Consider the following 134,067-nt stretch of genomic DNA (forward strand, 5'->3'; position numbering starts at 1 on the left):
ATTTATTTATTTATTTATTTATTTATTTATTTATTTAAAGAGAGAGCAGGAGGAGGGGCAAAGGGAGAGGGAGAGAGAGAATCTCAAGCAAACTCCCTGCTAAGCATGGAGTCTGATGTGGGGCTCAATTTCACAACCCCAAGACCATGACTTGAGCCAAAATCAAGAGTCGGACACTTAACTAACTGAGCCACCCAGGCACCCTGGATAGTTGTATTTTTAACTTTTTGGGGAACCACCATTCTGTTTTTCAGAGTGACTGCACCAGCTTTCATTCTCACAAACAGTGCAGGAAGGTTCCTCTTTCTCCACATCCTCGCCAACATCTATTGTTTCCTGAGTTGTTAGTTTCAGCCGTTCTAACTGGTAGGAGGTGGTATCTTATTGTGGTTTTGATTTGTATTTCCCTGATGCCAAGTGATGTGGAGCATTTTCTTATATGTCTGTTGGCCATCTGTATGTCTTCTTTTTTAAAAAAAAGATTTTATTTATTCATGAGAGACACAGAGAGAGAGACAGAGACATAGGCAGAAGGAGAAGCAGGCTTCCTGCGGGGAGCCCAATGTGGGACTTGATCCCTGGGACCCTGGAATCATGACCTGAGCAGAAGGCAGATGCTCAACCACAGAACCATCGAGGTGCCCCATCTGTATGTCTTCTTTGGAGAAATATCTTTTCATGTCTTCTGCCCATTTCTTAACTGGACTATTTATTTTTTGGATGTTGAGTTTGATAAGTTCTTTATAGATTTTGTATACTAGCCATTTATCTGATGGTCATTTGCAAATGTATTCTCCCATTCTGTTGGTTGCCTTTTAGTCTTGTTGATTATTTCCATAACTGTGCAGAAGCTTTTTATCTTTTTAAATTTTATTTATTTATGCATGAGAGACACACTCACAGAGAGAGAGGCAGAGACAGAGGCAGAGGGAGAAGCAGGTTCCATGCAGGGAGACTGATGCAGAACTTGATCCCAGGACTCCAGAATCACACCCTGGGCTAAAAGCAGGCACTAAAGTGCCAACCCACCCAGGGTTCCCCTTTTTATCTTGATGAAGTTCCAGTAGTTCAATTTTGCCTTTGTTTCCCTTGTCTCTGGAGATGTGTCTAGTAAAAAGTTGCTATGGCCAAGGTCAAAGAGGTTGCTGCCTGTGTTCTCCTCTAGGATTTTGACAGATTCCTGTCTCATATTTAGGTCTTTCATCCATTTTTAATTTATTTTAGTGTATGGTATAAGAAAGTGGTCCAGTTTCATTCTCTTGCATGTTGCTGTCCAATTTTCCCAACACCATTTGTTGAAGAGACTGTCCTTTATCCATTGAACATTCTTTCCTACTTTGTCAAAGATTACTTGACCTTATAGTTCTGGGGCCGTTTCTGAGTTGTCTATTCTGTTCCACTGATCTATGTGTCTGCTTTTGTGCCAGTACCATACTGTCTTGATGACTGAAGCTTTGTAATACAGCTTAAAGTATAGGATTATGATGCCTTCAGCTTTGGTTTTCTTTTTCAACATCACTTTGGCTATTCAGGATCTTTTCTGGTTCTGAAATTTCTCTATGATCTGTATATTTGGTATATTTTTATTTTTAAAAATATTTTATTTATTTATTCATGAGGGACAGAGACAGAGAGAGAAAGAGAGAGAGAGAGAGAGAGAGAGAGGCAGAAACACAGGCAGAGGGAGAAGCAGGCTCCATGCAGGGAGCCCGATGAGGAACTCGATCCCAGGACTCCAGGATCACACCCTGGGCCAAAGGCAGGCGCTAAACTGCTGAGCCACCCCTGATATATTTTTAAAAGAACTTATTTATATATTTATTTAGAGAGTGAAAGTGCAAGTGGGGGGAAGGGGTAGAGGCAGAGGGGGAGAGAAAATCTCAAGTAGACTCCACACTGAGCATGGAGCCCACCGTGAAGTTTGCTCTCATGACCTTGAGATCATGACCTGAGCTGAAATCAAGAATGGAATGCTCAACCAACTGAGCCACCCAGACACCTCTTCTTTGATCTTTATTTTATGGGCAGCCCCAGTGGTGCAGCGGTTTAGTGCTGCCTGCAGCCCAGGGCGTGATCCTGGAGACCCTGGATCGAGTCCTGCGTTGGGCTCTCTGCATGGAGGCTGCTTCTCTCTCTGCCTCTCTCTTTCTGCATCTGTATGAATAAATAAATAAAAATCTTTAAAAAACAAAAATATTGTCTGATCTTTATTTTATAAGATAAATAGGAAGGCTTATATTTTTGTTCTAGTGTTTAGTGTTATATTTATACCTTTTTAAAAAACTTCAGTTTCAAAACTCTGTGTGGCTTATCTGTTTTGAAAATGGTTTTGAAATTGAGGATTTTTAAAGGTATAAATAGAAAAGCAAACACTACAACAAAAATATAAGCCTTCCTATTTATCGGTCAGGGTCCAACCAGGAGAGAAATCACACAGTAATTTGAATAGGAGAAGTTTAATATAAAGAATTATCAACTTTAACAGGGGACTGAAGTACCAAGGCATTGCCCAGTAATAGGAAAAGAGAACTGCAAAGAGCATAGAAGAGTACAGAAATGCCAGATATAAGAAGTAGCTCTCCTCACCCTCCATTTACGTCAAGGCCGTACCTGGAGGAGCACCTCCCTTCCTAACCACAAGTCTGAGATCCAGATCCAGTTGGATAAAGCATGCCTGTGGTTCACAGTGTGAAGAGAAGTTTCTGTGGGCTGTGCTGGTAGAATTTGCTGGAAAACCATTCTGTAGGGGGCCAGGGAAGGCTGTTTATGGGGAGAGGTCTCACTGCAGATACTCTGCTGCAAAACTGTCCAAGGAAAGGTGCTGGGAAGCTGCTGGCTGCTGGCGGCTGCTGACTGTCATGCACTACAGGAGGCTGGTGCTGGCAAAGCCTTGGGTGCTAGAGCTGCTTGATGCCTGGAGCCTTGGGTACTGGAGAAGCTTCAGATTATCTAGTGAGTTCATCAAAGGTGGAAGGAAAACTTCCTTCTGCAATGGCTCCTCTGCGCCCTCTGCTGACAAAGCTTAGTAATGAGCCAGAAGCAAAGCCCAATATTTAAAGGGCCCAGATTTATTTTCACAGAGCAGCCAGTAAGAGTGAATTGAGAGCTGAGAGTCACTCATACATTAGTGAGCTTTACCCTATTTTCCTCCCTTCCTCTCTTCTTCTCCCATGCTTTTAATTACATTAATTATCGCAATATATAATATTTCTACTTATTTACCCTCATGCTACCTTTGTTTTAGCCTTAGGCCTTTTTTTTTTTTTAAGATTTTATTTCTTTATTCATGAGAGACAGAGAGAGAGAGAGGCAGAGACAGAGGCAGAGGGAGAAGCAGGTTCCATGCAGGGAGCCCGATGCAGGACTCGATCCTGGGACTCCAGGATCATGCCCTGAGCCAAAGGCAGACACTCAACTGCTCAGCCACCCTGGCATTGAGCTATTTGTATAGTGCAGAGAAGTCTACCCCAGGATTGCCTAGACATTACCACTCTAGGTGTCTCTGGGCCTTCTCTTCCCATATTATTCTGTAGGGTCATCTCCTGGTGGGCCTTCCCATCCCATTCTGAGGGGAAGGTTTGCCCCTTGGCAAACATGACCTAGAGATACTGAGGTCAGGGCAAAGGCGGGCAGGCCCCCAGGGGCAGGTGGGGTGCCATGGGTGTGGATTAAGGGCCATTGGGTGGTGTTGGCCGTTGGGTGGGAAATCCAACTGTGTCCCATCCTGAGGGTCTGAGAGAGGAGAGAAATGCCTAGGAGAAGGTCCCCAGGAGAAGAGGAGATGGGGAAAGCATCTGGAATTATGAGTCCTCTGTTACTGACCGTGGCCTGAACAGCTCACACAACAGCCCCAGGCTTCCCTATTTTTTTTTTTAAGATTTAATTTATTTATTCATGAGAGACACGGAGAGACAGAGAGAGAGAGAGAGAGAGAGAGAGAGAGGGAGAGGGAGAAGCAGGCTCCATGCAGGGAGCCCGACGTGGGACTTGATCCCAGGTCTCCAGGATGATGCCCTGGGCCAAAGGCAGTGCCAAATCACTGAGCCACCGGGCTGCCCACCTTAGGTCCTTTATATATATATTCTTCAGCTCTTGGTTGGATGAAGTGCATTTTCTATCAGATTGGCTCATCGGTGCAGAATTACAGAATTACTTGCTAAAAAACAGAAAACTGTTTTGTATGACCTTGATACTTGAAGGACAACTTTTTGAATATAAAATCCTTGGTTCACACTTTAGAAAATAGAATGTTAAAAAAAATGCTGTCCCATTGCTGTATTATATGTCAGTTGGCTTTTTAAAATCTGATGCCATTATTTATTTTGCCTTTGTAAGTTATTTGTTCTTTCTTCCTGAAGATCTTGAGTTGTTTGTTTGGGGGGGGGGTGGTGGTGGCACGGGAGCCAGCATGGGAGGGGGCAGAGGGAGAGAAAGAGAATTTTAAGCAGGCGCCATGCCCAGTCCAGAGCCTGACCTCACCGAGATCATGACCTGCGTTGAAATCAAGAGTTGGATGCTTAACCAATTGAGCCACCCAGGCATCCCTTTGAAAATTCTTTTTTTTTTTTTTTTTTTTGAGAATTCTTTTTAAAAAATATTTTGAAATTGGGATGCCTGGGTGGCTCAGCGGTGAAGCATCTGCCTTCAGCTCAGGGTGTGATCCTGGGGTCCTGGGATTGAGTCCCTGCATTGGGCTCCCAGCAGGGAGCCTGCTTCTCCCTCTGCCTGTGTCTCTGCCTGTGTGTGTCTCTCATGAATGAATAAATAAAATCTTTAAAAAATATTTTGAAAAAAATATTTTGAAATCTAATAGTTTTATGAGGATATGTCTCAACATTGGTTGTTATGGGTTAATTTTTCAAGGTTCCCAGCAGTTCCTTTCAATTTGCAAATCTGTTGCTCTTAGAAAGTTTTCTTATATGTTAAATATCAGCTCTGGTTCATTGTTTGGTTTTTCTTCTGGGACTCCAATAATACAAATAGAATTTCTTCTTTGACAATCTTCTGCTACTATTATTTTGTTCTGGCTTCTACTTCTTTATCTCATTTTTATTCTCTTCGTTGTTTTTCTGTCTTTCTTCAGTGCCCCTTATTATACATTTATTTGAGTCCATTTTCCCTTGGGCATCTTATAATGTAATCTGTATTTCTAGATAATAGTCTGTTTCTTCCGTTTCTCTCCTGAGTTCAATCAACCTCCTTCATTCTTTCCTAGGTCTTATCTATTTCTATTTAAAAATTTTCTCATAGTAGATTTTGTATATCTTCAAACACTTGTTTTGAGTATATTTAGTTATGTTTATGAGCCTTGGAAACAACAGCTCCAGAAGGATGATTGGTCCTGGTGATCAGTGAAGAAACTGTTGCTGCCACACAATGGAAGCAGAATCCCAGGACTGCCAGACCCAGTGATAACATTCACTCAACAAACTAAAGACACTCAATACAAGCAGACTTACCAAGGACTCACGTCTCTCAGGGATGAAGGCCACTTTACTAGATAAAGAACCTTGAAGGTTAAAAAAAATAGAGTGGATTGTAGGAGAAACAAGTTATAAATATGTCTAGGACTGAGAGATAAAATACAAGATGCCCAATTACATCTGAATTTCTTAGAAACTCTTTTATTTTGGAAAAAGTTTGTCCTAATGTTTGGGACATATTGATACTAAAAAATTATTTGTTGTTTCTTTGAAGTTAATGGGACATGCTGTACAATATTCTTATTTGCTAAAGCTGGAAGCCCCCATTATGGCCTTGTAGCTCATTCCACCATACTTTCTTCCTTGCAAGTAAAATATAGCTTAACCAATATTCTTTCTCATGCCTTTCCCCAGTGTCATATAAAGTGCGTTATTGATGATTGCCTTCATAATCCAGTGTTTGTTACAGTAGATTGAGATGGGATTGTGACTCAACTATCCAGCACCTCCACATCAATGAACACTTCCACAACTGCCATGCCAGGGTGAGAGAGGGCCAGGAGGCTGAGTGCTAGCAGTGAGTGTTCTGCCCCAGAATCAACACTCTACATTCCATTAGCCAGAGCTGATCTCCTGGCCAGGCCTAACCTCAGGGAGGTGGGGATGGGTATGTATGTACCTGGAAGTGGAGAACCAGTAACTGGTGAGCATTGGTGACATCCAGATGGGTGGCCAGTGGCTGATGGAATTTGGGGTTCTTCCCTCTTGGTGAAGAAGTCTTGGTTGTAAGAGGGGTTGGTGGAGGAGTATGTTGCTGTTCCTATGACCTTCAAGAAGTTTAAATATGAGCAGGGTTACATGGACACTGAGCATGCAAAGGGGTGGACTGTGGTGGATGTCATGGGCTGGCTCACTCATGTCTGTCCCTACCCTCCTAGGCATGCTGAGAGGAGGCGAAACTAAACACTTGAATTACTTGGATATCTCTTAGTCAAATTTAAGTACATGCATGCCTTAGGATTCAATAATTCTGCTCCTAGTGTGTACCCCAGGGGAAGTGTCACACAGACACATGAGGGGGGAAATTTGTTTGCCATTTACTGAATTTTTTTTTGAAGTTAATTTCTAACTTCTTTCACTGATAAATGAAGAAAAGTATTGCACCTTTTGAAATACACCAAATGGATTGAGTACGTAATTAAAAAACATTTTTTCCCTGTCAGTCATTGTCTTATATGCTTAGCATAGATGTCCAGCTTAATAGTGTATGATAACAGTGTTCCTAGAACACAACTGAAGACCTGGTGAATCGAAGAAATGTGAGAGGTTGTGCTAGGAGACAGATGTCTATGGAATGATGCACATCCTCTTTTAAGTTGGGAGGATGGAGACCTGCTTCATGAAGAAGCTGGGGGTGGGGGTGGGGGTGGGGGTGGGGAGAACATTTAACAACATGGGGACCAGTCAGGGGAATCCCCTTATTTCTGTTTTGCATATGAGGAACCCTAGAGTAGCTCGTTAAGGCTCTCTGGTTTAATAAAAAAAATCATGGAGTCTTATGAAGACTCTTCATAAGTGTTAATAGGGATATTATCCACTTATTTTGGTTGCAGTTTCCAATTTTTAAAAATATTTAGGTAATCTTCTCCCCCTTCCCCAAATCCTAATTCTTGTAGATTCATTAGTCTTGAACCAATGCTTTCTCATATCTCAATTCTTTGTATATGCATTCTTTTCAGATGTATTAAACAAACAAAAAACGCTTCAAAAAAAAAAAAAAACAACACCAGAAGTCGCACAGTCTCCTCTTGCTCAATGTCCTTTATTCATCAGTTGGTTGAGACTAAAATGGAACCGACAGGGATCAAGCTTTTCTAATACTTAGAAGTGTTCTTGTGACTCCAGGACAGCCTCCTTTGCCTGCAGACATGTGTGGCATAATTTTTAAATGAATTTAAATTATTTTACTTGGCATTCTGAGAAGGTAATTTTACAGGACCTCCGGAGATATGTGGAGACACCCGGGGGTGTCACAAATGTAAGATTAGAAGTCCTGGCTGTGAACAAAGAAGTCTGTTACTTTAGTCCAGACATCTTAGGGGAACTCAAAAATGTTTATGCTTCAACTCTCAATAAAAGCCCAGGCTTGCCTTTCCAAATCCTGCATCTCAAATAAACTTTCCCTCTTCTGGTTTTTATACAAAAAACAAACAAACAAACAAAAAACTTGTCCATTTAAGCTTCATGCATAATTGGTGATATGCCCCCTGGATGCACTAAAATTTGCTTTCATTTGCTTCTGGACTGGCCGAGAAGGGAGGAGATGGTTATTTAAAAGAGAATTCCCTATTTATTTGACAAAAAAAAAAAAAAAAAGTTAATATATTAATGTGAAATAAACCCTGTTTGCACCTTTATTTGTTTGCTGAAAATGTGAAGTAGTAAAAACGAAGTGACTGGGGAAGAAAAAAAAAGAAAGGTGGCTATGAAGACATACAGTACGATGTTGTTTTTTGTTTTGTTTTGTTTTGTTTTTTTGGAGCAGCTCACTCTTTATTAATGGAAGGCCCTGGGTCACTTGGAGCTGGTGTACTTGGTGACGGCCTTGGTGCCCTCAGATACAGCATGCTTGGGCAGCTCTCCGGGCAGCAGCAGACGCACCGCTGTCTGGACCTCCCGGGATGTCAGTGTGGTCCGGCCGGAGTACTGGGCCAGCCGGGCGGCCTCGCCAGCCAGCCGTTCAAACACATCGTTCACAAATGAGTTCATGATGCTCATGGCCTTGGAAGAGATGCCGATGTCCGGGTGCACCTGCTTTAGCACCTTGTAGATATACATCGAGTAGGTTTCCTTGCGCCGGCTATGCTTTTTGGACTTCTTGTCGCCAGAACCACGGCCCCTGCGGCCCCCGGACTGCGGCTGCTGCCCATGCTCAGCGCCCATCCTCCTGCCCCTCCTAATATGAAGTCCACTGTGGCATATTTGTGGTGGGGGTGGGAGAGTCAGAGGCCATCTGGGGCCCTTACACAGGCCCTTTATCTCAATCTTACACTAAGGATTAACACTACCTCCTACATCTGAGGACATTTTCTAGACTTCCCTGTGCTTGAGGTCTGTGGGAGACATATGGCCCACTCACTGGATGCCCTCTGAATGATGTGGGCAGAGGAAACCAGGCCGGGGCCATTCGGCAGCTTTGGGAGCTCAGCCCTTCTGTAGCAGTGCCAGCACGCTCAGGTTTCGTGGGTGTCAAGGGGCCGTACTGGCAGGCCCACCCACGTTCCGGGGTCCAGGCCCAGCATCTGGGCACTGAGAGGAACTGGACTGCAAGCAGGGTGGTCTGTTCTGGAACTTGGCAGTGCCGAGGCTGGCTCCCGGAGGCACCCCTTCTCTGGCCTTCCCAGACACCTTGGGAGTAGTCAGTTATCTTAAATCCCTGTCTGCTGCAAACAGCTGGACAAGCTTGTTTCCTAGAACCAACCCCTTCCTGATTCACATGTGCCTCAGATCACATGAGTTACTGCCGTACCTCAGCCCTTTGACAGACCTCCTGACCTGACCTGCACCAGCCCTGCTTGTCCCAGGCCCTACTTCTCGTTCCCATCCCGCCACCATCAAGAGGGGAAGGAATGGCCTCCAGGAACCTGTGGGCTGGGAGTCCGAGGCAGGGGCCCCAGAACAGACCCTTCGCCAGTAGAACAATTAGGCCCAGCCCTCGGTCCTTTTCCACCCAGCACTGCCAATGGCTGCTCCTGCAAGCTCCCGAGGGCTGGCTCAGGGCAGGGAGGCCTGGGGACTCGGTGGCCCTCTGGTCCGTACAGGTTGTGCTTTGACGATGTGGCAATAGAAACCTGGTCCGAGATGACAAAATACGATTGCTAACCAGCTGGGTGACCACAGGAAAATCATTCAACCCCTCTGGCCTAAAGATTTCCTCATCTGTGGGGCCCTGCTAGCTGTTGCAAGCACGAAGAAAGGCAGTGAATGTGGAAAATACCAGCTCAGTGCCTGGCAGCAGAGTCGGCCTCAAAATACTTGAGCTCAAACTATCTGACATGTTTGGAAAGAGGATGAGGGGGACTCGTTTCTCACCAGGAAGATTCTTAGGTCTGCAGGTTGTGTTGGGGTGAGGAAATGTCAGCTCAGAGTTAGCCCACATCATGGGGCTACTCTCTCTTAGCTCCCAAACTCTATTGATGGGCCCTCCTAGATCTGGGTCCCGTCAACACAGTGTGGAGAGCCCCCACCAAGGAAAGGGGCCGCTGCCGTCCTAGCCAGCCTGAGCTCCTTGGGGCAGGGACCCTACAAGCCTCTGGAACTGAAAAGCACTGGCCACTTGGTGAAGAGGCCCAAGTCCAGGAGGCTTGAGTTCCTAAGCTACCGCAGGGCTTTGGGCCAAGGCCCGACTCTCTCAGGGAGGCAGAGATAAGGATATTTTTTCTCCTACCTGCTGGGCAGGAAGAAACTCTGGAACCCTGCAGTAGGGGGGTATGGAGGTTCCTAGTCTAGAAGTACTCCTGGAGCCTCTCCTCCCTCACCCCAGTGTGCATGCCCCCAACCAGGGCTCAAAAGAAAACAAACCAGTGAATGTCATCAGTGAACTTAAGTTGTTTGGTTTTTTAGGAAAGAAGCCACAGGACTGTGTCCTGGGCCTCTGTGCCCTCCTTGGGCAAGCCCCTCTGAGGACCTGAACTGGCATCCATGTTCAGACAGTGGCTGACAGCCCACGGAGGTAGTCCCCAGCCAAGGGCAGCACAGCCCAGTCATCTGTCCGCAGAGCCACCGGCACCCCGTCCACCTGGGCCGCCTCCAGTCGCAGCAGCAGTCTTGAGTTGGGGGGCAGGTGGATGGCCACATGGTAGCTGGTGGGGGGCTCGGCCACCACCACAAAGGGCTCCAGGTGGTGGGACACCAAGGCCTCCAGCCCCCGTGGCCCAAGAGGGCACCAGAGACTACTCTCAGCGCCCTTGGGCAGGCAGGAGTCCCAGAGCTCCTCAAAGAAGCCCTGCTTGTCCCCCTCAGGGGACTGAGGGAAAGGCAGAAAAAGGTCAGCAAAGGTCACAAGCAGAGGTGGCAGGTGGGCGTGGCGTGTGAGGCCGCTGGGTGTGGTGTACAGGGCACGCACATCCAGATGCGTGGGAGCCGGGCGCCGGGGCTGCAGAGGCAAGAGCAGGGGACGGCAAGGGCGGCCAGGGTACAGGCAGGGTACATGGATGGCCCCCAGGGGTGCGTAGAGCTGTCCTTCCACACGGAAGCGTAGCTCCAGAGAGTACACTGGCTCTAGCACTTCCACCTGGAGCTGTAGCACGGGGACTGGGCCCTCGGCTCTGCGGGGCCCCACGCTTAGCTGAATTGGGGCTGGGGCCTCCTGCACCATCAGCGCAGCAGCAAAGCCCTGGTTCTCGGCCACCAATGAGGAGGCCGCAGGTGCGGCCAGCGAGGGGCCCAGGGCCACCCCCAGCTTGGGACCCGCAAGGTGGGCCAGGAGGATGTAGTAGAGGCGTGCACGGTCCCGCCCGTCAGGGTCCTCCAACTGCCTGGCCAGTGCCTGCAGCAAATCGGCCAAGCCTTTCCCAACACCCGCCCGCAGCAAGGCCCGGCAGACCTGTAGCAGGGCCTGCTGGAGGTCCCAGTCCGTGCAGCGAGCAGCCGCAGCTCGCAGGAAGCCTAGGGTGGCACTCTGAGCATTCCCATCTGCCACTTTTGCCAGTATCTGCAGGTGCCAACAAAGAGCCTCGTCCTTGCCTGGCCTGGCCACCACCTCCTGCCGTAATACCACTCTCAGGGGCTCCCCCAGCTCAGGGCCCACCCTGTCCAAGAGATCCACAAAATGAGGAGCCAGCGCAGGCCGGGACTGGTACAGCTGGGCCAGTCCACGGGTCAAGGGTGTCAGCACAGCAGGCTGCATGGCTAGGCAGCGAACAACCAGGTATGAGGCCTGGAAGCAGAGAGTGGCCAAGGCCCGAGGGCCCCCATCCAGGGCTGCCCTCTGCCGCAGGCCAGCCAGTAGCTCCTCCAGGTAATGCTGGGGGCTCCAATCTTGGGCTTTCTCCTCCTTTTCTTCATCGTCCACACAGAGCAGGCAAAGCAGATGCAAGCGGGCCAGGAGGGCCATCGGGTCATGCAGGAGGCTGGGCAGGAGGCCACGGCATAGCCGGGGCCCGAGCAGCAGTGGAGCGGCCTCCTCACCTGTGGGGCCTAGAGGCCAGTTCTCCGGGAAGCTCAGCAGGCAGTGCAGGTAGAAGAGATGGGCGGACAGGGGCAGGGCTGGGTGCTGGGCAGCCAAGGTGAGCCGACGGAGCAGCAAGGCCTCGTCCTGGGCCGTGAACAGTGCTTCACCAAAGGCTGCCTTGAGTGCCAGAATGGCATGCAGCAGCGTCAACTGTCCCGTGCCCAGCAGCCGTACCAGCTGTGGCTTGAAGAGCACTGGAGGCTGTCCCCGAAGACCCCGCAGAGCCCAGCCCAGCAGCCACAGGAGCTGGGCCTGAGCCACAGGAGTGAGCAGGTAGGAGGTGTCCAGGAGCTGGGCCACGGCAGCCCGCAGCTCCCGGGCCTCCTCAGGACTGGGCTCCAGTACAGCAAGGCCACACTCCTGCACCTCAGTGGCCGGCCAGCTAGGTGCCTGGGGCTGCAGGTGGGCAGCCCCCTCCTCAGCTAATGCCCAGTTCCAGGGAATGCCCACAGTGGGAGCATCCCCGGCCATGAGCAGGCCCTGTAGGCCAGCCCTGGCTCTGGCCTGTATCACCAAGGCGTTGCGCAGGGCAAGCGCCAGCAGCAGGCTGAGCGGCTGGACCGGGCCTTCCTGCCCGAGAAGGCCCCGTAGCAGCCCCAGGCGGCCACCCAGCAGCCCAGGCTTGCAGCTCTCCAGCTCCCGCAGGCACTCACACGCTGTGGCCTGCAGGGAGCGCTGCTCCGAGGCGGGGCCAAAGCCTCGCCCCAGATCGCTGCCGCAGGCCAAGCCAAGAAGCAGGGGCAGGAGCCGGAGGGAGGCTGCAGAGGTGGGGCCCAGCGCATCTCCTGTCGCCAAGGCTGTGGTGGCCGCCAGCAGCAGGGGCCGCCGCAGGGCCGAGGGCCGTGGGGGCAGAAGGACCAGGGTGTCCAACAGGGAGGTGGCGGCTGCCTCGGCCGCAGCGGTGTCCGGCCAGAGCTGGGCTGGGTACTCCAGGCTCAGGGCCAGCAAGGAAACCTGGGGATGGGAGATTTGGGTGGGAATCACGGAAATAAGGCTCAGGGCGCGGTGGACGGAGCTGACCAGATGGGCCAGGGCAGGGGGTGCACGCAGAGCCTACCTTGGTCTGTTCGCTCAGCTTCTCACTCCTCAGTTCGCTCAGCAGGTCACAACCCAGATCTTCACCCTCGGGACCGGCCATGAAGGCGGACGGGCTGGCCCGGAAGGCGCCCAGGCGCTGGGCCCAGGTTTCCCGGCTCCGGGGTCCCATGGTCCCGCACCCAGGTCCCTGCAAAGAAGCGAGGGAAGGTCAGGCCCGTGGCCGCCAGAGGGCGCCCGAGCACCTGCGCGCACCCCGAAGGGGCCACCGACACCCCAGGGCCGCTTCTCGAATCCCAGCTGCCCCCTGCCACGCGCAGACGCCAGGGGAACCCCGCGCCTGAACCCCAAGACGAAACCGAGAGGTTTCGGGGGCGACTCCAGGGCGGGCAGCCAAGGGTCCCCGCGGGGCAGGGCCGCCGGCGCGGGGTGCGTGCCGAGAGCTCATTAGGCCGCCCGCCCGCTGCCGGCACCGAAACCACAGCACCGCCCCGGCCCCCGGCGCCCGCGGTAACGGGCCCGCCGCTCTCACCGCGTCTGACTCAGCCGCCGCGGGCGCTCGGGCTGGCCGGCTCCTTCCGGGCGGCGGCGCGCGGCGGGGCGGGGCGCGCGGCGCGTGGGCGGCAGGGGCGGGGCCGTAACGGGGCCGCCTCCCCCTCCGCCCCGCCAACAGGTGCCGACTCGCCGGTTTCGCTGGGGCTGAGTAACTGTCCCGCTGCGCGCAGCGCCCCTTCCCCGAAACTGCCGCAGGCCCGGGCAGAGGCGGTGGGGCTGGGTGGGCCCGCGCTCCCGGCTGCCGGGGTCCCGTCCGCGCGCGCCCTGCGATCCCAGGGCCTCCCAGGCTCGGCGCCCGCCGGGCCCGCGAGGATGACAACCAGCGCGCCCCCATCCCCGCGGGCGTCCGGGCGCAGCGCCGCGCACCCTGCGGGGGGAGTAGGGTGCGGGTCTTTTGGGCTCCCGGGGTGCCCGCTGGGGGGTGTGCCAGGTGCGGTCCCAGGGCGCCCGCAGGAAGTGCTGCTCGCAGCCCCGGCAGAACCGGTCGGGCGGGCGCCTCCGGGTTTGGCTTCGCTTCTCTGACGCCAGCCCCCGTCCCCCACCGGCTGGGCTTGGGGGCGCGGAGCCGGCGGTGCCGGGGTCACGGCGGGCGGAAGCTGGTGACCTTTGCCTTAGGCCGCACCAGCAGCCGACGGTCGGCAAGGGTTGCGGCAGCCGCGCCAGGGTACAGCTGGGAGGGCAGCTGGGCAGGGCAAGGCCGTAATCCTGGATGAAGGCGGGAAGCAACGGGATGCAGACGTGCAGAGTGGCAGGGCCCGGGAGGTCACGGGGCTCACGCCTGCGGAGCCCAGACCTGGAAACCGCGACCTTACCACTGAAGACCTAGGGCCAAGCAGGGCATCGACCCAGCATTCTTGAATTCCAGAGGGCTGGATCGGAGCTGTTTGGGGACACTAAGGGGGGCTTGCCTGGGGCTCCCCAAGCAGCGTCTCCTGAGCTCTGGACTGCGCCGCAGATGCCCCATTGACAGGCTTCCAGGACCCAGAACTGCGGGCGTGCAGGCCACACGGGCTACAGTAACACCTTTAGCTATAATTAGGCGGCTTTGAAGATGAAACAGACCTGAGCCCCCATGTTAGCGCTGCCAACCAGTTTCTCTCCTTTCTCCAGGCTTCGCGGGCCCCTCCCTACCCCATCCTGTTGTCCTCCAGATAGAAGGTGGTAGGGAGTAGTGGGGCAGAGGGAGCTGGAAATGAGGCTGTCTGGGTGCCCACAGTGCTGGGGATGCCAGGGGGATGGAGACAGGGATCCACCCCGAGGGACAAGTCCAGCTGGAAAGCCCAGTCCCAATTCCTCCCTGGGCCCTGGCTCCATAGTTGACTCACAGGCGGCAGCCCCAAACCACTTCCCTCTAGGTGCCTCAGTTTCCCCATCTATAAAATGGGAGTGATGACTCCCGCCCAAGGGACTTCGGGGTGGGGCAGCCTGGCTAATTAAACCTAAGATGAAAGAGGCCAGGATGAGAGCAGCCCTGGGAGGGAAGGCAGCTTGAGGGTAACAAGGAGCCTGTCTGGTTTCCCTGTCTGAGGCCCAGAGGGTGCTGATAACTACACACCCCTAGCCCTCACCACTCACAGGGAGGGAGGAATGATTATTAAACCTCTTTTACAGCTGAGGAGACAGGCTTCAAAGGGTCAGGAAATCTACCATTGGCTTTGGCCCTCATTCAGCCTCTGACAAGTCGCCAGCCTTTCTGAGCCTAGGCTCCTTGGGGTGAGGGGTCTGGAGGGAGGGAACCTGTGTTTGGTTCCCAATGTGGTGGTGGGTGCATCCACATGGACTTCCAGGCTCAGAGCAACCTGGTGTACCCCAGGGATGGGTACCATTCACAGATGAGGCAACAAAGGTCCAGAGAAATGCAGTCACTTGCCCAAAGTCACAGAGGTCCTAACTTCAACAAACAGCCCCCCACTGCCCCTGACTGGGCCGTCCTTCTTGCACCAGCTACCCTCAGCCCTCTTGGGCGTCCAGGTACTGGGATAGGCCTTCCCCTTACCTGCCTGCCCCCATGTCCCTGTGCTGTTCTCCTGTGGGAGGGTGGCACTGGTCTGTCTCCAGCACAGGCCAGACAGAGTTAAGCTCAGCCCACCAGCACTGAGGGCATGAAGACTCCCTGAATCTGCAGTCAGTGAGCCTGCCCAGGAAAGTGACCTCCCAGCCCGAGAGGGCCCAAGTATGGGCTGCAGCCAGGTGGCTGAGCAGGGACCTCCCCACTCCATGTTCACACTTCATTCCTTCTCTTTCTGTTGAGTTTCCAGCTTCCCCAGTGTAGCCCAGCTCTGAGGGGGATACCAGACACCAGGCTTGAAAAAAGGGAAAGTCAGTTTCCGGAGGGGTCTTGAGCCTCAGTTTTTTCATTTGTAAAATGGGGACATAACCAACCCATCTTCCCAGCACTGGTTGCTCACTGGAGATATAGGGATGGTTTAAAATTTACACATCAATAGGCAAGTCTAGAGAGAGAAAGCAGAGTCATGGATGTCAGGGGCGAGAGGAAGGGAGGGATGGGGAATGACTGCTGTGTATGGAGTTTCTTTTGGGTGATGAGAATGTTCTGGAAGACGGTGGTGATGGCTTCATGACTCTGTGAAGATATCGAACCCCTTGAATTGTATACCTTAAAAAGGTGAATTTTATAGTATGTGAATTATATCTAAATAAAGCTATTAAAATGGTGTTAAAAAATAAAAATAAAATAAAATGGTGTTAAAAGAAAGAGGTCCCTTGTATACAGGATTTACACTGGGTGGGGGGAGGGGGACAGGGGACAACAGACAACAAACAGGACCAACCAAAATTTCACAGACTAAAAGATGCTGCAAGGACAACAGAATAGGGTAATGGGCTAGAGGTGGCTGGGGACAAGGATTTAGCTGGGGTGCTCAGAGAGGCCTCTCAGAAGAGGGGACACTTGCCTGGAACCTGAATGACAAGAGGTAACCAGTCATCAAGTTGGGGAAAGCATTCTGCGTGGAAGCCACAACGGAGGAGAGGCCTGAGCAGGGCCAGGCTTTGTCAGGCTGGGTGGATGATGGGCAAGCGGCATGGCTACAACGCACAGAACCAGCAGAAAGGGAGAGACGTGCAGCCAGGAACTCAGTGGAGACCAGAGCGCACCAGCCCTCCAAGACCCTATTCCACCTGCCAGGGAGCCACTGTAGGGCTTCAGCTGAGGGGAGACAGCTGACTGGGGGTGTGGGAAGGGGGCTAAGGTTGCTCAGGAGGCTGTCTTGTGGCCAGATGAAATGTGACGGGTTTTGGACCAGGGCAGCAGCTGCAGGGATGGAGGTGTGGGCAGAGGCCGGATGATTTGGGTGCTCCCAGGAGTTGGCAGTGGGTTGATGTGGAGGGTAAGGGAAGAAGGGGACAGATGACTCTGGTCTTTGGCCCTGAGTACTTGGGAGCTGATGGTTCCAGTCTCTGTGAGGATGGAATAAAGTCTGGTGGCCACTGTGGAGAGCCTCACCTGGCTCCTTGGCCTCCTCCAGCAGGAACCTTTGGCTTCTCCCTGCACTGACCCAGAGGCTCCAGATGGCCCTGGAAACTTCCTCCTCTGGCTACTGCCCCCCAGCTGCGCCTAAGGAGCCTTCTGCCCCCTGACAGCGGGAGGGTTGGGAGGCCCACAAGCCGAACTTAGCAAAGGTGGAGGAGTTGGTGTCCTCACAGCACTCATGGTTTCTCAGGGGCTTTGCAGCTCCCGGAGGCTGTTGTTAAACAGGGCTGGAAGGGCCACTGTTTGAGCCACTCAGAGGCCTTGGTGGCCAGGGCACAATCAGCCTGCTTTAAGGCTGAATCCATTTTCAAAGGCTGCTAGACTTCTGGGCAAAAGCAAATCAACATCTCTGGACTGCTCTGAGGAACAGAGCTGGAACTAGGAGCCTGACTTTACAGATGCTTAAACTGAGGCCCTGATAGGTTAGAAGGCTTGGCTTGAGTCCCCAGAGACTAAAAGTATGGGGCAGCCCTTTCCTGCTTGTCCTCCCAGCACATCTCATGCCCAGAAGAACTTCTGCCTTCAGCCTCTCTAGCCTCCCTGCCACCCAGCCCCTGCTCCACCTTCACCCCCTCAGGGCTCCCCTACTAAGCTTTATCTGAGAACAAGAAGGGGTTATTCCAAGCCTTCTCCATCTAACTTCTGCCCCAGCTCTCTCTGGGCTTCTCAGGCCAGAGCGCAGCACCACACTCCACGGGTGGGAGTCGGCCACCACTCTTGGGGAGCGTGGTCCTTGCTCACTTGCTGGAATTCCCTGTCCACTATGCCAACGAGAGGTCCACACAGAACACCTAGAATCAGAGCTCGTGGCTCTGTCTGCAGATGGCCCAGGCTACCATCACCTCCTGCTTGGACAGTTGCAGTAGCCTCCTTGCTGGTCTCTCTACTATTCTGTTCTACCACAGCCGACCCCAAGGCTTCCCACCACACTGAGCCTCACATGACATGGCACACGGCCTCTTCAACCTCAGTTCCCACACCCTCCTATCTCCTCCCAATATCACCACCTCGTCTTTTGGTTCATCTCACATGCACAAGGCTCACTCTCACTCTGGCTCCTACCTTTTGTTCAGATCTCAGCATCCCCACCTGTCACCATCCCATCACCGAAGTCATGGATCACACTAAGAGTTTCCTCTTTTTTTTTTTTTTTTTTTAAGATTTTATTTATCTGACACAGAGAGAGAGAGAGGGCATGTGCATAAGCAGGGGGAGCAGCAGGCAGAGGGAGAGGGAGAAGCAGACTCCCCACTGAGCAGGGAGCTCCATGCAGGGCTCAACCCCAGGACCCTGGTATCATGACCTGAGCTGAAGCCATATGCCTGACCAACTGAGCCACATAGGTGCCCCTAAGAGTTTCCTTCTTTCTCTTTCTGCCTTGTATCACAGAATCATCAGTGCCAGGCAAATGGTAGGCTTTCGATATTTGTTGACAGAATTAAGGACCTAATGGATGATGTCTGACACTGTATGAACAGAGCAGAAGGTGCCTGCCCTCATCCATGAGGCTCACAGGTTAGCTTGGTGTTTATCCAAGTTCATGCACATTGTCTCGTTCCAGAGCTGCTAGTGAACCACAGACTACACACCAGCAGTCTATGGGGCAAATCTGACCCATAATGGTATTTTGACTCACCCACGGCCAAGTCCCAGGAGCTCCCAAATCATCCGGCCTCTGCCCACACCTCCATTCCCGCAGATGCCGCCCTGGTCCAAGGCTTGTCACGTTTCACCTGGTCACAAGACAGCTTCCTTCCATGTTGTTTGTTTTAATTTGAGCCAACTTTTAAAAATTGGTAGATTTCAGGGACGCCTGGGTGGCTCATTGGCTAAAACTTGGTAGATTTCACATACAAATCTGGATTTTTGGCTTCTTTTTGAAAATGGACAGATGTGGCCACATTGGGTATCTGTGCTCAAATGACATGATTGTCACTGCCCCTTTAGATAGACACATTCTCCACCATCACCACTACTCTCTATCTCTTCCTGACAGCCAGTGTCAGTTGCCTTTTATCACCAGCCCTGCCCCCTTGCTTTCCTTATAATAAATTTACTCTGTATCCATGCCTCTACCAAAAAGTCAGAACAGAAAAGGCTGAATGGGTCACATGAGTCAAGAAAAAGAGATATTCATTCATGCAACAAATATTTATCGATAATCCACTAGTGCCAGGTATAGCTGTAGATACTGGAGACAGCCTCTGGACAGCATGGGACTATCCCTCTCTCTGAACATTGTGTAACATTCTTTCCACAATTGGAGACATTTGAGTTGTTTCTCACCCACCTACTCCCCCAACAAGAAAGATTGCTTCTTGTCCAAGGTCATCTGTGAAGACTTAATTTCCACTAAGCACCTACTATGTAACACGCCCCTGTCAGGGTCTGGTATAACTGAAACATTCAATAAATATTTGTTGAATTGATTAACCAAATTTACCTTCTAGACAGACTATTGGTCAATGTTTCTCCAGGATTTATTCAAAATTCAAAAGGTAAGTACATAGTAGGTGCTCACTTCATGCCAGCTGAATAAAAGGGTGCAGGTAAGAATGGAGAACCGAGGGGATCCTGGGTGGCTCGGCGGTTTAGTGCCTGCCTTCAGCCTGGGGCATGATCCTGGAGTCCCCGGGTAGAGTCCCACATCGGGCTTCCTGCATGGAGCCTGCCTCTCTCTCTCTCTCTCTCATGAATAAATAAATAAAATCTTTAAGGAAAAAAAATGGAGAACTGATAAAACACATTTGGGCCGCAGGAAGCTAGAGCCCTGGGAGAGGAAGAGGCAAGCAGCCCCACCGCCACCACTGTCATTGGAGCCCACAGTGACCCCAGGAGGTAGGTGACAGGATTCTTAGGTGCTAGACTAGGAAACAGGTTGGAGAGGAAAGCCCCTTAGCTAAACTCACAGGCCCCAGGAGGGAGTGTAGGAGGAGGCCCAACTGCCCCGGAAGGGCAGACTCTGCCCACCCACCCAGGGGGTGGTCCTGTGAGCCCCCCAGGGGGGATGGCAAGGGCCTGCCCCAAAATCCCTCACCAGCCTTCTGCTCCTCTTTGACTCCTGACTTTGGAATTTTGTGAATAGGACTCATTTGCTCTTAATCGGTTCCAGGAAACATTTAACAGGTGGGAAAGGTATCTGTGTGGTGGAGATCCCAAAATGTTTATTTTATATGTGGGAAGGAGGAGAGCTAAAAAGAGGAAGGGGTCCCATTCCAGACTTCAGTAGGCCAGCTGGTAAGAGAAGCCCAGATGCCAAAGTGTCACAGTAATTTGGAAGGCAACAAGCCCTCCCACTGAGGTTGGGCCTCCCTCCAGCTAAGCCTGGGGGCTAGGCAGAGCATGCTGAAGCTCTGGGGGTAAGGGGGAGGGGGTGTGTGTGTCCCAGGCTGAACCTCAGCCAAAGGTGGGCTGGGGGGGGGGGCGGGTTGCGGGGCGGGGGGGCGGGGGGAGCAGACGGGAGCCCTCTGCCTGCAGTGGCTCCAACCGGCAAACGAGGTTGGGCCTGACTTCAGAGGGCCTCGGCCTCGCCGCACTTGAAATCTGGACATTCGGGGCCAGGATGAGGGTGTTTGCGGGTGTGTAGGACTAAGGCACTGCGGTCTTTCGGATCTCAGTGGACTCAGGTTTAAATGCCCCTTCCTCCACGAAGCCTTCCACACTTCCCTGGACAGAGAGCGGCTCTGGGCAGGGATCAGGGATCAGCTCTCCGCTTTGTACTGTGGCCGCGTTGTCCCCGCGGGCCCGCCCACCGGCCTACGCGCCCCTGGAGCCTCGCGTGCCTCCCCGCACGGAGCCAGAGCCCAGCAAATACTTCTGGGCTGAACCACGAATTGCTCAGCCGGGCCTTCGGGATCCGGGCCGCCCGGGCCCAGGCCCGGTTCAACCAGTGAGGGCGGGCCGCCGGCTCCCGCCCGACGGCTCCGCGCCTCCCCAGGCGCCCGGGACCCGCAGAATCCGGCCGGGTCCCGTCGGGCGAGTTTCGTTTCATCACCTGCAGAGCGTGCGAGCGCGGGTGCACATAACGTTGCCCCTGCCCCTCCTCGGCTCTCTGAAACTCCAAGCTTCGGTTGGCTAACGCTAGCGCTCCGGGTTGGAGGTCGGGGGGGCGGCGGCCCGGCCGGCGGGGCAGCCGGGTGCTGGGTACCCCGCGCCGGCACCCACTCGCCCGTCCCCGCCCTCGCCCGGCCGCCCCGCCCAGGCCGCGAGGCCACCTCACCCGCAGCGGAATGGAAACCGGTTCGACAGGTAACAAATAGGTGGGTTGTCACCGTTATTTCCCAACGCATGCGCCGTCGCTCCCCCGGACGCTCCAAGCTAATTAGCTCAGATCACCCCCCCACCCCGCCCCAGCCACCAACACACACCGCCGCGAGCCAATAAAGCGTGAACCCGTCCGTCCGGCTCGCACTTTAAGACTTCCCGAGCGGCCGCGGGGGACGCCAGTCGAGCCGGGAGACGCTTACCTGCCGCCTCCCCGCCGCCCGGTGCACCTGGCTGCAAGGCCTCGGCTCCGAGGGCGGGCGGCGACGGCCCCGCGGAGTTGCCAACGGGCGCGCGCCGTCCCGGGCACGGTCTCCCCGCAGAACGCGCGGGCACTTCGGCGACTCCTTCCCTGATCCGCACGCTCCCCGCCCCCGCCCCAGTCGGCCCGGGAAAGGTGGGACCGCTCCCGGCTCCAGTTACGGAAGCGGACGGTTCCGGGCCAGGAGGATTCGAAAATGCCCCGCGCGTTTCTGGTGAAGAAGCCGTGCGTCTCCACGTGCAAGAGGAACTGGAGCGAGCTCCCCGACGAGGAGCGCGGCGAGATCTACGTGCCAGGTGAGGCCAAGCCCGCGGCCGCGAGCCCTCCACTGCCCGGTTTGCGGCGCCGGGGGGGCGGGGGCCCGTCCGGGCGGCGGGAGCGCAGAGCGCAGCGGCGCGAGTCAGCCGGCGAGCGCGGCCGGGGCGCCCGATTTAATGTTTAAGCGGCCGCGGCCCCCTTAGCCCGCGGCGCTGGAGGAGGGGAGCGGAGGGCCTGGCGGCGGAAGAGGCGCCGGTGGGGGGCGGGGGCCGCCGGGAGCGGGCGAGAGCGGTTCCCAGGCCCCGCGGCGGGGCTGGGGGCAGGCGGGTCCGTGGCGCACCGGCCCGCGCGGTGCCGCCCTCCCCTGCACCGGCCGGAGCCGCGGCGCAGGGGAGGCAACGGGGTGTGTCACCGCTCAGGCGACCCTCTACTCTCACGTCGTAAATCCAGAAATCTGGGACTTTTATGAGGCGGGAGGAGGGCACTGGAGCGATGCCACTTGGGGGGGGGGCAGGGAGCGAGCTAAAGTTTCGGCCTCAATTGGTGCAAAATGTAAGAGAAGACTCATTTAAGTCACCTTCACTGATCTCTCCATTTTCCCACACTCTGGTGGCCAGAAGGTCGTGTTGGGGGGGAGGGGTGCCCAGCCAGCCGCCCCACAGAGTGAGCTGAGATAGTGGGGAAGGCGCCCGGCTCTACCCCGGCTTGTCCAGAGGACCGAGGTGGGATCAGGTCTCACCACTGTTAGAAACGCGCCTACTTGCAGAGGACGTGGTTGCAGAGGACACAGTTAAGTGGAAAGTGTTTTTAAGGAGCCCGGCCCACAGCCTGGGGACCGGGCCCCCGGGGCGGCTGGTGCACCCAGCTTGTTTTTGGAGGACGCCTTGACAGCGCCCGAGTCACCCCTGAATGAGTAACCCAAGTTGTTTCCCTCTTCAGTGGCATCTTTCCCTGGAAGTCCTGAGAACACTTTTATGCCTTCTGTCCCCCACCAACCAGAAAATCTTGAGTCAGGAGAAAGCCAGCTTCCCTCGGAACTCCCCCTCCCCTCGCCTTGGGGGTGGGGCGGGGGCTGCGCTGCACACCCTGCCCTGCGCCTCCAAGGGGGGGGGGGGTAGGTTGTAATTAACCAACCGACTTTGACCCTTGATCCGCAGGCTCCGTGGCACCGCCCCAGGCCTTGTAGAAAAGTGGTGAAATGAGGGCAGTGAGGGGCCCTGTAAGGGCCCTTGCCTCAGTTTCTCCCCTGAATAAATTGGTGGAGACAGTGGATGTAGTGGTGAGATCTCTGTGGCCTGATCCGCCAGGATCCAATGGCCTGTGGAGCTGATGGGATGTTTCACAGCTTAACTTTATCTCGGGCGCCTTGGCGCTGCCTCTACAGCCTCCTTAAAACAAGGGGAAACTGAGACCAAAAGGCAGGTGAGCTGCCTGCTTACCTGAGGTGGATTAGGGTGTGGGCGGAGGATTCTGTTTGTAGTTTCCTGCCTGACCAAGTTCCCTGGCAGGAGGGTTGGGGCTGATGGGTGTTCTACCTCCAGAAGCACCAGGAGAGGAACGGAGCCCCCCTCGGCTCCAGTCTCCTCCCTCACCTGTGTTTGTCTTGCTGCTTAGCTACTCCTTCGGATCTGATAAACTGAACTTGCACTGTGTGAAAGGTGAGCCGAGCCTTGCGGGAGACTCCGTGTGCTGTTATTTTTAGTTTTATTTCACATCCCAATCAGTAACAGATCATGTGTTGACTCTTACAAAGGACAAAGAAATTCCGTTTGTTCAAATCATTGACTTCCTTGCATCCCAACACAGTTCTGGTGGCAGCAGCTAGTGGGAGTGGTGGGGGAAGCCTACCCCCCAGGGGCTGTCTCATCAGGTGACCCGGAGGAGGGCTTCTGGGTGGTCTGTGCCCCCAGCTGCTGCTGTCCAAGTGACCGGAGCTGTGCCTGCCTCTCACTCCACAGGATGGGCCGGATGTTGGGGTCAGGGTTGAAATGCGGAGGGCGCAGGTGAGAATCTGCACCCCGTCATTCTGCAGAGGGGTAGTCCTATGGAGTGAAGCAAAGGGTAGAAGACAAAGCACTAATTTAACCTCTCAAAGCCATGTGGCCCACTGGAGAGTTTTCCCACAGGTTTTGGAAGTGAGAAAGGGAATGTTCTCGGGCCATGCTTGGGTGCCTCAGATGGCTGGAGAGTGGGGAGTGTGTTTTGTGGTGGCTTGTCCCCTGACTGAGCCATTCCATCACTAGCCGACCATGACCCCAGGAGCTGGCTGGGCACGTTTCCTTCACCCCACCTCACAGACTCAGCACGTTGTGACCGGCTAAGCATTGACCCCGTTCCCACTGGGAGAAGCCCTGGGGGAGCTGGGGAACAGAGAAGCGTTAGCAGTCTGACCTCCCTGGCAGGGCCCTCTGAGACCCTTAAAGCATCTGAGAGGCCCTGGAAGGAGACATTTTTACCGACTGAAGCTCAGGGCTCCAGTCTGACCAGCACTCCAGCCTCTCTCCCTGGGGCACAATTCAAGAAGTTCCCACCCCCAGGGCAGAACCTTTTCCTGGCCTTACTCTCCTTCCAAAGCCAAGGGAAAAGCCCAGAAGTGGGCACATGGGGCTGAAAGGTCATATTGGAAGGGAGATTGCAGGCTATCCTGGGATATCCCATCTGGGCCCAAGAGCCGGACCTGAGCCCTGCACTCCCCGCCCCTCATCTCCCAAGGCATTTCTCCTTTGTTATGTCAATATTAATGTGCAGGGAGTAATGCTGGCTTCTTGGGGAGGGACCTAAGCACCTGGGCCCAGGGGCTAAATTCCATCTTTTGGACTGAAGGGGAGGCTGAAGAAACAGAGATGAAGCCCCACGCTCCCAAGCCCTTGGCTGAGCCACCACCAAAAGCCAGTAAGGTACTTGAGGGTAGAGGAGCCTGGGAGCAGCCTGGAAGCAGAAATGATGCACTTCCAGATGTGGACATCCCAGGCCTCTTCCAGGCCCCCTGGCATTGGGGCCTCTGTAGCCTGTCCTCCCATTTCATGACCACCTGCCCACCCCGGGGAGGCAGCCAGGCCAAGGTATGGGACACTGGAGCTGCTCAGCCCGGCTCTGATTAGGCAGTGCAGGAGCCGGAGCTGCTCTTGGGCCAGGCTGAGGTGGGACAGGTTCCTCAGTCGGCTCTGGGCCGCAGAGCACAGGTGTGCAGGTGGCAGGGAGTGGGTGCTGCGGAGGATGAGGACTCACCTGAGGGTCGCTCTTCTCATTCCTGGGAAGTGCTGGCAGCAAAGGACATGCCTGCCATACTCTCCAGGGAGCAAGGCTGGGAGCACAGAAAGCCAGACCATGGATGGGGACAGAAGAACAACTTGGGCCTGGGCAGTGGCCTGGATGGGGCTCCTGCCTATCACATAGGGCTCTGTCCCAGAAGCTGCCAAGTGGTTCGCTCCAGACCAGGGTGCCCCTGGATGGACTCCCTGCAGACCGTTGGTCCCAGAAAGAAAGCAGGAGAAGGCAAGCCCTCCGGGCACAGGGCAAGGCTAGAGCCAAGCGTGGCCACTGCGGATGTCCACCTTCAGCAGGTCTGGGGTTGCACAGGGGTGTCCAGCCCTGTGCTGGCCGGAAACAGACACAAATGGAAGGGCAGGCTGCGGCTGGTCAGGGCCACCCCCTCTGGCACGAGGCTGAGGGCTGAGGAGCACGGCGTCGACTTCACATGGACCCACTGTGAAAGGCAGTCAGGAAAGGGAGACAAAGATGGCCTGAGAGAAAAACTTGGCATCCACAGCACGGAAGCAACAGGCTGAGAAACAGGCCCGTTGTGTTTCCAGGGCTGCCCGCCTCCACCAGTCGGCTGGCACTAGCTGCCTTTCAGGTGTTGCTGGGTGACCTGCTGGGGCCAGGGAGGCAGGCGCAGGGAACCCCTGCCTTTCCTGATAAGGGGGCAAGGCCATCTAACAGCAGCGTGGGTCTCCACTGTGGCCCCCCATTCAGAGCTGAGTTACACATACCCCCCACCAGGTCAGCACCAGCACCATCCCCATGTGGTCAGAGGTTAGGCGTCCTCCTGTCTGCTTCACCTGCTCCCCCTAGAGAGCCGGCACCAGGCCTTATGCCCAGCCCTGACCTGAGGCCCTGCCTGGGGTAGCGGCCCATGGGGAGAAAGCTGCCCTGGGCCCAGGCCTGCGTGTCCTCCAGTAGAGGTGAGCTGGACTGCCAGAAGGGGAACCCGGGAACCCCTGAGGGAGTAGGGAGAGGGCCAGGCTGGCGTGGCCTGGCCCTGTTCCACAGCCGTGGGCAGGTGATGAGTAGCCACAGCCACCCGCCTGGCCGGAAACATCTAATTAGGGGACAGAGAGCAGCACCAGCAGGACCCAACCAGTTCTGCTTCCTGCCTCCTACCACCCAGTGATACCCAGTGACAGGAGCGGCATGCCGAAGAGCAATCCCTCGTGCGTGCGGTGGCAGCAGGGGCATGCTCACAGGGGTGGCAGGAAGACAGGTTTGGCGGGGTGGATGGGATGAGGCAAATATCCCCACCCTGGCACCCTGTGGCTGCCCATGCAACCTCACCCACCCCTGGCTCAGGGTAGAGGCAGCTCAGAGGCCAGACTGGGCAGGCTCCCTCCCGGTCCCCGGCTCCTTGGCACCATCATGTCCAGGTTCCTGTGGAAGGGGAGAGGCAGGTGCAGGAAATAGGTCTTCTCTCAGACTGGCCTGGATCCTCAGAACCCTCACTGGGAACACAGCCACCCTTCAGTGAAGCATGGGAGCAAAGAGTGACAACTCATTTTGAGCACAAACTGGTTAGCCCTCACCTGCTGCCACTCTTCCCTCTGCTGCTCCCTGTGCTGGTGGTATGGCCAGGCTCCAGCTTTCAGGAGCTTCACTCACGCTACCCGAGCCTGAAAGACAGAAGAGGGTAGAGGTTTTTGTGTGTCCTGACCTGGATTGACAAATGGAAATTGTCACTCAGCTTTGAATTCTTGTCCAAGATCTCCAGTAGCTGGTAAACTGGCATCAGAAGCTGCCAATACTCTGACACACCCCTGCCCTCTCCCAGCCCCCGGCCTGTATGCACAGACAGCCGTCACTGCGGGAAGGCCAGAGGGACCCCGAGAGCTTGGGCCTGACGTCCAGCCTCCCAGGGTTTGGAGAGAGGCACCAAGCCAGCTCCAGCTCCAAGGCCGGGCCAGGGCCAGGCACTGGTGAATCAACTCCCAGAATGAGGTGGCTCATTAAAGTCCCCCGGACAGACGGACGCCAGTGCCAGCAGAACGGGTTCTGGGCGGCAGGCAGGCGCATTCTTCCCTTGTCAGACCTTTGTTGTGTTTTGAGGGGGCGAGAGCCAGGGCCTCTCCCCAAAGGAAACTTTGAAACTTAGGTGCTTTCATATTCATGCTTCTTCCATTAGTAGTTCCTTCTGCCTCCAGCCTCACCTGGGGGGTCCCAGGAGCAGTCCTGGGGCCGCCCTTCCCTGGGTTCCAGACTCTGAGGCACAGGGTCCACAGGGCCTAGTTCACAGGTCTGAGACCTGTCTTCGGCCTCCTGAAGCACATTCATTCTTTCCTATTCCCCTCTTGATTTTTCCTTTCAAAGCTTGAAATATGTTCCTTTCTTATGGGTTTTAAGTATGGCTGACCCCTGAACAACAACACAAGTCCGCACACAGGTCCACTTACACATGGGTTGTTGTTGTTGTTGTTGTTGTTGTTGTTTTTTATAAATAAAGCACAATACTGTAAATGTACTTTCTTTTAGGATTTTCTTAATATATTTTCTAGCTTACTTTATTGTAATAATACACAGAACATGCAAAATATGTGTTATTCGACTGTTTCTGTCCTCGATAAGGCTTCTGGGTAACAGTAGGCTCTGAGTAGTTAAGTCTGGGGGGAGTCAAAAGTTATATTCGGATTTTTTACCTTGGGGGGGTGGTCATCACCCTACCCCCAGCCTTGTTAAAGGGTCAACTGTATAGAGTTTAGCCTTTTGGGAAGAAAAATACCAATAAATTAAAACATTAACTAGTTTGCCCAGCTTTGGTCAGCTGTGAGACCTCTCCCCTCTGTGTCACTCAGGCAGCTCTTCCTCTTCTCTACTCTGCAACTGGGACCAGGCTTTTCTGGCCCCGTTTAGTGTGAGGTGTCTGGTGTCTGTCGTGGGGAGCGGCTGTGTCAAGGGGCTGCCAGGTATCGGTGCTTTGGAGGGCGGAGGTTGGGAGCCCAGCCCTCACTGTGCCACATCGAGCAAGCGGTCCCTGCTGTGGGGGAGAGTTGCATAATAGCTGGGCACAACGCCCAGGAGACTGTTACACCGCATCCACCTGCTGCTCCCTGACCTCCTCCCTGCTCCACCTCACCTGGCCTGTTTGGCTGCCAAGCTTGGCCAGTGGGAGTGGGGAGCCTAGAACCCTGATGAGCTGCAGCCAAAGACGCCAGCCAGTGTGGAGGACGACCCAGTCCCCTTAAGGCCAGCAGCTAAATCGGCCTGAAGAAGCAGCCTAGGCTGGCGTAGGCCACCAGGGACCCTTCAGGAGCAGGGATAAATCCCTGGGCACAGGGCCTCCAATGCTGCCCCTTGTCTGCAGGAGCATGGATGAGGCCTGGAATCCAGAGGGACTGGCCCAGGTGGGGCAGGCAGACGGCTCCGGAGTGATAATTGGCAGGGCAGGTTCAGTCCTCCCAGTTCCGCTAAGACACAAATTACTCAGCGGGCAGGCCTGTGGGCTGTGGTGCTTGGCGGGCGTCACCTGTAATTACCTTAATGGGGCAGGAGGGAGGGGCAGCACATATGGGTGGGGGGCAGTCCTCTCTGCCATGTGACTGCAAAGGGCGTGAAGGCTCCGGGGTCCAGGCAGCCCACTGCCAGGCAACCATCCTGAGAGCCCACTGAGTCCTGTTCTCCCCCCACCTAGCCCCTCACCTGGCTGTTTCTTTTCTCTGTAGTCAGCCTGGGCTTCTGTCCACCTCAGCCCTACCAGGAGCCAGAGCCGTCAGTGGCTGAACCCTCATCTTGCCCCCTGGTTTTGGACATGAGCCTCCGGGACTCCAGCTATGGTGTGGCCCCTGGGCCCTGTGTGGTAGCCCAGCTGCCCTCTGAAGACATCAGTCGTTTGGCAGAGCCCCAGAGCAGAGACCATGGCTTCCTGCGCACCAAGATGAAGGTACTGAGCCTCACATTGTTTCTGGGGACTAGGAGCGTGTCTCTAGACCTGTGTCTAGCCCACAAGACCAGGCACAATGAGACCTAGGCAGAGGGCTAGCCTTGGATCGAGGTCCAGGCTTCTGCAGAGAAGTGACCCCAGCAGGGCACAGATGAGGGTAGAAAATAAGAGAAGTGGCTCTAAAGCAACAATGTCCTGCATTGGGAAGAAGCAGCAGGGTTCCAGAGACATTTCACCTTTTGGAGTCCATTCTAGGTCTTGTTTCCATTTGTTTCTGGCCTTAAGGGGAGCCACCTCTTTGCAAGTCCTAGAAAAGCAGGAGACATGAGCCCAGCTCAGCACCTTCTCCTGGGTTCCCATCCGTGCTGTATCCAGAGTGAATTCTGGAGTCCACTTGGGGTTAACCACCCATTGAGGCACATGCCTGGTGGTTTCCACCTAACCCAGGTGTGCCACTTCCAGCTGCATGGCATCTGAGGCCCTCGCATCTAGGGCAAAGTCTGGGGAGCTACCCACTGTACTCAGCCTCAGCAGTGGGAACAGTCCCGAGTGTCTGAGGCAAAGGAAACTTCCTGCTCTCGAGGAGCATGCAGACAGCAAGGCTGTCCCTGGCTAGGCCTGCATTCCTAAAAGGTCTAGGATCTGGAAGCACCTGGCACCAGTGATCTAGTGGAAGAGTTCTTGTAGTGCTCTTCTGTGTGCCAAAGGCCTGAAGAAAGCTGGCAGTGAATGCTGTTCCTTCCTCTCTGCCCTGTGTAGGCCAAGCGTGTGTGGTAACTAGAGGGGAATCACACAGATGTGTGCTCATTGGTTGGCCGGAGAGCCAGCACATGCCCTTGATCCCCTGTGGCCTTCCTCTCATCCCTTGGACCCTGGTCCATAGGGAGGGCATGGAGAGAGAGAGCAGAGGGCCCAGGATGGCGGATGTGCCTGAGGAGTGAGTCCTGACTCGAAAGGTCTTGACTAGTCAGCAACAAGGGGCATTCCCCAGGGGCCAGAAGCAGTAGAGGAGGAGGGGTGGTGTGACCTAGGAAGCCTAGGGAGCTCAAGAGGAGTTTCCAGCAACAGGGCCACCCGCAGAGCACAGGCAGCCTCTGGACGTTAATGGACGTGGAGGGTCAGGACCATGTCTCCCTGTGTCGGCCAAACACCTGGCACTCTGAGCAGCGTCCTTCCTGAGGGGCAGAGGGTGGCCAGGATTTTCTTCCAAATGATCCAGGGCCAGGGGGAGGTTGGGAGGGAAAGATAAAACAAGATTGGCCCTTTAGGGGGTCTCAGTACTCGTGGTACTCATCTCTACATCTGAAAAGATTGGAGATTTTCTGTAGTTAGAAAAGAAACGGAAGAAGGTATTTATAAGCAAGATGGTGGTGAGGATGGCAAGGGTCCTCACATCCTACCCTGTCACGCCTGGCTCAAGAAAAAGCAAGGGGCTGAGCTGGCCTGCACCGGGACTCCATGCTCAGAGCAATGGCCTTGGCCTAGGAAGGCTGCTACAGAGGCCATGTCCCAGGCATTCCCCCCTGTCCTACTGCATAGAATGAGAACAGACAGGACAACAGCAGCAAGCTCACTGCTCACTCAGTGAAGCGAGCCCTTTCTAATAGGTGATGTGACCCCAGCTGTTTCTACAGGTATAGTCAGTTGCCCATCTCTAGAGATTGTAAAGGAGCTGGCTGGCAGCCTTGAAAGGGGATTTGGGGACCACAGGAGGCTGGACGATGGACCCAAAGGTCCCTTCCAGTACCGCTGATCTGTGAACCTGCAGTGCAGAGGTGTGGCCTCTGCAGGGCGAGCTCGGTTCTCCCCAGGGGGCAGGGGGCTGGGGTCTGTATCCTCCCTGGATGCCCACCTGCAGCCACAGCTCCTCCTCGTCACTTGCAGGTGACCCTGGGGGACGGGCCCAGTGGAGACCTCTTCACCTGCCACATTTGCCAGAAGGCCTTCACCTACCAGCGCATGCTCAATCGCCACATGAAGTGTCACAATGATGTCAAGAGGCACCTGTGCACCTACTGTGGGAAGGGCTTCAATGACACGTTCGACCTGAAGAGACACGTCCGCACCCACACCGGTAAGAGGGGCTCCAGCCTGGCTTCGTTAACAGGCAGCCTCAAGAGGCACCTTGGAGCTCAGGGCACAAGCCCTCCTCAGCTCATCAGTTCTGTCACTTAGGGAGCTGGACACGGGACACGGGAAAGGCCTCCTCCGTTCTTCTTTCCCCCTAGTCAGGAGGCCTGACCTTTCAGTGTCAAGTCCCTGACACCCAGCCCCCTCCTCCCTGCAGGCGTGCGGCCCTACAAATGCAGCCTGTGTGACAAGGCCTTCACGCAGCGCTGCTCTCTGGAGTCACACCTCAAGAAGATCCACGGCGTGCAGCAGAAGTATGCGTACAAGGAGCGGCGGGCCAAGCTGTACGTGTGTGAAGAGTGTGGCTGTACATCCGAGAGCCAGGAGGGCCATGTCCTCCACCTGAAGGAGCACCACCCCGACAGCCCACTGCTGCGTAAGACCTCCAAGAAGGTGGCTGTGGCCTTGCAGAATACTGTCACCTCTCTGTTACAGAGCAACCACCATCTCTAAGTGGCCTGGCCCGGCCTGGCCCCATCCCCCCTCCTGCTGCCCCTCGCGGGATGTGGTGACCAGGACTGGAGCCCCAGGCACACTTGCTCACTCAGCCCCCATGCTGAACTCTGCTCACGTTTGCATTTTTGTCTCGTGGGCAGGGGACTCTCCAAGCCTAGGCCAACGTGTGTGAGTGTGTGGCAGGAGCCGGGCCCAGGCTGCCTTCAGTTTGAGGTGGCACACCTACAGAGAGAGGCCTCCCTTCCCAGAGGAGGTACATGAGGATGCTCCTGTGGCCATCTTCCTCAGAAGCCCAGGGGTGGGGACCGCTGGTGCCCTGTGGACAGCAGAGGAAATGGCAGTCCAGCAAACCTAGGTGCTGGGGGAGCTGGCCCCTGTCTGCGCAGCGGTGTGTCTCACGTTCAGGGCTGCTGGGGCAGGGTCCACCCTTCCGACAGGGAGACACACGTGGACGAGTGCGTGCACACAGGAGGCCTTTCCATACATCACCTCATTTTTAGGAAATCGACTACAAGGTGCCAAGGAAGTCTTATTTCCTTTTTTTAAAGATGACAAATGTACAGATATTAATATATTTTTGGTGCCAACGGTGGCTATTTTTAAGAGAGGATGGAGCTGGCTTTTCTCCCTCTCCATGCAGTTCTATTTATCCTGGACATTTCATACTTTCTCTGTGCCTTGACTCTGGGGAGTAGGGGGGCTGCCCCGAGCCACCCCTACCCTTCATACCTCCTGAGATATTTAACTGAAGACCCTCCTCCAGCCCTGCCTGAGGGATATGCTGTGCTCTCTCTCCTTCCCCTTCCACTGGGGTCCCTGCTACAGTGGCTCTTCCTTGACCCTCAGGGCTGCCTCCCTCCCACATCCTTTCAAGGCATGCCTGGGGTTACCAAGAGCTTGCTTGCTCCTAATAACAGACCTTTTGTGGAGCAACTCACCATTGCGGAGGCCAAGAGTTTGTCCAGCTGCAGCTGCAGGAGAAAGCCCACAGGGTGATGAGTCTGATACGTCCAGAGTCCACCATTTGAGACACTGAGAGGACAGGGCCAGGCTGCAAGGCCTGTCCTTTTCCTTCTTGAGTGGAAAACCCTAGGGCCGCAGCAAAAAATTGGGACAGAATAATAACCAGACCTATCAGAAGCCTCTCAAGAGGACGGTATTAGAGGGCTGACAAGTTCTATTTGTAGCCTATCTGCGGACTGTTTTTCAAACAGCTAGGCTGGGTTGTGAGCCTTCAAGGAGAGCCACCCCAGGACTGGTTGGCTCCATCTGAGGAAATCGGCCAGGCTCTACTGGCTTGGCTATCTTTTCTGCTAAAAACAGGAAAGGGGTGTGGGTCAAAAGGGAGAGAGGGGCAGGGCTGGAGGCAGCCAGCTGAAGAATGAGAAGGCAAACTCTCAAAAGAGGTCCACAGGACACAGTGGGCTGGACTGGGCAGTGGAGCTGAGCCCGAGGCAGAACCAGCCCAGAGGCTGCTGCTGAGGAGGAATCGGGTCGCTTTCTCGGACAGCCCTCTGACGGTGTATAGATTGTTTTGGAAGACTCCTGTCTTATTTTACTTTAGAGTGTCTGGGAGCTGCTGTATTCTGGAAGTTCTATAACATTATCTGGAGGCTCTGTTTCGTTTACATTTCTGTATCCCTGTGTTATTGCAATCTGAGGGGGTTCCAACGCTCTGTGTTGTCTATTTTATTTTATAACTTTCCCCTCAACTATTAAAATCAAAGAATTATTGTTTTTTGCATTTCTGCTTTTTTGTCTCATAGGCCTCTTTTTCCACCTGCAGGGAAATTAATCAAAACAGTTGTTGCATTCTAGTCAAAGCTTTACCCTTGTAGGGTTACCAGTGAGTCTTGAGTCAAGACAAGAATCTGACCAGCAGAGATGAAGCAGCCTGCCCGTGGTCTCGGCAGTCAATGCCTACTGACCCTTGGGCCATAGCTTTGCTGTGGCCGTGGCAGCAGGGCCTCCCCTGAGCTTGCTTCACTGGCCCGAAGCTCTCATACCCAGACTTGGCTCTCCACCAGGCCAATGTAGTCACTGGGGCTCCAGTTTTAGTTTCTCTTCCTACCATCCTGCCAGGGCCATAGAAGGAAGATTGTGATTCCAAATGAGGACACAAAGGTCTCATCACTTCCAAGTCAGACACCTAGCTCTAGGGATGGCCACATTTGCAGAGCACTTGTTCTGTGCCAGGGCACACTTGTTCACCCACATTAGCTCACTTGATCTTTCAGCCACCGTCTGGAAGATGCTGCCATCATTGCTGGCAGAGAGATGTTAGGTAGTGGGCCCAAGGCCTCCTGACTGACTGGTGGAACTGGGATGTGAACCAGACAGCCTGGCTCGGGGACTATGCTCCAAGCACCTTGTGCTCTGTTGCTACAGAGACCAGGGGGCAGCATGCACCTCTAGGCAATTCAAACTAGACAAAAATTTAGAGATTTACTGGCCTTCACTATCACCTACCTAGGATCACCTGGGGAGATCTGATCACTCTGGGTACTATGATACCCAAGGCTCAGCTCACTGTTCTTCCAATGTGCCCCTTCCAGATGGATGAGGAAGAGGTGGTTGCCAGGCTTGGGATGTGAGGTTCCAGGAGGTGTGAAAAGGGTTAGTGCCCCAGTGCTGTGAAGAGAAAGGAAAACACGAGTCTGACCTGTAAGGCTCCCTGTGAGAAGCCCAGATGATTGAAAAGGGCCACTACTCCTCCTTATGTCTCGAAATAGGCAGGCATAGAGGATTTTTATCTTTAGTAGCCTCTCAATATGACAAGCCAACCAAATCCTATTTTTACCTGTCCCTAGGTGAGCAGAAACCATTGTTGGGAAGCCAAATGATTAACTGCTGTATAAATAGGAGGAGCTAGGAACCAGGGAGAAGCTTCTAGAAAGGCAGGCGGGGAGAAGCAGGGGAATGTTCCTGGGGCTCCCTGGGAGCTTTTACTCTCTCTCCCACTCTTTAGAAGGACTCCAGCATGGGCCACCTCTCCAAGGAGCCCTTCTCTAGCAGCATCAGGCCAGACAGTCCCATTTCAAGGGCCCACGATGATCTCCAGCCCCTATAGCATGGGTGCCATGAGAGAAAAAGGAAAAGTAGAGATGCCTCCACTGACTGGGAAAATGCACCTGGGCCAGGCAGGGAGAAGAGAGGAATGGAAGTCAATATATAACCAAGGACACACCTGTGACCACACTACAACTGTGGTGGAACCCAAAAAGGAGTCTTTTGCATCTGAAAGAGTAAAGACTTCTTGGAAAAAGTGGAGCCCAAGCTGAGCCGGGTGAGAAAAAACGGGGGATCTGAATAGAACAGAGCAGGGGGAAGGTGTTTGGGGGAGGGAAGAGTGGGATCAGGCACAGAGAGAAGGTATGGGCCGGGGGTCTCACTATTTCCATCAGCAATCTGGATGCTTGCTTGGTTCACTCAGCACACCAGAGGCATGGTTTGAACCCTGCCCAGGTGCCAGTCAGAGCTGATGAGACAAGATTCTGACAAAGGAGTTGGTATCACCTCCTTGCATGGTGGGCTGGTCACCAGTCAATGGCTTTGAGCCCTGTCTCATGCTGTCCGTGTGGCCTTGGGCAAATGACCTCACTTTCTGGTTACTTCAGCTATAAAATGAGGTGGGTTCCCGAGTTTGAAAGTCCCTCCCTGGTATCAGGACTTTAGGTCTCTAGGCCCCCATCTTGAGAAGGCCTTTGAAGAGACTCACTAACACCTTGCTGGGGAGATGGGGAGGGGCCGAAGGCTGAGAAGCTGCTTAGTGTGTGGTAAAGACCAACTACAGGGCTCCTGGCTTGAAGCAGAGGGAAAGGCTTAGCCCAGGTCATTCCAGCTGGTATAACCTGGGCCCAGAGGTGAGGATTAGACAGGAGCAGAGCCCACTGTGGGGAGTAGAAGACTCTAAGCTCCAGCATGGCTTACCCATGGGACGACTACATGGGGGTGGGGGCGTGGAGCCCCGGGCACTGTCACTAGAGAGCTAGGGCTGGAAAACCATATGTTGGCAATTTCTTTCTTTCAAAGATTTTATTTATTTGCTTGAGAGACACAAAGAGAGAGGGAGAGGGCAGCCCCAGTGGCTCAGCAGTTTAACACCGCCTTCAGCCCAGGGCGTGACCCTGGAGACCTAGGATCCAGTCCCGCATGGGACTCCCTGCATAGAGGGAGTCCATGTCTCTCCCTCTGCCTGTGTCTCTACCTCTCTTTCTCTCTGTGTCTCTCATGAATAAATAAATAAAATCTTTAAAAAAAAAGAGAGAGAAAAAAAAAATGAGTGGAGTGAGGGGCAGGGGGAGAAGCAGAGTCCCCCACTGAGCAGGGAGCCTGATGCAGGACTCGATTCTGGAACTCTGGGATCATGACCTGAGCCAAAGGCAGGTGCTCAACCAACTGAGCCACCCAGGTGCCCTGTTAGCAATTTCTAACAGGACTCTGTCATGGAACTAAAAGCTGGACAAAACAACCTTCAAGACTCTTCTACTCACCTTTCTAAAATGTCAGGCCAAAGTGCAGTGGTTATGACTCCCAGGCCAGTTTACCATTCCCAACAAAGCAGAGCCAGAGTGAAATGTTACTGAACAGAACAAAATGGGAAAGACAACCCTGGAAAGAGACCAGCTGGGGGGCTGGATGGAGACCTGGATTTGCCAGGGGAAGCAGACCCCTTCTCCCTGCCTCTGGCCCTGGCCACATTGCCCTCGGGACCTGACCCAGGGTGTTCCACCCTCTTCATGTCCAGACCAATGCACCCTCCTCTGCTCCTTATGCCAGCCCCCTTCCTGAGTTTCTAGAGCCTGCTTTTTTTTTTTTTAAGATTTTATTTATTTATTCATGAGAGACAGAGAGAGAGAGAGAGAGAGAGAGGCAGAGACACAGGCAGAGAGAGAGAGAGAGAGAGAGGCAGAGACACAGGCAGAGACAGAAACAGGCTCCATGCAGGGACCCCGATGTGGGACTCGATCCCGGGCCTCCAGGATCATGCCCTGGGCCGAAGGCAGTCACCTAACTGCTGAGCCACGCAGGGATCCCTCTAGAGTCTGTTTTGATATTCCATCCCTCATCCTGCAGGCTAGCACCTGCTAGCCTTTTTGAGTTCCTGTAGCTAGGAGGTCCACTCCTCTTAGTGCTCCCCCTGAGACCACCCTTCTTGTCTGGCAGCTCTCCTCCTGGGTGGTGGGCTTGATGATGACACGTGGTGCTCATGCCCTGCCCCACACCCCCACCCCGAGGGGCCAGTGCTGGCGAGGAGGCCAGCAGATGTGCAGATTTGGGTCCTGGGCCAGGGCAGTGCATTGAGAATGAGATCTTCCGGGTTCTGTTTCCTGAATATAAAAGCTGGGTATCAAGTGACTGATTTCCTCTATTCCTCACTTATTCTCTCTATATCAGCTGGGTGAGAACTTCTACCTTGATCAATCTTTCAGAGTAGAGTAAAGCGCGGATCAGGTTTTCTTACAACGTGCTCACAGGAGAGAGGCAGGGAGCCAGTTGTGATGTATGTGACCTGCCTCAGTAGCAAACGGAGGGCACCACCAGCCCTCAGACTTCTCCTCAGACTTCAGACCCTAGGGTCAGTGCCCTCAACCCCTATGAAGAAGAAATCTGAGCCAGCAAGTGCTACCAGGTGAGCTATTCTGTGCCCAGGCTGCCAGGCCACATTGCTCACTGGCATCAACTGGTTCATCACTCCTGAGAGAAGGACCACGGCATTCCGGGTGGGAGACCAGACTGAGGGAAGCTCCCCAGAGCTCCGGTGTTACTCACTGCTAACCCCAGAACTCTCGAAGCGAGTTTGCTTCAGGCATACACGTCAACAGTCCTGTAATAGCAGCTAATCACTGCTTCCACTGAGTGAGCTCCTACTATGCACCAGGCAGCAACGAGCTTCGCTTCCCTCTGACATCATCACTAATCCCCACAAGGACCCTAGGAGGTAGCTATTACTGTTCTATTTTTAGACAAAGAAATTGAGGCTCAGGGGGAATAAATATCTTGCTCAAGGTCATGTGGATGGTGAGCGATGAGGCCAGGCTCCACCTGAGGTCTGCTGGACTTTCAAGTTGAGCTCTTTCTTGTCTCTCTCATTCTCAATGATTATGAAATGGGAGATCCTTTCCTTTCAGTTCTTTATTCCTTCTCTGGATCCTGAGCACCTACTTTGTGTCAAGCACTGTGCTGATGCATTGGCTTTGCTAGGATGAGTGAGGCATGGGACCTGGGCTCCAGGGGTCAGCTTCTGCTGGGGGAAACGGAACTGGCAGGTAGGTCCGTGTAGGGGGAAGTGACAGGCGCAGGAGTGTGTGAGCACTGAAGACAGCAGGAAAGGAGCCAGGCGGCCCGAGGGTCTCATCCTCAAGCAGAGATCTCTGAAGCTCCCCAATGTCACCCACATCAGTAGGTTGAGAAAAGGGAAGGAGGGAGAAAACCTGACACAGTTGAACACCCACCTACCACCCGTCTGGTGTACTAGGCACAAGCCCCAAGGCCAGCACTGTTGCTTGCTGTCTGTCCAGATGAGGAAAGTAAACCCTAAAGAGGTCATGTGCTGTCAAGGTCACCATGGCCACCGGACACCTGGCTAGAACCCCCAGCTTCCCATGCCGAGCATCACACTGTCTTCCCAGAAAGTGTGTGGAAATGTAAAATGAAGGAGGTCTGGAAACTCCTAAGCCCAGCTGCAGGGGGAAAAAGCCCAAGTCCTCTGCAGAGACCACAGAGGCCAAGGGTGTGAGAATCCAGCTCCTACCACAGACATGCCAGGTGTCTTGTTCCCGTTCAAGTCACAGCCACAGCCATCTCCCAAACATGCCAAACCAGGAGAAAGGGTTGGAGGGGAGACACTCAGGGGAGTGAGAGCAGGTCAGGGCGGTCCAAACCCAAGGGAGCTCTGATGTGAACTCCCAACATCTGCCCGCCGCCCCCGTGTGTACCCTGACCTCCTCCCTACAGCCCCAGTTTTCCAAGGTACTGATCTGGGCAGGGAAGAAACTCCTCCTGTCCTCACCACCTGGGCTTGTCCTGTCCAGCCGGCTCCTGCCTAGGGCCTCCCCCGCCTCTGCTCTCTCTGCTCTGGGTGGAGGGGGTACTCCAGGTAATAGGCCTGGGCCCCTCCTCCTCCCCAAGCAGGAGGCTGTGTGGCAGGACACCAGGAGAACTGGTAGGACTTGCGTCCCTGTTGCCAGAGGCACAAACAAACCTGCCAGCGGTAATAACAGGGCAAAGGAGCGGACCGCCTGGGACTCTGGAGGAGGACTGCAGGCTCCCTGCCAGGGCACCCCTGCCATGAGGGCCTTGCTCAGAAGCAAGAGGGGTCCTTGGAGAGTGGGTTTCTCTTCATTCTTGCCACAGCAGATCTACTAATACTTCCTCCCCCGCAAGACGATCCTCTTCTAATACTAATACTCCCTAAGTGCTCTCTGTCACCATTTTCCCTGGGGGTTCTGAGAGGCCCGTGTCAGGGTTTTCGGAAGCATTAAGCAACAGCGGAGGTGGGGGGGTTCACCACGACCCCCCAGCCAGAGGCCTGGGTAAGAGGAGGAGGCAGTAAGGTTTTGGAGGTCAGGGCAGGAGGGATGGGAGCCACCCTTACCGGTCCTACGCAGAGGAATGGCGGTGTGTGTGTGGGGGTGCTTGTGGGGATGAGCACAAGAAGAGGAGCCCTTTACCAAATATACTTTGGAAGGAACTTGTTAAAGAAAAAGTAGAGGAAAAAGAGCAAAGCATCCATGGTCTGGTTGGGATTGTCAGGGAAAGTCAGTATGTATTCAAATTCAAAATGGTGCATTGAAATATGATGTAAATGAGTTTTTAGCAGATACAATTTCAGCCTCAATATAAAGAGTTCTTACAAATCAGTAAAAAAGTAAAAAAATAGGGATCCCTGGGTGGCGCAGTGGTTTGGCGCCTGCCTTTGGCCCAGGGCGCGATCCTGGAGACCCGGGATCGAATCCCACGTCGGGTTCCCGGTGCATGGAGCCTGCTTCTCCCTCTGCCTGTGTCTCTGCCTCTCTCCCTCTCTCTCTGTGTGACTATCATAAATAAAGAAAAATTTAAAAATATATTTAAAAAAAAGTAAAAAAATAAATAAACACACACCATTGAAACCTGTAAATAGTATGGATGGGCTATTCATGAACGAGCTTCAAATGATAAAAATCATATGAAAAAATTCAACTTCATTCATAATCAAAGAAATGAAAATTAAAATTAGATCCAGGAGTCTATCATAAAATTGGTCATAATAATGAAAAAATAGGAACAATCTAAATATATAACTCTAGAGTACCATTAAGAACTATAATGAAATATTACATATCCATAAATATGTTATAAAAATATTTACTAACAGGAAAATGTTTGCAGTATATTAAGTTTAAAAAGCAGATTCCAAAACAGTGTTATGGGTAGGAGCATTTTACATTTTGGTAAACACAAGTAAGTCCACGTGTACATCATAAAATTTACAGAAGACTAAACAAAGCGTTCATAGTACTAAGTCATTACTCAAGGGTAGAATTATGATTTTATTGTCTTGTTTATTTTTCTATATTTTGTACTTTTCCTACGATGATCCCATTTTGATTTTGCAATGAAAATTTTTTGGAAAAAAAATTTTTTTTGGTAACTTTGAAAGAGTCTTTGACAGAGGAAATGTACAAATCATTATGTTTGTATGAACTCTTCTCCAAGAAGTGGCAAGTCTCTCCCACCTGGTGATTGTGGAAATACGGGTAGGATATGAATGGGTTTGAGGATGGCTGATGTTGGAGGTCACTCAGGCTGCAGAACTGGGGGGAGGGGGGTGTTCTTTTTGATAGGAATTGCAATTTTGATGTTAATTCTGAAATCTTTAGGGGCCCACGACCTTGTAGAGAGAGGCCAGAGGATTTGTAGTTAGAGAATGAGAAGGGATCTTAGGTCTACCAGTTGTCACTGAGGAAGATACTTTATCTTTCTGAGACTCAACGTCTATAAAGTGGAAGTAACAGTAACACAGGATTATTGTGTGGATTAAATAAGATAATTATTTGCTTTGTGAGGTATAAATCCCTAAACAAATGTTAGATGTTGTCCTTTTTTTTTTTTTTTTTTTTTTAGATGTTGTCCTTAATAACATCCATCATCTCTCCCTCAGCCTCAGCAGGAAAGCAGGCCAACTGCAAACCGGTCAAGTTCACGTGGGCTGTTGAGAATCCTGGATATGCAGGAGGTGAGGGCCAATTTTCCCATGTGTCTTAGGCAAACTGATGTCCTGGTCCATGGTAATAGAATACAAAAACAAAAAGAAGATAAACTTATTCTGAGCTCAGAGGAAGGTGTTTGGAGATCTTCTGACTACCCTCTAAGGAAAGAATACATAGCCTGTGATAAGAAATTCCTGGCTAGCATCGTGCTGGGCACTGGCAAAGAGGAGAAACAGCCCAAAGTGGAGAGGTCTGTGACTCCCTTTACCTGTACTTGTTTACTCATGTTTTGGCAAGATGCTTGGGGGCTGAGTTGGGTGGACCAAGGATGCCACAGCTTGTCATCTAAGGAGACTGGGAGAGGCTGGGTGGTGATTCTGGTTAGATGAGTCCCCACCCTGCACGAGACGAGGGAAGTCATGGCTTCTGGGTGGAGGTGGTAGGCACGCTCATGAATCATAAACCCCTCTCATTCATAACTGAGTAGCTGGTACTTCTAGTGCCATGCATGTTTTTTACGCAGTATGGTGCCAAACGTACACCCTCAAAGAGCACCACTTTCTTCATCCCACTAGATGAAAGGGATTTATTGATCAGATGACAAGCTTTCCAAGGGCTGATCACATTTGGTGACTCCATCTTGCCCGCACCACTCCAAGGCCTTAAGATGAGGAGCAGGATCTTCACTCTTCCTTTCTTGCTTCTTCTAGAATGCCCCTCCTACCTTTCCTTCTGTTTTTGTTTTTTTTTTTTTTAAAGATTCTATTTATTTATCCACGAGAGACAGAATGAGAGAGAGAGGCAGAGAGACACAGGCAGAGGGAGGAGCAGGTCTCATGCAAGGAGCCTGACGTGGAACTCAATCCTGGGTCTCCAGGATCATGTCCTGGGCCGAAGGTGGTGCTAAATTGCTGAGCCACCCGGCCTGCCCTTTCCTTCTGTTTACCTCCTTTTCTTCTTTGGAGTTGGTTTCATTGCTCTTCCTCTCCTTGTTTGTCAGGTTTCCCTCTCCGTCCTCCCATGGCCACCTTATGTGGTTCTGGATCCAGGTGGCATCTTCTTCTGTGCTCTTCATGTCAGAGGCACCCACCACTTGGAGCCACCCCGTCCTGGGGTATTCTGAGCTAGAGCCCACTGGTCCCCTCCTGCAGGGCTTACTGAAGTTTGGGTTCACGAGCTTTTTTACCCCTTGCTTCACCTAGTCCTCTCCTCAATGACCCAACAAGCCTTTTCAAATCTTTCTGTAACTAAGTTTTTCTCTCTCTTTTTAAATTTTTATTTATTTATGATAGTCACACACACACACACACACACAGAGAGAGAGAGAGAGAGAGAGAGAGAGAGAGGCAGAGACATAGGCAGAGGGAGAAGCAGGATTCGATCCCGGGTCTCCAGGATCACGCCCTGGGCCAAAGGCAGGTGCTAAACCACTGCACCACCCAGGGATCCCCTAAGTTTTTCTCTTAATCCTCCTGCCAACTCTGCTCCTCTGCTCCCCAGGCCCCTGTCACTTCTGTGGGGCCCTCTGATCTATCTGTACCTTGCTGGTGTTTACATGTCCTAGGCTGAACGTGTGTTCTAGTCAGTGGGGCGGGGGGGGGGGGAGTGAAGGACGGCCATGTGTTCCTGTCCAGCTGGGCTTTTCTGTCCAGCTGGGCTTTTCCTGTCCAGCTCCCTTCCACTCTGGGCTTTTCTAGACTCTTTGTATTCCCGCTATCCAGCCAAGAGCCAGGATGGGAGTGTTCTCTGTCTCTTTTATTCCTTAGAACCTCACCCCACTGTTTTTTTTTCCAGTCTAAATCTCATTTCGAAATCTCCTACCCAAAGGGTTTCCCAATGCCTCCCAGTTTTGAATCAACCTGCTGTTTACAGCACACCCAGATCAAGAATAGAGACATCAGGGGGGACCAGATCTGATACTACGCCCTGAAGACACTCATGTGCCTGAATTCGTCATTGGACTGGTGGCACCTGGACAAACAAATCTATTTCCTCCTATCTCCCAAGAAGGTAAGAAACCAAGTAGGCTCCAAGCTGAGAACAAGGACTGGCCAGAAGGCAAATACCAACTTGGCCATATTCCTCCCCGGGGGAAGGTGTTTGAGGAAGGGCTGTCACTGCAAGTCCAGCCTGCACCAGGGGAGATCCTCTCTAAGCAGCCCACAGAATTCTCTGTCCCCCGACTGAAGTGCCCAGGCCCTCCCTGAGGGTCGTTTCTTAAGAATATGCATCCTACTTCCCCACTCACTTAATGGGGTGAATTCCTAGCCCTCAAGAACCTGAGTCAGGAGCAGCCTCTAGAACACAGAGAAGTAGGTCAGTGGTGTTTTTTGAACAAGCAAAGTGGGTTGTTCCCTACATACCCAGGGTACCAACCACTTGCCTCAGTAACCTGACAGCTCTCTGTCACCAGCAAGGAGGGCCCACCTGTGGTCTTTATTCTCCAAAAGAAGCTGAAGGATCAGCTTGGGGTGGAAATGGCAACCTGGATCTCTGCATCATGTTCTAGCCAACAAAACATCTCAACTTGACTTAAAAAAAAAAAAATCGATTCAAAGCCCCAATTCTTTTTTTTTTTTTTTTATTTATTTATTTATTTTAGAGAGACAGCATGAGCAATGGGGAGGGGTAGGGGAGAGGGGGGAAACAGACTCTCTGATGAGGAGGGAGCCTCACATGGGGCTCTATCCCAGGATGCTGATCATGCTGATCATGACCTGAGATCATAACCTGAGCCAAAACCAAGAGTCCAATGCTCAACCACCTGAGCCACCCAGTTGCCCCCTCAAAGCCCCAATTCTGCATATAATTCCCTTTCATCTAAATGAACAGAGTGGAATATGGACATCAAACCAGCCTCTGAGGGCTCTTGTCACCCTCTGTCTGAGGTAAATGCTGCAGACAAGAACTAAGCCTTTCTGCTCCCATAATTTGAGGAGAGAAAACACCATTTGATGCCATAGCAAGCTCCTATTCTTGGCACTTGGTGTCACTCTTGCTTCACCTTGCCTCAGCTCGAAGCCTTCCACTGACTGGTGGCAACCACCACAGAGGGCAGAACTCTCTCCTCCCTCTCCCTTCCCCACGGACGCACACACATGTACACATTTACAAAAGTCTGGGCAGGAGTCCAGCTCTCCTGAGGAAGGGCAAGTGTCCTGGCAGAAGGATGACAGGAGTGCCACATGGTGAAGGGTAGGAAGAAGGACCTCATCTTCCCTGAGAAGGCTGGGGTGGAACCTAGACTCCTGAAATTGTTGGTTATTGACCTTGCCAATGTTTTCTTAAAACTCAAAATTGCTCAGAAGACAATCTAATAGCACAAACTTGCACATATAAACACTAAGAGTCACTTGATATCAAACTGGCAAATTTTGGTGACAGAAGCACAGAGATGACCCATCTATAGCTGCAAGGCTTGCTGTCTTTCTCCTTTTGAAGACCTTGGCTACTAAACCTTTGTCAATCCCCAAGGCAGAGTTTGATACATTTGTTTCTGCTGAGAACACCTTTTGGCAACTAAATAAATGCCATATTTCCTTTTAGTTAATCTTTTAATTAGCAAAATCAAACTTCTCCACTTGCACATTCCGTGGCCTCTGTTCCATTGTCTCAATCTCTCTTAACCTCTGCTGTTTCTCTTTCCTCCCTCCACCACTGCCAGGCTCCTCTCAACAAGAGTTATGTGGCCTCTAGGCTCACTCCAGAGTCTCCTCTTGCAACAGCCCCCCAACACACACACACACACACACACACACACATTGTCTCTAGAAGATCCCTTTGTTCCTTGAGGCTCTCCCGTGGATGGATAGCCCTTAGAAGGAGAGTGGTTCCTCCTCTCTGGGTCACACAGATTTAATATTCTTCTTACAAGAAATCTAACTCCTTTATGACCCATGAGGGAAGATGGTTCAGGGTAAAGGAGAGGCTGGAGCATCCCTAAAGAACACAGGCTAGTGAAGATCCACTACCCAAGAAGAGCCAGTCTGGAAAGGGCCCAAGCCAAAAATGAACTTCCACAACACTCCTATCTGCAGCAGGTCACACCATTATCGGCCTTAAGAAGACAACAATAACTAGCTTACAGGGCTTGCAGTTACTTTGCCATTCCCTAATCCCAGGCTAACTGGCTGTTCTGAGCAAAAGCTCTCGGGGAAGATAGGACTTCACTGTGCCCTCCCAGCAGAGTTCTGACATCTCAACACACAAGGGAGCAGAGCTCACCATTTCCCTGCTGCCTTTTATTTGAAAACATCTTGTGAGAGTGCATCCCAGGTTCCCAGGTTCCACCCAGATCATTCCACCTAGAGTCTACCTTTTAGTAGTTCCTGGAATAGAGGCAGGTAATATCTAGCCTGGCAAGTCACACTGGAGGTGACTGAAGGCCCCACGAGGAGGAGACACAGTGCCTGAACTACCATTTATCCTATTTCTAGAGATAAGAGTGTTGATGCCAAGGTCAGGAATGAGCAGCTCCCACCAATAGTACTATGTGGTGCTGAGACCTAGCCCCTCTTGCTTTTTCTTGGGCAGCACCCCCAGGGTAGCAGATGGAAGCCCTAGACTGTGGGGAATGTGAAGTGATCCAAGGGTAGTAGTGAGTCAGGTTGCACTCTTGGAGTAATTCAAAACACTTTATCACTTTTATTCCATGGATCTTATTCATATCCAAGGAAAGAAAGAAGGAAGGAAAAGGGTAGAGCCTTCTCATTTCATCAAAACAAAGTGAATGGGGCACCTACGGGTGGCTCAGTTGGTTGAGCATCTTACTCTTAGTTTCAGCTCAGGTCATGATCTCAGGGTCATGGGATTGAACCCCATGATGGGTTTCATGCTGGGTATGGAGCCTACTTTTCAAAAAATTAAATTTAATTAAAAAAAAAAAGAAGTACATACAAACCTAAAAATGTGGACACTGGCCCTTGGTCATAGCAAATGAGACAGCTGATTGTGTGTGTGTTGGGGGTGGGGGTCCTCTACTCTGGTGGTCTCTGGTAATCTGACAGTTCAGACTGACTTCAAAAGAAGGCTGAACTTGACCCCCTGTGTTAGAAAGCGTACCAAAGCACAAATACTCCCTGTCCTGCGTTCCTCAAACTTTGTAAATAACAGAGACGCTTGCTAGAGTAATTAGAACAAAAATTCAGCTAAGTGGTTTGAGAAGGTGTGGCTGGAGCATTCTATGTGTTTTTTCTAAAGCCGGACATGTAGACAGTCCAAAATACAAGTTTAATGAGCTTATAAATTTGGAGTGACTCTTCATATCTTGTAGTGAGGTCAGGGGTTCAACTACTTCACTCTTGACATCAAAGAGGCTGCTATAGGTTGCTCAGCCCTGAACATTTCCTCCAGAATATTCTCCAAGGACGTCTTCCCCAGAGCTTCTTCATCCACCCACACAAGCAACTAACCTAAAGGATTCGGTCCCCAGGGTTTTGTAGAGGGAGATAACTCCTGGTGTTCAAAGGTGCTCTGTGACGTTTGATCCTTGGTCTGACTCTAGGTATCCGAAATACTGCTTAAATGGCCCCGAGATCCTTAGGAGACTTACATGTTTCTCATAAGAGATGGTACCCATCCTGGTTAACTCCTACAAATTCACAACATCCTCTAATGCTCTAGTTCAAAGTGTTTTAATTTCAGTAATCATTGTTTGCTACAGTGCTTTCTGGCCTTTTCTGCCTACAGTATTTCTAAACATTAATTTAATTGAACTTGAAAGAGATTGTGCATAATGTGCCACAATGTGGCAGACGAATCATATAAACAGTGTCCTGCTGACAAGGTAGGTCTAACACAGGAACAACCCTGTCAGCACTGCTGGCCCACATAGGACTACAAATCCAAAACAGCCATGGGTGCTCCCAAGAGGCACACATGGGTGACATCATTCATCTGGGGATGGCTACCCTGACTGAATCCAAGATGCTTGCCCTTTCCAGTCAGTTTGTTTTTTCAGAACCAATATTTGGGATGCTGCTTCAATATTTTACTCTATTTCTGATCCATGCCTGCCTGGAGGCTGAGATAAAATAAGCCTGAAGCTGAATACTTTGTCACCGATTTTCCAGAGCCCTAGGACAGCACTGCTAATATCCAGGGCTAACATGACCTTGCTAACCCACACCAGAGAACTATCTATTAATTAAACAGACAGCTAACCTTATAATTAGGTCAACTACATGTATTCCAACCCAAGCCCTTGATTCCATTCCTTTCTCTCCGAGATTAGAGGAAATATCTCACTGATAACACAGAAATGTTCTCCTCACACCTCAAAATGGACTCCTTAGTCCACAGCCACCCCACAATGTCCCACAATTTCTGATATCTACCCCAATACACTAAGCCTCCTCCGTGAGTTTTTTATTTTTCAGATTCCATCATTCTCCTGAGTTTTCCTGTGATTCTGAGGATATCACCAAGACAAAGGGAAAGCCTCAATCCTGTGGGTGCTAGTTGGATGAGTAAAAACCTTAAGACAGGAATCCCTGGGTGGTGCAGCGGTTTAGCACCTGCCTTTGGCCCAGGGCCCGATCCTGGAGACCCGGGATCGAATCCCACGTCAGGCTCCCGGTGCATGGAGCCTGCTTCTCCCTCTGCCTGTGTCTCTGCCTCTCTCTCTCTCTCTCTCTCTCTGTGTGTGTGACTACCATAAATAAATAAAAATTAAAAAAAAAAAACCTTAAGACAAGGGAATCTTGGAAAAATCTTCATAACATCCTAAGAATTCATGGTGCATAAGTCCCTGTTGCTACCCTGCCAGCCTCACACCAGTTGGAGACACAGACCCGCCCTTCCCTGGGCTAATTTAGCTCCACTAGCTAGGCACCTACATCTGTGCTCTCTCCCAATAGAATCAGCACCCAACCAGTTACCTCCCAGGGCTCCTCAAGGAGAATCACCAAATAGAAGTCCTTCCTAGGGGGTGACAGCGCCATTCAGGAAGTCTAGCCTCCTCCTGAGAGTGCAACCCCAACACCTCTGCCTTTGGTAGGTACATGGGGAGGAATCAGGAAAGAGGGATGTGTCTTGGAATGTTGCAACCCAGGTTCAAATGAGTAACTGCACCCAGGGGGCAGGGAGAGGGCCTGAGCAGGGAAGGAGGTTCCTGAGACACCGTGGCACAGGTCTGAGCTGGAGGCCGTGCTAGAAACTGAATGATGAAACAGAAACACCTTCATAGTGGTGATCAAAATCTCAGATTAGCTTGGATTTCTTCTCCCTTTTTATTTTTTTTTTAATTTATATCCATATGAATTGTTTTCCTCTAGGCACGTGAAACTTGCACTTTTCTTCTTCAGTACCCTTCCAGAGGTGAGAGAAATGGGAAGCACCAGGTTCTGATGCTATGCCAGATTAGGTCACAAGTGGATGAACTTTTTCCTTACGTGCATCGAATCTAACCAATAAGTGTGCTGGTCTGACGTTCATGGTGTGTTGTGACCCAGTAAGCCCAGCAGCAAGGAGCTATGGAAGACACGGTCAGGAGGTTTTGTGGAACCAATCAGGCCAGTGTAGCTATTCCTGGCTTTCTGCACCTGCCCTTCAAAGAGTCTGCACAAGGTCAGATTTTTCTAAAGGGAAGCCTCAGCCCCTACTGACTCGCTGGGTAATCAGACCCTTTATTTCCATGTACAACTCATCTTCCACTGGTAACAGCTTGTGATCGTATCCAGTTTTTCCGTCCTCCCTCCTACTGAAGTGCTCCGGAAGACCTTCCCATTTAAATAAGTCTAAGCATGAATCTCTGCTGCAGATTCATTCTGTAAAATGAGGAAGTCATCCCAAATTTGTTTGCCTCAGCTGGCATAATCATTTTTTCTAGAATTGGTCTCCATTGTGTATCCCATATTCTTTTCATCTTTGATATTTTTTTAATTACCAAAAAAGAGATTTGCTACCTAAACTGCAAAAATGGTTGGTAACCGATTTGTCTTTCTGCATCAAAATCTTTTTTTTTTTTTTAAGATTTTATCCATTTATTCATGAGAGAGAGAGAGAGGCACAGACACAGGCAGAGGGAGGAGCAGGCTCCATGCAGGGAGCCCGACGTGGGACTCGATCCCGGGTCTCCAGGATCACGCCCTGGGTCGAAGGCAGGAGCTAAACTGCTCAGCCACCCAGGGATCCCCTGCATCAAAATCTTTAATGTCCTACAAATACAGGTAATTATTACCAAAGGACCTGCATTGTAGGTTAAAAAGGAATCAGTGGTATCCCCACCAGTGCAGGGAGTTCTGGGGATCCCAACTCTGCTTCACTGCCTGGGTAAGGTCATTGGTAAGGAGATAACACCTGTCACTGCTCACAGACCTGTCTGGTGAACACATTTTCAGAAGTGAGAAGTGGTGGCAGTCTGATGCATGACTGGCAAAGGGCCAGTGTATCTTCTCTTTCAGAAACCGAGATTGTCCCAGAAAACTGAGGCCACATGGCTGCCCATAGGATAGCTCTGAAAAAAAGTAATTCTCTGCTGCATTCAGCCTTGGGCCCCACTTGGGGCCTCTAAATCATCTTGTCCCTCAGTGCTCGACTCAGCCCACTCTCCTTGGACACCTGGTATTCATAAGATTGATTAAAGCAGACATTCAAATATTCCTTCAAACTGCCCTATCCACAATTTTCATTTCCCTTTTATCCCACCAAACCAGTCTCCCCTTTTAAAAAGAGAGAGGTTAGCAGTACATGACCAAAACTGTGTCTATTCATTCCCGGGCAGGAGATGTTACTGCTCTGAATCAGACTGGCTCTTTCAAGATTAAAAAGTAATTATTCTAAAAGAAGAGTGTATGGTTAAAATTAAACCAGAGACCCAAAGCTATCAGAACCTGGACTTTGGACAAATGCCAAAGAGGACAGTCATAGGCATCTTGCTGAGAATACGGGGAAGAGATCCACTAAGAGGAAAAGATCTCAAACAAATGGCCATATTAAAAAACTAAGTAAAAAGTTGGAACCTGTTCAACCACCCTACTTCAGGTAGAAGGCACTTTTTAACAACATTAGGAAAGCGAAACTAGCTGTGGGTGGGGTGGAAATGCTGCCAGGTCACCTTGCCTAAAGAAATCTGACGATTGCGCCTACATGACAGACGTGCAGTGTTGGCACTGCCATGGCACTGCTGGACCACGTGGCTAACGAGGACCAAGCTAGCAGTTTTTGTGGCTCCCTGCTCCAGCGGGCTGTACCTAGGTTTTGGTGATCACTAGCTCATCACTGAGGTGACTTGGGTTCCCAGCTGTGATTTGTTATTTCATAGTGTGATTAAGAAACAATCATCTAGGAAAACACAGATGTACACATCAGTGTGCAAGAAAGGCCTGAGGGTGCTGAGAGCTTCCTGGGTCATGAGTCAGGGTGGGGGTGGGGTGGAGTAGGGGGAGAGAAGTGGGGGGGGGGGGTTGCTGCAGGAGAGCAGGACCCAGGAAGTCTGGTGAGGCAACTCCAAGGCCAGCCTAGCAGCGCCTTCTCCTGGAAGGCTGGGAGCACACCAAGTGGGCTGGGTGGATACAAACCAACCCTGTTTTCTTCCAACCATTACTGACCCCTACTGGGCAAAATGCTTTTCAGCTTTACCAGACAGAGGGCTAAAGCAAAATAAAATCCCCACCAGGTGGCATGTGGCAAGGCACAGTGTTCCAAGTCTCCATTTCCACATCATAAAATGGGAGCAGTGTTAACAATAGCTATCCTTGCATATCTCAATAGATTGATATCAGGAGGAAATGAATGAAGGTACCACTGCTTTTACCTTAACCTACCTCCCGGCTCTTTGCCCTAATATAAACCAGATCACTTCCCTGAGGTGATCTTTCTTTCCATAGTCTCTGAACTAAGCGCACAATTATAAAAACAATATGGTTACGTTAGCCTAAGCATTACTAGCTAGTGGCATCTCACTGCTGGTAGCTTTAATAATTCCACAAATATTGGGGCTCCTGGGTGGCTCATTTGATTTCAGTCAGGTCATGATCTCAGGAACCTGAGGTTGAGCCCGGCATCAGGTTCTGAGCTCAATGTGGAGTCTGCTTGCCCTTCTCCATCCCCCCTGCTTGCTCTTACACACTTGTTCTTTCTCTTTTTCTCAAATAATAAATAAAATATTTTTAAATTTTTAAAAAATTCCACAAATGTTTTAAACACAATTTTCAAAGCATTTTTTCATTTAAGCATCTAATTTAATTTCCTAGTAATTGGGGATCCCTCGGTGGCGCAGCGGTTTAGCGCCTGTCTTTGGCCCAGGGCGCGATCCTGGAGACCCGGGATCGAATCCCACATCGGGCTCCCGGTGCATGGAGCCTGCTTCTCCTTCTGCCTGTGCCTCTGCCTCTCTCTCTCTCTCTCTCTCTGTGTGACTATCATAAATAAATAAAATTAAAAAAAAAATTTCCTAGTAATTGTATCCTCAATGTCTAAATCCCCACTAGATTATGAGTCCCCTAAATGCAAGAACCTGTATGTCCTTTGTCACTGTTGTAGCCTCAGTAGTACCTACCTAGCATACCTACTGCATAGTAGATGCTCCATAAATATCTGTTGAATAAACACACGGATGAGTCATAGGAACCGGTGAACACCAGCCAGAAACAGGAGGACAAAGTCAGATATTGGTGGTGGTGGGGGGGGATCTTTTCTCAAGAGTGGTAACATAAATATGAAAAACATAAGAGCGGGGTGATGAAAAAGTTTGAAACTAGATAGGGGTGGTAGTTGCACAAGAGTGTGAATGTACTAAATATCACTGGATTGTACACTTTAAAATGGATAATTATATGTTATATAAATTTCATCACAATAATAGAAAAATGAAAGGGCAGAGTTGTAATATAATAATTATAATCCTGATGATTTAGACACTCTACAAAAATGTGATAAAGTCAATACAAAGAGAACTTTGACACAGTGCTTGATGGTTGATATAATTATTTCTATAAATGATTTCATCTGTTCCTCCCAACAAGCCCATGGACTTGCAGACGAGAAAACAGTGGAGTCCAGGAGTTCAGTTGGTGACTTCTTATTATTTCTCAAACAGGCCAGGCCACTCGCCACTTGAAGGATCTGTCCCCTGCGCACCTCTGCCCCCACTCCAAGCCACCCCCCCACCCCAGGGAAGGACTTCCTTCAAACCACTCTTCTTCATCTTCTGGACTCTGCTACAAGAGTCACCTCATCAGAAAGGCCTTCCTAGCCACCCTATCTCAAAGAGCAGCCCCCCCGCCCCCCGCCTTGGATCATTCTCTCTCCCTATCCTGCTTGGTTTTTCTTCAAAATTCTTAGCTCAAAAAAAAAAAAAAATTCTTAGCTCAAATTACATATTGACACACTTTTCCTGTCTCCTTCTGTCACAGCATAAGCTCCAAGAGAACAGGGATATTTGTGAGTTTTGTCCTCTGTTTAATCCTGACATCTGACATGGTGCCTAACAAATAATAGATGTCTAATACATATCTGTTAAATGAATAAGTAGAATTTTACCATGCACTTGGCTGATCTTTGGGGGAGCCTGAGGTTTTTAAGCCACACTACAAAAATAAAATTATAATGTGACTGAGAGAAAATACCAGTCTATCTAGTACTGTAACAAAGTGCCACCTTGTTCACAAATGAATCCCATGGTGTTAAATACCTAGTACTGGGCCCTTGTCTATATGATATAAATAAGAAACAATGGATGCTGAGTGTTACAGACAAGAATGAACTTAAGAACTGTTCATCCAACACACACTGGGGTCCCACCCTGGGTGTGTATGTTGGGGGCAGGGAGTCTCTGAGGAGGAGGGAAAGGAGGAAGGATATTGTGCTGGGTAGGGGTCAAAGTCCAAGGAACAGCAGTGTGGCCTGACAAGTCCAGTATAACTGTGTACAAATGGCTCCACAGACTGAATTGATATGCAGTATGAATCTTGTACAGTTATGTCTAGGTCCCAGGGAAAAGCTTGCAGGGCTGGCTTATTGAGAGTTGGGTCATTGTGGTTTGATTACATAGATGACCCTTTAAGATGGACAGTGAACCTCTGAGAATCAATGGCCATCCCAGATTGGTACCTCAGTGGCCTCTGAAAAGTTCATTCTCAGCAGCAACAGCTGCCTTTCCCTAGTTCCTGAATCAGGTGGCCAGGCATGAAGGAAATTTGTCTGGTAACACACAAAGAACAGGGATTAGGAGTCAAACTCCTGCGGGTGCCTGGGTGGCTCAGTGGTTGAGTGTCTGCCTTTGGCTAGGTCATGATCCTGGGGTCCTGTGATCAAGTTCTGCATTAGGTTCCCCATAGGGAGCCTGCTTCTCCCTCTGCCTATGTCTCTGCCTCACTCTCTGAGTCTCTCATGAATAAATAAATAAAATCTTAAAAAAAAAAAAGGGGGAGTCAAACTCCTGAAGCTCTGCTGTCAGGTCTTTTTTTTATACTTGTTTGAAGCTGTGTCTCTAAGTGTAGTTTACAAATGGAAGACAAACACACAAGCATAAAGTCTGTCATTTGTCCAACCTGACCACTGTCATGGGAGTTATTACATCCTAGACATAACACAATATTTAATATGGAAAAATACCTGTTTGCCAACCTGTGACTCATGTTAATTTTACAGAAACATGTTTTCAAATATGTAATAAATCATTAAACTTAAAAAATAATATTTTGAAATTGAACTTCTGCAGAGAATTCCAAGCTATGGAATGTAAGCTATGGCCCACCCACAGCCCACACACATGCATATGTGCACACGTATTTTCCCAAAAGCTTCCTTATAATATGTCTAAAGTACACAGTTCAAAATTCAAGCAAATAATTAATTACTGAACAAATTCAGCAGAAAAAAAATCACAGCATGATTTGTATAGCTGCCATTATGCCTGCCATTTGCCATGGTATGCTTGATATTTCCTTTTATCTGGTGCTAGTTTCAGGAACTCTGACCATTCACCTTTGTCCTGTACTACCTGTATGTAACCCGCCTCCTGTGGGCACTCAAGTGTGAGTGGGTAATTATTTTTTTCTCAGTTCCCACAGTATGAAGGGAAAAAAACCCCCCACAAAACATGTTATTTTTATATTGTATTCTTTAAAGTTCATAGAAGAGTATTTAACCATTAGTGAAGCCTGGGCTTGACACAGGATTAAATGCACAAACACAGCCTATCATCAAGCTGGACCAGCTTGTGGCTGAGAGATACAAACTCAAGCACCTTCGGAGGTGGGCATGGACCCCAGGCTAGTGGGTGCTGGCCAAATGGAGAGCATAGGTCACAGCTGAAAGAAACACAGAATAGGCAGCAAGAGTTGCTATATGGGCACAATATGGTCAGATCTTCTCACTTTTTAAAAAAAGATTTTATTTATATATTCATGAGAAACACAGAAAGAGAGATAAGCAGAGACAGAGGCAGAGGGAGAAGCAGGCTCCATGCAGGCAGCCCAATGTGGGACTAGATCACAGGACTCCAGGATCACACCCTGGGCCGAAGTCAGATGCTCAACTGCTGAGCCACCCAGGCGTCCCAGATCTTCTCATTTTTTAAGATAATCCAGCAGGTTCTAATGTGAATCTCTAGATTTTTAAATGTTCTATAATTAGCAATTAGTTTTTGCAACAATTAGTTCTAAAATTAAAAATATTCAATATATCAAACACAACACGGCTTTGGCTTCATATGGTGCCCAGTAGCCTGTAAACTGTGGGGGACAGAAGGTGATTCCAGTGGGTTCTAGGCCCTAATCTGCTACTCATTAACTGCTTCCTGAAGTGGTCACTTTACTTCCCAATCACTTAGTACCAAAATCCAGTCAGCTGCTGATGCTACTGTATAGTAGCTAAAGGTGTTGATTCTTTTGAGTTCAAATCCTAACTACTACCACACTATACATGTCTTGTCACTTTGATTGACCACTCTAGGCTCCAACTTCTTCTCCTATAAAATGCAGAGAGTAATACAACCTCTTTCATAGGGCTATTATGGGATTAAATGAGATACTGCACGCAAAGTGCCTAACTGCGTAGTATGCAGTGGATGATACAGGTCAGCTATTGTTATCTGTAAGCTTGGCGCCTCCATCCTCATCATCTATTCATAATTAAAGAGCAATCTTGTTCAATAAAATTTATCAACCCCTCACCAACCTATCCCCTGATTTTGTCCCTACTGTCTCTGCCTTAATTCATAGCCTTGATCTCTTTATCTTGAACTGTTCATTCTAATGATCATATCTCCTGCTATACTGAGCACCTACTCACCGCCCCACTCTGACCCACCCTGCAGCCAGTTGCACTCTCAGCTTGGTAAACTATGTAAAGCAAAGATCTCATGGTGTCATTCTCCTTGTCACCTATAGAATAAAGGCTAACTTCCTTAGTCCTGAATTTAAGGCTGTCCTCAAGGCTCTCTCAAGCTCACATTCTGCCAGTCTCTATAATACTCTCTCTGTTCCAGTTGTACCAGACTACTGTTCTTGCCCTCTCCTGAGCAAGCCATGTAGGCCCAGGTCACTGTATCTCAGCAATCTTCTTCTTTCTGCTGAGAATGTTTGTTTGTCCTCTCCTCATCCAGTGTTGACCCCATTCTCTCACCATTCTTCTCACTAGTCCAGCCCCAAGTGGTCACCTCCATGAGGAAGCCCCCCTAAACAATTTTATGGCCAGGTCCTACCTCTTCTGCAGTTCTACCACACTTAGTACCTAGCACTTTCCTAGCCCACCCCGCAACGCACAGACATCTACTTGTAGAGATGTTTGTCTCAACAAGAGGAATGAGGCCAAAGGCAAGAATCTGGTCTTATACATTTGTTACATTCCTTACTGGCACATAGTAAGTGTTCAGTGTTTGTTAAATAAATTAATGGGACTAGCAAAGGGAACATTTGAACTAATCCAAACAATAATGTCATTTTTAGCACTTGTTGCAAGGCACAGGAATCTCTGGGAATATCCAAAGAAAGACTAGAATACTGGAGACACAGGGGCACCCAGATAGCTCAACTGCTTAAGCATCTGCCTTTCGCTCAGGTCATGAGGCCCCAGGTTGGGCTGTCTGTTCAGGGGGGTGCCTGTTTCTCCCTCTCCTGCTCCCGCAGCTTGTGCTCTCTCTCTCTCTCTGTCAAATAAATAAATAAAATCTTAAAAAAAAAAAAAAGAATACTGGAGATACATAGAATCACTCAGAAGCCCTCAATTATCTCAAATTTGTTCATTTTGGTTAATTTTAGTAAAAAAGGATATTATATATATAAAGTTCTAGTTACCTAGATGATTGAAAACATCTGCACTTACAAGGTGGTGGCGTTGTGGTGTCTTGATCTTCATTTTTTCTTTCTGTGGCCTCGGTGGAATGCATCTGATATCCCAGGAGAAAAATGTAATCCAGCCAAAGAACAAGTCTGGTTATTTGGTTCATAATTTACATACCATGCAATGCAATCTGAGAGACCCACACAACTGTCCTGACCTTGTGCCTGCATAGGCTTCCTATAAGAGAAGCAACAATTTCTTGGTCCTCAGAGAATCACCGGAGGAGGTTAGGAGTAGACTATCTTGGGAACGTAGATATCTGGGAAAGAAAATAAACATCATTGCTTTTTGGCATTTATGTTCTTAAAAACTTGCCATGAAGTATTCATTCAACAAGCTTTACTGAATAGATGGAAGGGTTATTACCCAGCCTCATTCCTCATCCCCTAGGCAGGACTGCAGGCCTTGCTTTGGCAGGCTGGGAAACTGAGTAGTGGGGCTTGTCTAGTAGGAACAAAGGGGGCAGTTCATGAGAGTGGTTTCCAGTGCAACTCTGAAATCAGGCTGCCTGGGCTCAGGGCATGGCCCTGGCAGTTTCTAGCTGGTAGAGTTGATGGAGTAATAGTTCCCATTTCAGAGAGTTGTTGGAAGGATTAAATGATAGACAGCATGTAAAGTGCTTAGCATGGTGCCTATGAAGCTATTTAGATTATTATAAGTATTTAGTGAGTGTTAGCTGTCATCACTTGCCAAAAAGATTCTACTACTAGGTTTGAGCCTTCTGTAGCTTATCTTTACAACTCTGCCCACACCCAGTACCTCTACTTTATTGTTCAACTATGGGATCAGAGTTCCTAGAGAATGGAAGAAAGAGTAACCTATAAACTTCTGATCAATAAATAAGCAGAAATAACAAAGGCAAGGAGAAGAAAGCAGACTACATATACAAATCAGCTGGTCATGTGCAATGACTCAAGCATAAAAATGGAAGTGGACTCTCAATGGCCATGCATGAAGGGAGAAAACAAAGGGACATGTCTTCAAACTACTGAGGGAAAATTCTATATACCTAGACAAACCTCAAGAATGAAATAAAGACATTTTCAGGCATTTGAGGCTTCAAAAAATATATTAAGGAACAGGGTAAAGTAGTACAGCAATTTCTACTAGATGTGAAATAGTATTGACACAGGTAAAGTCACTGAATGTGACTTTAATTCATACCACAAATACATGCTGAATGTCTACTATGTGTTGGTTAGACAGCAGATTAGTACAGATAACCCAACAGGTACATATTGATTTCCCCATGGAGCTCACATTCTAGAGGGGAGAGATAATTAACAATGACAGAAAGCAGGATGCCTGGGTGGCTCAGTGGTTAAGCATCTGCCTTTGGCTCAGGGTATGATCCCAGAGTCCAGGCATAGAGTCCCAAGTCAGGCTCCTTGAAAAAAGCCTGCTTCTCCCTCTGCCTCTCTCATGAGTAAGATTTTATTTATTTATTCATGAGAGACACACAAAGAGAGGCAGAGACATAGGCAGAAGGAGAAGCAAGCTCCATGCAGGAAGCCCAATATGGGACTCCAGGATCACGCCCTGAGCCAAAGGCAGACGCTCAACTGCTGAGCCACCCAGGCGTCCCAATAAATAAAATCTTAAAAAAAAAAAAAAAAAAAAAAAAAAAAGCTTAAAAAAAATTTAAAGGTAAAAAAAAAAGAAACAACGACAGAAGGTAAACTCTGAGTCAGTAGGTGATAAGTGCTACAGAGAAAGAAACCAGGGCCTATAGCTCCAACTTCAAGTACATAAGAACTACAGTGGATAGAAGAATGAACTAAATGACACCATCTGGACACAATCAGATAAATAAAAAAATGCTGGACATCTATAAGCAAATAGGTTTGAATTCTTTTAAAAGTCAAAGTTGTTGGGCAGCCCAGGTGGCTCAGCGGTTTAGCACCGCCGTCAGCTCAGGGCATGATCCTGGAGTCCTGGAATTGAGTCCCACGTCAGGCTCCCTGCATGGAGCCTGCTTCTCCCTCTGCCTGTGTCTCTGCCTCTCTCTCTCTGTGTCTCTCATGAATAAATAAATAAAATCTTAAAAAAAAAAAGTTGGATAAAAAGGAATGGAGAAGATTAGAAAAAGCATAGACCATTTTTTAGAGAAATTCTGCTATAAAAGGAATGTATTCATTTCCTAAAGCTGTTATAACAAATTACTACAAACTGCATGGCTTAAAAAAAAACAGAAATGTATTCTCTCTGGAGAATAGAGTTCTGGAAACCAAAAGTCCAAAATCAAGGTGTTGGCAAAGGCTACACACAGTCTCTACAAGTCTCTAAGGAAGAATCCATTATTTAACCCTTCCAACTTCCAGTGGCTCCAGAATACTGCTTGACTTGTAGCTGAATCTGCGCAGCCTCTGCCTTTGGGGTCACATGGCTTCCTCCTCTTCTGTGTGTCTGATCTTCTTTATCTCTCTAAGGACACTTGTGATAGCATTTAGGGTTCATCCCCAGATTATCCAGAATAATCTCTTTATATCAAGATCTTTTACTTAATCACATATTTTGCCATGTAAGGTAATCACTCTTCTGCCATACGAAGCAATATGCAGAGGCTCCTGGGACTAGAAAGTGAGTATATCTTTGGGAGGTCACTTTTGTGCCTACCACAGGGAGCAAGGAAAATAGGACAGTAGGTAAAGGGGAATGTGGAGTCAAGAGAGGTTTTGTGCTTTTTCAAAGATGAGAGCAATTACAGCATGATTATAACTGATGTAGCAGTTTGCTGTATGCCGAGGTTTATTTGTTCATTGTGCTACTCACTTTCACCTAGGAAAATTCATAAAGGAAATAGCAAGTTACCTTCAAGATGAAAATCAGGGCTACCCTTGAGAAATCAATTAAGAACAATCAAAATGAAATGGAGACTTTTTGTCAAAATTGGCAGACTGAACACACACATACATTTATCTCCAAACCCCACCAAGATGAAAATAAGGGATAAATACAATATAAAACAATAAAGAATGAAGACCATCAATTAACAAGTCCTATCAGTGCACACGGAGTAAGATCAAACATTTGAGGAAAACCTCCAACACACACACACACACACACACACACACACACACACACACCCATGAGAAAAGGGGGAGGAGAATTCAGGGGAAATAATATGAAAAGCAGAACACTTAGAAACAAAAAAAGAGAACATGTACACAAAACAAAAACAGAAATGCCATATAGAAAAAGAGAAGTGATCAATGAACAAGGGAGTTGAAATTAAAAAACAAAAACAAAAAATTCTGGGATGCCTGGGTGGCTCAGCTGTTGAGCATCTGCCTTTGACTCAGGTCGTGATCCCTGGGTCCTGGGATCGAATCCCACATCAGGCTCCCTGCAGGGAGCCTGCTTCTCCCTCTGCCTATGTCTCTGCCAATCTGTGTGTCTCTCATGAATAAATAAAATCTTTAAAAAAAGAAAAAGAACAAAACTGCAATTATAAACAGCAACATTCAGAAGTTAGAAGAGAGTGGGGCAATGACTTTACATTTTCTAAGGGGAAAATATTTCCAACCTAGAGTCCCATAACAGCTAACCCTAGTAGCTCTTCATCCCATTCCCTCCTCACAGATTCAGATGCTTTCCCTTCCTCTCATATTTACCCATTCAACATCAATATGTTATGCTTGGCTCTAATTGCTCCTCTTTGTCTTGCAATAAATCGATCAAATATGAGAAAAGAATCAATATTTCAGGCAGATAAGGTATCACAAAGTTTACCTCCCATGGTCACTTTCTCTGTGAAGCTCTTAGCTAATGTGGTTGGCCAAAATGAGGCTGTAAAACAAGAAAGAGGGAGAAGATCTAAGATCCAGGCAGTAGGAGATCAGATCCAACACAGAGGAACAGAGAAAAGTGTTAAAGGCCCAGGAAAGCAGCTATGGAGCAAGCCTAGAACACAGTCACTCTACATCAGACCCAGGGGACAAAGGACTCAAAGAAAAAAATTGCCAAGGAACAAATGAAATCAATGAATTATCATTAGGTTTCACTACATGAACAAAAATATGGCATCAGGTTCACAGATCTGTTGGAGACTGTAGGGAAAATCAGCAAAGTGTATGTAGAAAACTTGAAAAACATGACCCTATTATAAATTTGTGTCATGACATTTATGATATAATGAAGTTTCTACTCAGAAATATTATAGAGGGGCAGCCCGGGTGGCTCAGTGGTTTAGCGCTGCCTTCAGCCCAGGCCCTGATCCTGGAGACCCAGGATCGAGTCCCACGTCAGGCAGGGTCCCTCTCTCTCTCTCTCTCTCATTAATAAATTAAAATCTTAAAAAATAAAGAAATATTATAGACTTTAAAAGTACATGGAGGGGCAGCTGGACGGCTCGGTAGATTGAGTGTCCAACTCTTGGTTTCAGCTCAGCTCATGATCTTAGGGTCATGAGATGGAGTCCCAAAACGGGCTCCATCCTGGGAGTGGAGCTGCTTAAGATTCTCTCTCTCCCTCTGCTCCCCACCCACACACTCTCTCTACCCACTTAAAAAAAAAGTATATGGAGGGAAAACAGTGAAATATTTCTTTCATCCGAATTATCTATGGCTGCTTTTTGTCATTTCTTACATCCCCATCCAAGAGACAAACAGGACCTAAGAGCCTAAGTTTTGGGATGCCTGGGTGGCTCAGCAGTTGGGCGCCTGCCTTTGGCTCAGGTTGTGATCCCGGGATCCCGGATCGAGTCCTGCATCAGGCTCCCTGCAAGGAGCCTGCTTCTCTCTCTACCTATGTCTCTGCCTTTCTCTCTCAGTCTGTATCTCTCATGAATAAATAAATAAATCTTAAAAAAAAAAAAGCCTAAGTTTTGACATTGATGTCTTGACAGTAGGCACTTAGGGAGTCTTCTCTGTTCCCTGGGATGAAAGTGGATGATGGATGGCATGTGAAAGTCATAGAAGAAAGCTCCAAAAGAAACTTACACAAGGGGGAAAGTCCATGTGATTAGATGAATAATTAAGTCAAAGATGGAAACAATAATAACACAAACCATTGAGGTAACTTCGAATCGAGTATGAGCAACTCTGATTTGATGTGTGGAGGTGAAGGAAACCCATGGAAATAGTGATCATGGTGAGGCAAACCCAGCAATTATTCTGGCTACAGAATAATCTGGAATATTCTGGTCCAGATATACAGGGCCCTGTGAGAGGCCTGTCCCATTCAATTGTAAAATTGACTTACATGGGAAGAAGGGCAAACAAAGAGTAAAGGAAAGAACTTTAAAACACAACTACATAAATCATTATGATAGGACTGACTTCTTACTTTTTTTCCTCATTTCTTTCTCTTCTCTTGCTTGGGTCACTTTGGAGCCCCTCATCCCTTTTCAGGATCCTCTCAGAAGTGTTCTTTGCTCACTATAGCTTGCATCTTCTTTCACAACCTTATCTACCCTTTATCCTGCTATAATTCCCCATTTTTCTCATTATGTTTTCTATCTTATAAACCCAATCACACTTTTTAAACTAAATCCTCTAGCCCCTCCCAAACCCATTTCTCAAATATTTCAAAACAAGCCCTTCAGTCACAGCTCTTCTCCAAAATAATCTCTACCTTTCCTTGACATAGCAACACATTATCATCTTTTCATTCTCCTCAAAATGTTTCCATTTCTCTCTCACTCTCCTTCATTTCCTTTGGTCCTAGCCTCCACCTTCATCCTGAAAAGTTCTTCATTCCCATGTTCTCCTTTCCTCTCTTATATTTACTTATTCAGGGCCATAATTCTCTGTTTGGCTCTAATTTCTCCTCCTTGACTTACAACACTTCCTCTATCTGCCTCTCTTTTCTTCCTTAGCTTCAATCTTTCATCTAACTCATTCACTATCACCTTCATCTATAACCTCTCTCTCTTCCATAGAAACAGATTCATCAGCTGTATCATTCACTCCACCCAAGACATCCTCCTCAACCACCACTTCCCCCTTGGTCCCTTCTAGCTCTTCATCACTCCCTTCCACCCTTTCCAAAGGAATTTCCATCTCTGCATCAGTAACTTTAATCAATTTTTCATCACCAGCAACTTCTACTACTCTTTCATCTGTCTCTTCATTTATGCTTCCCATCCCTGAATCCTCCAGCTTCTCCGCACTTGACTGCAGTTTATCTCCAGTGGATCTCAAATCGTTTCCACTACTTTCCAGCTTCTCTCCCCTGGATCCCTGCTTCTCTCCACTTGACCTCAGGCTCTCTTCACTCAGACTCAGCTTCTCACCACTTGATCTCAGCTTCTCTCCACTCAGCTTCTCTCCATTTGACCTCAGCTTCTCTCCACTTGACCTCAGTTTCTCTCCACTTGACCTCAGTTTCTCTCCACTTGACCTCAGCTTCTCTCCACTTGACCTCAGCTTCCCTCCACTTGACCTCAGCATCTCTCCACTTGACCTCAGCTTCTCTCCACTTGACCTCAGCTTCTCTCTGCTTGACCTCAGCTTCTCTCGACTCAGCTTCTCTCCACTGGACCTCAGCTCCTCCTCATTCTGTCGGAGTGTATGTGGTCTGGATCTCAAGTCCCCTCCTTTGGTCCCCACCCCAGTAAGCTTCAACCTCTCTTTAAACCCAGACCCCCTCCTAGACCCTTCGGTAGTCCTTGCTACCTCAGATTCATCGTCTATTTTGCCTCTAACGTCTTCCTTTCCCCACAATTCCTTTGCGGTATTTTTCCGCAAACCTGCTGAAGACTGTAATGCACTTGCTACACTGTGCAGTAGCTTCACATCCATCCTTTCCTGATTCTGGCCTAACTTCGCTTTCAAGACCATCTTTTCCACATCTTCCAGACCCCAGTACTCAGAGTCAAGCTTTGGGTCCCACATCCTGGACTTTTGCGTATTTCTACCCAGGAGCTCCATTCTCTTCCCGATCACAATGAGCCCGTTCCAGGGCACCCACAATTTTTCTCGCAGCATCTGCGCCCCTCTGCTTCTTGGCTCCAGATACCACCGCCCGTGGACCCGGGCCTGGCACCGGGCGCCCTGGCCGCCGGCCTTGCCGCGTCTCTTCACGGCTCTATGAGGCTTACCCCGCAGCTCTCGCATGCCCCAGAGCGAAAATTTAACGGAACCCCCTTCTCCCAGACATCAACCCTCACCCTAGTCCCTGGCCCACTAACCCCCCCTCCTCCCCACCCCCGCCCCACCCTCCCACCCTGCCCACCCACCCGCCGCCTCGCCCACCGCCTGGAGGGCGCGCCACTGGGCTGGTGCGCACGCGCAGCTCGCGCGAGGCGGTTGGAGGGCGCCGCCGGGAGACGCGGTCCGCGGCCGGCTGCCAGCCTGGGGGCGGGGGCTGACGTGGCTCGCGACCTCCGTAACCCCAGGGCCCCCGACCCCAGCCCTTTGCGGTCTCGGGTTCCCAGCCCTAGGTTCCGCGCTTCCTCCTAAAAGCTGGGGCCAAACACAGGAACGATAGGCGCTGCAGCCAATGGTGTCGCTCACGGCGAACCTGATACCCAATCGAAAGGCGTGGCTGCGAAGGGCCGGCGGGAGCCACGCCTGCCCCCAGGTGACTCCAGGCGGGGAGGGGAGAGCCGCTCCGTCAGCTGGTAGGGTCCCGAGCCTCGGGCCCGCTCCCGGGGACGAAACTGCTGGAGCGGGCCGGCATTGGCCAGCCGCGCAATACTCGTGGGCTGCAGCCAAGAAGAAGGGTGATGGAAGGGCGTCAGGCTGGGAAGGAGAGCAAGGTAAAGGAAGGATGCAAACCCTCTCCCAACCTCCATCTCACTCCGTGATACCCAGTGATGGCCCAATCAGGGAGTGGGGCGTGTGTGCGTGTGTTCGCGCGCACGCGTTGAGCTGGAAGAGATCTGAGCAAGGGGATACGGGGGTGCGGCGCCTCTGTGGCACCTGCGTGGGGGCTGGCGAGGATGCCAAAGGAGGCAGGGTTTGCCTTTGCCCTGACAGATGTAAAGGGACCTGTCACTGCCACTCCTTTCCTCGCCAGGACCAATTAACTCATGATTCTGGCTTAATGGGGAAGAAGAGGGGAGAGGGAGAGAGACTGAGAAGGGGATGGAGTAAGTTTCTCCTTTGCCAAGGTAGGAGGAATCCAGTTCAGCACTAATGCCTTCACTTGTGTATCTGTGTTCATTTAATCATAAGATCATTAATTCTTCACTTTTTCCTCTTGATTTCATCCAACAAATACTTATCGAGCATCCTTGAGTTCACAGAGGTGCACACTTTTGAGAGTTGGAGGCACGTGCAAAGTAGGCTGTGGCTGAGGATAAGAATGGAGTAGCTGTGGTCCATACTTAAAGTCCCATCTCCCTCAAGCAGTTACCAAACAGTAACTGTTAGAGTAGAGATACTAAGGTTAGAGTAGAGATACTAAGGCGGCAGGAGGGAGACTAGGGACTTAGGGGCCCATTTACCAGTGAGTCAGATTGTGTGTATAAGGGGCGATTTGCAGTTGGACAAAAGGGGAGGCTGCCCTGAGGATGTCAGAGAAGCCAAGAAGTGAGGAGTGGGGTTCAAGTGGAGTTTGGAGAGGTGAGAGGGGCTGAACGACACAAAGTATGGAGTAGGAAATATCAGTTTCAATGTTTATATTCATATTCCTGGTTAATATATGTAAAATGCTTAGATCAGTGCCTGGCATATAGGAAGCTCAAGTAAAAGTGTTAGCTATTATATCTGACTATTTAGACAAGTCATTGTTGCTGTTGTTGTTACTGTTGTCATATGAGATGTGTACTGGGCTTTTAAAAAAATTTTTTTATTTATTTATTCATAGACACAGAGAGAGAGGCAGAGACACAGGCGGAGGGAGAAGCAGGCTCACTGCGGGGAGCCCGATGTGGGACTCGATTCCAGGACTCCGGGATCATGCCCTGGATTGAAGGCAGCGCTAAACCGCTGCACCACCAGGGCTGCCCTGTACTGGGTTTTCAAACTGATGGTTGCATCCCCAAACTTTGTAGGTGCCAGACTCTCTGACAGTCCACTATTAGATCTTGTCCTCTAGAGTAATCATTGCCTTCTTTAAGACTCTCCTTTAAATAGAGAGAAATGGAAAGAATACTATGAAGATGTAAACAAAAATAGAAGAGAAAATGAGGGGATCCCTGGGTGGCGCAGCGGTTTGGCGCCTGCCTTTGGCCCAGGGCGCGATCCTGGAGACCCGGATCGAATCCCACGTCGGGCTCCCGGTGCATGGAGCCTGCTTCTCCCTCTGCCTGTGTCTCTGCCTCTCTCTCTCTCTCTCTATCATGAATAAATAAATAAAATCTTTAAAAAAAAAAAGAAGAGAAAATGAAATAATATAAAAAACATTTGAAAAATTTGACTAACAGAACGCAAGGAAAAAAAAGTGAAGAAACAACAACAACAACAACAAAAAAAAAAAACAGATGAGGCAAATAAAAAAACAAAAAGCAAGATGGTAGGTTTATAGCTTATGTCAGTAATTACAGTAATTATGAATAGACCAAACACTCCAATTAAAAACATATTCAGGCGGCGCCTGGCTGGCTCAGTTGGTAGAACATGCAACTCTTGATCTTGGGGTTGAGAGTTTGAGCCATACCTTGAATGTAAGGTTACTTAAAAAAAAAGTTCGACTGGATTTTTTTCAGATTGGATTCTTTTTTTTTTTTTTTTTTTTTTTTTAAGTAGGCCTCATGCCCAGTGCGGAGCATGGTGTGGAGCCCATCATGGGGCTTGAACTCACAACCCCAGATCAAGACCTGAGCTGATGGGCAGCCGGGGTGGCTCAGCGGTTTAGCACTGCCTTCAGCCCAGGGCTTGATCCTGGAGACCTGGGATTGAGTCCCACGTCGGGCTCCCTGCATGGAGCCTGCTTCTCCCTCTGCCTGTGTCTCTGCCTCTCTCTCTCTCTCTGTGTCTTTCATGAATAAATAAATAAAATCTTTTTTTTTAAATTTTTTTTTATTTATTTATGATAGTCACACAGAGAGAGAGAGAGAGGCAGAGACATAGGCAGAGGGAGAAGCAGGCTCCATGCACCAGGAGCCTGACGTGGGATTCAATCCCAGGTCTCCAGGATCGTGCCCTGGGCGAAAGGCAGGCGCTAAACCACTGTGCCACCCAGGGATCCCAATAAATAAAATCTTAAAAAAAAAAAAAAAAAAGATCTGATCTGAGACCAAGATTCTGACACCTAACCAACTGAGCCACACAGGCGCCCCTCAAATTGGATTTTTTTTTTCAGATTGGATTTTTAAAGGACAACTATATTCTCTTAAAAGACACATGCTTTAGGGGCACCTGAGTGGCTCAGTTGGTTAAACATCTGACTCTTGATTTTGGCTCTGGTCATGATCTTGGGGGATTGTGGGATTGAGCCTCTTACTGGGCTCTGTGTTCAGCAGCGAGTCAGCTTGAGATTCTCTCTCTCTCTTCTCCCTCTACAACCCCCTGCTTGTGCATGCACATGTGCACACACTCTCTCTTAAATAAATAAGTATTTTTTAAAAATAAGTATTTTTTAAGAGACATACTTTATAAGGACACAGAAAGAATGCTAACCAAAAGAATGCTGGCATGGCTATATTAATTTCAGACAAAGTAGACTAAGACAAGAAGTATAAGAAATAAAGAGGGACATTTTATAATGATTAAAGAGTCAACTCAACAGGAAGATAAAAATCCTAAATTTGTATGCAACTAATAGCATTGTTTCAAAATATGCAGAGTAAAAGATTACAGAATTAAAAGGAGAAATAGACAAACCCACAATTACAATTAGAGGTTTAACACAACTCTTTCAACTGTTAGAACAAGCAGACCAAAAACCAAAAGAAAAAATCAGTAAGGATTTTGAATCCTTAAAATTTTTAAAATACCATGATTAATTAACTTGATCTAATTGGTTTCATTAGAGCTCTGTACCCAACAACTGCAGGAAACACATCCTTTTCAAGTGCACTGGAAACATTTACCAAAATACATTATATGTTAGGTTATAAAGCAACTATCAACAAGTTTTGAAACATTGAAACCAGACAGGATGAAATCTCTGTCCCGGTAGAATTAATAAGGAATCAAAACAAAAAGATAGATTCCAAAATATTCAGAAAGTAAGCAGTGTGCTTCTAAGTAATTCATAGGTCAAAGAAGAAATTATAATGAAAATTAGAAAATCTTTTTAAAGATTTATTTATTTATTTATTTATTTGAGAGAGAGAGCACAAGCAGGGGGAGCAGGAGAGGGAGAAGCAGACTCCCCACTGAGCAGGGAACCTGATGTGGGACTTGATCCCAGGACCCTGGGATTATGACCTGAGCCAAAGGCAGACTCTAAACCAACTAAGCCACCCAGGAGCCCCTAAAATTAGAAAAAAATTTTAAAGAAATGAATTTGAGGGATGCCTGGGTAGCTCAGCGATTGAGTGTCTGCTTGAGAGTTTGCTCAGGGTGTGATCCCGGAATCCCGGGACCAAGTCCCGCATAGGGCTTCCTGCATGGAGCCTGCTTTTCCCTCTGCTTATGTCTCTGCCTCTCTCTCTTTCTATGTCTCTCATGAATAAATAAATAAATAATCTTTTTTAAAAATGATTTTGAAAATATGATACACCTGGAGATGCAGCTAAAGAAGTATCCAGGGGGAAATTTATACCTTCAAACGCATTTTTTAGAGAAGTTGAAAAGTCAGTGATCTACATTTCAATCTCAAGAAACTAGAAAAAGAAGAACAACTTAAATCCCAAGAAAGTAAAAGGAAGAAAATAATAAAGAGCAGAAATCAATAGAAGATAAATATACAAATATAGAAAATCAATAATGCCAAAAATAGTTTGTTTAAAATACTAATAAAAATTGATAAGCATCTAGCAAGACTGATAAAAGTGAGAGAAAGGGAGAGAGAAAGAGAGAGAACAGGAGGGAGACTGAGAGGGAGGAAGGGAGAAAATGTTAATTACCAGTATCAGGAATGATCAAGTGCACATTGGTAGAGATGTTTCAGCCCTTATAAAGATAAGAGTATTTAAGAATAAGTTTATGCCAACAAATGAGAGAATTTTGATAAAATGGACGAACTACTTGAAAAATGCAACTTACCAAACCTGAAATAAGAAACCGAAAATCTGAATAGTCATATATCTATTATAGGAAGTAAATCTATAATTAAGAACTTTTCCAAAAATACCTTTCTGAGCAATAAATTTCACAAGCATTTAATGCTTCTTTGAAGCATTAAAGGATGACTAATACCATTCTCATATAAATTATCCCAAAAACAAAGAGAAGGCACAATTCCAACTTATTTTAGGAGGACAACATAACCTTGATACAAAAACCTGTCAAGAGGAGGTGGACAATGATGGATAACTGAATATACTTAATACCAATATATTGTATACTTTAAAATGGCTAAAATGGTAAATTTTGTGTTATGTATATTTTACCACAAAAAATCCTGTCAAAAACATTAAAAGAGGGGCCTGGGTGGCTCTCAATTAAGCAACTGGCTTTGGCACAGGTCATGATCCCAGGGTCTTGGGATCAAGCCCTACATTGGGCTCCTTGCTCAGCAAGAAACCTGCTTCTCCCTCTCCTGCCTGCCATTCCCCCTGCTTGTGCTCTCTTTTTCTCTGTCAGATAAATAAATGAAATCTTAAAAAATAAATAAATAAAAATACAGGTTAATCTCTCTTGTGAATATAAATGGAAAATCGCAAACAATATTATCAAGTTGAATAAGCAGTATGTAAAAAGATAATACTTTGGAGTACCTGGGTGGCTCAGTTGGTCCAGCTCTTGATTTCTGCTCAGGTCATGATCTCAGGGTTGTGGAATTAAGTCCTGCATTGGGCTTCATGATCAATGCAGAGTCTGCTTGTCTCTCTCCCTCTGCTCCTCTCCTTAATCAAACACTCATGCTCTCTCTCTCTCAAATAAATAAATAAATAAATAAAATATTTTAAAAATTAAAACTAAAAAACAGAAACTAAAAAATACTTCATGATGAAGGCCTTATTCCAGGAATGCAGGGTAGTTCAATATTTGAAAATCATTAAATGAAATTTGGGACATATACAGAAAAACCCATTTGATATTTCAATAAAGGAAGGAAACATTGATAAAAATCAATGTTCTTACCAAACTAGGCATAGAAGGTGGTCTCATTAATCTAATTCAGGTTTAATCATCTTCAGGATTACATTTTGTTTTGTTTTGTTTTTTTAATTTTATTTATTTATTCATGAGGGACACAGAGACAGAGAGGCAGAGACACAGGCAGAAGGAGAAGCAGGCTCCATGTAGGGAGCCCGACATGGGACTTGACCCCAGGTCTCCAGGATCACACCCTAGGCTGAAGGCGGCACTAAACTGCTGAGCCACCGGGGCTGCCCCAGGATTACATTTTGAATGCATTCTCTCTGAGATAAAGACAAGTCAGGGATTTCCTTTTTCACCATGTCACCATTTCTGCATTGTACTAGAGGTTCTAGCAAGTGCAATAAGGCAAGAAAAAGAAATAAGGTATACGGCTGGAAAGGAAAAACTAAAACTGTCATTATTTTATAGTATAGGATTGTATACAGAGGAAATCCAAAATAATCTACAAACTATTAAAAGCAGTAAGAAAATATAGCAAGGTTCTTGGACACAAAGGTAGTATATAAAGATCAATTGTGTGTTTCTACATACTAGCAAAAATAACCAGGGGATGAAATTTTTTAAAATGTTATTTCATTTTTTTTTAATTTTTATTTATTTATGATAGTCACACACACACACATACACAGAGAGAGAGAGAGAGAGAGAGAGGCAGAGACACAGGCAGAAGCAAGCTCCATGCACCGGGAGCCCGACGTGGGACTCGATCCTGGGTCTCCAGGATCGCGCCCTGGGCCAAAGGCAGGCGCCAAACCACTGCGCCACCCAGGGATCCCTAAAAATGTTATTTCAAATAGCAACAATAATTTTTTAAAAATCATAAAATACCTAGGAGTAAATCTAACAAAAGATATGCAAAACCTTTACAGAGAATACAACAAAACATTACTGAGAAACATTAAAGAATATCTAAATAATTGGGGAGATATTTCATGTTGATTGGAAGATTCAAAATTGTAAAAATGTCTATCCTTCCCAAATTGATCTGTAGATTCAATTTAATCTCAATCAAAATCTCAGTAAGTTTTGGGGATCCCTGGGTGGCTCAGCGGTTTAGAGCCTTTGGCCCAGGGCGCGATCCTGGAGTCCCGGTATTGAGTCCCACATCGGGCGCCCGGCGTGGAGACTGCTTCTCCCTCCTCCTGTGTCTCTGCCTCTCTCTCTCTATCATAAATAAATAAATAAATAAATAAATAAATAAATAAATAAATCTTAAAAAATATTTTAAAAAATCTCTAAGTTTTTTTTTTGGTTGGAAATTAACAAGCTGAGTCTATAATTTTTCAAAAGATTTTATTAATTTTTGAATGAGAGCGAGAACACAAGTGGTGTGGGCAGAAGGAGAAGAAGATTCCCCACTGAGCAGGGATTCTGATGTGGGACTTGATTCCAGGACCCTGGGATCATAACCTGAGTCAAAGGCAAACCCTTAACTGACTGCGCCACCCAGGCACCCCTGAGTCTACAATTTTTTAAAAATATTTTATTTATTTACTAGAGACAGAAAAAGAAAGAGAGAGAGAGAGAGACAGGCAGAGGGAGAAGCAGGCTCCATACAGGGAGCCGGATTAGAACCCGATCCTTGGTCTCCAGGATAACGCCCCAGGCTGAAGGCGGCACCAAACCGCTAAGCCACCAGGGCTGCCCAGGAGTCTACAATTTTTTTTTAAACATTTATTTTTTTTTAAGATTTTATTTATTTATTCATGAGAATACACAGAGAGGAGAGAGAGAGGCAGAGACATAGGCAGAGGGAGAAACAGGCTCCATGCAGGGAGCCCGACGTGGGACTCGATCCCAGGTCCCCAGGATCACGCCCTGAGCTGCAGGCGGCGCTAAACCGCTGAGCCACCAGGGCTGCCCAAGGAGTCTACAATTTATACAGAAATTCCAAGACCTATAATAGCCAAAATGATTTTGAAAAAGAACAAAATTAATTCTATCTGATTTCAAGTTTGTCAATTACAGGAATCAAGAGTGTGATATATCAAAAGTGCAGACATATGATCAGTGGAACAGAATAGATACAGAACTGATAACATTTATGAAACCAGTTTATTTTCTTTTTTTAAAGATTTTATTTATTCATGAGACACACACACACACAGACAGAGAGAGAGAGAGAGAGAGAGAGGCAGAGATACAGACACAGGTAGAGGGAGAAGCAGCCTCCATGCAGGGAACCCGACATGGGACTCGATCCTGGAACCCCGCGGGATCATGCCCTGGGCTGGAGGAGGCGCCAAACCGCTGAGCCACCCAGGCTGCCCTGAAGTCAGTTTATTTTCTAGCAAGATGTCTACCAAAGCAAATAAATACTCAAAAGATTTTTTTTAACACATCAGTGCTAAAATGACTGGCTATTATATGGCAAAAATGAGTCATAACCTATACCTGACACTGTATATAAAATGAAATGAAAGTGGATCTAAATATAGACCTAAATATAAAAGCTAAAATTATTAAATCTAGAGGAAAAGAAAATATATTATCTTCATGACCTGAGGGTAGGCAAAAGTTTCTTCGAGAGTACACAAATATCCTTAATCATAAAAGAAGGGATCCCTGGGTGGCGCAGCGGTTTGGCGCCTGCCTTTGGCCCAGGGCGCGATCCTGGAGACCCGGGATCGACTCCCACTTCAGGCTCCCGGTGCATGGAGCCTGCTTCTCCCTCTGCCTGTATCTCTGCCTCTCTCTCTCTCTCTGTGACTATCATAAATAAATAAAAATTAAAAAAAAAAAAAAAAAAAAAAAAAAAAAGAAAAGACTGATATGCTGGAGCTTGTAAAACTGTAAGCAATTAAGAGAGTGAAAAGGCAACCGAAAGAGTAGGAGATAATGGCAACACATATAACTGCGAAAGGACTTGTCTCCAGGTTATATAAAGAGTTCCTACAAATCAAAAAGAAAAAGACGATCTTATTTTTAAAAGGGGGGAGAGGAGGATCAAAAGACTTGGATAGGCACTTTATAAAAGATCTCCAAATGTCGGATCCCTGGGTGGCGCAGTGGTTTGGCGCTTGCCTTTGGCCCAGGGCGCGATCCTGGAGACCCGGGATCGAATCCCACGTCAGGCTCCCGGTGCATGGAGCCTGTTTCTCCCTCTGCCTATGTCTCTGCCTCTCTCTGTGTCTCTCTGTGACTATCATAAATAAATTAAAAAATTTTAAAAAAAAGATCTCCAAATGGGCAATAGATACATAAAATGGTGTTCCATGTCATTTCTCACCAGGAAATACAAGTTAAAGCCACAATGGGCAATTACTATACCCCCATCAGTATGGTTAACATAAAAAGGACTAACAATTCTAAGTATTGGTGTTGGCAAAGATATGGTACAACTGGAATTTTCATACAATACTGGCAGGAATATAAATTTGTACAATCACCTTGAAAAACCGGCAGTTTAAAGCATTTAAACACATGCCTACCCTATAAAAGGCATATGCAAAAATGTTCATGGCAGCTTTATTCATAACACGCCAATCTTGAAATAACCTAATGACTACCAACAGTAGAACAGATACATAAGTTATGACATTCATATGAATACAATACAGCAATGAAAGAGAATTACTGCTGCACTCAATAATGTGGATGGATCTCCCTAAAGACCATGGATACAAGAGTGTATACTGTATAATTGCACTCACATGAAGTTTAAGTTGAGGCAAAAATAATATGTGGTGAGAGAAGTCAGAATAGTTGTACATAGTGTGTGCCAAATCTGTGCCAAAGCCTGTGAGAGGAGAGACTGAGGGGATGGGAGAGGGGCACAGGTGCCAGTTTATATATTGGGAGCTACACTTGAAGGGAGAATGGCTTCTTCCTTTCACTTGGCACAGTGGTATAGACATCGTAGGTGTTCAATAAATGTGTGTTGAAAAGCTCAATGCAAGGGACACGTGGGTGGCTCAGTGGTTGAGCATCTGCCTTTGACTCAGGTAGTGATCCTGGGTCCTGGAATCGAGTCCCGCATCGGACTCCCTGTGGGGAGCCTGCTTCTCCCTCTGCCTGTGTCTCTGCCTCTCTCTGTGTGTCTCTCATGAATAAATAAATAAAATCTTGAAAGAAAGAAAGAAAAGAAGGAAAGAAAAGAAAGAAAATAAAAGGAAAGGAAGAAAAGGAAAGAAAAGAAAGGAAGGAAAGGAAGGAAAGGAAGGAAGGAAGGAAGGAAGGAAGGAAGGAAGGAAGGAAGGAAAGGAAGCAAAGCTCGGGATCCCTGGGTGCCTCAGCAGTTAGAGCGTCTGCCTTCGGCTCAGGGCGTGATCCTGGAGTCTTGGGATCGAGTCCCGCATCAGGTTCCCTGTGAGGTGCCTGCTTCTCCCTCTGCTTGTGTGCCTGTGCCTTTCTCTCTGTGTGCCTCTCATGAATAAATAAGTAAAATCTTAAAAAGAAGAAGGAGGAGGAGGAGGAGGAGGAGGAGAAGAAGAAGAGGAGCTCAATGCAAGAATGATCTAGTAGTTTGGTGCCTCATGGATCTTTTCTCTTTTAGAGAAATCCATGTGTTTTGTTGACAAGCCAATGCCTCTTGGCACTAAAAGCAGCGAATGGAGTGGTCTCAGGATCCCCTCAAAAGGGGTGAGAACTTGTTATTGAACTCACGTTAGGCCCTGGTGAAAGGGTACCAGCTTCTACCAGTAACCAGTTGGGGAAAAGGTGAACGGGTAGTTGAGAAAGTAGTTGGGGTTTGGAATTTGAGAAACTGGGTTCAAATCTCGCCCTGCCACTTTGCAGCTGTGTGATTTGGGGCAACATATTTCACTTTTGGAGGTGTCAGTTTCCATATCTGTAAAGCAGGCAGAATTCTGCCTCCTTCTAAGGATGAAAGTGTGGAGTAACTGGAAAGCCCTGAGCAGTGACTTACCAGGATCCCTCCAGGGGTGGCCACCCCAGGGCATTGAAGAAGCAATGCTGCTGAGCTGGGCTTGGCAGGAGGACGTGACATCTGCAGTGAGGATGCAGTAAGGGGCTGTGGTCAGCCATGTCAGAGGCCTCCCCTCCCCAGCAGCCCTCCTCCGTGTCAGTGGATCTGCAGGGAGACAGCTCCTTACAGGTGGAGATCTCTGATGCAGTGAGCGAGCGGGACAAGGTGAAGTTCACCGTTCAAACCAAGGTGAGGCTGCCAGGGGAGTGAGAGGGCAGTTTGGACAGCTGCCTCAGGAGGCTTCAAGAGCTTGAGAAGCCTACTTCCCCCAGCCTTGCTAGCCTGGGGTGGGGGGTTGGGGGGAGATGCCAACTTGGACTTTGGGCCCTGTTCCTCAACCTAGCTCCTGCTCCCTGCCCCATGGAGAAAACAAGCATCTTGTCTAGTCTCCAACTGCCTTTTGCCTCCAACACCAAGTCCTTTTTTTTTTTTTTAATTTTTATTTATTTATTATAGTCACAGAGAGAGAGAGAGAGAGAGAGAGGCAGAGACATAGGCAGAGGGAGTCCAACACCAAGTCCTAAGCATCCCCCATCCTTCGTCCTGATGGAAATCACCAACACCTGAACCACCCAGGCCCACCTTGGGCCTCACCTGGGATGTGGGGTTGGGGAAGCCCCACAGTGGGTGCTCAGGATAGTGCAGGGTTTGGAAGGGGAGGACAGACACCTCAGACAGGCTTCCTGGCTTCCAGAGCTGCCTCCCTCACTTCACCCAGATGGAGTTCTCAGTTGTGCGACAGCACGAGGAGTTCATCTGGCTACATGATGCCTACGTGGAAAATGAGGAGTACGCCGGTCTCATTGTGAGAAAGGGCTAGGTGGGCTGGGGCAGGGAGGGGCAGCCCTGGGTGCTTGGGTGGGGGTGGAAGACTGGGCCACACTTCCGGGTGTGGGTGATGGCCTTCTCAGCAATGAGAGAACTGCCAGCTCTGTCCTTCCTTTGAGCAGATCCCCCCAGCCCCTCCAAGGCCAGACTTTGAGGCTTCAAGGGAAAAGCTGCAGAAGTTGGGTGAGGGGGACAGCTCCATCACGAGGGAAGAGTTTGCCAAAATGAAGCAGGAGCTGGAAGCGTGAGTGCTACTTTCTTTCCTTGTCTATGATGAAGCTCCAGGTCCACTCCCCCCTCCTGGGAATCCCTAGATTTCATCACCTATGGTTAGAGACCCTGACCTCTGACTCCTGGGCTTCTGAGGGGAAGGGAGCAGGATAATCAGAGGCAAGGAGGGCCCTTCAGCTGCTTGCCATTTTCTGCAGGGAGTATCTTGCCATCTTTAAGAAGACAGTTGCAATGCATGAGGTCTTTCTGCAGCGCCTGGCGGCCCACCCTACCCTGCGCCGAGACCACAACTTCTTTGTCTTTTTGGAATATGGCCAGGATGTGAGCTGGGCCAGAGCACTGGGGTCACTCTTGGGGGCAGGGGGCTGGGTGCTAAATGGGCTCAAGCCTCTGTCTCATCAGCGCCATAAGTGGCATGAGCCTGGGGTGAGAAGTGCAAATGCCTACCCCAACATCCTACTCTCTGTGTGTGCGTCAGCTGAGTGTCCGAGGAAAGAACAGGAAGGAGCTCCTTGGGGGATTTCTGAGGAATATCGTTAAATCTGCAGATGAAGCCCTCATCACCAGGATGTCAGGGCTTAAGGTAATCCCTGGGACCCCTCTGTGGATTAACCCAGGACCTCAATCTGCAGCAAAGATGGAGGCCCAGGGTGGTTGTGGGAGGGAAACCACTGGTGGGGCATGGCCTAGAGGAAAGTTGTGCCACCCCTTCGTGTCCATGGCTTCCATGTTCCTGCTGACTCAATATAAGTGGCTCCTGTCTGGCTCCCTTAGGAGGTGGATGACTTCTTTGAGCATGAGAGGACCTTCCTGCTGGAGTACCACACCCGCATCCGGGACGCCTGCCTGCGGGCAGACCGTGTCATGTACTCCCACAAGTGTATGCAGAGCCCAAGGGGCCCTGGGTTCTCTGTCCCTTCTCCTGGGCATTCCTACTTCCTGCAGGGAGAGAAAAGAGCAGGACACAAACACCAGGGGTGGGGCTTGATGTGCAGACCAAGAGGGGTCTGATGGAGGGCTGTTCCCAACAGGCCTGGCAGACGATTATATTCCTATCTCTGCTGCACTGAATAGTCTGGGAGTACAAGAAGTCAACCAGCTGAAGATGTGAGGACTCCCTCTCACTCCTGTCCTCTCCCTATGCCTGTAATACTGTGTCTGCCCATGAGGGGTCACTGTGGAGATGTACTATCAGCTGTAGGTGGGAGGTGCAGAAGTTCCCGCTGGGATTTGGGAAAGGGAAAATTTCCCCACTGCAGGCCATTAGGAGGGGGAAAGTGCTAAAGAGAGGGAGGCTTTAGGCAACACCCCTTCAAGACCCCTGCCCTAACTCTTCCCCACTGCCTCCTAGGAGCTTCCTCAAACTGGCAGAATTCTTCGAAAGGCTAAGGGTGAGTCCTGCCTTCTGTATTGGAAGGGCACCCTATCAGTGATCCTTTGCAGAAATGAAAATTTCTCCTCCTGAAAGAGGAGAAAGCTCCAGGATCATTTTGGAATGTTTGGTGAAAAGCTGGGCCCAGTGATACCCTGGACTCCCCTTCAGTTTAACCCTAGTTTAATAAGATGGGAGTGGGGACAGGGATACAACTTCAGGTGTGTGTATGTGTGTGGGGGGGTAATGGGGGCAGGGGTGGGAACCAGGCCTGGCACAGCATTTACAAGGATGTGCCACGTGCCTCTGGCAAGCTGCACCGCATTGTCAACATCCCACCCCAGATACACACTTCCTAAACTCTTCTGAGAGTCACTATAGTGTGCCAATCTTTCTTAGCTGTCTATTGGATCACATCTCTTCTCTGCTCAAGGCCCTTCAGTGACCCTGCCAGTCCCAGAAACTGCCCTTAGCTTGCGTTTTAGGTTTGGGATCCAAGTGCTCCCATTGATTTCATGGTTCCCTGAACACTTAGAAGGTTTGCACACCTGCACAGCCTTTGGCTGTTGTCTGATTCCTACTCAACCCCCAAGATCCAGATCAGAAGCCATTCCTCTGTGAAGTTTTCCTTGGCCTGGTCTGAACATCAGGGTTTGACCTCAAGTGGTTATCAGGTGACTCTCGGATATTGAGATGAGAGCAACAGCACCCCAGCCCTTAGCTTCTCCTCTGCAAGCTCCCTCCCTAGCCTCCAAACTTCCTGATTCAGAAGCTGGAGGGCCGAGTGGCATCTGATGAGGACCTTAAGCTGTCAGACATGCTGAAATACTACATGCGAGACTCACAGGCAGCCAAGGTGAGATGTGGCCCCAGAGCAAACCTCAGGCCGGAGGACAAGACTGAAGCAGCAGGGGAGGGCAGGTAGATGAGGCCTCGGGCAACAGTGATCCTGTGTCCCTGCTGACCCTAGGACTTGCTGTACCGGCAGCTCCGAGCACTGGCTGACTATGAGAACGCCAACAAGGCACTGGACAAAGCACGCACCAGGAACCACGAAGTGCGGACTGCTGAGAGCCACCAGCAACGATGCTGCCAACGGTTCGAGCGCCTCTCCGACTCAGCCAAGCAGGGTAAGTCTCATGGCCCCAGAGCCTCAGCAACTGGGTTGCCTACCCTGCCAGGGTCCCCATTTCTCTTCCCTCCCCTCTCCAGAGCTCATGGATTTCAAGTCCCGCCGTGTCATCTCCTTCCGCAAGAACCTCATAGAGTTGGCAGAGCTGGAGCTCAAACACGCCAAGGTGAGCCCTCCACCCTCACTATGGTCTCTCGCTGCCTTTCTGCCACCCAGTCCCAGACCTCTAGGTTCTTACCAAGTGTTGGCAAGCAGGTGTTGGGGAAGGAGGTCTGGCAGCCCTGAGCAGCCATTGACTTTTCAGGGCTGTTTCATCTTGGAGCAGGACCCTTCCCTCCTCATTACTAAGCCCTGAATAAATGGCAGCTATTATTGCTGAGGATAGGAATGTAAGAAAGGGGGTGGTGACAGGAGCTAGAAATATGGAAAGAACAGCACTCTATCAAGGACCTCTCCTCCTGTGCAGGCCAGCACCCTACTTCTCTGGAACACCCTTCTTACCCTCAAGGGGGAGCCTTAGAGCTGCCAGAGCCTGTTGTGGGGCCTTTGGAGACAAAAGTCCCCCAGATTTCCCACAAGATGCCACCTTCCCCACCACAGCAGCCACTAGCCATGCCCCATCATCTCCCAGGGCAAGCCCAAGCCCCACCCCCACCCAAAGGTGCCAGGTCTTTCAAGAGGAAGATAGGGCAACATGAGTACCAGACTTGGCCACAGGTAAGAACCCCAGCCTAGGGGAGGCCAGGGGCCTGGACCTTTCTCTTCTCCTAGAGTCTGAGGGGCAGCCCTGGCCCACCCTATCATCCCCCCTACCCCCTGGAGTTTGTCCCCAGCCTCTTCAAATAAAAAGCCTGGTTTATATAGCAAACAGGCCTGTTTGTCCTGACTTCCCTCAGCGCCAGGGCCCACCATTTACCTTTACACACTTTACCAGGGCACTATGGAGACCAGACCCTGGGCACCACTCCTGCAGTATCAAAATACCCCTTCCTCCTTTCCTCGTAAGAGATACTGGCAAGCTCCAAAAAACTTAGGAACCAGCTTTAACAGGATGCCTTTTTTTCCCCCAATTCGGGCGAGGAGGTGGGGGAGATAATAAATCCTGCATTCACACCCTTAGGGTGAGAATTCTAGAATACCTTTAACCTCCTAAGCAAGTGAAAACCCAAAGTACAGGTTGGAGAGAACCTGCAGCTATGCTGGTAAAAGGCTTGTGGGGCTCCAGCCAACACCCTCTTGGTTAAATACAAGGAGGTGGAACCCAAGACACTTGGGTCTGAAGTCCTGGGCTCCACCTGACTGAGCCCCACCCTGGACTCCAGTCACATCTGCAGAAGGCCAAAGGCTCAACTTGGCTTCTGACTCATAGAAGCAACTGGACCCGGCCCTCTTAGAGGAGTCAGTCATCCATGAAAGCAAGCAGACGAAAACCAGAGAGAACCCCAAAGACAGAAGAGTTCAAGAGGAACTCTGTAACTTGCAATCTCACAGCCTACCCATTAGGCAGGCCTGAGCATGGGGTCGGAGAATAGGCCTCACTGCCCAGCTGTCCACCTGGGTAAGAAGTTACAGGGGAAAGAGTTCAGGCAAAACACTTCTGCCCAAAGGGCTCTTGCAGCCAGCAGCAGACACACCCTCATTCAGCTACCTCCTAAACAGTTTGGCCCCAACTGAGGCACCACCTATGAGTGGTGACCATCAGAAGGAGACTTAGCCGATCTTTGGGGCCCAATGAAGGGGGTGGATGGAGGCCAGGTGGATAGATGCTCCTCATTACCTCAGCAGACCTTCCCCCGCAAGATCCCTTGGGCCCCAACCCTGAAACAAACATCCCATTAGTGAGCCTTTTTATTGTTGTGTGTGTTGTTTTTTTTTTAATTGAAGGTCCCTTACTGGTCCTGTTTCCATGAGTGCCAAGACCAGGGGAAAAGGGGAGGGGAACCAGGTGGCGCAAAGAAGGGTCATCTCCACAACATTCCATTTATACACAGAACTAAACAGACAAGCACAGAGTCACTATTGCGGTTAGAAGTTGGCAGCATGGGAAAAGGGAGGAACAGGTGAGGAACTGGGGTGTCGTTAAAAAAAATACAGGCCCCCCCCAAACTGGGGTGCCTGGGGGGAACTTGGTCTGCTTCAACCCAAGAGGAATCAGAAGATCAAAAGCGGTTTGGGAAAGCCAGAACCGTCAGGGATAGAGGGAGGAGGAAGGTCCAGGGGGTGAGGGGGCTGTTTGGCAACTGGGGTGAAGGGATTGCCCTCCCCCTGCTGGGATCCCCCCAGCCCCTCCGGTCTGGCAGGAAGGGGGCAGCCTGCAACCCCCATGGGCAGGTCTGGGGCTGCCAGATGCTCCAGGCAGGGGGCTGGAGGGGGCTCACAAAGGCTTGCCCTCCAGAGAGATGACGGCACTGCCCCCCAGTTTCTCTGCCAGGGTGCAGCGGTCCTTGACCTCCTCGTAGCAGTTTGCTTGTAACTCATGCTTGATCCCTGTGAGGAAGAAGGGGAGCATCTGTGAGCAGGATGCATTGGGGGAAGGGAAGTCAGGGCTGGGAAGGAGCCAATCAGAACAGATGGAAGGGACAAGGTTACCTTCTAGCAGGCAGGGAAGAGGAGGGGGAGGAATCTCATATACCACGGCATTCATCCCACCCTACAGCCAAAGCCTGAGTGAAAAGGTGTATGGCACCAATGCTGGCCCTTACCAGTCAGCTTTTTCTTGATGGCATCCTTGGAGCTGGCATAAATCATTTTGCTCTTAAGGGGTGCAGACTCAGGTGCCCTGAAGGAAAACAGAGAATATGCAACAAAGTTCCCTCTCCAAGTCTAGCAAGTGCCGTCAAATAATAGAGGACTTCAAGAAACCCTTGAGCTGGTCTCCAGCATTCAAGCTTTTATCAAGTTCCTCATTGACAAGTGTTTTGTTACAATACCCTCCCTCCGAATTCCATTAACTGGGAACCACAGAGGTTCCCATCCTAAGAAAGTAGGGTGGGGCAGAGCCAGAGCAGGTAACAGGAAGAAAGTGCCTGCAGAGAAGCTCACCAGAAGATAAACACCAGGTCCTCCTTCTTGCTCTCCTTGGTCTCATAGGTTGCGTCATAGAGGGCATAGCGGCAGTCCTTGTCTGGTAGCATCTTGACAAAGGTGGCGTAGGGGTCATCTACAGTCTGGCCCACATCACCTACCAGGATCTCCTTGCCCTCCTCGAGGATGATGTTCTTCTTGTCCTCGCTCAGGCAGAAAAGAACTGCCTTCTTGCGCTTCTTCACCTCCTCGGGTGTTGAAGACTTACGCACCTTCATGTCATTGAACACTTTGATGACGCCATCAGAAACCGCCACGCCAGAGGCCTGAGGGACAAGCCACATATTTTTCATGAAGGAAAGACTTCTGGACCCCCCCTGAAGTCCCTCCTTTGCAATCTTAAGAAATATACCTCGGATGCCAACAAGTTCTCAACCCGAGGAGATCATTAATCCCCTTCCCAAGACAAGAGTCACTATTTTCCACCCAAACCACTGTCCAAGGACCAAGTGAGACACAACTCCAGAATGGCAGCCACAGAAGAAACCTCTTATCTAATTTAACATAATTCCTCCTCATCCAATACTTTACAGCCTAGAAACTGAAGATCTCTGAGAGGCAGAACCTTGGCTTTGATGTGAGCCCAGAATCAAAAGAATCCATAGGCTATTGACTCAATCTCAGCTTTAGGGTAACAGTGCCGACTTAAAACTTCACGGATAGGAAAAGGAGACCCAGGCACCCAGGGAATAAACACCTCTTCTGGAAACAGAACCAGAACGCCACAATAGCAGGGCACAAAGAAATTTAACGGTTCTCGTTAAACCTGTCATAACTATTCAGTACAGTTGTTCACAAACCATCCTTTTTCTTGGGTTTTCTTCAAAGCAAAAATCACAATCCCCAATTAAAACCATAACCCATTAACTCCCAGTCTTCGGGAAAAATGTAGGACCTAAAGGTGGCTGACAGAAGTCAGCAGGTCAAACCCAAATGCGCACCGTCCTCAAGAGCTCTTTTAACGTCTATTTTGGGTCGTGTTGGGTGGGGACACGATAGCCAAGAGAGGGGCTACTGACCAAAGCGAAATATGCCGCGCCCCCCACTCCCGGAACTGCAGAGGAAGCCGGCCACGTGACTCAGCCGCTTCCGGAGTAGGCGGGAGAAAACGTTCGCCTGGGCCCGACCAGGACCCGGAGAGAAAGCAGTACCTGGAGGCAGTAGCACCCCCAGGGCCTCAAGACCGAAGAATCGCTTTACCGACCGGCGTATCCGTCCCCTCCGCTGCCGGTCGGAGGATGGACAAGTTACACAACCTTCAGTTCTCGTAGCCCTGGGGCTGAACACAGGGGGCGGGGTGGTTTCCGGGCGGTGCCCGCCTGGGTCACTTCCCTAAACTCGGCTCCACCCTCAGGCCCCATCCGGGAAAGCCGAAGGCCCCGCTTGTCCAGGGCTTCGGGCCCAGTAGTGGGGCCAGTGCGTGTGCGCAGGCGCGGGCCGACGGTGCCTTTCCAGCCTTTGCCGGATGTACAGAGCAGAGAACCCAGATCGCTTCGTGGGCTCCCTCGCAGGGCCGTGATACCTCCGCGGTGCAAACCTGCGGCTCCGGTGGCGTGGTGCAGGCTTCTAATCCTCAGCGCTAGCACGCAGACCCCTCCGCCCCCGCATCCCCCCTTGGCCCTCTGCCCCCGCCCCTCCTGGGCGCAGACATCCCTGCCACCTGCTCTCAACAGACCCGCCAGCCGAGGGAGGGTGACGCGGAAACAGGAACAGCCCTTGGGTGGGGCGCGCACGCCGAGACCGCTCGCGCGCTTTTCCTTCGACACCCCCGGGAAGGGTTCGGATGCCGCGTGCTCCGCCGAACGCGCGCCCCCGTGAACCGACTTGCCTCAGCGCGCGTCACCGGCTGCTCCGCGAGGGGCGGGCGCGCGCGCACCACAGACCCCTCCCCCCCCGCCGGTATCCGCGCGGGCGCACCAGCGCGGTGGGGGAGGGGAAAGGAGCCCAGGGGGCGCGCGAGCGACGGCCGAGCTAGCCCTCCCCAGCGCCCTCGGGCGCGCACGCGCGTCCCAACACTACCCGCCCCTCAGCCCGAGACCCTTATCCCGCCCGGGGCGCTGGGGGAGGGGGTGCAGATGTCGCTCCCCCGTTCCTTCCCCCGCGCGCAGACGAGCGACTTGCAGACGCCTCCCCTCGGTCGCCATGGCCTGCTGCTCACCATGTTTCCGGAAGCGAAAGGGAGACAGCAAAAAGGGTTAGAAGAGATGAGAGCCGCTGCAGCTGCCGCCGGGATCCGACTGAACGCGGCCTCTCCCGGCCCCTTCCGTTTAGTAGGAGCCGCACAATGAGGGGCGGGGCGGGCTTCCGGCGCTCCCCCCACGGGGCGACGGGAAATGAAGTCCAAGGGTCCTGCGCCGTCTTTTTGGCCAGCCAGCCTCTCAGGGCCCTATTACATGCTGGGTAACGTAGTTCGAGACAGCCAAGGGGGGCGGTGCTGTGGCGCGGAGAGCACGCCCATTGGTCCACTTTTCCAGGAAACGCTCCGCAGGGCAGAGGCCCCTAGCTCTAGGTAATGTGACCCGAAAATGAGCCCTCGACTTCGCCGCTCTTTAACCGCCACGAAACTGTTTCTTAAGATCCATCTTGGCACCTTCTGGCCTGAAAATTTTGAGTTTAGTATTTTGCTTTTCTGAGCCGAAGTAACTATTTATTGGCCTGGAATCCAGTCCTGGAGCAAGAGGAATCGCAAGTGTAAAGCGTGTTCAACCCGATAAACAATTCGTTGGGCACCCTTCATATGCAAAGCCACTCGTTTCCTGAGAAAGACCATATGCAACTTCAATAAAATTAAAATAAGACACAAGAGAGACTCTACAAGGAAGTCTTTAAGAATATAGCTTTGTTCAAAAAAAAAAAAAAGAATATAGCTTTGTTCTTGTTTTAAAGATAGATGGCAAATTCACGAAACGGGTTTATGTCAATATAAAGACTGCGCCTTTTACTAGACACGGTGAAAAGAATAGATATTAAGCCAGACTCGAATCACGTCCTCTAGTTAACAGTCATGCATACGGTTAACTTAAAACTCGGAAAAATTAAGGCACAGCTGTGTTAGCTTAAGTTTCTGAAAAAGAAGCCGGTGGGGACTACGGAAAGTTTTCCTTGGCCTCGAACAACGACCATGCCTTAGTCTTTGCCGAAAGGGTCGCAAATCAGGGAACTGAAGGCCTAGATCCCATCAGCGGAATAAAGAGTGTAAATGAAGAGCTGGAAGCCCGGTCTTCAAGATCCGGAGTGGGGGACTTCGCAGAGCATGCTGGGGATTGTAGTCAAGGACGTCCCCCTGCATCGCTCACCCTCCGAGTTCCCGGAAGCCCCAGGTGGAGGTCGCCGCTCGACCCACAGCCCTGTAAACGACCCTGCCAGAAAAGGAGACTGGCTCCACTTTTTTTTCAAGCCTCGGAGTTTCCAAGAGCAACGAGGAGGGGCAGAGAGACTTCGAAGTTACCCTGGAGACACGCTCCCGCCCGCCCCTAGCCACGGGATGCCCTAGATGTCCTTATTAGGACAAGAGACTAGAGGGGGTGGGGCCAACCCGCACACTCGATGGAGGCTCCTTATAAGGCAGCCTCGGGAGGGAGGCGGGAGTTCGGAGCTGGCTTGGGCGCGCGGGGGGCGGGGGCGAGGGGGGTGCGTTCGCGGCTGGGCGGAGTCTGGAGGGGCGGGCCTAGAGCTAGGGTGCCAGACTCCGTACTCCTCGAAGGCCGCAGACCATCTCCTCGCGACTTCAGTATAACAGCTGGGTGGAGGCTGTCACTCTCTGGTGACATCTTCAAGCCGAACTCAGCTGTACGTGTCCCTCAACCTGGGACCCTTTTGCATAAGCCTAAACCTAAACTTCCTTGAGAGTCTCCCACCTCCAATGAGTTACAAAAATGACTGTGTTCTCCCCTTCCACCTTTGTCCGGGCCTTTACCTTCAGTCTGCTCCCCTGAATCTAACCACGTGCCCATCTCAGACCCCCACCTCGGGCTGAGGCCCAGCACCTCCCATTTGCCCCCCTTCTATTTGCCCTCTGTTCCCCTCTGTTCTCCTAGCTTTAACCTTCCCTGAAAGTCCCAGACTTCGTGCCCTCCCCCACTGCTGGATCTCCACATCTCCCCACCCCTCACCCAGCTCGGAATCACCATTTCTTCAGAGTCCTTGAGCTCCTCCTACATTACCTTTGTATCTTCATCCCTTATACTTCTTTCTAGATGTCCTTCCTACAAATATGCCTGCACTTACTTGCCCCACCCTCCACCTCTTGGGCTTTTCAGAAGCCCAGCGTCTCTCCAGCATCCTCAGCAAAGGTGAGACAAACTGACAACCTCAGGTTCCTCGGTGTTAAGGATTACTGCCATCCAGCCCTCCTATCCACACGGGGGCGCTGTCTGTCTTTCTGTCCGCACGAAGAGTACCCCGCTCTCCAATCTGGGCTAGGAGGAAGGGGCGGGTCAAGGCTCCGGGGGTCTGGGTGGGGCCGATCCAAAAGACTGGTCTGGGCCGGGAGGGGCGAGGGGGCGAGAGGCCGTAGAAAAAGCGCTTGGTACCAACTACTTAAGGCAGTGCAGGAGCGGGGAGGGCAGCTGGAGGCTGTTCTCTAGTAATTGCCCCGCGTGGGGCCACGTGTTTGGAGAGGTGCCCCCCTCACTCTCTCGAGCCAGGTGTTCGAATCCCGTCTCCAGAACTGGCGGCGCCCCAGCCTGGTCGGCGCGAAGCGCCAGAGGACCCGCCCTGGGGCTCATGGCAGCGTCGGTCCGCCTGGGCCGGAAACGCCCGCTGCCCGTTTGCCCCAACCCACTCTTCGTTCGCTGGCTAACCGAATGGCGGGACGAGGCAGCCAGTAGGGGGCGCCGCACGCAATTCGTATTTCAGAAGGTGGGTCTCGGCTCGACGCGGACTGGTACGGGTGGAACCGGACAACCAGGCCTGCCCTGACCCCAGTACGGTACCCCCGCCCCCGCCAGGCGCTGCGCTCCCTCCGGCGGTACCCACTGCCCCTGCGCAGCGGCAAGGAAGCTAAGATCTTGCAGCACTTCGGAGACAGGCTGTGCCGTATGCTGGACCAGCGGCTGCAGCAGCACAAAGCATCAGGGGGTGAGCGCTGGAGTCAGGGTCGGTGGTCCCCTGAACCTCCCCCAGGCGCAGCCTCCGAAACCACCTGGGATACCTTAGCTTCAGGCTCCCCCCCTCATGTCCTAGTTGTTTGACCGCAGGCTAGTGGCTGGCTTGCAAAACGTCACCCCTCTTACCTACCACATGAACTGGCAGCGTTCCAGACCTTCCTGCCTGCTGGATTCCGTGGGATTGACGCTCTTCTGCTCCCGCAGGTGACCATGCCCGGAGTTCACCTTCTGGAGAGAAGAGTTCAACCCCAGAAGGGCCACCTGCGAGAGTCCGAGACTCTTCCATGCCAGTGAGAACTGGGCGAGGGGAGTGAGAAGGAAAGTGGGAGAAGGAGCAGTAAGATTTTCTGGCTTGTGGGGACTTAGCAGCCCTGAGTCCAGATCTGCCACCAGTGACGCTTGGCCTTGGGCAAATGACTTATTCTGGTACTTAGTTTTCTTCTCTGTAGGTGGAGATATTGTATAATAATAGTTGAGAGTTCTGTGATTGGGCTATTCAGGGAGCCAAGACCAGTAAGCCCTGAGGATTGCTGTTATTGGCTTTTGTTGCCTTAGCACTTCTGTAGCAAATGGGAGAACTGAGGCTGGGTCAGGCAGATGAGACCCCTCGGCCCACTCCCATCCCGGCAACCATCCACCGTCTCATCCCAGCCTTACAGGCCATCCCATCATCCCACCCATCTTACAGGGAATCTGAGATGTGGCTGAGTGACTTGTTCGGGGCCATGTAGCCTGCTGAGATACAACCTGAACCTCAGCCCTTCCAGGGATTCAGTCCACGATGGCTGATTGGTTTTCATGTTCAAAACGTCTTGTCTTTCAGATTCCAGCCCAGCCCAAAGCAGGAGGCTCTGGCAGCTACTGGCCAGCTCGGCACTCAGGAGCACGAGCAGTACTGCTGCTGCTTTACCGGGAACACTTGGTGAGCACTTGGCTGTCCCAGGAGTTAGGAGAAGCCAGGTGGTGAGGCTCCTGGAGGAGACTGGCCCCTGAGCTGAACCTGCCTTGGCTACATTTCTGTCCTGGTTACAGAATGCTAGCGGCCATAGTTTCCTAACGAAGGAGGAGCTGCTGCAGAGATGTGCCCAGAAAGCTCCCAGGGTGAGTGCTGAGATGGGAAAGGATAGAGCCGAGTGGCTTTGAAACAGACCCTAAGTCCACCAGAGATTTCTCTTCTTGGGAGCAAGCAGTGGTATGGGGCCCACCGAGTTGGACATGTGGTAGCACCAGGAGGTTTCTAAGGGTCTCCTCTCCTATGGACAGGTGGCTCTTGGGCGTACTCGACCCTGGCCAGCCCTCCGCTCCCTCCTCCACAGGAACCTGGTTCTCAGGACACACCAGCCAGCCAGGTGGGGTCAACTACAGGGGGATACAGGAGGTGTGTGTGTGTGTGTGTAGGGCGAGGGGAGAATGTGTGTGATGTTCTGAGTGGGGCCCTACAGTCACCCAGCAAATCTCAGGCCTCATGCTATTGAGATAGGGATAGGAAGGGAGGCCTTACTCCTAGGAGCCCACATTGGTGGAGTACCATGAGGATCTGAGAGACCAAGCAGTAGATGAGAGGAGGAGGAGGTGTCAGGTTATTGAAAGAGCAGAAAGGCTTTGCGGAGGACACAGCGTTTTGACGTGTCTTAGAATTTATCAAGGAGAGATGTAGGAACAGCACTCCAGAGAGGAGGAAGAAGTTTGTCTGAAATGTGCTTGTTGCAGACTAGGAAACATTCCTGGGCAGGTCCAAAAGAAGCTGATCTGAGGAGCAAGAGCACAGCCTGGCGGTGGAGGTGGGGGTGGAAGCCACTGGACTTGTTTGTGCAGGGTCGCCAAGGCTGGTGAGACCAGCTTAGCTGGGGGCAAGCAGGAGAGCCTGCCAGGTCTGGGTGAAAAAGGGAGATCTGTGTTCATCTACCAGGTACTCGCTGACTCCGGAGGGTCTGGAGCTGGCCCAGAAGCTGGCTGAGTCAGAGGGCCTGAGCTCACTGGATGTGGGCTTCAGGCCAAAGGAGCCCCCTGGGAAGGAGCCAGAAGTGCCAGGAGCGGCCTCTGCTGAGCTGTGAGGAGGAGGGGGAGGGGACAGAGGAGCCAGAAGGGTCCCAGAAATGAGGCCCAACCCTATCTCCATCATCTCTAGCTAAGCTGCCCCACCCAGTGTGGGTTGCAGGGGGGAGAGGGGGTACTGCCTGGCACTGGCGTTCTGGCCTTAAAACACACCAACACCTCCCTCCCCTCCTTGTAGTGGTGGGAGTGTCCAGCAGCTGCCACTGGAGCTTGGGCCTGGAGAGTACAGGGTGCTGTTGTGTGTGGACGTTGGCGAAGCCAAGGGGTGAGTGTGTGGACGTTGGCGAAGCCAAGGGGTGAGTGGGGTGAGAGAAGCAAGAGAGAGGATGCTGGGGCGGGTGGCAGGGGCCTGCCCTGATCTAGGCCTACTGTCTCACCATTCTAGGGCAGGGCACAGGCCAAAATTGCTCCTGGAGCTACAGCGGCTGCATGTGACCCATGTAGTGCGCAAGTTGCACGTCGGGGACTTCGTGTGGCTGGCTCAGGAGACCAGGCCCAGAGACCCAGGTAAGGGGTGTAGACAGAGGAGCAGATATAACAGGCAGGGCCTGGCGGGGGGGGGGGGGGGGGGCACAAGCCAATAGAACCCTTCTTGGTCTCCTGACAGCAAGACCTGGGGAGCTCGTCCTGGACCACATCGTGGAGCGCAAACGGCTAGATGATCTGTGTAGCAGCATCGTAGATGGCCGCTTCCGAGAGCAGAAGGTTCCTAGACTGGCCTCACCGTGCTCCCCGTTTCCTGTCCACTTTAGGGCCCCTCCACAGCCCAGAGGTGTCCTCAAGGCAGAGCTCCCATAGCTCCAGCCACATCTCCATTAGAGCTACACCCAGGCAGCCCAAACATCAGACCCCTTGCACTCCTACAGGTGCATGGTAGGTGTGCAGGGTGACTGAACTGGTTGAGGAGCATATTCAAGACCCCTTGGGCAGCCAGCCCCTACAACCTAGGATAAATAAGACCCAGACCTCCAGGAGTGGGACCACACAGCTCAGGTTAGGTACTGGCTGCTGGGCTGACTGCATAGTCACAGAGGCTATGTGTAGGCCAAGAGAGGTTTGAAGAATGGACATCATTCAGAGATGGTGGAAGGCTTTTCCAGGCAACGGTAACAGTGTGAGCAGAGGTGGGGGCCCTTTGAGACAGGCAGAGAAGCTAGGGAGGACGAGGAGGTGGATTGGTGAGACTAGGGTCCCGTGATGATTTTGAGTGACATGCTGGACAGCCAGCATATGGGCATCCAGGCCTGACCCTCCCTGCCTCTCTACCTCCCCAGTTCCGGCTAAAGCGCTGTGGTCTGGGGCACAGAGTATACCTGGTGGAGGAGCATGGCTCTGCACACCACCTTAGCCTTCCTGAGAGCACGCTGCTGCAGGCTGTCACCAACACTCAGGTGAGCCAAGAGAACAAGGCGAGGCTTGCAGGAACTCCATGGTCCACAGCTCTGGCCAAGAATTCCCATCATCTCTTGGGTGGGTTCCTCTTCCCCAGGTCATCGATGGCTTCTTTGTGAAGCGCACAGCAGACATCAAGGAGTCAGCTGCCTACCTGGCCCTCTTGACGCTGGGCTTGCAGAGGCTCTACCAGGTGAGCAAGTGATTTGTCCTTGGGTCCTATGCTCCCCCAAGGAAGTGAAGTGAGCAAGATCCCAATTTTTCAGACTGGCCTCCTGAGGCCGAGGATTAGGCAAGGAATGGCAGGGAGTTGTCCCCTAGAGCTCTGTCCTGGCCTCAGTTCCCTCTTCCTTCAGGGCCATACCCTACGCAGTCGCCCCTGGGGAACCTCAGGGGATCCTGAATCAAGGCCTGGGCCCTCCCCACATCCTCTCTGCTCACTCCTCACCTTCAGTGACTTCAACGCGGGAGCCATGAAGAACAAGGTACAGCCTGTACCCCATGCCTCCTTACTCGGGCCAGCCCAGGCCATGCCTGACACCATTCCCCTCGCCCAATCCCAGGCCCAGTGTGTGCAGGAGGTGTTCCTCAGGCAGCTGATGCAGGTGCGGGGAGTGAGTGGGGAGAAGGCAGCAGCCATAGTGGGCCAGTACAGCACCCCTGCCAGGTGAGTGCTTTGCGGAGGGGTCTGGCTCTGCCAGGGTGCATGGACCTGACTGAGTGGACAGAGGGGAGTTGGTGGAGGTCAGGTGGTAAGGAAGACGAGGTCAGCTAGAAGTAGACAGTATCTCAGGGTCAACTAGGAGTAGACAGTATCTCAGCGGCCAGGGAAGCCAACAGGAGGGAGCGAGCGCTTCTGCCTGGTGCAGTGGAGAAGGCTTCTGGATGAGGGGGTTGGGCCATGAAGACTAGGCCAAGAATAGTCACACTTGGAGAACATTTGCAGCTGCATGAAGGGAGGGTGAGCTGGATGGAAGGCTCAGGAAGTACAGCAGCAGTCCTGACTCCTCTCCTCCACGCTGACCCCTTCTGCCTGTCTCCCGTAATGGTGGCCTAGCCACTCAAGAGTGGGCCAGCTGTCCGCTGTTGCCAAGCTTTAGAAACTCAAACACCCTACCCCACCCCCAGCCTCCTGGCCGCCTATGACGCCTGTGTCACCCCCAAGGAACAGGAAATGCTGCTGAGCACCATCAAGTGTGGTCGACTGCAGAGGTGATGGCAAGGAAAAAGGACCTACAGGGAGTGGCTGGGGCAGGGTTGCTCTGGCTCATGGTCTGACCCTCACCTGCATTTCTCTTTGTGCAGGAATCTGGGGCCTGTTCTGAGCAGAATCTTTTCCCAGCTCTACTGCTGCTACAGCCCTCTGACCTGAGCCATCCCGTGAGGCCAACTACACCACCACCCCCTGCCTTCATGGGCTAGCCAGCCTTTTAAGCCACTGGTCTACAATAAAAATATAAGTATTTGCAGCTTGATGTATTATGGAGGTGATGCCAGGGACTTTGTGAAGTATCCAGGCAGAAACTGGGGAGACCAACAGATCCAGTGGCTTTTAAACTGAGCTCTAAGGACCCTGGGGTTCCCTGGGAGAGCACTGAGACCACCAAGGAGATGGAGTCAGTGAGGCGTTACAACTTTGAATCTAGTTTATATCATCAGAGTTCCCTGATAGGATCAAATATCCTTCCATAATAAGTTCTGTGTTTTGGAAAAGAAATATGTGGAAAGCACTAATCTTAATTACCTCATTTTATGGATTGGAAAACTGATGCCCAGGAAGAATCTACTAGGGTTTAGTCAAATTGATAGTTTGAGGCCAAACTGGGATTAGAACCCAAGGCCTCCAATGTCTACAGTAGAGTTTCCCAGGTCTCTTATAAACCAAACTCCAGTTCCTGGGCTGGGTCCCTGGAGTCTGTAGCCTTATTATCTTCTCCATTCTCAGAGAGACCGATTCTGATGTGCATGGTACATGGATCAATCCCGGTCTTGGGGACACAGTTCCCAACTTCTATCTATGGGGCACCCTGAGCCCGAATGGAGATACCCCCCTTTAGGTGATTGGCCTGCCTCCCACAGCCTGGCCACTTCCCCAGTCCAGGGGTTCACTACAGTGTTACCCACCCCCCTCAGCCACCAGGACTCCTTCTTTCTCCCTTTATTGCCTTTCTCTTTCTACTCTTCACAACAGCATCTGCCCTTGCAGCCGAGCACAGTCATCCCTGAGCCCCAAGCTCTTGGGCCACAGGAAGCCTCTCCCTCCCTGAGGGCTCCCCACCCCCACCTCAGAAAGTATAGGCCCCCACGAAGACGGTGAGTCTCAGTACAGAACTGGCCCGGTAGCTCATGAGGGAATTCATGGTGACCATCTCCAGATCCAGCACGTACTCCCGGGGGCCTGTCACAGGCCGGGCGAGGACCAGCATGGCGCTGACATTGTTGATTTGCTGCAGGGCATAGTGGGTGGGGGACATGTAGATTGTGTCAACCTACATGCCAAGACCCCTGCCCCAGCCTCACCTCCCCATCCCATATCTTGAGCCCACAATCAGTTGGCTGTGAAATGGAGAGTCCTAGCAGGCTGTGACCCCAGGCTCTCATCCAGCTCTGATACCCTTGACATCTTGTCACTGATGCACCCAGGCTCCTGCCCTCAGAAATTTCCCACTGGTGCCTTCCCACACTTTCCATCTAGTTCTTTTGTCTAATCAGGGTCAACTGATGATGCAAGGCCAGGTGGGAAACTTGGGAGTGGTGGGGTCTTTGGTGACCTGGAGCTGGCTGACTTCCCTTCAGAGCATCCAATTGCAGAAAGAGAAAACAAGGACTAATATCAGATAAACCCTTGGCCCCCTCTCATCGTGAGTCATGCCTGGACCTCTCCTTCCTAATAGCTCCACCAGCAGCGAGCTGGATTCTTGGATGCCAGACCCCTGCACCAACCCCTGCTGCCTCTCTCTCCAAGGCCCAGCTCCATCTGCTTGTGTTCCCCAGACCCTGTTGTGTCCTGTTACCTGGGCAGGCTTCTCATGCCAGTGCCTTATTCTAAGAGTGAACAAATCAGAGGCCAGATATGGAAACCAGTGCCAGGACTCAAACCCCAGTGTCCAAGTGCCTCGTTGGAACTGCATTTAACAACCTGTAGTTTGTAGCAAGGGAATTTAGAATACCCCTACCTTTCTGCGGAAATTCCACCTCCTGGGGGGACAGGGCTTTGAGAAAAGGGGCGGGACATGGTGGTAGAGCCAAATCTCCCACTTAAGGTTTCCTGGAATTCAGTTTTGGATTATGCATGTCACTTGAGGGGTGCAATTAGGGGAAAGCCTTACCCTAATGTAGAAATCCCCTTGCGAGTTTCCCGCACGGATCTGAAAGGCATTGTAGGCGCCAGGGTAGACAGAGGTCGCTTGGATCTGGAACACATCGGCGGGCACACTCCGCTCTGAGGTGATGCTCATGTATCGGTGCACAATAGACGAGGGCTGCTCCCGGCACAGGGGGTTGGAGGCCGGACAGAGGCAGCGACTAGAAACCCCAAAATGGGGACACAAGTGAGGTCCTAGCCTATACCCCAAGTTTGGTTCCATTCCTAAAACTAGGTATCCCCAAAGGATTCTCCCACTCCTAGAACTGTTTGCATGGTTTAGTCATGAAAGACTACAATTCCCATAGGCCCTGGAGCACTAGACAGCCTGCACAGCAGCCAGTCAGCCACAGAGCCCTCTGAGAGTTGCAGTTTCTGCGGGGGGGGGGCGGGGGGGGGCGGGGGGGGGTATCTGGTATCCCATGGACTCACTTGTCAGACACCTGGACGTAGGGTTCCACGCAACGGTTGGTATCCACGCAGCGGTAGCCTCCATGGAAGTTGACACAAGTTTGGGCCTCAGAGCACTGGTGCGCGCCTGACTCACACTCATCAATGTCTGCGTCAGGGGAAAGGGGCTGGAACCCAGATGTCAGGCCACCAGCCCCTGATACCACCCTACCTGCTCCACTGGGGCAACCTGTACCTTGGCAGAGGCGTGTGGCCAGCAGCTGGTAGCCCTGCGGGCAATGGCAGGAGAAGCGGCCAGGTTCGTTGACACAGCGGTACTGGCAGAGGTAACTAGAGTAGCTGCACTCATCAATATCTGAGGAAGAGTGGGGATGAGGGCTCTGGGCCAAGGGCAAGCCTCTCAATTCATTCCCACAAAGCTTTACAGAGAGAGCCTGGCCATACGTTAGGCTCAGTATGGAAAGACAGGGGGATGCAAAGCTCAGTAAGGAGACAGGATTCAAATAAAGGTCTGCCCAGACTGCCCAGCTCCCAGACCTCTGCCCCAGCTCTGCAATACAAGACCTCATGGAAGCACTGTGAATCTAGAGGCTTGGGTGTAAGTCCTGATTGAATTTGGGGAACCTTGATTTCCCTGTCAATAAAATGAGCAGGTTGGACTAGATGAGACTTTAAGGCCCAGCCTGTTAAAGCTTTCGGTAACTTGCCCAATTCCTGCAACCCACAACCAGCCTCAGTGTACAGTCCCCTCCTGCCAACAGGTAGTTTATAGGCAAGAGCCAGGGTTTCTGCTCTGGTTAGCCTCATGCTGTCTAGCGCTGAGCCAGGTACCAATGGGGCCATACAACCCCAAAGCACAACATAAACAAGGTACCTGGCCAGCTGACAAGGAATGAGCGATCCAGAGTGGAACCCTGGTGCAACCTCACCCTAGCTGTATGACCTTGGGCAAGTCACTTAACCTCTTTGCTGAAGGACTTTGTGCTTATTATTTTCTTTAACAATCGTCGCCAAAAACCTCGAGGGAGAGATTACCATCCTCGTTTTGCAGAGGAAGGAAAAATTCATACTTACAGCCTAGGATTGTTGGCAGGATTAAATGAGGCCAAGTACGTAGGGGAAATTAATGCCCTACACAGGGAAGGCGCTCAATAAATGATAGTTCACTTTAAAACGTCGTGGCTTGGGACTTGACAAAGCCTGTCTTGTCATTTTCCCACTTCATCCTCAAGACGATCCATTTTACAGAAGAAATGGGCTCAAAAGAGTGGCTGGCCCTAGTCCAGGATGCAGGTCCACCTAACTCCCAAGAGGGGAGCAGCCGCATCCTTTGTCAGTCTCCCCACTAAGCTTCAATGCTCCCTACTGAGTCCTCCCTACTGTGCCTTCCCCTCCATCCCAGACTGGAAGTTCTGTAGGTGCCCTGCAATCAACCTGGGGTGGAACACAGAGGATGTACATGGGTGCAGAATGGATGGGATGGGAAGGCATCAAATGGAGGACTGTGTGGCAGGAACAGGGCCTGGGAGGCTCACAGAGGAGCACAGCGGAGAGGGGGAGCTCTCACCATTGCAGGAGAAGCCATCCCGATGCAGCTCATAGCCCTGGTGGCAGCGACACAGGAAAGTCCCATAGGAATTGAAGCAGCGCTGCTCACATGGAGCCCCCATGTCGCATTCGTTCACGTCTGAGGGTTCAGGGAAAAACAGGAAGGGTGAAAGCCAAGGAGCAGCCCAGAGCGCCCACCTTCCCCAGGTGGGTCAGAAAGAGAACTCCTGCGCCCCACACCACCCTGCCCAGGATCCAGGAGCCTGGCCTGGCCCAGCCTCACCTACACAGGAGCGGTTGTTGGGCCCCAGCTGGAAGCCTGGTTCACATTGGCAGCGAAAGGAGCCAGGCAGGTTGACACAGCGGTGCTGGCAGTAGCGGTAGCGGCACTCGTCTATATCTGGGAGGGAGTCAAGGGAAAGGGGCAGAGGGCATGGATTGGCTGGGACTCAAGTCCTCACCACCCATACGTAGTCTTGCCTGTGTCTGGGGGTCTGAGCTCGGTCAGGTGAGCCAGGACTCACACACAGATCCTCACAGTTCTGTGACTGGTGACAGGAAGGCAGAGGTGGCAGGGGGGGTTGTCAGGTGCTAGGGGGAGAGCTGGGCCAAGGGCACAGAGCAGAGACTAGATAGGCTGTCCTCCAGACTTACCCACACACTCAGGCCCAATCTTGCGGTAGCCATCTGGGCAGGTGCACTGGTAGGAGCCGGGCAGGTTATGGCACTCCTGGCTGGGGCGGCAGTCATGCAGGGCCTGGGCACACTCGTCCACGTCTGCAGGAGACACCACTCAGCCCCCACCTGGGAGCCCACGCACCACCCATCATGCCAGATGCCTCAGCACAGGAGGATACAGGTCAGGTACCGTGCATGTCAGTTACGTGGATAACTGGCACCGCCTCCCCCAAAAAGGAGCACATGGATTAGACCCTCCCAACAGCACAATAACAGCCCATCAGCCTGGGAGCCAACAGGAAAGGCACCCTTGATCTGTGAGATACCCTACCAGAGATGCATAGGAAATAAGGCCCTGCCCAGACTCCCAGGAACACCAATTCCAGGGCCTTCCTCCAAGGACCATGGCACCCACGGGTGGGAAGTGGGTAGAGGGCAGAAGCTAAGAGGCAGAGCTCTTGCCTGCCCTTGCAGTGTGTCTCCAGAAGTTGAGAGGGGGATCCAGATGTTGGCTAGAGCACTGAGACAAGAGCTGGGGCCACCTGTGGCAGGCACCTCACAGAGTGAGGATCTGGATGGCAATCCCAATAGCTCTGAAGAGGCTTTTGAGCAAGAGAGCAATTGAGGTCTGAGTTTTTAAGTTGCAGTGATAGATGCTTAGTAGGTGGATTGAAAGCCCTAGTGCCAAGGTGACCCTCACTCACCCACACAGCGCTCTTGCTCGTCAGGTTCATAGCCTGGTAGGCAGGGGTTGGGGTATTCAGCAGGGGGCACTGGTGGTGGTGGTCCCTCGCCATGCAGATCATTGATGACAGCGGCTGAGCGGGGCAGGCACAAGTAGCCCCCATAGTGGTTGATGCATTTCATCTCTCCCTTGCAGGCCTCGGGGATGGTCAGGCACTCATTGACATCTGCAGAGAGGGGTCTGCTGGGCACAGCCGGTCTCCTGGACTGGCTGTGAAGTGGGTGGCAGGTGGGAGCCCAGCCCGGCCTTCTATAAGCTGTGTGACCTAGGCAGGGCCTTCTCTCTCGACTCAACAAGCTAAGGTTCCCTGCTCAGAACCCCTCTTCAAGGCCTGCCTGGGTGCCCTGCAATCATTTGCCCTGGGCAAATGGTGGGGCAGGGGGCTATTCCCATAGTCACCCCCATTCTCTTGTCCCCAAGAGGCTATCTACCCCTCCCCATAGCCTGGGCCCTGGCTCAGCCCAAGAGTGACGGGCAGGACTCCCCCACCCCGCAGACACTGTCCTCCCAGGACGTGATGGGGCAAAGCCAGACGGGAGAGTAGTTCGAGGTATCTAAGACCCAGCTCCTCTGGGCAGTGCCCTGCTGCTCTCCTGCCCACCGAGTGGTGGGGACAGGATGTCCTGGGCTTCTCTGAGAGGGAGGGGCCTGCATGGCTTCTCCACCCCTAGCTGAGCTGGCCCCCAGAGAATCAGAGCTGGCCTCCGCCAAGCCAAGCTGGGCAGAGGACAGGTCATCGGGCTCCCCGATGCTGCTCTTGGAGCTGAGCTTGCAATCCCTTTCCCAGTTCCTGGGGGTGGGTCAGTTCCCCAGTTCCCTGGGCACACTCACCCCGGCAGTGCTGGCTGTCGGGGTCCCACTCATAGCCATCTGTGCATTCCTACAAAGGGACAAGAGATGACCAGTAGTCATCCCCAGTCCCCTTCAGATGACCAGGCCAAGATCAGGGCCTGAGTCTGGCCACCCTCCCAGCCTGCTCCAAACAATGGCCCCCAGCTGCTTCCTACACCAATCAGGGGAGGGGACAATCTCCCCCAGCAGCAGCCATCCCAGGATCCTGATCTCTGTGTCCCAACCCAGCCCGGCCCAGGCCAGTGGCCCCACTGTCCCCACCGTGTAGCTGTCGGGCTCCTCCGAATCCTGGGGAGACGCTGCTCCCAAAAGCAACAGCAGCAGCGCCCAGAGCAGTAGAGACCCGGGGAGGCAGGAGGCGAAGGGGAGCATCCTGGGGGCTGGGAGGTGGTGGAGGGGTAGTGGAGGGAAGGGGGGTCAGGGCGCTTCCGCCACGCACCCCCACCCCCCATTCCCTGTACCAGAACTCAGAACCCTGGCCCCTGCCGCCCCCCGCTCCGTTCCGTGCCTGGGGCCCCGGAGCTTCCCAGGACCCAGGGCCCACTCCACCCTCAGGCCGGGGTTCGGGGCCCACCCGCCCGGGGCCGCCCCGCCCCCGCCCGGTCCCCCAGCGGCGCGGGCGGAGGAGCGCGGGCCTCTCGGCTCTGCGCTGACGCCGACTCGGCCGAGACTCCGGCTCGCGCCCTCCCCACACGGACAGCCACTCACTTGAGCCCGTGACGCCCCCGCGGCCCGCGTCTCCGGAGGCTCGGCTGGTTCGGGCAGTGCCTGCGGGCAAACGGACGGGCGGACGGCGCAGCTCCCTGGACGCGCGGCCCCAGGAAGCGCCCCCCGCTCGCCCGCCCGCCGCGGCGCGGCCCACCCCGGCGCCTCCGCCCGCCCCTCGGCGGATTCCTGAGCCCGCGCCAGGGGGAGGGACCCCGACCCCCCGCTTCTCCGCCCCCGGCCAGCCACAGGCCCCCACCCGGTCCCCCGCGGCGCTGCCCGGAGCCGCCTCCTGGCGCAGGGCCAGGGTCCCCCTAGATCCCCATCCCGGGTGTATGGCCTTGATGTCAGGCCCCCAAACTCACCCGAGAGCCTCTGGGCCCTCACTTTGTGCACCCCACTATGTCACCCTGCGCACCTGGACCCTACAAATCTGGGCTCCTGGAATTCCGCCCTGCGCACCCACAAATTAATGCCTGGGCCTTAACGCTCTGCGCCTGCCAGAATGTCATCCTCGGTTCCTGGACCTCATCTAATCCTGGGGCTTCCAGACCGTCGCTCTATGCCCTGCAGACCTTTACTCTGTGCACCTTGTACAGTCATACTGGGAACACCAAAATTTCATTCAGGGGCCCCAGACCCTCGCCCGAGGACGAGACGCTCCCCGGCCCAGAACTGTTCAGGTGCGTCCCTTCTCTCCATCTCTAGGGCTGTCAGCCGCAGGTGGTCCCTTCACTCCTGGATGGCCTCCTCCCAACAATCGTTCTGCGAAACCACAACGGTTTGGGAGCGGGGTCTGCAGTTGCCTTTTGGCCCAGAATGAATGGAAGCCCCTGAGAAGGCAGGTAGGACTGAACTGGCGCGTACAGGACGCCAGGGTCGGGTGCCAGGGCCTCAGCCGCTCTCCTCCCCAACGCGTCCCCACCCCCAACCTCGGGGTTTCTGCCTTCTTTCATGAGCCGAGGGCGAGGGCGCGCCTTTCGGGGAGGAGATTGGGCTGAGTTGGCTCCCAGGAAGGGGCGGGGCCTCCTCCTGCCCACGTTTCAGGGCGGGACCAGACGGGAAAAGGCCGCGTGTCCAGGGATCTCCCGCCGGGGGGCAGACGAAGTGCGGGAATCGCTGAGCCCTCCCCTCCCCTTCCCACCCGGGGTTTAGCCTCACGATCGGCCCCAGTGCAGCCCCGCCCAGGGAGAGGGTGTGCTGACGGGGGCAAATGGGTCCGGAGGTCAGCCCTTGGGGTTCAAGGTGACTTGGAGAGTGCACCCCTCAACCCCCAGATCCTTCACATCCACGGGGGCGAGGATGCTAAACCAAAAAGACAGGCATTAACAAGTGTTGGTGAGGAAATGGAGAAATGGGAATCTTCCTTCACTGCAGGTGGGAATTTAAGATGGTCCTCTTTGGGAAACGGTTTGGCAGGACCTCAGAATGTTACATGACCCAGAAATTTCACCCCCATGTACATGCCCAAGGGAATTGAAAACATGTCCGTACAAAAAGATCTATACACAACATTCATAGCAATGCTATTCATAAGATCCAAAATGTAGAAACAATCTAATGTTCATTAATTGATGAATGGATAAACAAAATGTGGTAATATGATGAAATGTCACTCAGTTATAAAAAGGAAGTACTGATGTGTGTGCTAAAACCAAGGAAGAATCTTGAAAGTATTACCCTAAGTGAAAGAAGCCAGACATACATCCTCATATTCCACTAATACGACACATCTAGAATTAGACAAATCTAGGAGACAAATTCACGTTTGCCAAGGGAAGGGGTGACTGCTGACATGGTTTCTTTTGGGGGTATGAAAATACTCTGAAATCAAATGGTGGTGATGATTACACAGTTAAACAAGTACACTAAAGCCATTGAATTATATAAAGTTTTTTTTTTTTTATTTATTTATTCAAGTAATCTCTACACCCAGTATAGGGCTCAAACTTATAACCTCAAGATCAAGAGTCCTGTGCTCTTCTGACTGAACCAGCCAGGCATCCAGTGAATTGTATATATATATATATATATATATATATTTTAAATTTTTTATTTATTTATTTATGATAGTCACACAGAGAGAGAGAGAGAGAGAGAGAGAGGCAGAGACACAGGCAGAGAGAGAAGCAGGCTCTATGCACCAGGAGCCCGACGTGGGATTCGATCCCAGGTCTCCAGGATCGCGCCCTGGACCAAAGGCAGGCGCTAAACCGCTGCGCCACCCAGGGATCCCTGTATATATATTTTTTAAGATTTTATTTATTTGAGAGAGAGAGAGGCAGAGACACAGGCAGAGGGAGAAGCAGGTTCCATGCAGGGAGCCGGACGTGGGACTTGATCCTGGGAATCCAGGATCACACCCTGGGCCAAAGGCAGACGCTAAACTGCTGAACCACCCAAGGATCCCCTGAATTAAATACTTTAAAAGGCTGAGGGATCCCTGGGTGGCGCAGCGGTTTGGCGCCTGCCTTTGGCCCAGGGCGCGATCCTGGAGACCTGGGATCGAATCCCACGTCGGGCTCCTGGTGCATAGAGCCTGCTTCTCTCTCTGCCTGTGTCTCTGCCTCTCTCTCTCTCTCTGTGACTATCATAAATAAAAATAAATAAATAAAAGGCTGAATTTTATGGAATGTGAACTATGACTCAATAAAGTTGTTTTTAAAAATAATAAGAGTTCTTAATTTTCAAGATATAAACTTTCCAGCCACCAGCATGCACTTCATGTAATCCTCCTGCCAGGGAAGGGGTACTTGTATCATCCTATTTCACTGATGAGAGTGTGCCTGAGATTTGTCCAGGCACAGCCAGAGTGGTAAGGAAAGGATGTGGACTTAAGTCATTGTGATTCCAAGACTCTCTGGGCTCTTTGCCTCCCAAGTAGAGTATTAAGGACCTACCATTTGAACATCATTCTGTGCCAGCCAGGGTCATGGGTGCCCACAGTCACTCCACTCAAAGGAATTGTTGCCACTTAGAGATGAGGATCTGAAGTCCAGAGGGGAATGGCTGGGTGCATAGCCAGTTACTCAGTTTTGAGACTGTACTGTTGGATGTGGGTGTAGCTGCCATTTGCAATTGCCTCCTTGCAACACTTCTCCTGACCTCTGGGATTGACTTTCCCTGCTCTCATCTCTTCAGCAGTCAATCTGGCCCCTCAAGCCCACCCAACCCCCACATCCCCATCCCCAGACTGTGATAAGAATGAGGAACAGGGGGATCCCTGGGTGGCTCAGCGGTTTAGCGCCTGCCTTTGGCCCAGGGTGCAATCCTGGAGTCCCAGGATTGAGTCCAACGTCGGGCTCCTGGCATGGAGCCTGCTTCTCCCTCCTCCTGTGTCTCTGCCTCTCTCTCTATGTCTATCATAAATAAATAAATCTTAAAAAAAAAAAAAAGAATGAGGTACAGAATGAGGCAGTAGCTGCCACTTACTGTACCCCAGACCCTGAACTTTCCTATTTAAAACCCAGGACAACCAATTGTTAGGTCTACAAACACCCAGCGAGCCTGCTCCCTGCCCAGCCCCATCCTGGGTGCTGAGGACACAGGCACATCAGATGCTACTGGTGTGAGTGGGAGTCAGATACCAAGTGGGTACAGGCATGGCAGGATGCCAGAGAGCTGCCCCTGACACCAGGGGATGGGCGGCAGGGAAGGCTTCTTGGAGGGTGACCCTTGAGCTGTCTCATTTTTCCAGGACAAGCAAGAGTGCTTCCCCAGGGGGCAATGACCACCCTCCATCCCCACCCAGAGCCTTCTGGCCTTCCCTGTCATGACACCAATGGCCATACACGGTAACTGCTCACTTAGGATCTCTCTATTCCTATTTCCTTAAGGAAAAGTCCATCTCTTTATCCCTAGAATCTTCCAGAACGGGGTGGGCAGAGGGTCTCTGCTAAAGAAAGAAAAAGGGTAGAGGGGAAACAGGCAGGCTGAGGGCTGTATAGGACAGAAGACTGAAGGCCTGAGCCAGCCCCTGTGCTCAAGGGGTCCACCTCCTCCTCCCAACATGGTTTCCACTTTGTGGTTTCTCTAGCTCCACCCTCTCAGCCCCTCCAGTGTGGTTTGCTCAGCTTCCTGCTACCCACTCTTGCCTGCAACACCATGGCACTAACCATCTACCTTTCCTGCCTCCTGGCCCTGTCGGTGGCAAGCCTGGCCCATGGCATCAAGAGATCCCTCAAGAACCAGGTAAGTGTCTCTCCTTTGCTTTCCATGCTCTTCCTCCACAAGTTTCATGCCTGGGGCTCACCCTTTCAGAAACAACTGCCTTATTCCCATTTCTCAGAGCAACTGAAGCTGTAGAGGTGATTGACATATGCCTAAGCTAACATAGGGAGACAGAACAGGCTAAGCAGCTGATCCCTTAGTCTGATCCCTGTTTCGGGGAAGGCAAGGTGTGATTCCAGCAATGACCCTTCACCTGCTCTTCCCCACCCCCTCGATTTCTTGCCAGGACCCAGGTCCCCAGCCACTGGAGCTGAAACAGGTCTTTGTGTTGTTCCAGATCCAGTACAACCGGAGTTACTCAAACCCAGAAGGTATCATGGGGCATGTGCATCTCTGGTCCCACTCCCCCTTCTCCCATTTAATAGATGAGGAGATTGAGATTCAGGGTGGGGAGTGGGCTTGGCCAAAGCCACTCAGCATAACTGACAGGGCTGTGGGTATACTCCCTGGTTTCCTAAGTGCATAAGCGGGGACAGGATCATTCTTTGCTATGAACTCAGAAGGCAGGCAGCAGCTGTCTGGGGGTGGGGGTGGGGGGACTACCCAGTCTCAGGGTATCGTTTCCATAGCCACTTTCTTGTCACTCCACACAGAAGGTAGACTAGCTTCTAGACATGAGTTCATTCAGAAACACCAAGATACTTATTTTGTGCTCAAGCTGGGACTCTCTCTCCATGCCCATGAGGTCCGAGCCCTGCTCCTGCCCTCTCTCTGGGTCTTATCCTCTGTATAGGGGGATCATCTGAAGGGACCTTTCTGCCCAGGCTGCCCAAGCCATGGACCCATATCCCCCCACCCCCCATCCTTCCCCACCTTCATGTTCCAGCTCTGAAGCTACAGTTAGAGGTGTAAAATGTAGGCAGAGAGGGATGCCTGGGTGGCTCAGTGGTTGAGTCTGCCTTTGGCTCAGGGCGTGATCCTGGAGATCCGGGATTGAGTCCCACATCAGGATCCCTGCATGGAGCCTGCTTCTCCCTCTGCCTCTGCCTCTGTGTCTCTCATGAATAAATAAATAAAATCTTAAAAAAAAAAAAAAAATGGAGGCAGAGAAAGTAACCCAGCAGGAAACCAGTCTCCTCTGATTACGCCCCTTTCTGAGTCACTCTGCCTTCAGACCCTTTACTTGTCTTCTCTGTGGGTGGGTAGAGATGTCCCCCTTACTGCTTCTGGGGGAATCCCAGCCCTAGAGAGGCTGAGGAGCCACTTCCTTGGCCCAGATGTCTGCAGTGTGGCCTGCAAGGGCCACAGGAAAGGAAGCAATGCTCACCTGGGTGGGTGTGGGTGCGGATGCCCTGGCAGTGGCCACTTCCTGCCTCTGGGGTCTTAGGAGGGAACTTAGGACAACCCCCTTCTGGTACAGAATATGCTCGTCGTCTGGACATCTTTGCACACAACCTGGCCCAGGCTCAGCAGCTGGAGGAGGAAGATTTGGGCACAGCCGAGTTTGGGGTGACTCCATTCAGTGACCTCACAGGTACTGGACCCTTCCTGGGCCCTAGGTAGTAGGAGGGGAAACAGAGACTTCTCCAGGGATACTGGCAGATGGGCAGGGCAGACCTTTAGCTTTCATTTTCCAGAGAGAGACCCTGAGGACCAGAGGCCTGGTTGCTTGCCCCAAGTCACAAAAAACAGGGACAGGTCTAGGTCCCAGTCTAGCTCAGGGGTGAGGCAGCAAGTACAAGGGAACGCATCCCAAGAAGAAACTTGGCGCTTTCTGCCATCTCTCCGAGCCGCCACAATGGTGCGCATGAATGTCCTGGCAGATGCTCTCAAGAGCATCAACAACGCTGAAAAGAGAGGCAAGCGCCAGGTTATCAGGCCATGCTCCAAAGTCATTGTCCGATTTCTCACTGTGATGATGAAGCATGGTTACATTGGCGAATTTGAAATCATCGATGATCACAGAGCTGGGAAAATTGTTGTGAACCTCACAGGCAGGTTAAACAAGTGTGATCAGCCCCAGATTTGATGTACAACTGAAAGATCTAGAAATGGCAGAATAACCTGCTCCCATCCCGCCAGTTTGGTTTCATTGTACTGACAACCTCAGCTGGCATCATGGACCACAAAGAAGCAAGATGAAAACACACAGGAGGGAAAATCCTGGGATTCTTTTTCTAGGGATGTAATTCATATGTGCAAATAAAATGCCTCAATGGAAAAAAAAAAAAAAGAAAGAAACTTGGCTTTTCTCTGGGTCTCCATATCAGTGCGTCTCCCAGGGTATCATGGGGATTTAACAGGATGTGGATGGTTGGAGTGGGAGAAGCAGAAATATGGGGAAGAAGTGGTCAAACTTGTGACTCTGGTGGCCCCATCTACCCTCCAGAGGAGGAGTTTGGCCAGTTCTATGGGCATCAGAGGATGGCTGGAGAGGCTCCCAGCGTGGGCAGAAAGGTAGGGTCTGAAGAGTGGGGGGAGCCAGTGCCTCCCACCTGTGACTGGAGGAAGTTGCCCGGCATCATCTCACCCATAAAGCAGCAGGTATCTGCCCCCAGCTGGCCCAATCTAACTTTGGTGGTGGGAGGGGGTGGGGGGCAATGGCCAGACATATGCTCACTAACTCCCTTCCCTGCTAGGGAAACTGCAGCTGCTGCTGGGCCATGGCAGCGGCAGGCAACATTGAGGCTCTGTGGGGCATCAGATACCACCAGCCTGTGGAAGTCTCTGTGCAGGGTATGGCTCAATGAGGGGTGCATGTGAAGGGGTAGAGGGGAAGCACAGGGCAGGGGGGCAGGGTGCAGTCAACCCACATTGTTCCTTCTCACACCAGAGCTGCTTGACTGCGGCCGCTGTGGGGATGGCTGCAAGGGCGGCTTCACCTGGGACGCATTCATAACTGTCCTCAACAACAGTGAGTGCACTGCCTCTCTGGGCGGCTTTTGGGGGGTAGAGGGTGAGGGGGTGGGGTGTTCAGGAGCTGAGCCTCTGCCCTGTTTTATCTCCAGGTGGGTTGGCCAGCGCAAAGGACTACCCATTCTTGGGGAACACCAAACCCCACAGGTGCCTGGCCAAAAAATATAAGAAGGTGGCCTGGATCCAGGACTTCATCATGCTGCAGGGCAATGAGCAGGGTGCGGGCAGAGTGGAGACACGGGCAGGCCTAGGGGTGGGGGGATGAGGGGGTGAATAACAGGGAGAGACAGACCAGGATAGAGGACAGATGAGACTGGGTTAGAGACAGATGGAGGAACAGAGAGGTGGGGGGTGGGGTGAAGGTAGAGCCAAAAGCAGGGGGCACAGAGCAAGCGGGGCCTAATGGCACTTTCCACCCCCAGCAATCGCCTGGTACCTGGCCACCAAAGGCCCCATCACTGTGACCATCAACATGAAGCTACTGCAGGTGGGACAGGGTTAGGCCTTGGAGGCGAGGGACCCCTGGAGGAGGGGGGAGGGCCCCAGACTCAGCCCCTCTGCCCCTGCAGCATTACCAGAGGGGTGTGATCCAGGCCATGCATACCACCTGTGACCCCCAGCGTGTGGACCACTCTGTCCTGCTTGTGGGTTTTGGGAAGAGCAAGTCAGTAGCAGGAAGGCAGGCAGAGGGAGGCTCATCCCGGCCTCGTCCTCACCACCCAATTCCGTACTGGATCCTGAAGAACTCCTGGGGTGCTGAATGGGGTGAGGAGGTGAGTGTGATCTACTCAGGGGACAGGGAAGGACAAGCCCCTCCCCACCTTCTGGCCCTGATGTCCCCTTGACTTCCTAGGGCTACTTCCGGCTGCACCGTGGGAACAATACGTGTGGCATCACTAAGTACCCAGTCACGGCCCGTGTGGACCTGCGGGTGAAGAAGCGCCTGGTGTCCTGTCCACCCTGAGCCTGTGAGGGAGGCCCTCAGCTCTCTCCTGCTATGCCCACGGCCTCCTTGCTGCCTCCACCCATGGCTTTTACCTGTTCTCCTAATCTTGCTATGGCTTGAATAAACCAAGATGAGCTCTCCTGTCTTGTATGTGAACTCAGGTGGGGTGGGGAGAGCACAGACACCCCATACTCTGACAAGTCTCCATGGGGTGCCCCCCAAGCACATACATCCCTATACACGTTCACCGTGATGCTCAGAGACAGATTTGTGGGCTCCTGTGTGTCCGTGCACAGGTTCCTCCAAAGTCACAGCAGCTTTATTGTCAATGTGAGTAGGGTGGCGGGAGCAGACCTCAATCGTGATAGAGGCGCAAGAGGCAGCCACGGAGAGTGCCCATGTAGCGGTCCCAGAGGGCCTGGTGCCTGCAACAGAAAGTGACAGCAACCATTGCCTGAATTTTCACCACATCAGACACACTGCTCTAAGAGCTTCATATACCCAAGGCTGCTTCACTCCTCACACTGTTCTTATGATCATTATCACCATTATCCTCCGGTTCTACAGGGGAAACTGAGGTGTGAAGAGGTTCAGGAACCTATCCAAGGTCAGGTCACAGCCTCTAATGGGGGTGAGGGACACACAGAGAGACTCCCCCCACCAGGGTACAACGGAGAACCCAGAGTTTGCAGGAGGGCTAGGCTCTGGCAGGAGACTGGCTACAGCAAGGCCAAGCTGCAGGGGAAGCCTGGGATCTCTCACCGGAAGCCATCTAGGGAGTGGACAGATGCTGAATACTGATTCAAGAAGAGCCGCACATCATTCAGTGGCCAGTGGTCAGAACGGCAGGGTTCCACGAACTGTGGGCCCAAGGAAACATCTAGCACTGGTACAGCCCAGGGACGGGCTGGGTTGGGGATCAGAGGGCAATGGGCAGGCCAGCTCACCTTCTCCACAAGGTCCACAAACAGGTCTCGGACATCCTTATTGTGGGTCAGCTTGGCAGCCACATTCACCAGCCCCCGGGATAGGTTCTATGAAGCAGAGAGCCTGGAAGGTCTGTCTTCTGTCCCAGAGGCTAGAGGCTGAGCCCAGGGGCTGCAGGAGGGGCAGGCCCTTCCCCAGATCTATCCACCTCCCTCAATCAAATAGCTCCCCAATGTTCCTCCAGCAGGTGGGTAGGAGCAACAGGGCTACCTGCTGGTCAATCCCCAGCATGAGCAAAGGTGCCCAGTGGGGACAATGCAGGGAGGGTGAAGATGCCCAAGGGACAGAGGCTGGATTGGATCACAGACCTTGAAGTTGGCTTCCATTTCCGAGAAGACACCAAGCTTTCCCCGAAGAGCAGTACACACCAGGCTACAGGGAGACAAGGGTAAGCCCAGAGGTGCCTGGGCCCGGACGCAGGCTCTATCCTGTGGCCTCCCCAGAATCACCTCTTGTGCAGGTCCAGAAGGTCCTTGTCAGCCACAAGCATTTTGAGCTCCTTCAAGTCCTGGAGAAACTCCTTGTCTAGATCCACGTCCATGTCATCCACTTGGGAGTCTGGGGGAGGCCCAACAAGGTAATTGGTGTGGGGTAAAAACCCCTCCAGTGATATCCGGAGCCTTACACACCCACCACCTCAACAAACCCCCACAAGACAGAAAAGGAAGCATCAGAAAGGTGAAGTGACACCCCAGACCACAGACCAGCAGCAGGTCCTTTGTGCATAGACAAGCTGGGTGTGGGACACTGGGTTATGAGCAGTGGCGGCTGTGGTGTGGGCACTGAAGAAAGGATGCCCGAAAATGGGGCCCACAGGATAAAGTGCTGGTGGGGAACCAGGCTCTGAGAGCGTGGAGAGGCATCCGGGCACCTGGGTGAGTGGGGGCCTCACCGACGGCTCCAAGGGTCCAGTTCTGGATCATGAGCTCAGCACAGAAGGCAAAGTCACCAAAGCTCAGATACTGCAGTTTTTTCTTCCCTGTCTCGAAGCGGTTGTTGGCAAAGAAGACAATGGCTGCGTAGTCCCTGCAGGAAGGGGAAAGTGGGCCTGTCAGGGTTTCAAATTCCCTTTTAGCAAGCAGCTTGCACCTGCGACATTGGCCAGACATCCGACTTCTGGCCTGTCTCTGCCCCAGCTCACTGCATGACATGCTTCAGGCCACTTTCCTCTGGGCCTCCTTGTTTGTGTACAGAGGTTTCAGCCCAGGTCTCCTAAGGGGTACAGAAGAAGACCTGAGGATAACAGTTACCATTTACTGAGCACTTCCTAAGCCCCAGGGGTTATACCATGGGCTTTATGTGTGGCCTCTCACAACAGTTCCATTGGTAAATGGCCAGGCTGGGATCTGAAGCCAGGCCAGCTTGATCCAAAGTGCAGGCCAGGCGTAGGATAGCCATCCCCCCAATGCAGCAGGGAGGTCAAGTGGGTTGGGGTGGGGAAGGTGGTCCTGCTTCACAGCCCAAGGAAGGAGGGTGCAGGAAGGGGAGATGGCTGGCTCCTTGCCCGACCCCCCTCACCTGGCCAACCGGTCAGACAGGAGGAAGTGTTGCTGAATGTTATCCACCAGGGAACCCCGCATTTCCTCCACCACCTTGAAGACTCGCTTAAAGTTGTCAAACTGTAGGGCAGTTAGGGGAGGAGGGAGGACTGGTCAGAGATTGGTTATCCAATAAACTGATTATTAAACAAACCTCCCTTACCTAGCCATCTATCCAGTCAACAGACTTAGCATGTGGTATTCTTCGATAAACTATTAACTGTTGATACCTGTTACCAATTCAACCATTTTGCCTTGGATAAATGTTTACTCATTTCTATGTCTGAATTCCCCTATTTTAGCATCATGCTCTCCAGTTCTTCATGAACTTGTGCTGAAACTGATCCTCCTGGCTAAGGTCCAGGAAGTAAAAAATGAGCAAATGCTAAACTGTAAAGAGAGAGTGCACAAAAGACACAGAAAAAATACTATAGGCCCAGAAGGGTTACTTCTCCTTGGGCTACCAGAAAGGTTTGCATAGAAGGTGGCATCTGGCTCCCTGCTTTGTATTTCAAGGGGTAAATAAGGCCAAGAATAGTACCCTCCAGGGAAGAGTAGCTGGAGCAAAAAGAAAGGCAGGGGCGTTGGAGAAATATAAGCTGAGAAAGGCTGGCAGAGACCAGACCATGGATGAGTATGAAGGTCAAGGCCACGGAATGTGGCTACTATCCAGGATGGAGTGGGAGAGCCAATTAAAGTTTCTGAGGAGTGAAAAGCTATGGTCAGATCTGAGCTTCTGAAAGAGTAGCTCCCACAGGAGAGTAGGAGATGCTTTGGAGGAGCAAAAGAAGGGACAGGAGACTGGGTATGAAGCCCCTCCCACAATCAGAGGTGAGGGAGGAGAATGGAGCTGGGGCAGTGACCAAAGGGATGGAGTGAAGGGGCAGACTGGACATGGGATGTTGCATTGGGGAGCAGGGGTGCAGTGCCCACTTGTCTCCGGCAGCTCTTGAGGGTGATGCCTGTTTTGGTGCTGATGTCATCCAGGTCTTTCTTGGTGCCCTTGGACAGCTTCTTGCCCAGGACCTCCCGCACAAAGGCCTCGTCAAAGGCATAGTACCTGCGTGGAGGCAGAGGACACCACTGACTTTCCACATTGGAGGGGAAAGGGGGTCCGGCAGGGCCCAGGTCTGGTCCCTCCTGAGACCATCTCAGTTGAGAAGGTCTCAACTTTCTTAGACCTTGTGTAAGTCCCATCCCATCCCGGGCCTCAGTTTCGGCCTGCAAAACGGGTATATGGTCAGTTCGGTTGGCATCCCCACCTCTCAATGAGCAGTGCCTGTCGAGAGGGCGGGATCTGGAAGATTAGCTGGTGCAACAGCTTGGGCGGTGCGTGCAGTAGGCGCTCGAGCATGTGGAAAGTACGGTAGTGGTCCATGGTGTCGCTCTGCAGCACCGCTGCCGTGGCGCCTGTCTGCTCCAGGATTCCCGAGCGCACCCTCAGGGCCACTGCGTCACTTACTGGGGAGTGGGCGATAGCATTAGGCCCCGCTCCGCGAACCCACAGGCCCTCCAGGGATCCCAACTCCAAGTCCAACTCCTAAACATCCCTCACTCCCTCTGCCCAGTTCCCCACAGGACGGAATTCCCGGCCCCGCTCCGTCTCCCATCCCAAACAATCGCTCTTCTAACCCGCTCCGCAGACGGCCCCCCACACACCCGAGTAACCATCCAGCCAGAGGCGATACACGTCCTCGTCGATGAGGGTCGTGTTCCCCACGAAGATGTCCAGCTCGCTGGTCATGGCGACGCCCGGACCCGGGCGCAGCCGCAGCGCCCCAGCTGGAGCGAGCACTCCCCGGGTCCGGCGCGCCGCCGGCAGGCTACTTCCGGGAGCGCGGGGCTTCGGCTCCCGGCACCCGGAGCCAGAGAAGGACCACTTCCGGGACAGAGAGGGTGGGGCAGAAGCGGCGAAGGAGGAGGAGTAGCCCCTCCTCCCAGCGGGAGGGGCAACCCCGGGTCCCCGCCCCCCGTCCCCACCCCCGCGCGTCTCCTGGTGGGGGTTGCAGGAAGGCGCAGAGGAGTCGAGGCCAACAGCTAGTGGCCCCAGCGCCGGCCACCTTCCCCCATCTCCCCCTTTCTCTGCCCTTTTCTGGGCCTCCCTACTTTGACTTGTGTCTTAAATGTAGGAGTTTCACAGACCTCTGTCCTTAATCTTTTCTCTGCAAAAAGTACGTCTCACCTAATGTCCAAGGGCCATTGCTGGGAGCTCCTCAGTCCATCCTGCGGGTGAGACCTCTTCTGGGCATGGGGCCCCTGCTCCTTTGGTTTTAACCCTCGTGGCCCACATCCCACCCCGCCCCGCACTAATGACTTCTCTTACTCGGAGCTCGGAGCTCTGCCTGGGAAGTCCACATCAGGAGGGCTGCCTAGCTGCTTGTTTTTCTACGCTGTTTCCCTACAGGCCCCTCAAAAGCTAGACAGCCTTTTTTCCAATTTGTTTCTTTCCTGCGCTCCTATCTCAGTGATAGTCCCAACATTTACCCAGTTCTCATGCCAGAACCCTGGGTTTTCTCCCAGAGTCCTCTTTCCTCACATTCAGTTCTGCTGATTTGCTTCCTGAATATTTCTAGGATGTTTCGCCCTCTCCACCCCTACGGGCACCTCTCCAGCCCAGTCCTGCATAGCTCTACCTTGCCCATTGACACAGTGTTTCTTACTAATCTCCCTGCCTACATCTCTTCCCCATGGTGCATCCCACACAGAACAGCCTGAATAATTTTTTTAATGTATATTTTAAAATGTTACTCCCCTGCTTAAAATCCTACTTGCCTGTGGCAACGTTCCTGCCAACTACCTTTGTGGCTTCTCTCCCTCAGGTTACCATTTTCTCCACACACCCATCTTTTGAAAACAATGAGCTACTCTCAGGGTTCCTAAAGCAGCTAGGCCCCCAGGGTGTTTCACCATGCTATTCCTGCTTGCTGAAATAGCTCTCTACTCATCAAAGTCCTATACATCTTTCAGGACCCCCCTCAGATTACCACCTCTTCGGGGAAACCTTTCTGGACCATGTCTCTCCCCGCGTTCACTTCTTGTTTAACACAGCCTGTCTTCCCCACTAAATTATGACCTCTTTGTTTTTTTTTAAAACAAATTTTATTTTATTAAGATTTATTTATTTATGACAGACCTAGAGAGAGAGAGGTAGAGACACAGGAGGAGGGAGAAGCAGGCTCCATGCCAGGAGCCCGACGTGGGACTCGATCCCAGAACTCCAGGATCGCGCCCTGGGTCAAAGGCAGGCGCTAAACCGCTGAGCCACCCAGGGATCCCCAATTATGACCTCTTTGAGGACAGGATCAGAATCTTAGTCAAGTTTATTTCTGCCCGAGCTTTGCACACAATAAAAGTTTACTGAATAAATGAATCCCTGTATGTGCCTCCCCACCCTCCGCCCCCACCCTGGACAGGAAACCATCCTTAAGAGGGTAGCCTGATGGTGAGCCAGGCACGTTTGGACTCCGGGTTCCGAAGAGCTGGAAGTGATGTTCAATGAGCCGAAACTCTCGAGCATGAATTAAGCTAGAAAAGTTGGAGACGAGACCCCTCTGGGTTCCGTCAGGGGTGGGCTTGAGAGTCGGTGGCCGACACCGGAGTTTAAGTTCTCAGAAAGAGTCGAGAGGCCTAGGCTAGAGCTTGAGGAAGTTTGGAACTGGGAAGTACGAAGCGCCTAGTTTAGGGTTACCTGTCGCGGAGAGTGGTGGCGCTGGGACCCAGCGTGTGGAAGGGTCACTCCCCTGTCTGGAGTGGGCGGGGAAGGGGCTCGCTCTTTCTCTGTGTCCCATGCTCAAGCCCCGCCCCTTTCAGGAGAGCCTTCTCTGGATTGGCTGTCGTTCCTTAGCGTCATACGGCCCCGCCCCAGCGCGCGCCCCGCCGCGTGCCCACGCCCGGGCGGCTGCTGCAGCCTACGCTACCCCGCCACAGCCTGCCGCCCGCGGAGCCGGAGCCCGACCCGGAGCGCGCAGAGCTCGACGTGGGCTCCTGGGCCGCGGCGGCGGACAGGCGATGCTCCAGAGGCCTGAGCAGCCATGGAGGCCGAGGCGGGCGGCCTGGAGGAGCTGACGGACGAGGAGATGGCGGCTCTAGGCAAGGAAGAGCTGGTGCGGCGCCTGCGGCGGGAGGAGGCGGCACGCCTGGCGGCTCTGGTGCAGCGCGGCCGCCTCATGCAGGAGGTGAATCGGCAGCTGCAGGGTCACCTGGGCGAGATCCGCGAGCTCAAGCAGCTCAACCGGCGCTTACAGGCGGAGAACCGCGAGCTGCGCGACCTCTGCTGCTTCCTGGACTCGGAGCGCCAGCGCGGGCGGCGCGCCGCGCGCCAGTGGCAGCTCTTCGGGACCCAAGCATCCCGAGCCGTGCGCGAGGACTTGGGCGGTTGTTGGCAGAAGCTGGCCGAGCTGGAGGGCCGCCAGGAGGAGCTGCTGCGTGAGAACCTGGCGCTTAAGGAGCTCTGCCTGGCTCTGGGTGAGGAGTGGGGCCCCCGGGGCGGCCCCGGCGGTGCTGGCGGCTCAAGCTCCGGGCCGACACCCGAGCTCGCCTTGCCCCCCTGCGGGCCCCGCGACCTGGGCGATGGAAGCTCCAGCACCGGCAGCGTGGGCAGTCCAGATCAGTTGCCCCTGGCCTGCTCCCCGGATGACTGAGGCTCATCTTCCTTCACGTCGACGCCCGACCAGACTGCTTCCCAAGCGCCGGGACTGCGGTGGACCTCCGGACCTGGACGCCGTCCCGCCTGTGCACGAGGGGCCGCTGGCATGGATTTGGAAACTCTGGCACTGAGGAGGGCCCCTTGCTCTCTCTTGGTGGGGCAGCAGGGAGACTGGAGGCTGGAGCGGAGGGACGTGCTGGGAGCGGGGTGGGGGCTAATAAACTGGAACGGAAGCAGAGCCCCTGGCCTGGGCTGCGTCTGTTTGGGACTCCCCGGGGTGGGACGAGGGCGGGGACGTTGAGACGGGGTACCATTACCGTCCGGAGGGGCTGCAGAACTAAGGTGGCTGACTCCCCCACTCCCTCAAGCCTGGGGCAGGATGTGGGACGGTGGTAAGCCCCTAGCTCCCCCCATTAGACCTCCGGAGGGGCCGTAATCCGGCCCCTGAAGTGGCTCCAGCTCCCTTCCCGGCTCCTTCCTGTCTAAGACAATGGGGCAGGAAGCAGGTGTTGGGGGCCTAGAACCCACTCAGCGGCCTCCCCCGAGGCTGAAAAGGGCATAAGAGCGCCCTCCTGTGGCGCATGCAGGCGAGCTGTGGGCCCCCATCAGGAGAAAGACAGATAATCCTTTTAGTTTGCACCCAGCAGCACTCCATTCCTCCTTTCAATCCTGGAGATGAGGCATAGCGGATGTAACAATTCCTCAGATAAGACAACTGAGGTCCAGATATCAAATAATTTTCCAAAGTCATGCAGTAAGTCTGTAGAACTGAGACCGGAGCCTAGGGCTTCTGGTTTGAAATGTTCTCCCTTTTGCTTCTGGGTTCAGTGAGACCAGGACAGAGCTTCGAGCTTTTTATTCCATTTTGGCAGGTTTGTATAAAAATACTCTCTGTAGGAAAATAAATAGCAGCTGCCTTCGTTGTGGAGGCTTGGATTCCCTGGAGCTAAAGTCTTCTCAGAGCTGGTGGGGGGAAGGGGGCTGCAGTTCAGCTCCTCACAGAAGCCTCTGGCACTCTCCTACCATTCAGGAGGGCCAGCAGAATGCCCTGGTTCAATCACTTGGTGCTGCTGGCAGTGTGGGCCTGGGTGAGTTAGTGTTCTAGGCTGGTAGAATACCACCTTCTGTCAGAGTAGGATTGGGTGGATCACAGGAAGAGGGTGATGAAGACTATAGGTGTGGTGGTCTGAAGGGGGTTAGGGCTCTAGAGGACCCTGAGGGATCTACAAAGTCCTTTTTGGTTGCCAGGAGTTTTCTCGCACAAATGGGAAATATTTTGTCTCTGATTTAGTGCAAATTGTGCTAAAGAAGCCAGCTCTGGAAAAACAGTGGGCAGTTACATGACCCCAAGCTGGCTCTACTAGGAAGCAAAATATGCTCAGTGTCATCTGGAGGAATGGAGAAGAACCTGCTGAAGAGGGCATGGGATTATGGTCCAGACCAGCTGGACCATAATGGGTCCCCCAATGGGTGGGGAGACATTGGCTAGAGTGGCATCCCCTGGTACCGGGGCTGAGGTGCCTCATAAGGCAAGGAGGGTGGGGGAGCCGAGAGGGTCAGAGGATGGGTCCCCGCTGCTACTGCTGCTCCTGCGATGGGCTGAGGCGCAGGGCTCAGGGGTGCTAGGGTAAGTGAAGACCGGACTAGGGGTGAAAGGAGTCAGGGAGGGTGTGGTCATGAGTGTGGGGGTGTGCAATGCTTCGGGTTCAAGCACAGGCCCCGAGGAAAGAGAGATACAAGGTACAGGGCCGGAGGTGGCTGGTGGGCTGCTAGGACCGCCCGCGCCGCCAGTGTCGCTCTCCGTGGCCCCTTCCGGGATTTTGCAGATGGGGCGGTGGGCTTCAAGCACGAGCTCCAGGCGCTCCTTCTGCTTCTGCAGCTCCTCAATCTCTCGCTGCAGACCGGATTTCTCGTCCTCCAGTTTGTCGGTCTCCTGCAGAGGGTTAGGAGAGGAGTTAGAAGATGAGGGCTGAGTACCGCGTAGCCTCAGGAGGTGGTGGTAATTGGGGGAATGGGGGTGGGGGGGTGGGGTCTCCAGGGTGTCTGGACTACAACTCCCATGAGCCCTTGGAAGAAAATGGTCACGACTCCCTTCGGGCCCGGGAGCATCTTAGAAGGAGATTGTCCGCGGAAGCTTTGACTCTCCTCTGCTTTCCTGGGAGTGAGACGCGCGGTAACTAATTCCTAATCGCATTTTTCTCGTCGTTTTCTCCGAAGGACTGCTCCTCCAGCGGGGACTGGGGGAAGGGGACTTAATATACCGGCGCCCCTCTGGGGCCCTGCAAGCTCAGGGGAGCCGCGCCCGTCTGAGGTTCGGTGGGCCGCGGCCTGGACACCCTCCGCACCGGTGGGTGCTCACCGCCTGCAGGAAGTCGGTCAGTTCCTTCCTCCGGTTCCTGCACTTGGCCGCGGCCAGCTTGTTCCGCTCGCGCCTCACTCGACGGCGCTCCTCCTCCTCGGGGCTGATCTGGACGGGTAGAGGGAATAGTGAGGTAGACCCTGGGCCTCTGGTTGCCCGGCACTCGCCCTGTGCAGTGGCCCAGTGCTAGGACCCTGCGGTGGGCATGGCAGTGCCGGGGACCCGCGAGCCTGCGCTTCAGGGATCACAGCGCCGCGACTGGTTCTCCGCACTCACGCTTTAGTAAGATTGAATTAATCAGATTTCTTCCTCCTCGGACCCAGCTTTTGCCTCCTTTGGTTCCTCTTTCAGAAGCACCCCCCCCCCCCCCCCCCCGCCCATCGCCACCACATACTCCGTAAACCTTTACCCCCGTCATCTCTCAGGACTCAACTAAGATACCCCCACTCTTACAGGGAGCTTCCTCTCGTTGCCCAGCCAGAAGTAGCCTTTATTACTCTGAGCCTCTGGGACCCAGCTGCTCTTTCTCGAAGGACCCTCATTCTCCACCCCCCCTTAAAAAAAAAGATTTTATTTGTTCATGAGAGACAGAGTCAGAGACATAGGCAGAGGGAGAAGCAGGCTCCCCGCGGGGCGCCTGATGCGGAACTCAATCCCAGGACCCTGGGATCACCAGCAAGCCCAAGGCAGACACTCAACCACTGAGCCACCCAAGTGTCCTCTTCCCCAGGGGTTTGTAAGCACTAAGAGGAGTTCATGAGTGTTGCTGCTGAGTAAGTTTTTTATTTATTTATTTATTTTTATTTTTTTATTTTTTTTTTTAGTTTTTTATTTTTTAAATTTTATTTATTTATTTATTTAGTAAGTTGTTTTTTATTAGGAACCTATTACGTGCCGGCTAAGAACTTTACACAGATTCTTTACCCAACTTTCCATATAAGGAACTGAAGCCCAGAGAGGATAGATAACTCCTTTATGGTCCCAGAGCAGAAATTAAAATCCACTCACTCTATTCAATATTGAGAGGCCTGCTGATGGGGACCAGCCCCCCACAAAGAACCCCACTTAGAGCTCATAGCCCCTGTCTAGGAGTCCCAGAAACAAATAGCTACCCTCAGGTCAGGGCTAAAGAAGTCCAGGAGCCTGCCTCTGGGACCTCACAGCATGGTCCTCTTCTCCAGTTGGTCACACTGCCAATCCTGCTGTTTCTGGGAAAGCCACTCCTGTCTAACTGTTCATCTTTGCAAGATCCTGACTTCTCATCTACCCTGCTGTCAGGGCAAGCTCCTTAATGAGTAAGTCTCACTCCAGTACAGTCTCATAAACCAAAATGAAAGAGGAGCAACTCCCTTAAAGACCCTCTATCTCTTATTTATGTTGGTAAAGATTTTTTTTTTTTTAAAGCAGTGTGAAGGCAGGAGTCCTGGTTGGGGAGTCAAGAGTTCCCAACTCACTCTGCTTCAAGCCTCTGATAGCTCTGGATGAAATAGTGTGGCTTGATGGTTAGGATCTCACTTTAGAATTGAAAAGACCGGGCAGCCCCAGTGGTGCAGCGGTTTAGCGCCGCCTGCAGCCCAGGGCGTGATCCTGGAGACCCGGGATCAAGTCCCACCTCAGGCTCTCTGTGTGGTACCTGCTTCTCCCTCTGCCTGTGTCTCTGCCTCTCTCTGTCTCTATATATATAAAAAAAAAAAAAAAAAAAAAGAATTATTCCCAGAATTGAAAAGACCTGTCTCATTACTCACTACTTGTGTAATCTGGGCAAGTGATTACCTCTGTGCCTTCATTTCTCAGCTGTAAAGTGGAGAAAACCAGAGTGCATCCCTAGAGGCTATTTGTAAAGATTAAATGAGATAGGGAAACAGCCCCAGAGAGTAGCTACAGGGAACCCTCCCCAGCACATAGACAGCATACATCTCAGCAGGTGGAGACCCTCTACCAGTCCACACACCTTTCCACATGTACACCTTACACATTCTCACCTCCACCTCTATTCTTGTTCCTGCCATCCTCTCTCCCTGAAATGTCTTTTCTTTCATCTCTATCTATGAAGATCCTACCCATCCTTCTGGGCTAATATACCTCCAGCTTCAAAAAGCTTTCCCTAGCCTAGAATCACCTCTTGCCCTCTGGATCACCCCAAGGGCTCCTATTACTCTCGGCCTTGGCCAGGAGTCATCAGTGGCTCTTCTTCCCCAGCACTCCCTTTCTAAGCCTGTGTTTTTGTTTTGTTTTGTTTTAGATTTTATTTACTTATTCATGAGAAAGAGAGAGGCAGAGACACAGGCAGAGGGAGAAGCAGGCTCCATGCAGGGAGCCCGACATGGGACTCGATCATGGGTCTCCAGGATCAGCCCTGGGCTGAAGGCAGTGCTAAACTGCTGAGCCACCCGGGCTGCCTTGCCTGTGTTCTTTTGGCCAAGAACTTGTCCTCTGCACCTCAGCACCCCTATGGGCATCAGAACCAGTGCAATGCCTTTGCTACCTTACCTGTTCACAGGGTCGGCGACGTACCCCTGGAGGTGGCCCTAGGGCCCGGATGACTCCTGGCCGGGGCTGTGGGGGGCTGTACTGGGGGTAGGTCAGAGGCCTGGGGTAGCTGCTGGGTCCCAGGAAGTGGGGTTGCACCATCCACTGCAGGTCCTGGCTGCCACTCACAGCATTGATGCTTGGCACGAGGTGGAACTTCTGAGGCATAAGAAATGGAAAGCCAAGGATGAAGTCTGTGTAGGTTGAGGGGCTTCAACAGGACAGAAGCCACAATTTCATCCACCGTCAATGCAGCTGCTCATTCCGTATGACCAGAAAGAGCACAACTTGACAGAGAGACTAACTTGGTGACAAATCCCTGCTTGGGAGCTGTGTGACTTTGGGTCTCATAACCTTGCTGTGCCTTCATTACCCTGTCAGAACTAATACATATAACATATGAATTCCAGGCACTGTCCCAACCACGTTACAAATACTGACTCATAATTTGCACAACAGTGTCTTCATTTTCAGACAGAGAAACAGTTGTCCATAGATCCATAGCCAGTAAGTAGGAAGTGGAGTTTGGCCCTGGCACCTAGGCTCTCAGCTACTCCCGTACTCTGCCTGAGTCCCATCTGCATAGAAAAATTCCAGCTCCTAACTCCAGGGGTGGCTGTGAGAATCCAGTGAGAGAATGTGTGTGACAGTGCCTGGTAAGTGGCAGGTGTCCAATGCACAGAGGCTGTGGTGGCAAGAACCACTGCCCTGGGTTTAGGCTGTCCCAGTTAGCTCTTAGTTCAGCCACTTACTGGCTATGACTCTGGGCAAGTTATTTAACCTCAATGTGCCTGGGTTTCCTTGTTTTTAATATTGGTGTAAGTGAGGATTATGGCATTTCATTGATGCTAAGAAATGCCTTTTAATAGCTCTAAATCATAGTTGGATTGGCAACTTTAGGAAAATTTAGTGACATTAAACAATGGTGTGGGTTTTCAAATCAATGAATTCTTCGATTCTGTGAAATACAATACGGTTAATGAGGTAGAAACCTCCCCGAACCATGCAAGCTGCACTGTATGTACTCTATGTATTACCTGCCAAGATTTTCTTTCAGCCAGAAATCTGAGGAAAGAGTTGAGATGGGGAATCAGTGTTCCCGGAAGAGAACTGGGTTCAAGCCTTGGGGCTGGGCCCTGGCGCCCAAGCGTCCCGGAAGCGTGCCACAAGCCCAGGCAAGTCCAGGCAGCGGTGTCCCAAGCCCGGCGCTGCGGGCCCAGTGGCCCAGTGACCCCAGTTCCGGGACGAAGGCACCCCTGGCGGCACCTCTCGCTCCCGATGTAGCCCGGGCCAGGGCCGCTCCAGGCCAGGAAGGGAGGGGCGCCCCGGGTGAGTCAGCCACCGTGACTCGGCCGCTGTGACTCGGCAGAACGGACGCCGCTCCTTCCCTCCCCTAGCGACACGTGCGCGCTGCCCCTCGACAGGAAATGGGCACCTGCAACCACCCGAGTCCCCCCAGCCTGCAGCAGGGCGCCGTTCGGTGCCGAGAGGCGGGGGCGCGGGAGCTGCCGGCTGCAAGACCACGCGCACGTCCCGGCATCTCGCAGTCTCCCCTGGCCCCAGCCTGTAAAGGTGAGGAGCACCAGTTTCCCGGAGCCCACCGGGCTGCACTGCGCCGAGAAGGGGATAAGGGCGACGAGGTAGAGAGGGACAGACAAATGGACACACTGACTCTCAGACAGTGCTGAGGATTCCCAGTCTGTGGGATCCCGCCTCCCTTCGGTGTGGGGACTTCTCGGCCTCAGCCCAGGTACGGGATCCCGGGAATTTAGTCCGAGATGGATCAGACCCTCTGATCCCGTCCGAGCCGGGACTAATCTCAGACTAAGGGGCGCCCTTCTGACGCATACAGAACAAAGAAATTAGGCGTGGACGAGAGGAAAGAAAGAAGGTGACAGAGACGGCGGGACAGATGACAGCAGACAGCGAAGGAAAAAGGGGCGAGCGAGAGGAGACGGTCGCAGATCCTGGCTCCAGACGGTGGAGAACGAGCAGCATCCGCGGCCACAGCCACGGCCACTGCCGCGGACCCAGGTCCAGACCCTTCTCCTGCTCCCGGCCCCATCCCAGAGCGTGCGGGAGCTGACCGCAGCGTCCCAGGCGCTGTCCACCCGGGAAGCCCAGGCGGTGGGGCCCTCTCACCTGCTGGCCTGAAGTGGGGGTCTGCGCCGGGCCGCCGTACGCACCGCCGGCCCCGGAGCTCGGTCCGGGTTCCCCGAAGTCTCGGAACATGCCCTGGCTGGCTGCTCTGTGGGGTCCGCGTCGGCTGCTTGGGTTCTGACTCACTTGCTCCTCTTTTCTTTTTATGAATGAAAAGTTCTCGGGCTGAACCACTTGGATAGGGGGGGAGGAGCGGGCGATTTTCAACGGCGCTGGACACCTCGCGGCTCCACCTCCCCAGACGCACCGCCCTCTGCCAGTCCGCGCTGAACTTCTCTACGCCTCCCGCAGTCCGGTAGCCGCCTTTTCGTAGGGAAGGGGACGGACCTGGCGTCCCCGAGCGGCAGGTCTGCCCCCTCTGACGTAGTTGCCCATACATGGTGCAATTTCCTCGCCGCGCCCAGGTGGAGCCGAGGATTCCCCCGCGGATTTACGCACCTGCCTGCAGCTGGGCGCCCCGCCGCGTCCCGCCCGCGAGCCCAGACTATGGGCCGCGGTCCCACTCCCGGGAGCCCATTCACCGCCTGGTCTCGCCTTAGTTTTTGCCTCCTTCAGATGGGACGAAGTAATTACGCCTTGCAGCACGTGGGAGGTTGGAATGAAGAATGAGGAAAGGGTCTGGAAACAGTAAAGTGGATTATAAATGTGCTTGTTGTGGTTATTCTTTTATTTACTAGATGCTTACTTCATGCTAGGGACCACGCTACTGCCATCTAAGGCTTCACAGTGGTGGCGTGAGGCCCTTTTGCTGGCATTGTTTAAAGGTTCAGGCATAGTAAAAGTGGACAAATGATAAAGTAGGGTTACCAACGGGGTAGTATATTTTAGATGTTTACAATGAGCCTGTTAATGGTTTGAACTACCCACAAATACAAGGCAACCTGATTGTGCTACTCATAATTTAATTTTGGAAGCTGTAACAAGTTTTAGTTCAGAGCCCCTATAAGCAGTAAGAGCCTGCAGTGGGACACAGTTGTCCTGTGGGCTGATACATGCCATCTTCTTTAAATACTGCCACTGGTCTTTAAATACTGCCAAATAAGGCTTGGAAGCCTTATTTGGAGATTATGTCAAAGGTCTGTATGAATGTGAGGCCAGGGCCAAATTTTGACAACCAAGGCCAACCGCCCTGGGGAGTAGTAGGTACTGTCATCATCCCTATTTTACAGATGGGAAAACTAAGGCTGGGAGATGTTGAAATGAAGTGCCTAATATCACTAAGTGAGTAGCTGAAGGAGGTTGTCAAATAAGGGCTGTGGGTCCAAGCCCAGGCTCAGGCAAGATTTCTCAAAGACCCTCTCAATAACTTTCTCATGGGTAAAGAACATCAGTGCTGAGAGGACCATCCCAAAGCTTCTCTACTTCCTCCCACTCTGCAGATGGGAAAACTAAGGCCCAGCAAGACTAAAGAGCTGCCAATGTCACACAACTATAGAAAGAGAGCTGGGCTCTCCTGCTTTCCACTGCTACCTCCATTTGATCAGCTCCAGTTTTGTCCACAGGGAATAAAGAGTTCAGGGAAGGAAGGTCCTGGGCTGCCTTCCTTGGGGACTCAGGCCAGGAGTCTGTGGGTGCATTCAGGACTCAGAGACAGGCCACCTTGGCCCTGGGCTTCCAGTCCCAGAGCTACTACCATTTTCTGTTTGTGGCCCTGGCTGGGTTAACTTCCCTATGAATCCCAGACCCAATGGGAATAATTGGGCCTCCTGCTGACCTCATGGTGTTGCTATAGGATCAAATGAGATCATAAATGTGAAAGTGCTTTGTAAGCTATAAAGTGCTGTGTACTCACAAGGCGGTTACCAGCTTGGTGCCTCTCCCTTGTCCAATGCCTGTCTTTTTCTAAAAAGGAAAGAAACCAACAGCAGTTTACCAGCATAAGAAAAACAGAGATGAAAGAGAGAGAGAGAGAGAGAGAGAGAGAGAGAGAGAGAGATTTGAGGCACTGTGATCCATGGAAAAGAATGTGCATGCCAGAATCAGACAACTCTGGGTTCTGAAGTTTGAATTCTGGTTAGGCTGCTTGCCAGCTGTGAGATCTAGATGACACAAACAATCTCTCAGAGCCTCTGTGTCCTGTTCTGTAAAATGGAAGCGTAAAGGTAATTACGTCTCAGGGCTGTTAGAGAATAGAAATAAAATTATATCACATGTTTAGCCCAGTGGATAGTAAGAACTTGAGAAATGGCAAAAATAAATAGACATGTTAGTAAAAACTTCAGAAGTGGGAGCCCTTGGGGTTCTGATCACATGCTAGGGCAATCATGCAGTGTACTCATACTACTGATGTTCTAACTCTTTGGCTGAGATGGGTTGAGGTGACAAAGGTGGCCAGATGGTGGCACATGTGAGGACTGACAGGTCAGCCTTGACAGCATATACGTGCCAGATCCAGAAACACCATGCTGTCCCACTCCCCCAGCATCCTGGGGCAGTGACTGAGCAGGGGCTCAGGTCTCAAATCTCTGTGTGTGATTACATGGTTCTGAAAGTCCCTTCCTGCTCTAACCGTTGGTGGAGCCACAAGGAGGTCCTTTCAGAGGCAGCACATTCCAAGCTCCTCAATCACTAACTCCTGCTTCGTGGCTGCAGAAACGTTCCTGATCCCTGACCTCACCAGCTCCCACTCAGGGAGGCCAGGCAAGAATCCCAAGGGATTGCCAAGGGGCCACCATGATTATAGGAGTCTGGAGTCTGAGAAACCAGGGCACTGTCCCTTGGCACCCTGTGTGAGCTTGGCTCAGTCACTTCCCTCTCTGAGCCCCAAAGAATGCCCACTTCCATGGGGCTGCAAGGAGACGATTAGTGAGGCAAAAGGAGATGATGGATGAGTGTGCTTGGCACCCAGCAAGTTCTGTCAATGTCCCCAGGATGTTGGAGGTGATGTTTATGTGTTTCATTTTCCATTCATTTCTTATTTTTTATTTTTAAAATATTTTTTTCATATTTTTTTTTAATTTTTATTTATGATAGTCACAGAGAGAGAGAGAGAGAGGCAGAGACACAGGCAGAGGGAGAAGCAGGCTCCATGCACCGGGAGCCCGACGTGGGATTCGATCCTGGGTCTCCAGGATCGCGCCCTGGGTCAAAGGCAGGCGCCAAACCGCTGCGCCACCCAGGGATCCCTATTTTTAAAATATTTATTTATTTATGTATTTGAGAGAGAGAGAGAGAGAGAGAGAGAGAGAGAGAGAGAGAGAGAGAGAGAGAGAAATAGAGAGGAGGGGTAGGGGTGGGGCAGAGGGAGCTGGGGAGAAATCCTTAAGCCAACTTCCCACTGAGCATGGAGCCAGACTTGGGGCTCCATCCTAGGATCCTGAGATCATGATGTAAACCAAGATCAAGAGTCGATACTTAACCCATTAAGCCACCCAGACATCGATTTGCTCTTTAAATTAAAGTATATTTTATAAATGAGGGTGAAATTTACATAACATGCAATTAACTATTTTAAAGTGTTGACTGCAATAGGATTTTATGCATTCACAATGTTGTGCAACCACCACTTCTCTCTAGGTTTTTTTTTTTTCTCTCTAGTTTTTAAAACTTTTTATTATCCCAGAAAATCATCCCATCCCCATGAAGAAATCACTCCCAATCCCATCTCCTGGGAACCACAAATTCTCCTTCTATCTCTATGAATTTGCCTATTTCATATAAATGGGATCATACAATATGTGACCTGCATCTGGTTTCCTTCACTTACTGGAATCTTTTCGAGGCTCATTTATGTCATAGCATGTATCAATACTCTGTTCTTTTTTATTGCTGAATAATATTCTATTGTATGGATATACCACTATTTATTTATTCTTAAACTGATGAATATTTGAATGTTTCTCCTTCTGGGGTGTTATGACTAATGCTACAAATTTTTATGTGGACATATGTTTCTATTTATCTTGGGTATGAGAATTGCTGGCTCATATGGTAATTCTGTTTAACCTTGTGAAGAACTGCCAGACTGTTTTACAAAGTGGTTGTACCATTTTACATTCCTACTAGCAGTGTATAAGTGTTTTAATTTGCCCACATCCTTGCCAACATGTATTATTTCAGTTGTTGAAATGAAAGACATCCTAGAGGGTCTGACATGGTATCTCATTACGTTAATTTGTATTTCCTTAATAGTTTATCATGTTCCTTAATGATGATTATCTTTTCATGTGCTTGTTTGCTATTTCTACATATTTTAGGGACAAATATCTATTCACGTTCTTCATCTATTTTTTTAAAAAAATGTTTTTTAAGGCTCCATATTCAACATGGGGCTTGAACTCATAATCCTGAGATCAAGAGTCCCATGCTCTACTGACTAAGCCAGCCAGTCACTCCTAATTGGTTTGTGTGTGTGTGTGTGTGTGTGTGTGTGGTTGTTGAATTAAATGAGTTCTTTATATATTCTGGCTATCAAACCCTTATCAAAAATATGATTTGCAAGTATTTCCTCCCATCTTGTAGATTGTCTTTTCACATTTTCCAGAACGTCTTTTGCTGTGCAAAAGTTTTTAGAACTTTTATGAAGTCCAATTTGTTTTTACTTTTTTAATTTTTATTTTTTTAAAATTTTTATTTATTTATGATAGTCACACACAGAGAGAGAGGCAGAGACACAGGCAGAGGGAGAAGCAGGCTCCATGCACCGGGAGCCCAACATGGGATTCGATCCCGGATCTCCAGGATCGCGCCTTGGACCAAAGGCAGGTGCTAAACCGCTGCGTCACCCAGGGATCCCTGTTTGTACTTTTTTTTAAAAAAGATTTTATTCATTTATTCATGAGAGACACAGAGAAAAGCAGAGACATAGGCAGAGGGAAAAACAGTCTCCCTGCTGAGAGCCTGATGCAGGAGTCCATCCCAGGACCTCGGCCTCAGGACCTGAGCCAAAGGCAGATGCTCAACCACTGGGCCACCCACGTGCCCCTGTTTTTACTTTTATTGCTCATTCTTCCAGTGTCAGATCTAAGAATCCACTGTCCAATTTGAACATTTACCCCTATGTTTTCTTCTAATTATTTTATAATTTTGGTTCTTTTTTTTTTAATTTTTTTTTTTTATTTATTTATGATAGTCACACACAGAGAGAGAGAGAGACAGAGACACAGGCAGAGGGAGAAGCAGGCTCCATGCTCCGGGAGCCCGACGTGGGACTCGATCCCGGGTCTCCAGGATCGCGCCCTGGGCCAAAGGCAGGTGCCAAACCGCTGCGCCACCCAGGGATCCCAATTTTGGTTCTTATATTTAGGTTCCTGGCTAAATTGAAGTTTATTTTTTTGAAGATTTTATTTATTTGATAGAAAGCATGAGCAGAGGAAGGAAGAGGGAAAAGCAGGCTCCCCTCTGAGCAGGGAGCCCAACTTGGGGCTCGATCCCAGGACCCCAGGATCATGACCTGAGCCGAAGGCAGACGCTTAACTTAGTGAGCCACCCAGGTGCCCCTAAATTGAAGTTTAATATACATCTAGTGAAGTGCACTCATAAAATATACTCAGCTCAGTGACTTGTTACAGGTATGGAAACCCATGGTGCTACTGCCCTGATCAAGACAGAGGACGTTTCTACCAGCTCACAAGTTCCTTGTGCCCTATTCTGGTCACTATTCCCCACCCATAGGTACCACTACTGTGACTTCTACCCTTGATGATGACTTTTGCCTGTTCTTGAACTTCATATAAAAGGATGTGTCCTTTGGTGGCTGATTGCACTCATTTTTCTGGGATAAGTGCTCAGGGATGGGATTATTGGGTCACAGGGTACATGCATGTTTGCTTTTGATGTTCTCCAAAGGAATTTCTGTTCCTTTGCAGTCAATCTCTCCTCCCCTCCAGGAAGTCACTTATCTCAGTCCTATTGCCATACGTCAGTTCTATCTCTTTTGGACTTTTACGTTGGTGGAATCCTACCATGCATGCTCTGTTGTGTCTGCCTTCTTTCTCTCACCTTTTGTCTGAGACTCATCCAGGTGTGTGGAGCAGTAGTTCACTCCTTTCGCTTGCTGAATCCAATCCCATTGCATGATGGACCAGTTCTATATCCATTCTCCTGAATTAATGGAATATAAAGTCGAATGGAGCTGGCTGTGGAGGGGGGGCAGTAGGGATGATTAAAGACTTGGTCTTGGCCCCAAGGCACGTACAGTGCAGAGAGGTGATCAGACACTGAAGAAAACAGCCCTGGCAGTAGGTGGACAATGCAGGAGGCAGGAGCTGGAGAGCACCAGGGACACTATAGGAGGCCCCTAAGAAGGAAGGGTGCTTTCCCACTAGGGAGGGCAGGCTTCCTGGCAGAGGAATCCTTGAGATTGTGGGAGCTATTCCTGGGGTTGAAGTCAGTGGGCACAAAGGCCTGGGGGTGGAGAGACAGGAGGCCTGGGGACTCTGAGGTCCAGAACATGTGCTGGAATGTTTGTTGGGACTGTGAACTGGAAGGGTGGGCAGAGTAAGGCCTAAGCCAGGGTCTTGGATGCCTCGCCAAGGAACTTGACTTGGGCTGGGTAACAAGGGGACTCCTGAGTGGTGTTTGAACAGGGAAGTGACCTGTGCCCTGTTTGCTGAGGCTGAACTCTAGAGAAGAGGGGGCTGAGTCTCTCATGGGAAGGCCTTCTGGGCCTGGCCATCCAGGCTTTCAAGGTGAGAGGGAGTCATATGGTGGGCCCCGGAAGAGGAAGAAGATGAGGCAAGAGGGAGGCTGGGCTGCTGTTTCCAGAGTCTGGGTATTACTCTACTCAGTCCCCAGATGCCAACTGAGCATACACTTGTGCCTGTCCCTCTGCGGTCCTTTGAGGCTCATGCCACCCTCCTGTAATGGCAGTCCTGTCCCCATGAGGCAGATGAGGACCCTGCTACAACCAGGATGGCTTGGGGAAGCAGGAGAGGATGACCACAAGAATTCTGGAGTCTGGTGGCCTGGGTTCGAGTCCCAGGTCTGGCTTTTTTTTTTTTTTTTTAAGATTTACTTACTTATTCACGAGACACACACACAGAGAGGCAGAGACAGGCAGGGGGAGAAGTAGGCTCCCTTCAGGGAGCCTGATGTGGGACTTGATCCTGGCTCCTGGGATCACACCCTGAGCCGAAGGCAGATGCTCAACCGCTGAGCCACCCAGACATCCCTCTGGCCATTCCTTTAACTTCTCTATGCCTCTATCTCCTCATTGTGAAAATGATATAATGATTTCAACTTGCTTTTCAGGGTTGTTGGGGGGAGTAAATGAGATAAGAAGGTGTGGATGGCACTTAGCACAGGACTGGTTTCTTGTAGAAGAGCTCAGTAAGTGTGAGCATTTTCTTGCTGTAGTGTTTTGTGCCATGTGGACCATTCCCTCTACAGGGCATCAAAGGTTCTTCTGTCAGTGCCCAGTATGGCTCTGCCCACACAACATAGCCCTTTAGGTTTTTCAGTGCAACTCCTGCTCCCTGCAGACCCAAGCCCAGAGCAGTTAGGGCCTGTTACTCAGTTCTTGGGCTCTCCTCACCCTCCTGGACCTGAGGCTTACCCCCACCCCTGGGCTCCAGGGTGCTCCTGCTCTGGGCCAGGAGGGGGATGAAATGCTCATCCTAGGATAAAAGGCTGGCAGGCCTAGGCTGGGCCAATAACCCACTCCACCCTCACTGGGAGGATCTCTGGGCACCCATGTAAACTGAGTCATGGGGGGTAAGGGAATGAGTCATGCAGCCTATGAGTGGGAGCCAGATGGGGCAGAACTTTCCTGTGGAGGGCCATGCCCCGTAAAGCCACAACTCTCGGGGCCCCTCCAACACCTGGCAGGACCCCAGCCTGCCTGGCCAAGGGGCAGGGGTGTGGAGGCTGGAGTCTCAGTGTGCCCGCCAGTGTGTTCCTGTGTGAGTGTATGTGTGGCATCGGGGAGCGAGGCTGGCGGACCGGAAAGGGAGGCTCTGACTCCAGAGGAAAGGATGGGGGTTTGGAAAGGAGTCAAAGTCCTAGGGAGGAAGATTTTGGCGGGAATGCTTCTCTGCCCTCTCCTAACCTCTGAGGAGGTCTTTTTTTTTTCTTTTTTCCCCTGCTGGACAAGTTTTCTCTTTTTAGCCTGGGAGGAGCCAGGGCCTAGCAGGTGACATTTCTGTCCTCTAGAGTTCCCAGGAGCCAAAGCCGCTCAGTGACCAGGGACACGGCTCCCTGTGTGAGCACTTTGGGGGGCTGTGGAAGCTGCCAGAGCGTTTCTACCCTTGACTGTGGCCAAGTTACTTTATCTCTTCTGACTCGCTGTTTTTTCCTCAGTAACATGAGGGCTGTGAGGACCAAAATGAGTTACCGCTCGCAAACTGCATGAGGGAGTGCCAGGTACCGACTAAGTCTGTGTGCCCATTTGTTCTTACTGTCTGACCCTCAGTGTTGTCAACTAAAAAAATGGGTGAGGGGAGAGGGCCCGAGGCACCCGTTGTCTGGCCACTGCTTTGGTTCCAGTCTTGAGGTCACTGCTACAGAAACTGCCTGCATGCCCTGCCCCACAGCCTGACTCTGTCCCTCTGTCCGGCCTGGGGGTTTTCACACCCTTCTGGGAAGCCAATAATGAAGGAAAAATGGGTTCGCTGGGTTTCTGGGCTATGTGCCTTCAAGGCACCCCGTCGGTGTCTGGGGCTGCCCGTCAGAGAAGTGGGGAGTTTCCCTGCCTGGATGAATCAGCCTGTGAGCCAAGCCTCAGCCCTGCCAGGGCCCCTCCCAGCGGGCGGGAGCGGGGTGCAATTGCCCTGCTGGGAAAATCCCCCAAACCTTGTCAAAGCCCCAGCTGAAACTTTCTCCCAACTCAGCTGTTTCTTGGCTTCCCTGTTTCCGCCCCTGGCGCCAGGTGAAATCAGGGGTCAGGTAGATATTCCCCCCATTCCCCAGCCAGTTTCTCCAGGGCCCCTCCCTGGGGTTTGGAGCACACAGGACATGTGAGTGGGAGAAGGTAGAGAGTGTGTGAGGTCTCCTTGCCCTGGCCTCACTCAGCCTTCCCGTGGTTTTATAAGAGGGCTAAGCACAGGGGCATGTTCAAATGTACTCAGCCTCGCCCGCTGGGGGCTGGGCTGTTTCCTTACTTCAAAAGGGGCAGAATTCAGAATTCGAGGCAGGCAGGCCTGAGAGGATGGGTCTTGGGGAGCCCCTGGCCTGGTAGGGAAGCTGTTGGTCTGTCCTTATCATAGGCCTGGTAGATCCTTCCAGCCCAGGTACCCTCTGGGCCTCAGTTTCTCCACCAGTAAAACAAGAAGCTTAGTCTTGGCCAAGTCTGTTCTCCCCAGGCATCCTGAGGACCCAACTTGTGAGCTTTACAAATCGGATCCTAAGTCCTTGTTGGGGCTTACTTATCTTTGCAGCCTCACCCCAACAGCGCTTTTCTATAGTGGGAGCTCAGCAATGCCATTAGGTGCTCTGGAGTTGGATGACCTGGTTTCAAATCTTGGCTCTGCCACTTAGGGCTTTGTAACCTGGAACCAATTATTGCACCTCTTTGGGCTTCAGTTTCCTCTTCTGCAAAGCAGTGATAATAACAAGGCGAGGTGAGACTTCGATGAGACGATGGAGGGAAACACTTTGTATGGTGCCTGGCTCTTTTTATGAATGGAATGAGGAAACAGGCCCAGAGATAGAGAATGACTTTTGTTCAATCACTCATTTATTCAATAATGCTTATGTGGCACTTGGGCTAGGCCGGGTCCAATGCTGGACTCTGAAGATACGTTGCGGTTTAAAAGTGCAGCCACCATCCTTGGGGGACCCCAGACACACAGATGAGAGCCACAAGGTAGTGGGTGTTATGGGAGCCTGGAATGCGATGAATGGGGAAGGAGAAATCTCTGGGAGGATGAGGGGGTAGGTCTGAGGTGTGTTCAGCCAGGAAAGCATGTGAGGGTCGGGTACACCAAGTGGAGGTGACAGCATGAGCAGGGCACAAAAGTGAGAAAGGCCAGTATGCATGCAAGAAAATAATAGGCAGGGACGCCTGGGTGGCTCAGCAGTTGAATGTCTGCCTTGGGCTCAGGGCATGATCCCGGCGTCCTGGGATCCAGTCCCATGTTGGGCTCCTGCTTCTCTCAGGGAGCCTGCTTCAGAGAGCCTGCTTCTCTCTCTGGTTTTCTCCTTGTGTCTCTCATGAATGAATGAATAAAATCTTAAAAAGAAAGAAGAAAGAAAGAAAGAAAGAAAGAAAGAAAGAAAGAAAGAAAGAAAGAAAGAAAGAAAAGAAAAGAAAAGAACAGGCAGCTCATACTTCTGCGACAAAGAGGGTGAAGCAGAGGGTGAAGGAGAGGAGTCCAGAGGAACAGGCAGGGGCTGGATTCAGATTGGAATTTGGATTTGGATTTTAGTTTAATGAACTTATGGAGAGGTTGCTCTGGCCAAGCCCCATGCTGGGCTCTCAGGACAGGGATTTAAGTGTCGTTCTTGCTTTTACTGAGCCCCATAGTCTGGGCACATGGCTTAGGGACCAGTGGGAGATATACATCAATCAAGTGATTACATAAGTAACCTCCTGATCCTTGCTGAACGACAGGTGTTCAAGCAGAAGGAACAGCCTGAGGCCCAGGGCTGCATGCCAAGGGGTGAAGGAAGTGCCAGTTGGTTCCAGTGGGGTGAGCATAGGCGGGAAGTGAGGCTTGGCAGGGGTCTAGGGTCATGGCCACTTCGGGAGAGTGGACTCTATGTTATTTCCATGGGGAACCATGGAAGGGCTTTGAATAGGAGAGGGGGACGGGTGGCTGTGCAGGAGAGCTGGCTGTCAGGGGATGGGGGGGTTGCAGGGAGGGAATGGGGCAGGGGTGGCAAGCTGCAGTGGTGTGGGAGGGAGAGAGTGAGGATTGGGTTAAGGCAGGGCTGTGAGGATGGAGGAAAGAGGAAGAGTGTATGAAATGCTTAGTTAGGAAAGGAGAATCAGGTGCTATTGGTACCACCTGGGCATCTTCATGGGTCCCATCAGGATCCGGCAGGATCCCCCCGAGCCCTGCATCAATTTGGTCAAGTGCAAGGCATCACTTGTCTGAAGGAGGCCGGGCAATGGGCTCTAAGCCAGAGACCACCCAGCTCTGGGGCTTCCCAGGGCTGGGCTGAGAGAACTCAGCCCTGGAGAAACAGGGTGAAGAGGAAGCTGGGGAGGGGGCTGAGCCAGCATCTCATGACTCACCCACTTCCATCCAGTCAGCCCAGTGGCATCTCCGCTCCCCTGCTCCAAATTCCAATTTGGTGAGGCTGCTGGAGGTTGAGTCAGCTCCGGCATGGCACGAGAGCAGCGTCCCAAGGGGCTCCTTGCCAGAAACCCTGGCCTCCAACCAAGGCCAGGGCCAGGGCCAGACATGGGGTTGGGGGATGTGGAGCCAGGCTCCCAGGCTCCAGCAGCTTCAGGTGGACGGTGCTGTCCAAGTTCAGTGAGTGAACGTGCCCTATCAGTTGTGAAGAACTCATTGTGGGTGAGGCCTGGATATCAGCCTGGGCAGGAGGCAGGGCCTGGGGTGTAAGTCCTACTCTGCCCAACTCACCGCATTACCCCAAGAGATATCCTTTTCCCTGTTGGCCTCAATTTCCTTGACCACACAATGGGACCAATATCTTCTTCTGAATAGGTCATGAGACTTAAATAATACATATGGAAGTGCCTTGCAAACTGTCCAGTGGCCCATGACAGTCAGGGTGGGAGAAGTGAGTTCTTAGATGTGAGTTCCTTATGGCTGTACACATCATTCACCACATAAAGATGTCCAACCTAGGCTGTTGGGACCTCACCCATCCTCTACTCACCAGACCATATGCCCTAACCTAGAAATGCCAGGACCAAGCAAATATACCCTTTGCGCGGTAGCCTCTCAGACTTTGCGGTTCAAGCCCCTAGATTTATGAGAAACCACTGAGAAACCGATTCTGATTCTTGGGATGGAGGAGAAGCAGGACTGGCTTTGCAGAGGCTCTCAGAGAGGCTCCCAGCCTTGGCAGTGAGGTGAATCTTATTATAGGAGGCAGTTAGGCGTGCCCATGTAGGGCAGAGAAGCAGGCTTTCCTGGCCCAGCTTCTTTCCAGAGACCAAAGCAGGTAACCACCAACACAGTATTTTAAAAAACACTCAAGACACAGACCCAAACTGGGTTTTATTGAAATGCCAGGAGCAGGCACATGTCAAGGTAGTGAAGGAAGGAAGGTGGTGCAGGGAAGGAAGGAAGGTGGTGCAGGCTGTATGAGGTGGCAGGGAGGGGCAGGACCCATGTCCATGGCCCTGGCATCCCCTCTCTCTGCCAAGGGCTGAGTGGGTACAATCACCCTTCCCCCACCCCACCCCCAAAATAGCATGCTTAGGCCTGCAGGGCCTTTGCCCCCTGGACTATGAAGGCTCCAAGAGGGACTGGAAGCACTAGTTTTCTCTCTTGTGAGGGAGGAGAAGGAAAGGATGCAGGAGAGGGAGGTACAGCTGGGGAGGAGGGTGGCTAAGGAAGGCTCTCCTCCTGGGAATCTGTACCCAGCCCATGGTCCTGGATGACAGAAGGGAGCAGCAGTGAAAAGAGAGGCTGAGGGTCCGGCCCTCAGGGAGCCAGAGCCTCCAGCTGGTGGGAACTTGAGTCAGCCCTGAACAGAGGGCAAAGGTTCAAAGGGACCAAAGATGCAGGCAGTTCCCGATTCACCTGGTCCTCAGAGCTAGGGGGCTCAAACTCCTTGGGACAAAGAGGAGGAAGACAGGAGGATCCAACCCTAGCAGGGAGCTGAGTGGGAGGGGGGCAGAACATGGTCTCCCCCAACTTGGCCACACTAGGTCAGTTCCACATTGTTGGCGCGATCCAGCACACGGGAGCCACGGGTACTGCCCCCCAGCTGAAAACGACTCTCATAGAGAGTGGGGCAGAGGTGCCAGCGATTGGCCCGGTAGATGCCCAAGTAGGTGTAGACGTCAGGTTTGTAGGTGAGTAGGCACTTAATGCCTGCTGCACGGATGGCTGCATCTGCCTCCAGTACACCTAAACGGTCCGTGAAGTCATCGGTGTAAACACAGATGACCTGGCGCCCACCCTCCCTGGCCCGTGGGCTCACCTTGGCCACCTGAAGCTGGCCCTCGACCACAGCCCGAGCAATGCCAGCCCAGGCGTGGTCCAGCTTAAAGCCAGGTGCCAGGTGTATCAGCCACTTGCCAGACAGCACATGATGAGTGATAGCCAGTTGGCGCAGGGTACTCGGTGTGATGGGCCGCCCGCTGGTCTGCAGAGCCTCCCAGGCTGCCTGCAGGCCCTGCACATCGCCCGAGTTGGGGACATAGCCTTGCCCATATGCTGCAATCCAGCCCACGGGCTCAGAGTTGGGTGAGCCAGGGTCTCCATAGCGAGTAACTTGGGATGGTGGGTACTTGGCCAACCAGGCATCCAGCTCGGTGGCAGGTGTGGTGCGAGCATCAAACACCAGCCAGGGGTCCATGTCAGCTGCCATGGCCTCTGCGGCCAGGTGCTCAGCAGTGAAGCCATCCTCGCGGCCGCCTGGAGAGTCTTCCTCCTCCATCTCTTCACCTGGCTCCATCCTGCCATGAAGGAACAGAGTTAGAGCAGGTCCAGGACAGACGTACAACGTGCTGGGCGCTAGCTGGTGCAGCCAATGGGCTTAAACTCCGTGGCCTTAGGCAAGACTTAAGGTCTGGTGCCTCAGCTGCCTTATCTTTACAGTGGACAAAAGCTGTTCCTGTCCCGTAGAGCTATGGAGCATTAAACGCCCAAGGTGGAATAAGCGCTGCATAAAGGTTATTACTAATGTTATTACCACTCTCCCCAATTTACAGACCAGAAAATTGAAGCTCAGAGAGAAGTGACCTACCCAAGGTCACACCTGCAATGAGTGACAGGGGCCGAAATGTGAATTCAGGTGTGGGAGCAACCAAACCAGCCCAGCTACACCTCCCGGCCCTGCCAGTAACTGGCAGGCATCCCGATCGCTGGGATTCAACGGAGGGAGGCAGAGAAGCCCACTTTCGCGTAGCATTGAGGCAGGCCCAGCAGGACCAGACCCCCGGGGCTGGCGCTGTCGGGCCTACTTGAGCACGAGCACATTGATGCCCGGAAAGAGCCGTGAGCAGTCCGAGGCCAATGGGGCGACAGCCGGACTGGAACCCAGGGTTGTTAGAGCCTGCGAGAGCGCCAGCCTCGGGCCCGCCGCGCCCGCCGCCATTAGAGCCCACAGCCCGAGCCGCGCCCCCGCCCAGCCCTGCCCCCTCCCGCAGCCCCGCCGTCACCTTCGGCCTTCGCCGCGCTCGGCGCCGGCCCAGCCCCGCGCCCGGCTACGCTCCTGCCGGGGCTCCGCGCCGCCGCCGCCGCCCCCGCCGCGCCCCGCCCCCGCCACGGCTGCCGCCGCCGCCATCTTAGCGCCCGCCGCCTCAACAACAACTTTATAGACAAGCGCAGCACGGGGCGGGGCCACCGGGCCTGTCGCCCGCGCCGCGGGGCGGGGCCTACGAGGGGAGGGACTGACCCCGGGGGCGGGGCCTCGGGGGCGGGGCTAACGTTCGCTTTCCTAGGCTTGGGGGCCGGCGGGAGTGGCGCTCCGGTCCCGGATCGACGCGCACCGCCCGGGAGGCCCCAAGGGGAGGGCGCTCCGGCCCT

The 134,067-nt window shown here is 51.7% G+C and overlaps 13 protein-coding genes, 2 long non-coding RNA genes and 1 pseudogene across 27 annotated transcripts in view; 8 read left to right on the plus strand and 8 right to left on the minus strand.

Annotated features, from left to right (window-relative positions):
* Positions 1 to 7,226: 7,226 nt before the first annotated feature.
* LOC112915573 (histone H2B type 2-K1-like) lies at positions 7,227 to 9,844 on the minus strand. Its single transcript, XM_072760283.1, has one exon. It carries the CDS (start codon positions 8,364 to 8,366, stop codon positions 7,998 to 8,000), a length of 369 nt encoding a protein of 122 aa, XP_072616384.1. The 5' UTR covers positions 8,367 to 9,844; the 3' UTR covers positions 7,227 to 7,997.
* A 167-nt stretch (positions 9,845 to 10,011) lies between these two features.
* AP5B1 (adaptor related protein complex 5 subunit beta 1) lies at positions 10,012 to 21,315 on the minus strand. Of its 2 annotated transcripts, none has more exons than XM_072760279.1 (3): positions 21,205 to 21,315; positions 12,713 to 12,880; positions 10,012 to 12,609 (listed from the first exon to the last, which is right to left on the minus strand). In XM_072760279.1, exons 2-3 carry the CDS (start codon positions 12,860 to 12,862, stop codon positions 10,129 to 10,131), a joined length of 2,631 nt encoding a protein of 876 aa, XP_072616380.1. In that variant the 5' UTR covers positions 12,863 to 12,880; positions 21,205 to 21,315; the 3' UTR covers positions 10,012 to 10,128. The 2 variants fall into 2 exon arrangements, with proteins under 2 accessions (XP_072616380.1, XP_072616379.1); XM_072760278.1 differs by lacking the exon at positions 21,205 to 21,315 and adding an exon at positions 13,223 to 13,354.
* Positions 21,044 to 32,998, plus strand: OVOL1 (ovo like transcriptional repressor 1). Its single transcript, XM_026004418.2, has 4 exons — positions 21,044 to 21,559; positions 28,451 to 28,668; positions 30,553 to 30,742; positions 30,956 to 32,998. Exons 1-4 carry the CDS (start codon positions 21,460 to 21,462, stop codon positions 31,249 to 31,251), a joined length of 804 nt encoding a protein of 267 aa, XP_025860203.1. The 5' UTR covers positions 21,044 to 21,459; the 3' UTR covers positions 31,252 to 32,998.
* LOC112924250 (uncharacterized) lies at positions 23,209 to 61,365 on the minus strand. Its single transcript, XR_012001882.1, has 10 exons — positions 61,017 to 61,365; positions 59,463 to 59,519; positions 55,888 to 55,989; positions 55,713 to 55,776; positions 33,724 to 33,885; positions 32,193 to 32,343; positions 26,321 to 26,407; positions 26,080 to 26,168; positions 24,750 to 25,227; positions 23,209 to 23,563 (listed from the first exon to the last, which is right to left on the minus strand). It is a non-coding gene; the product is annotated as an uncharacterized lncRNA (long non-coding RNA).
* A 1,581-nt stretch (positions 61,366 to 62,946) lies between these two features.
* Positions 62,947 to 78,191, plus strand: SNX32 (sorting nexin 32). Of its 4 annotated transcripts, none has more exons than XM_026004411.2 (13): positions 62,947 to 63,432; positions 73,845 to 73,949; positions 74,455 to 74,565; positions 74,711 to 74,832; positions 75,017 to 75,140; positions 75,298 to 75,402; positions 75,594 to 75,699; positions 75,851 to 75,926; positions 76,171 to 76,210; positions 76,961 to 77,047; positions 77,162 to 77,321; positions 77,404 to 77,489; positions 77,790 to 78,191. In XM_026004411.2, exons 1-13 carry the CDS (start codon positions 63,400 to 63,402, stop codon positions 77,841 to 77,843), a joined length of 1,209 nt encoding a protein of 402 aa, XP_025860196.2. In that variant the 5' UTR covers positions 62,947 to 63,399; the 3' UTR covers positions 77,844 to 78,191. The 4 variants fall into 4 exon arrangements, with proteins under 4 accessions (XP_025860196.2, XP_025860199.2, XP_025860198.2 ...); XM_026004414.2 differs by having other exon boundaries at positions 74,479 to 74,565; XM_026004413.2 differs by having other exon boundaries at positions 62,970 to 63,432; positions 73,842 to 73,949; positions 74,479 to 74,565.
* A 977-nt stretch (positions 78,192 to 79,168) lies between these two features.
* CFL1 (cofilin 1) lies at positions 79,169 to 83,908 on the minus strand. 4 transcript variants are annotated; one of them, XM_026004416.2, is made up of 4 exons: positions 82,566 to 83,908; positions 80,366 to 80,673; positions 80,026 to 80,102; positions 79,169 to 79,810 (listed from the first exon to the last, which is right to left on the minus strand). In XM_026004416.2, the coding sequence occupies exons 1-4, from the start codon at positions 82,566 to 82,568 to the stop codon at positions 79,698 to 79,700; spliced, it is 501 nt and encodes a 166-aa protein (XP_025860201.2). In that variant the 5' UTR covers positions 82,569 to 83,908; the 3' UTR covers positions 79,169 to 79,697. The 4 variants fall into 4 exon arrangements, with proteins under 4 accessions (XP_025860201.2, XP_072616382.1, XP_072616383.1 ...); XM_072760281.1 differs by lacking the exon at positions 82,566 to 83,908 and adding an exon at positions 82,236 to 82,415; XM_072760282.1 differs by lacking the exon at positions 82,566 to 83,908 and adding an exon at positions 82,083 to 82,279.
* A 169-nt stretch (positions 83,909 to 84,077) lies between these two features.
* Positions 84,078 to 90,431, plus strand: MUS81 (MUS81 structure-specific endonuclease subunit). Of its 5 annotated transcripts, XM_026004407.2 has the most exons (17): positions 84,078 to 84,196; positions 84,604 to 85,267; positions 85,357 to 85,486; positions 85,720 to 85,805; positions 86,339 to 86,437; positions 86,548 to 86,616; positions 86,779 to 86,864; positions 87,425 to 87,565; positions 87,749 to 87,835; positions 87,956 to 88,077; positions 88,178 to 88,275; positions 88,845 to 88,961; positions 89,060 to 89,155; positions 89,319 to 89,447; positions 89,526 to 89,629; positions 90,091 to 90,174; positions 90,268 to 90,431. In XM_026004407.2, exons 2-17 carry the CDS (start codon positions 85,133 to 85,135, stop codon positions 90,332 to 90,334), a joined length of 1,650 nt encoding a protein of 549 aa, XP_025860192.1. In that variant the 5' UTR covers positions 84,078 to 84,196; positions 84,604 to 85,132; the 3' UTR covers positions 90,335 to 90,431. The 5 variants fall into 5 exon arrangements, 4 of the variants coding, with proteins under 4 accessions (XP_025860192.1, XP_072616381.1, XP_025860193.1 ...); XM_072760280.1 differs by lacking the exons at positions 84,078 to 84,196; positions 90,091 to 90,174 and having other exon boundaries at positions 84,818 to 85,267; XR_012001881.1 differs by lacking the exons at positions 84,078 to 84,196; positions 89,526 to 89,629 and having other exon boundaries at positions 84,834 to 85,267.
* Positions 90,432 to 91,105: 674 nt separating this feature from the next.
* EFEMP2 (EGF containing fibulin extracellular matrix protein 2) lies at positions 91,106 to 97,427 on the minus strand. The gene is made up of 11 exons (XM_026004415.2): positions 97,269 to 97,427; positions 96,822 to 96,940; positions 96,540 to 96,588; positions 95,668 to 95,874; positions 94,940 to 95,062; positions 94,569 to 94,685; positions 94,305 to 94,424; positions 92,973 to 93,092; positions 92,759 to 92,885; positions 92,292 to 92,487; positions 91,106 to 91,409 (listed from the first exon to the last, which is right to left on the minus strand). The coding sequence occupies exons 2-11, from the start codon at positions 96,930 to 96,932 to the stop codon at positions 91,248 to 91,250; spliced, it is 1,332 nt and encodes a 443-aa protein (XP_025860200.1). The 5' UTR covers positions 96,933 to 96,940; positions 97,269 to 97,427; the 3' UTR covers positions 91,106 to 91,247.
* Positions 97,428 to 100,994: 3,567 nt separating this feature from the next.
* CTSW (cathepsin W) lies at positions 100,995 to 105,436 on the plus strand. Its single transcript, XM_026004405.2, has 10 exons — positions 100,995 to 101,456; positions 101,722 to 101,806; positions 102,856 to 102,969; positions 103,825 to 103,979; positions 104,075 to 104,171; positions 104,269 to 104,349; positions 104,444 to 104,569; positions 104,774 to 104,838; positions 104,921 to 105,124; positions 105,205 to 105,436. Exons 1-10 carry the CDS (start codon positions 101,370 to 101,372, stop codon positions 105,313 to 105,315), a joined length of 1,125 nt encoding a protein of 374 aa, XP_025860190.1. The 5' UTR covers positions 100,995 to 101,369; the 3' UTR covers positions 105,316 to 105,436.
* On the plus strand, positions 103,215 to 103,668 carry LOC112924241 (small ribosomal subunit protein uS8-like; annotated as a pseudogene).
* A 128-nt stretch (positions 105,437 to 105,564) lies between the features above and the next one.
* On the minus strand, positions 105,565 to 109,706 carry FIBP (FGF1 intracellular binding protein). The gene is made up of 10 exons (XM_026004404.2): positions 109,482 to 109,706; positions 109,085 to 109,283; positions 108,756 to 108,882; positions 107,803 to 107,903; positions 107,177 to 107,310; positions 106,734 to 106,842; positions 106,593 to 106,656; positions 106,245 to 106,331; positions 106,060 to 106,157; positions 105,565 to 105,722 (listed from the first exon to the last, which is right to left on the minus strand). Exons 1-10 carry the CDS (start codon positions 109,564 to 109,566, stop codon positions 105,653 to 105,655), a joined length of 1,074 nt encoding a protein of 357 aa, XP_025860189.1. The 5' UTR covers positions 109,567 to 109,706; the 3' UTR covers positions 105,565 to 105,652.
* A 1,833-nt stretch (positions 109,707 to 111,539) lies between these two features.
* CCDC85B (coiled-coil domain containing 85B) lies at positions 111,540 to 112,705 on the plus strand. The gene has a single exon (XM_026004400.2). The coding sequence runs from the start codon at positions 111,854 to 111,856 to the stop codon at positions 112,460 to 112,462; it is 609 nt and encodes a 202-aa protein (XP_025860185.1). The 5' UTR covers positions 111,540 to 111,853; the 3' UTR covers positions 112,463 to 112,705.
* Positions 112,706 to 113,308: 603 nt separating this feature from the next.
* Positions 113,309 to 120,033, minus strand: FOSL1 (FOS like 1, AP-1 transcription factor subunit). Its single transcript, XM_026004402.2, has 4 exons — positions 119,498 to 120,033; positions 117,317 to 117,514; positions 114,827 to 114,934; positions 113,309 to 114,400 (listed from the first exon to the last, which is right to left on the minus strand). Exons 1-4 carry the CDS (start codon positions 119,585 to 119,587, stop codon positions 113,990 to 113,992), a joined length of 807 nt encoding a protein of 268 aa, XP_025860187.1. The 5' UTR covers positions 119,588 to 120,033; the 3' UTR covers positions 113,309 to 113,989.
* LOC140599139 (uncharacterized) lies at positions 118,753 to 120,163 on the plus strand. Its single transcript, XR_012001883.1, has 2 exons — positions 118,753 to 118,927; positions 119,208 to 120,163. It is a non-coding gene; the product is annotated as an uncharacterized lncRNA (long non-coding RNA).
* An 11,406-nt stretch (positions 120,164 to 131,569) lies between these two features.
* C5H11orf68 (chromosome 5 C11orf68 homolog) lies at positions 131,570 to 133,857 on the minus strand. Of its 2 annotated transcripts, none has more exons than XM_072758437.1 (2): positions 133,701 to 133,857; positions 131,570 to 132,995 (listed from the first exon to the last, which is right to left on the minus strand). In XM_072758437.1, exons 1-2 carry the CDS (start codon positions 133,823 to 133,825, stop codon positions 132,239 to 132,241), a joined length of 882 nt encoding a protein of 293 aa, XP_072614538.1. In that variant the 5' UTR covers positions 133,826 to 133,857; the 3' UTR covers positions 131,570 to 132,238. The 2 variants fall into 2 exon arrangements, with proteins under 2 accessions (XP_072614538.1, XP_025860184.1); XM_026004399.2 differs by lacking the exon at positions 133,701 to 133,857 and adding an exon at positions 133,286 to 133,676.
* A 105-nt stretch (positions 133,858 to 133,962) lies between these two features.
* The window catches only part of DRAP1 (DR1 associated protein 1), a 4,674-nt gene continuing 4,569 nt past the window's right edge, over positions 133,963 to 134,067 (plus strand). Inside the window, exon 1 of the mRNA XM_026004398.2 lies at positions 133,963 to 134,067. This exon is cut by the window's right edge and continues 211 nt beyond it. The gene's annotated coding sequence lies outside the window, so the exon portion shown is untranslated.

Source organism: Vulpes vulpes, chromosome 5 (assembly GCF_048418805.1).
Source record: "Vulpes vulpes isolate BD-2025 chromosome 5, VulVul3, whole genome shotgun sequence".
In the NCBI taxonomy this organism is placed as follows: domain Eukaryota; kingdom Metazoa; phylum Chordata; class Mammalia; order Carnivora; family Canidae; genus Vulpes; species Vulpes vulpes.

Bases quoted from the DNA above. Each gene is read 5' to 3' on its own strand.
- EFEMP2 (XM_026004415.2), bottom strand. From the start codon at position 96,932: ATGCTCCCCTTCGCCTCCTGCCTCCCCGGGTCTCTACTGCTCTGGGCG. The intron at 96,589-96,821 runs GTGGGGACAGTG...GTCCCTTTGTAG, and splicing joins AGGAGCCCGACAGCTACACG to GAATGCACAGATGGCTATGA. The intron at 93,093-94,304 runs GTGAGAGCTCCC...ACTCTTCCTCAG, and splicing joins GGATGGCTTCTCCTGCAATG to ATATTGATGAGTGCAGCTAC.
- LOC112915573 (XM_072760283.1), bottom strand. From the start codon at position 8,366: ATGGGCGCTGAGCATGGGCAGCAGCCGCAGTCCGGGGGCCGCAGGGGC.
- CTSW (XM_026004405.2), top strand. From the start codon at position 101,370: ATGGCACTAACCATCTACCTTTCCTGCCTCCTGGCCCTGTCGGTGGCA. The intron at 101,457-101,721 runs GTAAGTGTCTCT...ATTTCTTGCCAG, and splicing joins AGAGATCCCTCAAGAACCAG to GACCCAGGTCCCCAGCCACT. The intron at 104,350-104,443 runs GTGAGTGCACTG...TTTTATCTCCAG, and splicing joins CATAACTGTCCTCAACAACA to GTGGGTTGGCCAGCGCAAAG.
- CCDC85B (XM_026004400.2), top strand. From the start codon at position 111,854: ATGGAGGCCGAGGCGGGCGGCCTGGAGGAGCTGACGGACGAGGAGATG.
- C5H11orf68 (XM_072758437.1), bottom strand. From the start codon at position 133,825: ATGGCGGCGGCGGCAGCCGTGGCGGGGGCGGGGCGCGGCGGGGGCGGC. The intron at 132,996-133,700 runs GTGACGGCGGGG...CCTTCATGGCAG, and splicing joins GAGCGCGGCGAAGGCCGAAG to GATGGAGCCAGGTGAAGAGA.
- AP5B1 (XM_072760279.1), bottom strand. From the start codon at position 12,862: ATGGGACCCCGGAGCCGGGAAACCTGGGCCCAGCGCCTGGGCGCCTTC. The intron at 12,610-12,712 runs GTAGGCTCTGCG...TCCCATCCCCAG, and splicing joins AGCTGAGCGAACAGACCAAG to GTTTCCTTGCTGGCCCTGAG.
- CFL1 (XM_026004416.2), bottom strand. The intron at 80,103-80,365 runs GTGAGCTTCTCT...GTTTTCCTTCAG, and splicing joins GACCTGGTGTTTATCTTCTG to GGCACCTGAGTCTGCACCCC. The intron at 79,811-80,025 runs GTAAGGGCCAGC...TCTTCCTCACAG, and splicing joins CATCAAGAAAAAGCTGACTG to GGATCAAGCATGAGTTACAA.
- MUS81 (XM_026004406.2), top strand. From the start codon at position 85,133: ATGGCAGCGTCGGTCCGCCTGGGCCGGAAACGCCCGCTGCCCGTTTGC. The intron at 86,617-86,778 runs GTGAGTGCTGAG...TCCTATGGACAG, and splicing joins GTGCCCAGAAAGCTCCCAGG to GTGGCTCTTGGGCGTACTCG. The intron at 88,276-88,844 runs GTTCCTAGACTG...CTACCTCCCCAG, and splicing joins GCCGCTTCCGAGAGCAGAAG to TTCCGGCTAAAGCGCTGTGG.
- SNX32 (XM_026004410.2), top strand. From the start codon at position 63,400: ATGGAAGGGCGTCAGGCTGGGAAGGAGAGCAAG. The intron at 75,403-75,593 runs GTAATCCCTGGG...TGGCTCCCTTAG, and splicing joins CCAGGATGTCAGGGCTTAAG to GAGGTGGATGACTTCTTTGA. The intron at 75,700-75,850 runs GTATGCAGAGCC...TGTTCCCAACAG, and splicing joins TGTCATGTACTCCCACAAGT to GCCTGGCAGACGATTATATT.
- FIBP (XM_026004404.2), bottom strand. From the start codon at position 109,566: ATGACCAGCGAGCTGGACATCTTCGTGGGGAACACGACCCTCATCGAC. The intron at 106,843-107,176 runs GTGAGGCCCCCA...GGCCTCCCCCAG, and splicing joins CTGGACCCTTGGAGCCGTCG to ACTCCCAAGTGGATGACATG. The intron at 106,332-106,592 runs GTCTGTGATCCA...TCTGCTTCATAG, and splicing joins AAATGGAAGCCAACTTCAAG to AACCTATCCCGGGGGCTGGT.
- FOSL1 (XM_026004402.2), bottom strand. From the start codon at position 119,587: ATGTTCCGAGACTTCGGGGAACCCGGACCGAGCTCCGGGGCCGGCGGT. The intron at 117,515-119,497 runs GTGAGAGGGCCC...CTTATGCCTCAG, and splicing joins CCCCCACTTCAGGCCAGCAG to AAGTTCCACCTCGTGCCAAG. The intron at 114,401-114,826 runs GTGAGCACCCAC...AACCCTCTGCAG, and splicing joins TGACCGACTTCCTGCAGGCG to GAGACCGACAAACTGGAGGA.
- OVOL1 (XM_026004418.2), top strand. From the start codon at position 21,460: ATGCCCCGCGCGTTTCTGGTGAAGAAGCCGTGCGTCTCCACGTGCAAG. The intron at 21,560-28,450 runs GTGAGGCCAAGC...TTTTCTCTGTAG, and splicing joins CGGCGAGATCTACGTGCCAG to TCAGCCTGGGCTTCTGTCCA. The intron at 30,743-30,955 runs GTAAGAGGGGCT...TCCTCCCTGCAG, and splicing joins ACACGTCCGCACCCACACCG to GCGTGCGGCCCTACAAATGC.